The 143,879-nt window shown below is 46.2% G+C and overlaps 4 protein-coding genes across 18 annotated transcripts in view; 2 read left to right on the top strand and 2 right to left on the bottom strand.

Annotated features, from left to right (window-relative positions):
• MAPKAP1 (MAPK associated protein 1) overlaps positions 1–3,972 on the top strand; it is a 224,554-nt gene extending 220,582 nt beyond the window's left edge. For 6 of the 7 annotated variants that reach the window (XM_046667870.1, XM_046667878.1, XM_046667842.1 and 3 more), the window contains one exon: positions 3,449–3,972. In XM_046667870.1, the coding sequence (XP_046523826.1) occupies positions 3,449–3,574 (126 nt within the window). In that variant the 3' untranslated portion in view covers positions 3,575–3,972. The remainder of the gene's footprint in view (positions 1–3,448) is intronic. The other variant, XR_006889485.1, reaches the window with a different exon arrangement.
• Positions 3,973–58,206: 54,234 nt separating this feature from the next.
• Positions 58,207–119,846, bottom strand: GAPVD1 (GTPase activating protein and VPS9 domains 1). 8 transcript variants are annotated; one of them, XM_046669366.1, is made up of 28 exons: positions 119,695–119,846; positions 114,142–114,192; positions 111,848–111,960; positions 102,569–102,779; positions 100,723–101,566; positions 98,870–98,956; positions 97,904–98,038; positions 97,576–97,765; positions 93,715–93,875; positions 91,346–91,475; positions 90,124–90,249; positions 88,058–88,231; positions 86,119–86,259; positions 84,891–85,025; positions 84,302–84,421; positions 81,329–81,406; positions 80,832–81,202; positions 78,320–78,407; positions 77,256–77,336; positions 73,530–73,652; positions 71,270–71,399; positions 69,809–69,918; positions 69,334–69,493; positions 68,268–68,455; positions 67,306–67,519; positions 65,483–65,555; positions 64,317–64,514; positions 58,207–62,216 (listed from the first exon to the last, which is right to left on the bottom strand). In XM_046669366.1, exons 3-28 carry the CDS (start codon positions 111,849–111,851, stop codon positions 62,076–62,078), a joined length of 4,413 nt encoding a protein of 1,470 aa, XP_046525322.1. In that variant the 5' UTR covers positions 111,852–111,960; positions 114,142–114,192; positions 119,695–119,846; the 3' UTR covers positions 58,207–62,075. The 8 variants fall into 8 exon arrangements, with proteins under 8 accessions (XP_046525322.1, XP_046525501.1, XP_046525676.1 ...); XM_046669545.1 differs by having other exon boundaries at positions 91,409–91,475; XM_046669720.1 differs by having other exon boundaries at positions 90,124–90,213; positions 91,409–91,475.
• A 13,090-nt stretch (positions 119,847–132,936) lies between these two features.
• Positions 132,937–137,430, top strand: HSPA5 (heat shock protein family A (Hsp70) member 5). Of its 2 annotated transcripts, XM_046672743.1 has the most exons (9): positions 132,937–133,068; positions 133,151–133,370; positions 133,468–133,699; positions 134,132–134,269; positions 134,602–134,714; positions 134,806–135,196; positions 135,322–135,559; positions 135,893–136,060; positions 136,525–137,430. In XM_046672743.1, exons 2-9 carry the CDS (start codon positions 133,249–133,251, stop codon positions 137,085–137,087), a joined length of 1,965 nt encoding a protein of 654 aa, XP_046528699.1. In that variant the 5' UTR covers positions 132,937–133,068; positions 133,151–133,248; the 3' UTR covers positions 137,088–137,430. The 2 variants fall into 2 exon arrangements, with proteins under 2 accessions (XP_046528699.1, XP_046528690.1); XM_046672734.1 differs by lacking the exon at positions 132,937–133,068 and having other exon boundaries at positions 133,075–133,370.
• A 1,524-nt stretch (positions 137,431–138,954) lies between these two features.
• RABEPK (Rab9 effector protein with kelch motifs) overlaps positions 138,955–143,879 on the bottom strand; it is a 15,501-nt gene continuing 10,576 nt past the window's right edge. Inside the window, exons 6-8 of the mRNA XM_046672754.1 lie at positions 141,232–141,381; positions 139,541–139,690; positions 138,955–139,267 (exon numbers count right to left, since the gene is read on the bottom strand). Coding sequence (XP_046528710.1) covers positions 138,975–139,267; positions 139,541–139,690; positions 141,232–141,381 — 593 coding nt within the window. The 3' untranslated portion in view covers positions 138,955–138,974. The remainder of the gene's footprint in view (positions 139,268–139,540; positions 139,691–141,231; positions 141,382–143,879) is intronic.

Raw genomic sequence — 143,879 nt, 5'->3', positions numbered from 1 at the left:
TGGGAGACAGTTTGGAGCCGAGGCAGGGTAGCCCGGTCAGTTGGGTGGAAGGGAGATCAGAGTCCCTGTGGCCCAGGCAGTGGGGACAGAGTGCCTGCCTGGAGTGCTTGAAACCAGCAAGCTGAGAGTTACTTGTCAGGTTGTCACGAGACAGCGCGCGGAACCTGTGCAGAGGTTTGGGACTAGGTAAAGAAATATTCCATTCCCCCGTCAGGGGCTGGGCTTTTTTTTATAGCCAGCATTAAAATATTCAAGACTTGAGAAGGATTCTAGTAAAATTATAATCCTGTGTTTGACATCAAAATAATTTTCACAACAGCAGATTGATGACAGAAACACAGGTTTATGACTTCAGTATGAGACTGTGGAAGAGCAAGTGCAGAGAAATCATTTTACAAGACCAAATGCTCCCTCGAAGCAGATGCTTTTCTGCAAAATCCCTCAGGCCTTTCACCTCCCCTAAAATGTCTGTTTTCATATCAAAATGTTTGTAGAAATATTGCATGCTGTGCAAGACTCCAGGAGAGTCACACTGTACCCAGGACTGATTTACTTAGAGAGCTAATGACCATGATCCTGATGGAAGATTAAATTTCACTTCTCCTATCTCTGATTTTTATAGCAGTTTAAACACTTAGCCTTGTCTGCCGTTCCCACTGTGTCTTTGTGAGCTTTGCACCAACACCCAGTGGTGGTGGCCCCGGCCCTGTGTCCGGGAACTTGGCAGAAATGTTTCCTTTGGAGCCTCCTCAGGGGTCAGAGTTAGACTCAAGTAATCACGTGGTGGTGCTGGAATTCAGGAGTTGTGTGTAAAATGAAAGCTTTGGACTGAAACGGAAGGGAGGAAACAAGGGCCACAAAGTCAAAGAAACTATGAAGAACAGGCAACGCTCCATCAAGTTATTTCATCTCAGCGTCTTTCCCCCACGTGGAAATAGTAATGGCTCCCGTTTATTGAGCACCAACTGCATGCAGGCCACTTTATGTACATTATCTCTCATCTGGTCTTCACCACTGCCCTGCAGAGTGTAGACATTATTATCCCCATTTTGTAGATGAAGAGATCGAGGCCCAAGGCCACAGAGCGCGTGAGGGCAGAGCCTCAACTGGAACCGAGCCCTGAGGAATTCCAGACCTACCCCTCCCACCCCAGAAGTCATTGAGCTAAGCCGTGTGTGGTCCCTAATTCTGCAGGCTCTGCGATGACTCTCGGAGGAATCATTGGTCTCTTCAATCGAGTTCTTCTCGTGATCAAGTGATGGAGGCTGTAGCTTTATTGACCATGAAAACTCCCTATATTTTTATGCCTTAAGCTGTAAAATGCATTGAAAGTGAAACACTCTATAGTGCATAAAATTGTGCAAGTTTTAAGCCATAGCATATTAACCAGCTAATGGCAGACCAAAGGGCGTTTTTACCTTTTGATTATTACGTTAATCTTCCATTAAAATTATCTATGTGATTATCACAAAGGACTGAAGATAATAAATTTAGGGAATAGTTGGCTTGTTAAGGATCATTTTAAAATGCTTTTGTCAAGTTATATGTGCCAAAAATATACTGAAAACACTGGGTTGGCTGAGTGTGTAAACACTGTAATCCAGAGATCGCTCTTGCTAAGAACAGTGAGACCGCCTATTTCCCTGCAGTGTCTGTGCTGTCCCAAATCGTCAGTGGCCCGCGGTCTCATGATTTATTGCTCTCAGCTGGTCACTTGGCAAGGCAGTGGGCCGAGCATGTCAGGCCTTCTGTCCTCACACACCATCCTCTCACGCCTGCTGCCGGCGACCATCAGAGCAGAAAGTTCGGAGGGACACGGCGTTGGGGCCTCGGCACCCTGGCAGGCGCTGTCCCGGCTGCCACCCCGTGCCTCGGGCTCTTTCTCAGTTAGCAGAGGCCTCCCCGCTCCTCCGGGCGCAGCACATGGCCCACAGAGTAGAATCGGCAGAGGTGGTGGCTGGTTTCACTCGCCAAAAATGCTGGGGTTTCTAGTCATAACTTTTAGATATTTGAGAGTAAAGAGAGATGGTGTTTGTTCACAAAAAGCCCAGCCAGAGGGTGGCTGGGGGTGGGGGAGGGGTGGTGTCTCAGGAGGTGAGGAGCTGGGTGCTTCTGAGGAGGCCGGGGGCCTGGAGAGCTGGAAGGTGTGTTACCCAAGGCCCTGGCCCAGACACTTAGTAGCTTTGTGACCTTGAGTAAACGACATTACCTTTCTGGTCCTCGGTTTTCTCGTCTGTGCAGTGGGGATGATAGTGGCACCCATCTCATTAGGCTCTCGTGAAGGTTTAGTGGGTTCATCCTTGGAGAGCACGTCAGCGCTGCTGCTGCTGCCTGGGCTCGTCCTTGGGCCCCCCAGCCTCCCCTCGACTGGACACCCCTTCGCTGTGGTCTGCTGCCATGCCTCAGTGCCTGCTGCTTCTCCCCTGCCCCTTGTACACCCCAAACTCCTACTAACTCTCAAACTCAGCATGTTCAGGCCCTCCACTGGCCTCCCTGCCCCACACCACCCCGATAGTTACGCGTTCCTTTGTGCGTCTGCTGTATCCATTGTCACACTTGTCACACTGTTGGACACTCACTAGGCTGTGAGCTTCTCAGCACAGGAACCAAGTCTTACTTTTTCCTTGTCCCTTGAACCAAGCAGGGGGCCAGGCTCAGACATAGCAGGTGCTCAGTAAAAGGTACTGGTGACAATGACTATACATGCAGCTGCCACCCAGCACGTGGCAGGTCCACACATGGGGATGTGACAAGACCCCAAGAGACTTACGTGGGAGCAGCGGCATGCAGGGCGAGCTCCTCGTCTGTGTGGTGACCTGCAAGGCAGCCAGGCTGCATACTTCCCACGGGGCTGTCATGGCTCCTCTCCCAGCTTTGACCCTGACCTCTGGGTGATCCTGGTCAGCTCGGCCCTCTTCCCTAGGCCTCATTTTTTATCAGGTGAGCCTGGCAGGTAGGGTGCTTGTAAGCGGTAAGTGAAAGACCATAGTTGGCAGCTCTGGGCCTGCTGGTGGCAGGCTGAATCTAGAGCCTCGTTTTGGCTTGTTTTTCATCCTTGTGATGTTCTCGTCTTTCAGATGAGAACGTGGGGCTGAGGGAAGTTATGTGTGAGCCCGAGGCTCAGCAGGTGAGGAGCAGAACCAGGAAGCCCGGTGCACAGCCTCCTGGGAGGCAGCATGCGCTGAGGAGGGAAGGCAGGCTCTGGAATCAAAAAAGCCCCACCACTGATGACTCCGAGACCCAGACGGGCTGCTTGTCTTCTCTAGGCCTCTATCTTCTGTCGTAAAGCGGGCTTCGGTCCCAGCCGGCCAGGTCACCGTGATGACTCGACTTCGTGTAAGGAGGGCACTGGCCCTGCGGGCCCCCAGCTGCAGGCGGGCCCTTCCGTCCCTTGCCCGGGCGGGCAGAGTGGCTGGGAGTGACTGGGCTGTGTCCTCTTGCTCCCTAGGTTAACTACATCCTGGAATCCCGAGCAAGCACTGCCCGCGCGGACTATTTTGCTCAAAAACAAAGAAAACTGAACAGACGTACAAGCTTCAGCTTCCAGAAGGAGAAGAAGTCCGGGCAGCAATGACACTGGCCTCCAGCCTCAATCTGTTGCCGTAGCTCAGAGCCTGCCTGCCAGGGCCAGGTGGCCCTCGAGCCCACCCTGTGCCCTGCAGTCCTCCAGGGGAGGCCGGCCCCGGCTCACAGCACAGGGCTGGTGGGCTCTTGGGGAAGGGGAGCACCCCTAGAACGGAGCTGGGGACATTTCCACGGGACCGGAGCCTGGGCGGCAGTGGCTTAGATTAGCAGTGCCCGGGGGGCCAGATGACAGCAGAGGAGCCCGTGCTGCCCCGCCCTCTTCACTGCCCGAGGATGTACATAGCCGTGCCAGCCGTCTCCCTGCTACTTGATCAAATTTCTTAAAACAAATGAAGAACAAAAATGTACATTTCTTTTTTTCCTTTTAATAAACAGGTGTACTCTTTATCATGGTTGGTATGATGGACCATTCTTTGGGGCAGAGGATTGATTATGTTATTCTCTTTAAAATCTGTTCCCATATTGAACAGGCAGATTGGAAAAGCTATGGCTCGATTTCTCAGAAGAAATGTTTAGGGCTTAGTCAATAGTCTTAACTATACCATTTGTTTAAATGAGTGCATTGCTTTGAGGATAGTATCCTACTAAAGTTAGGAAGGGGCACCTAATGATGTGTGTCTGAGGCTGCCATCTTCCCCTTCAGGAGCCTTCTCTCCTGGGCACATCCCAGTGCCTCTGATTTCAGAGACGCAGGACTGTGCGAAGGCGTGGGCGCTGGGAGGCTGGGGCGGCGGCTGGTCTTCCAGTCACACTGAGCTCGGGGCTGGAAGGGGGCTTTTCCATTTCTTAAATAGCCAGTGTATGTCTCAGCTAGCAAGTAGACCTGCATGTGGATTTTCCCTGGAGTCGGAAGAGTCTCGGCTCCCTTCTTCCTCTCCTCGCAGTGCCTGCCGCTCTTCACTGTATCAGGGAGCACAGTGAGCAGAGACAGGGGCGGGGGCACAGGGAGCCTGCACCACGGGGTCCCCTTCCTGCGAGGGAGGGCAAGGGATCAGGCGTCCCCTGACACCACACCTCTGGCTACACCAGATGCCTCTGCGGTCCTCGCCAGCCCCTCCAGTGTCCCTGCCAGGGTGACGTCCATTCACGCTGTCCCTGGCCAGGGTCGAGGACCGGGTGTCTCACTGAGGACCTGCATTTCAAACAGTTTTTTAAATTGTCGTACAGGAAGAGATGTGAGGAAAACAGCATCTCAGAGCCGAGTGGGTTTCTTTGCACAGGGGTCATTTTAATGAACTCCTCTCATTCTGATCCTTGTTCAGCCAACAGAAGCATCCTTTTCTAATGTCTTCCATTCCTACCCACCCCAGAAACAAAAGAAATATTATTTGTAGCTTGCTATCTGTATTTGAATTTTTAGCAATTTTATATTTAGATATCTTTGAAAAATGTAAATGACTAATTTGGTCATTAAATCTTGTGACATATTCAATATTAAAATAAAAGTCATATAAATACTTTGGTTTGCATATTGCTTTGAATTCTTGAAGTCTTGAATCCATTATCCTAAAGACATTGACTCTAGGTGAATCACTCTGGGTGGTGACAGTTGCTGGCAGTTGACATGGTACCAAATGTCTCTAAAATGCACCGTGGGCCTCCCTAAATGCTGAGCAAGACAGGATGAGCCTCTGCACTCAAGGGTGACATTGAAACCATCACCTCCTCCACTCACAAAATCAGCACCGTTCTCATGTTGTGGAATAGAGCACACGTGGTTTATGTAAAACCCGTGTCCACTGGAAGGAGTAATTTACGGAGAACACTGTGACCACCGCCCAGGTCAATCAAAGATCCAGACGATTTAAATCAGGTTTTCTCGGCCCCTTTCACACCGTGTTTGTGGATTTTAAGATAAGACCGTGAGCTCCTCAGGGACAGGCTTGACCTAGCGGGAGCTCAGCGCCCCCAGGTAAACCGAAGCGCCCCTGCGGCCGCCCTGCCGGTGCAGCAGCATCTCCTGCCCTGGCTCCGGGGGCCCCACCCGGCGGGTATCAGCTCACGACTGGGACTTCGCCAAGTGTGGGTGGCCTGACAGCCTGGGTGCTGGGCCCTGGAGCCTGCTGGGTGCCAGGCAGGCTGTGCGTGGCCCTTTATAAATGCGCATGAGCCCGTGTCACTCCCGCAGCGCCTCTGGCAGGTCCTGTCGTCACCTCTGTTCCAGACCTGAGGACTCAGGCTGGGAAGGGTCTCTCTCACCTTTTGTCCAGGACACCGTGACTGACACCGCAGCTCGCTCCTACCCCCTGGGCTCTGCCCTCCTCAGCCAGCGGCCTCGTGGCCCTGTGCCAAGCACTGCCTCCTTGGGGCCCCAGTTTCCTCATCTGTAAATGAAGGTGCTGGATTAGGTGACCTCTGCAGACCTTTCTAGAAAATGTCTTAAATGTCTCAGAATCACAGTCTGCCTTCCAATGGTTTCTCTTTGCCAAAACTTGCAGCAGCTTCTCTGCTTCTGAATGAGAATTCTGGGAGTAGAGAAACACTGTGAGGTCATTTACTCCACCCTCCTGTCTTGGGGCAGTAAGTCCAAGTTCCTTCCCAGAGTCTTTGAGCCTCTGCTTACATACCTCTAGCAACGGGGCACTCACTACCGTTCAGGTCAGTGCTTTTCCTTGTTGACCAACTTGGTCACCCTTGGCTGACCTTCAGTAACAGCCTGCCAAAACTTTCTCAACACTGTGCCACTGGCCTCTGCATGTTGGACCCCTCTTCCCACTCTGAGCAGCAGCTGCCTCCTAACACTCTTCCTACCTGGGCCCGTAGGCCCAGTGTCACTGCTGCCCTGGAAGGCCCATCAGCTGTTGGGAGACCACACTGACATTCCTCTGAGTCTTCTCCTCATGGGTTAAAAAGCTGGAAGGTGATCCCCACCCTTGTCACCTCCCTGAAACCCTGCCAGCTGCTGCTTTGGGTTCCCTCTCCGCAGGGCAGGGACTGCAAAGCAGCAGGGCAGAGAGGGCAGCGAGACCCCACAACGCCGAGATGCTTACAGTCTGGTGAGGCCGGAGGGGGGCAGGTGACCCCCAGGCCACACCACAGGGAATGCCATGGAGGCGCTGTGGGGACAAACATGGACCTGGAAGGCGCCAGGCAGAGGAGCCGGGAGGCCGGGGAGAGCAGCCGGGGCAGACGCTGGAGGCCAGAGGTGTGGCGCCACAGCCCTGCAAGGCCGGGGCCCTCATCAGCCCCGTTGGAGCGGGACACTTGCAGCTTCCTGTACCCTGCACAGTGTGACCTTCCCCTCTTGGAGCTCGAGGACACCTGTGATGAGGTGACGCATGGAGCCGAGGACGAGGACAGAGGATGGGGTGGGTTGGGGCTGTGGCCCCCCTCCACACTCACCCCAGGAGGGAGCCGCCGTGGTTTCTCCGCGCCCCAGGCACAGCATCGGCAGCTTTTGTTTCCCAGTGGGGTAAGCCTGGAGGCTGCAGTGTGGGCTGAAGAGGGAGTCCCGAGGCTGGAGGAGCCTGAGGCTGGAGGAGAAGGGGCTTGTGCCTCTGTCCGAGCCAGCCCTGCCCAGCCACCCGCACCCTGCTCCCCAGTGCCCACATCGGTGTCAGGCCCAAGGGGCCACCAGGCCCTCCGTGGGGGTAGCCCTGGCAGGACCGGCTGCCCAGCTCCTGGCCCGGCTCCTGCCAACTGACTCTTGCTGTGCTGCCCCGGGGTGCTCTCCTTCTCCCAGCAGTGAGGGAGAACGGGAAGCAGAAGGGAAGGGAAAGTGGGGGCTCCCCCCCAGCTTGAACTCAGAGGCCCAGGGTGCGGACTGGGGCCCAAATCCCAGCTCCCCATGCCCTGGGCTGTGAGCTCAAGCACGGCACATTGTGCTCCTGCCTCTGAACTGGGGATAAGCAACGGGCTCCATCCCAGAGCTCCCCACAGGGATCAGTCTGTCCGAGGGGGGCTAGGCCCCCCCGGGGCCTGGGGCCCTGGAGTGCCCATCTGCATACCCCTGAAATCATGTCGTGGATGACCACAGGCAAACATAAGCTAAGTCAACTCTCCATTCTTCTATCTGTGTCTGCCCCCTGCCTCTGATGAAGCTCTCAGCTAAGGTTAGTTACTATTTTATTAACTATTTTCTTGGTCCATCCTCACACCCACCTAATCCTCATTCTACAGATGAGGAAACTGAGGCAGAGAAGCACAGTCCCTCATCTGAGGCCATGCAGTTGGGAAGCGGGAGGGTTGGCTCTCTGGCCTCCCCCGCACCGCCCCGCCAAGCTGTCCCCAGCCTCGCTGGGCCTCCGTCTTGGCCGATGGGGCCCAAACGGCCCAGATCCTCAAGGCTCCACTGATGCCCCACCGGGGTGACCCAGCTACTCGGAAAGCAGCACAGGAGAGAGAAGGGTTAAACCAGGCTTGTGCTCCCTCCAGACACCACTGCTTAAATGCAAAATCCCAACAGGGTGGTGTTGCCGGAAAAGCCCCAAGAGTGATTTGTGAAGTCTCAAAGGCCCATAATCTCGTCAGCGTAATGGGATTATATTTCAGCTCGCCAGGCCTGTTCATTACCCATGTAAACTCCGCTGACAGAGGAAAACTTACATCAGCCGGGCAGCGGCCCTGCGACTTGCCCGCTCTCCCTCCTGATTAGACAAACAGATGCTGAGGTCTGGAATGAAAAGCTAATGTGCCCATTTATTCATTTTTCTGACAAGTCACAATAGATTTTTAACTGCCAATGAGTGACGTCCCGGAGGTGCGGCAGCAGGGAGGGGCCCGCCAGCAGCGAGTGGTCATTTCTACCGCCCAGCCCCGGCTTTCTCCTGGGACCAGAGCTGGCTGCCAGGCTGAGCCACTCTCCTCGCTCTCTGGCCTGTGGCTGTGGCCCAAAGGGTGGGAAGGGCTGTCACTCCCCAGAGGGGCCCAGGGGGCCTCCTCAGGGCGACCAGGACACAGTCACAGAGCCCTGCCCTTGTCCAGCCGGGTGACTGAGGACACCTTTAATCTCTCTCAGCCTCAGTTTCCCTGTCTGCAAAATGGAGACAGTAAGAGCTCATCTCAGTGGTGAAGGTCCAGTGGCTGCAGTGTGTTCAGCTTCTACACGGGGTTCCCTGGGATGGCCAGCCCCAGTCAGCACCCCCGCCTGTGCTGGGGAGAGAACAGTCACCAGGGCCAGGCCCTCCCTCAACCGAGACCTGTGGTACGATGGGGCTTTGCAGACGGGCTCCTCACTCGCTGGGTCACAGGGCAGCAGAGCTGGCAGGCGGAGGGTGCCTGGAGCAGAGTGGACTTGGGGAGGGGCAGCTGGGTCAGGGACCCCTGCTCTGCCTGTCCCTGGGGCCAGCCCTCCTAATGCAGGATCAGGACGCTGCTCCTTAAGACTCGGGACTGAGACTGGAGCCAGGCCAGGCAGCCACAAGCTACAGGGAGCCCTATGGTAGTGAGTGGAAAAGGGCAAGTCTCCACTTTGATCTGTCATTCAAGGCCAGGGACTGGAGCTCTGCTTCAGTGATGCCAAATCACCCCAGGCCTGGTCACAAGGTGTCCCCCCGCCCCCCGGCTCCCAGGCCTCTTAGAGCTGGATGCCCCAACCCTGGAGATGGGCAGGGAGGCACTAGCATGAATCAGGGATACACTGAGCACCAGGGGTCAGCCCTGGAGCCAGCACATGCCTCCCGTGTAGAAGTCACAGCCGGTCACATCTCCCAGCCCCTGCACACCCCTCCCGAGAGACCCTTCCTGGAAAGGACTCAGGAACAGACCTCATGAAGGCAAACCCCACTTCTGGGGGGGGGCAGGCCTGAGTTATCTTTGGACCCTCAGCACCCAGCCCAGGGCCTGGCACTGGGGGGGAGGGGTGGGCAGCCAGCGCTTGCTGCATAAACTCTCCCCTCCAGCCCACAAACCTCTGAGCACATCCTCTGGGCTGGCAGAGAAGGCTGCTTTACCCGAGGGGCCCGGGAGAGATGAGAGCAGGAGCTGGAGTGGAGGTGGGGGTCAGACTAGGGCTGGGCCCCAGGGAAGCCCTGCTCCAGCCCCAGGGAACCAGCGAGGGAGGAGGCGGCCTGGTGAGTGAATATTCAAACACCCTCAAGACTGAGCTGAGAATCTGGAGAGGGAATAAAAACTTGCCTCCCTGCTGTGTGACCCCAGACCCATGACTCAACCTCTCTGAGCCAGTTTCTCATCTGCACAACTGGGACAGAATCCCACCTTCTTCAGGGAGTTGTGTGAAGAATAAATGGGACAATGTCACAGGCGTGGTGCACAGAAGGGCATCAGTAACAGGCACCACGGAGACAAGGGTACCCAGTCCCATACTTTCAGGGAACACACCAGGCAAGGCCGCCCCTGCCCACAGGACCTCGGGCCTCCAGGGCAGCCCCAGGCCCCCACCCCACACCTGCCCACGTTCGGCTAGGTAGCCCCGGGCAGGGTTCCTTTCTTCCTGCATTAACTCTGAATAAGGAAGAAACACTGTGAGGCTAACTCTTTTTAAAATGATAAAATCTGTCTGTATTATAGCATTCCAGCCCCCAGCTTCCTGAAAGCTAAAAATATTTTAATGTCATATTTCCATGTACATTTTAGTTGAGAATTTAATACCCTTTTAACATACATTAAATTTTTAGCATTCTTCAAGCGCTGGCCTCCTTTAAGGGCTTAGCTGATGTGCCTTGGAGAAAAGGGCTGGGGGAGGCTGTAAATTAGGAGAGAAGGTTCTAGAAGCAAGGTTACCCCCAAACCTCTGTGCCTGTCTCGTCTTAGGAGTTACTCCTCTGGAGTTCCAAACCTGGAACCCGGGGGCGGTGTCGGAAGTCTCGGCTTCCTTGCTGGAAGGAGGGCCTGTGACTGGTGGCTTTTCTGGTACCAGGAGGACTCACCCCAGGAGCCCAGGTTGGGGAGCCAGGATGGCCGGGGAGCCAGGATGGCCTGGGAGCTACCGTCAGGCTCTAGTTCTGTCACTTGCCGGCAGGTGGCCTTCGCACGCTTTGCGTCTGTTTTCTTGCCCCCAGACCGGGCCAAGATCAGAGTTAGTGCACTGGCGATGTTTCGGTCAACACACGGGAACAGGGGAGGTGTCAGCTCCACAGACGAGGTGAGCTCCAGGAGGACCTGACTGGCCTTGCTAAGGGGCCAAGGGTGACGACATGTGGCCAGCTCAAGCAGATCATTTTGACTGAGCTGCACCCCTACTCCAGCTCCTAGGGTGAGACCTCAATCACTCAGCAATGCAGGGACCCCCACAGGTGTCTGTGCAAAGCCCATGATGGGCCCGTGGGCTGTAGCCTCGCTTTACTTCTCCACCTGGGGCTGGGCCCGGGAAAGCCAGGGGAAGGCTCTGAAAATGGCAGGGAGGGGCTTTCACGGCTTCCTTTGGGGGAAAGTGGGGTGGGGACTTCCTGCTGGCCTAGGCTTCTGAGGCTGAGGTCAGGGGCCTCCCTGGGGCCCTCGGGCCCCCAGCCTCACACTTTGGGGTCTGGGGCTGCATTGACCCAGGCCCACGGCCCCCTGCCATGAGTCACCATGCCAGGGTCCTCAAGTGACTCTCTCCATCTCTCTGAGGACCCATATGTGAAATAGGGGCAGAAACAATACCTCGTTCACGAGGCTCCGGGGAGGACCTGGCTAGATGGTGCGCAGGAGGGACTTGGAGCAGTAGGAGTCATGGTGAACAACGCCACGTGTAGCGAAGGGCTCCCTTGGCCGTCCGTCCAAGCTGTCCTTAGCCAGAATAAGAAATTTACAATGTGGAGACATGAAATCCGGTGAGATGGGTTTCTAATCACTTTCAGGGGGTGATACAATTTATTGATTGACAGAGACAAGCCACAATTTGGGCTCCGACCAGTGTCTGCAACTAAAGCAGCAGGCTTGTTACAGAGTGTCTCCATCCTGGTGAGCGGAAGGCGTCAGTGGGAGGGAGCTGCTGCTGGTTTGGGATGCTGGGGGGACCCAGGAACCAGGTAGGGACCCCTCTCGAGCCTGCCCCAGAAGAAGCCCAAGGAGTCCTTCCAAGGCAGCCACTAATAGGATGAGAGCGGTGTTCTGACGGGAAGTGAGTTCCCGAACTCTGGAGGAATGTAAGCACTCAGCATTCATTCAACAAGCGTCCACTAATGCCTACCCTGTGCCATGCCCAGCATGGGTCCTGAAGGTACAGAAATGGTCTGACACAGAGCCTGTCCTTGGGAACTCGTGTTCTGTGGACCCATTCTCTAGGGCATGGATGAGCAGCTGTCTGTAGCAGGAGCTTCTGGGCCCAGGGGCCTTCTCCCCACATACCTGTTTGCAGCCGGAGGCTGGGAACACTCCTGTGTAAAGGCCCCACCTGGCTCTGAGTGATCTAACTGGAAGAGGACAAAGTGGTGGACGCCTGGGGAAGACAGGACAGCTTCCAAGGCAAAGAGCCCCAAGAGGAACTCGCCACACAGGCGGAAGGAGAGTGGCGGGCAAGTCCAACCCCGTCCATGGGGAGTGTGAGCAAGAGATGGCCCCTCAGCCTCCCTCTGGGCTCAGGCGGCCTCCCCATGGGGCCCATGCGGTGCCTGGGGGCCTGGGGACCCAGAGCTGAGCGTGCGCGAAGCCCCGGGCCCAACGGGCATCCTTGTCGTTGCCAGATGAGTCCTCCACTTCTCAGGACGCAGGGCCTCCGGGCAGCTCGTCTTGGATCTTTGGTGTCTCCCACGCTGGGAAAGGAGGCCTTTGGGTTTGGGGGAGGGACTTGTCTATGTCCCTGTCTAGGATGCTGTGGGGCCCTCGAGGACGTGACCTGGATGTCCTAGGCTATCACAGAGCAGCTCCCAGCCGGCAGCCACACCTCCCAATGCCGGAGACCAGCCTTCCATCAATGTATGTGTCACTGGTGGACAGGAGTCCCGTCAGCTTGATGGCTCCCGGCTCTGCTGTCCCATTTCTGGGCCTCATTCTCCCCTCCTGAGCAGGGCATCCTCCACACAGCAGGAGGGAGCTGGGCGAGGCCTCAGAGCCTCGGGGGAGGGACTTCTCTCCCAAGTACCATACGCACGTCCTAGGCATGGTCTCTGATTGGCCGGGCCGGGGCCACGTGTCAGTCTCTGGGCCCATCCCTGTGGCCGAGGGGTGGGCTCCTGTGGTTGGCAGCCTGTCCAGGACCCCAGGGCTCAGGGGAAGAGGCCCCAGTGACCAGAGGAGAGGGGCCAGGGACAGGTAAAATCCACGGACCCCTTCAGCAGTTACTTTGTGCCAACCACTGTGCTGAGTACCTTTTTTTTAAAATTTTCTCAAAATCGCCAAGAAGCAGGGGCCGAGAGCATCAGTCCAAGTAACCAGGCCTCAAGGGTGAAGGAGCTTTGCCCAGCAAGGAAGGGGCGTTTGTGGGACCTGGGCCTGCTTCTGACTCCAATCCCGAATGTCTCCACTGCGTGGGGCCACCTCCTCCATCGGGGCACAAAGGAGGCGCAGGGCTGGCCTCTCAGAAATAGCGGCGTGAGTGTGAGTGGGAATGTGTGCACACGTGTGCCTGCGTGTGCCTGTGAGGTCTAGTCCATGAGCAGCCCCCGGCCCTCCCACCCCGGGCAGGGCGCCCTCCCGCGCACACCTGTGCTCCGGGCACACGGAGGCGCGGCATCTGCTCTCCGAGGAGGCCGAGGGGGCTCCGAGCAGCCCCCACCCCACGGCCGAACAGCTGGCCGCCGTCTTGGCACACATCCCCCTGTCACATCTGATTTGCACAGTGGCGTCTGTATCGGACCCACAGGAGCGTCCGGTTGGGGCTGTTTCAGGTCAAGGAGTATTTTCCAGAGAGTCTCTAGTTCTTCAGAGGAGAAAAGGCACATGAGCAGCCCTCTGCCTCCGTCGCCAAGCCCACCCTCACCACTGGACTCTTCCTCTGGGCCCCCCTGGGCTGAGGCCTTAAGGATCACCCTGAGGTTCTGTCTCATCCCATTTTACAGATGAAGAAATCGAGGCTCCCAGGAGTCGTGTTGTTTTCCTGAGGTCACACCGCAGCTAAGGGCAGAGCTAGGATTTGAACAAGGCCTCTCTGGCCCCCCAAGCCCTTGCTTATCACACCCGCAGCCTCCCTGCGGAGGCCTGGGCTGGTCTGTCCCTGCTGGCCTGACTCCAAGGACCTCCTCCTCCAGGAAGCCCGCCTGAGCTCGAGTGGCCCGTCTTAGCCCCTCTTACCCGCTGCTGACTGGAGTATCTGGGGAGGGGCTGCCAGAGTGTGGTGGCTGTGATCCCTGACATTGTCATCTCAGCCAAGGCCCTTTGTGCGGGGTGGAGGCCCACCACGGACGTGGCCCTTGGCACAGCCAGACACGGCGGGTGGGAGCCCAGCTGGCACTCGAGGACAAGCCTCACTCCCCTTCCCTGAGGGCTGAGTCATAGCTCACCCCTCCTTCTGTCTCCTTTTGGTCACCCTGGTAGAGAAGACGCCCATGACCACGAGACCCAAGACCACCGTGCCGCCCAGGCGCACCCTCTCCACCCTGCCCATCCCTGCTGCAGGGGGACCAGCAGTGACAGCCCTGACTGGGCCAGGGAGGGGACTCTGTGCAGGGAGGTGCCATCCGTCCACGGGAAGTCGGGAGTGGAGGTGGGTGACCATTCCGTCACCCCCACCCTCCTGCTGCCCAGACGCTCTTTCTTAGGCCCAAGGGAAGTGACACAGGCCAACTGTCTACTCCCTGAGGGCAGGGACCAGACCTGCTCTGCTCCGTCGGTGCCTGGCACATAGTCCAAGCTGAACAGATGCTTGTGAATGAACAGAATGAATATTAGAAGGTGTCCTGGCCCTCCAAAGGGTCCCATGGACACAGAACGTGGTTGAGCAGTTTCCTCTCCTGCAGGCCCCCTCAGAGCCTTGAATGGGCCCCCGTGCACTGTCCTCCAGGAAGGAGGGGACACATGCAGCGTTTCCCGCACACCCTGTGGAAGCAAGTGTACACATTTCTAGAACTGGGATAGCTCAGAACTCAGGGTGGCAACACTGTGTCAAGTAATCCAAGGGAAGCCGTGTCAGGTACTGGCTGAGAGCATGGTCTCTGGAGTCAGGAAAACCAGCTTTGCCGCCTATTAGCAGTGTGACCTTGGGCAAGTCACTTTACCTCTCTGAGCCTCAGTTACCCCATACACTTCCTTGGGAATTATCAGGGCCAGTCCATCTTCAGCAGGCTGCCATCATCACCCTCCAGAGCACACAGCGGAGGCCTCTTCCCTGGCCTCTCCGGCTGCCATCTGTCTCCCCCCATGGACAAGAGCTCTGGGCATGGAGGACTCGAGTCTGTCCTGTTCCCCACTCTCTGTATCCCAGCACCCAGAGCAGGCCTGGCACAAAATAACACGTTGAATGAATGAATGAACGAATGTGAACATTGGGAGTTTAGTCTGGGGCAGGCATGGCCTGGCCAAGCAGCCCATGGCCACCCCCCTCCCACCCTGAGCCCCCTCCCTACGCCCGCTCCGCCTCACTCTGGCTTGAGCCAAAGGCAGTCCAAGGCCCAGGCAGCAACTTGCATTCAGTTTGGATAATTATATCCTGATGGGAGCGGGCGGGGGCGGCAGGCGCTGGGGGAGCAGCCGCATACTCGTACGTACGAAGACAGCCGCCGCCGCTAGAGGGCGCCGGGGCCCGGGCCGGCTCCGCGCCGGGGGCAGGCTGTACCCCGCGGGGCTCCGGGCTGAGACAGACCCCGGGGAGAAGCTAGTTCTGGAGCCCGGGTTGAAATCCAGCTCTGCCTCGCCCCCTCCTTGGGTGACCCCAGGCCAGTCTCTTCCCGACCCGAGCCTCAGGCTCCTCATCTTTGAACGGGGCTGCCAATCCCTCTCCGCCGGGGTCGTGGGAACTAAGTGCGCGGGCGGACGGCAGGGGGACTCCCGAGGGGGACTCCCGAGGGGGAGCCCATCTGTGGCTGTGCAGGTGCAGAGGGACGGGGGACCCGGGGCCGGCTGCCTCCGAGACGGCCCGAGCTGGGCGCGCGCAGCGGCCGGCACGGGAAGGGACGGCTCCTGCTGCTGGTGCCGCCAGCCCACCCGAGAGCAGGCAGGGACGCAGAGCCGACCGCGGTCCCCTGGGACGGACGGCGGGACACGGGAGGCACGGAGCAGTGAGCAGGAGGCCAGGCACAGCCCAGAGCCCTCCTCCGTTCCAGGAGCTGTGTGTGGGCACGTGAGCCGGGGCATGTCGCCAGCACCACTGCCACATCGGTCAGGACAGCCGCCTGGACAGTCAGGACGGCCACCTGGACAATCAGGACAGCACCTGGACAGTCAGGGCAGCACCTGGACAGTCAGGACAGCCACCTGGACAGTCAGGACGGCCACCTGGACAGTCAGGACAGCCACCTGGACAGTCAGGACAGCCCCTCGACAGTCAGGACGGCCGCCTGGACAGTCAGGGCAGCACCTGGACAGTCAGGACGGCCCCTCGACAGTCAGGATGTGCCTCTATGATCAGGACGGCCCCTCCACGGTCAGGACTGCTGCCTCCAAGGTCAGGACAGCCCTCCACAGTCAGGATGACCCCTCGACAGTCGGGACTGCCTTTGCCTCGACAGTCAGGATGGCGGCCACATCAGACAAGATGGCTGCCACAGAGCTGCCACGTCTGCCCCAAAAAGCAGGGTCCACTGCTACCCAGAGCCCCAGGGGGACTGGATTCAGAACAGAACAAATTAATTGTTAAACTGCGAGCAGACGCCAAATGGAGAAGTCAAAACCCAGGGCGGCCTGAACTCTCCAAGGAACCAGAAGAAAACCGTCAGCCCATCCCTGCGCCCCTGAGAATGCCGGGTAATTACTTTTTTCCCTTTGTCTTTTTGTTTTCTTTTAGCAGAAGCACCAAGAGGCGGCCACAAAAATCAGTTAAAGCTTCCAAAGCGCTTCTTTTCCAAAGCAGAAATCTTTTATAAAAGGTGAAAGATTTACAAGACTTGAAGAGCAAACCAAAGCAGGATAATTGTTTTTGGAATGACCCCAATATTTTCACCCCGGCGACCCCGGCTGGGCATCCTGCCCCATATTTATGATTCCTGGTCCTCGGCGCGCCACTGGGCGACCTTTCTGAGCCCCCTCTGCGGGCCCCCGTCCCTTATCGGGCCTGTAACTCACCCTGACGTTATCTCTCCGGAGGATTTTACGCACTTTAATTTAACTCCCCTCATCATTATTTCCTGGACTTCAAGGTTTTCTCTTTCGAGCTGCCCTTCCCGGGACAAGCATAATCTGTTAGCCATCAAGCCCAATAAATATGTTTGTGTGTTTGGAGAGAGTGGCTCAGGGCTGGGCAGCAGCCGCCGGCACCCACCCCCTTCTGGGCAGCGAGGGCTGGTCTGGGTGTCCTTGAGCTGCTGTCCTGGCGGGAGCCACCGCCTCAGTTCTCAGGCTGGGTGGCCAGACCTAGCAAATGAAAATGCAGGACACCCAGTTAAATGTGAATTTCAGATAAACAATAAATTTTTTTTAGTGTAAGTATGTCCCGCTCAATACATGCTAAAAAAATTATCCGTTATTTATCTGAAGCTTAGTTTACTAGGGCTGCCATACAGAGTGCTATGGACTGGGGCTTCAACAACAGGAACGCATCATCTCACCGTTCTAGGGGCTCAAGACCAAGAGGAAGGTGTCGGTCGCGCTGGTTTCTTCCGAGGCCTCTCTCCTTGGCTTGTAAAGGGCCACCTCCTCCCCGTGTCCTCACACAGCTGTCCCTCTGTGTGGGTCCCAATGTCCTCTTCTTATAAGGACACCAGTCCTCTTGGATCAGGGCCCACTCCACTGACCTCATTTTAACTGAGTCACCTCTTTAAAGACCCTCTCTGCAAATACAGTCACATTCTGACGGACGGGGGACACATTCGTGTCCAGCATACGAATGTGAGCGGGACGCATTTTAGCCCATAACAAGGGATGTTTAACCACCTCCCACCACAAAGTCTGAGAGTCCGGGGCTCACTCGAGGGCAGCCCAGGGAAGACAAGACCCTTGCCTGTCTGGCCCCCGTTGTCCCCAGCACCTGCCAGTGCCTGGATCAGAGCAGGCCCACAACGAATGCAATCAGGGCCCTGTCACGTGTTGCCCACGCTCCCTCCTGACATCGCCACTGTGTGGGGATGCTGAGGGTGCCTGGACTCTGCAAGGCAGGTACGATCAGTCTAGGGGTGCCGAGCAGAAATGAGGCATGGGAGCAAATAAAGACCATTTGAAAGCATTCAAACTATCCAGTCCTCAACTTGCTCACACTTGCCTACCCTGCCTTGCCCATTCCTTCCCCAAACAGAGCCCACAGACCTTCGTGGAATGAATGGACTCAACACAGGTTCCCCAGCCATGATCAATGCCAGCTGTAAAATAACCACATCACCCGCCCTGGCGGATGGTGCCCACGAGAACCTCCCAGACTTCAGCCTCCAAAAGACTCCAGGCTCAGGACAGCACCAACTGTTACGGGAAGTTCAAGAACAGGCAAAACCACCCCACGCTGCCAGACTTCAGAGTGGCTGGACCATCTGGGGCGTGGTCACCCTTGTACACTTAAGCCCTGTGCACTTACACTATGAAAGTTACACCTCCCCTCAAAAGTAGAGAAAATAAAAACAGTTGTGAAATATGTCTGAGTCAACGAATCTATACATAGTGTCTGTACAGAGGATTAAACTGCGCAGAAACACACAGAAATGAGAACACGTAAGACCTGGTGAAATCTGAATTAGGCTGTGTTTCCCGAGCAGGGCTGTACCAATGTCATTTCCTGGCCTTGACCCTGGATCACAGCTATGCAAGATATTACCTTTGGGGGAAGCTGGATGAAGGGTACCCTGGACTCTCCGTGCTATTTTTGCAACTTCCTGTATGTCTATAATGAACTTCAAAATAAAATGTTCTTGGGGCCGGCCCCATGGCCAAGTGGTTAAGTTCGCATGCTGTGCTTCGGGGGCCCAGGGTTTCGCCAATTCGAATCCTGGGTGCAGACATGGCACCGCTCATCAGGCCCTGCTGAGGCAGCGTCCCACATGCTACAACTAGAAGGACCCACAACTAAAAATACACAACTATGTACTGGGGGGCTTTGGGGAGAAAAAGGAAAAATAAAATCTTTAAAAAATAAATAAAATAAAATGTTCTTTAGAAAATTTTTAAAACGAGAAACGTTTTGAAGAAATCAGAACCAAATCTTTATTTACATAACATTTATTAAGCCCTAGTGGATACAAAATACTCTAGTGATCCAGGTTGAACTCAGAAAGATATGATTTACAAACTCAAAGAACTTTGTGTGGGAAAGTTATTAATATAACAAGTCTAACTGATACTAGTGTAAAGAGGCACCTGAAAAGAATAATAGGGAAAAAAATCACAAACATTGAAGTAGTAATTAATATCTTAAGGCTGTCTGACTTTCTCTCCAGACCCCAAGATGGACAGATTTTTCAGGGTCATTATCCAATCCTGTGCCTCTTTGATGTGAAGACTTGTCTTCACTTATTTGTAGAATACTCTATCCGCTTCTAATATTTCTACATATTATTAATTACTATCGTGGCTTCTGTCCTTGATAATCCATATGAAATAAAAACCAAATGGAAAAAAGAAATTGCCTGAATCCGAGAAAATGGTCCAAGAGCAGGAGAGCTTGGTCAGGTGGTGCAGTAAGACAAAGGAGGCAAGGCTGGGACCCCAGGAGGGCAGGAAGCTGTCTGTCCGTCTGTCCGTCTCATCACCCCTTCTTCCCAGATTCTGGCACAGAGAAGGCACACAATACATATTTGTTGAGTGAGTGAATGAATGAGTGATGCCTCACTGACTCATGAGCCTCCCTGGGTAGGGTCCCTGAAGCCTGGCACCCAAAGGCAAACTGCCACCATTCCAGCCCCACCGAGGCCCGGGCCTGGGCGCTGGAGTCAGGGGCAGTCACCGCGTGTCTGGCGTTGCTGCCTGCAGCCAGGAAGGGCCCTCGGGAGAGGGGGACAGCCTGTGCTTCCCTCGGGGGGCCTGGCCCAGGGCTCGGGGGGCCTCGGGCCTGTAAAGACACGGTAATGCCGCGGGGGTCTCCTGATACCATAAAATATTATCAGCTGAATAAAACAAGGAGGGACGGGGGCCACTGTGCCCTGTCGAGTGGGAATCGTGTGAGCAAAGTGGCTTTCTCGGAGAGATTTATTTGCTGCGCCGGCTTCAGGCAGCCAGCCCAGCCAGAAAGAACAGGGTTGGTCTCCCTCCATCGGGGGCGGGGTGTGTGTTTTTATTTAATCTTCCAATGAGCTGGAACAGTGAAGACGGCGCGAGTGGACGTTAATTCAGAAAGAAATTATTAAAGCGCGATCTGGGATGCCGGGAAGGCCACCTCCCCCTGCCCGGCTGCCGCTTCCCCTCACCGAGGCCATAAAACCCCTCCTCCCACTCGAACCCCAGCGCCAGGCCCACTGGGTGTCCCACTTGGGCTGAGGAGAAAGGCCTGGAACTGACCCGAGCCCAGGGCCAACGGAGCAGTGGCCCTGGCAGGACTGTCCACGCCCTCGGGCCCTCGCCCCTGATGGGGAGCCCCACGTCTCTTGGCCCACCTTGGGCCTCCCACGCCCCCCTCCTCACACCTCGCCCCGCCCCGGCCAGGGCGGATCTGGCATTGAAGGATAAGGAGGGGTACACACTGGACCTGGACATTCTGAGTGGAAGGAACAGCATGTGCAAAGATCCGGAGGCAGAACATTTACCGGCGCATCCAAGGTTGATAACAAGAACAGTTAACATTTATTGAGTACTTACTGTGTGCTGTGCCACACACTCCACACACGTTCTCTAATTTTAGTCTTTCCAACAACCCTATAAGCAGGCAGGGGGTTTTGTTATTCCCATTTTACAGGTGAGGAGCCTGAGGCTCAGAGAGGCCCAGTTGCCCAATACACAGCCAGTAAGTGGGAGAGTCAGAATTCGAACCCAGGTCTCTCTGACTCCAGAGACAATGCTCTTTGCCCCACTACATTCTGCCTCTGCTGGACCAAATCCAGGCTTTTGGCCCAGGCTCTCGGGGACCAGCAGGCTTTGAATCTGGGCCCATTCCCCTGACCAGGACACCAGGGAGCCCGGGGCCTGGGCAAACCCACCTGGCCTGGCCCCCTCCTCCTTCCCTAGTGCCTTCCTCTTCCTGTAACAACAGGGCCTGTGTCCCTGAGTGACAGGGGCTGGGACCAGGGCTGGGCGGGACTGAGAGGCCCCAAGACAATCAGCCCTCCTGGCAGAGCGGAGCAGCCCACCACGGCCATGTCCACGGGCCCACTGCCCAGGACTCACCTTCTCTAATGACCAGAAAACACCTCGAGGCCCACATGGCTCGATGTCTAAGGTCGATGGGCCGCTCAGGGCTCCCTATTCCCAGAGCCCGGCACACACCCGTGGCCAAAGTGTCACCAGGGCTCCCATCAGGCAGGCTGGGGGCCCCGAGCTGCCCCTCCTCCCAGCGTTGGCGCCTCCATCCACTTGGCTAACAAGCCAGAAACCTGGGCAGGCCCTCAGGCCTCCTGCCCATCACTCTACATCCGGTCCCTCAACAGGTTCTGTCACCCCCATCCCAAAACACATCCCCAGTGCGACCACCTCTCCCCACTCCACCGCCTCCCCCCTGGGCCCGGCACCCCCATCTCTCGCTGCTCCAGGACTCCCAACATCCCCGCAGCAGCCAGGGGAGCCTTTAGAAACCCAGATCCAATTGGGTCCCTCATCTCTCCCCACTCGACTCTGCTTAAAACCCTCCAGTGGCCTCTCCCCGCGGGCTGAGGACAAAGTCCTTCCCACAGCCTGCAGCCCTGTCTTCTGCAGGCCTCACCTACCTGGTCCCCACACTCACCCTCTCTCAGAGGCCCGGCTCCACGCTCGCCTTCTTGTCCTGGAAAACTGACATCCTTCCCACTTCCGGACCTGCCCCTGCTTGGCTACTCCCTCTGTCTACACTGTCCCTTTGGGCCCCTCCTCCACTCACCCTGGAGGTCTCGGCTCCTGGCATCCCCCATGGAGACCAGGTCCTGCTCTGAGCTCTTGTCCTCCTGGAAATCAAAGAATGCATAACAAGCGTCCGGCCCTTGGAGACTTGGGGCTCCTTGGAGGCCGCGCTCTCCATGCTCGGCGTGGGCCCCGGCCAACAGCAGGTGCTCAATAAATGACTGTTGTTGCGTAAAGAAAAGCGCTGACCCCCAGCCAGTCAGCATCCCTCAAATCCTCCCTGATGCCCGTCCTCTGTGCCCGGCCCTGCTGGGGGTCAGGGCCCAGGGAAGACCCAGACGGACCTGCCCCCAAGGAGCTCTGATCCAGTGGGGGGTGGGGTGAGGCAGGCTGGAAGCAGGGATGGCGCAGAGGAAGGGGGTCGGTCTCGTGCCCCCTGCCACCCACCCCCCACCCAGGTCCACCTTCCCCCATAAACCTCCCAGAGCAGCAACACCTGACAGCTTCAGTGACGGGAGGGCAGACAGAAGGATGCAAAACCAGCGACGTGGGAAACAGAAGTCATCATTCCCTTGTTCTCTGATGATGAGAGAAGAGCACGTATTTCATCCACCTAGACAACAAAAACAATGCAAACCCAAGCGTTTGGAAAGAATCTAGCTAACAGCGGCCCTTTAATCTTGTCACCTCTCTCCTGCTGGCCTCGTGCTCGCCTCCCTGCCTGAGCTGGTTTGCTCCAGTCAAATTTCACCCCACTCGGTACCCAGATGTCTTTCTCCCTCTGCCCAGGAGGGCATGTGGAGTCTTCTTGATAGCTGCCATTATTTGAAAATGACGTGAAAACCCTGTGTCTCTTTGGTCTCCAGGTCTCTCTTAGGGCCCTCTGCCCCCATGGCCAGGCGTCCCACCCTCCCTCCGCTGTCCGGGTCAGAGTTCCCGGGAAGAGCAGCTGCAGACACAAGCAGCCCCAGTGGGTGATGATGGCCCCAAGAACTCAGTCCTTCTGCCCATGTGGGAACAAAGCCTGGGGTGAGAGAAGGGGGCAGCTAGCCTTGGTGGGGATGGTGGCAGGGACAGCTTCCTGGAGAGCTGGGGTAAGAGGCTGGATGGGACTTCCCGGGACAGGCACTGATGATAACAGTACAACCATAGCTCACGCAGGCCTGGTCCTCTGCGTGCGGGGCCCTGTGCTGAACGCTTTGAATGCCCCAAAGCTCCCCTGTGAGGTGGGTACCATCCTGGAGAGGAGGAAGCTGAGACACAGAGAGGGTGGGATGGGCCCATGGCTGGACAGTTAGGAGAGAGGAGAGTCCTGATCCCCTCCACCACCACTCTGCTCGGGCCTGGGGTTCAGGGGCTGGGAGGCCCAGGAGACCCCAGGTCCCCCAGCACATAGGATGGGGCACAGCGACAGGGAAGGGGAGGGGCAGGCAGGGCCCTGAGGTGGGTGAGGGACTCAGGACCAGGTCCAGAGGCAACTGGGAGTCATGTGTGGGTGTAAGAGCCGCCTGGCTGTCCTGTGGTGAGTGTGTGAGAGACTGAAGGCCATTAGGACAGGAAGGGGCAGAGAGAAGGGCTCTGGGTGGCCAGAGAGAGAGAAGGGCTGAGAAGGGTGGGATGGGCTACCCGGATGTGACCCACGTGCTCACTGGTGGGCTTGGTGATCCTTGTGCTGGCAGAGCCCTGGGCGACAGGGGCTCAGAGCCCTCCTGGGTGTGCAGCTGTCACGGCATCCCCCTCACCCGGTCCAGCCAAGCAGTTACTCTGCCTCACCCCTCTCTTGGTGTTCCTGGGACAGCCACTGCCGCCCCTCCAGCCAGCCCACCATTGCTGTGACTCGGTCCTCACAGCCACCTAAGAGAGGAAGGACTTGTCCCATTTTACACACCAGAAACGAAGGCTCAGAGTGGGGCAGTGACCTGTCCAGGGTCACTCAGGAGGAGCTGCAGAGGGGCCCCAGGCCTGTCTGACTCCCGACCTCAGCTCTTCCCCCGCTCCCTGCCTGCAGCAGCTCCCGCTGGGAATGGCAGGACACACACGGCATCACTGAAGCTGCCACACGTGGAAGCACGTTACTACTTCCGAACTGCGCAGTCCTGTCCTGACTGCAGAACCGAGAAAATGCAAACCAGCTAAAGTCAGGAAGAGACCCATGGCTCAAAGGCCAAGGAAAGGATGGGGCAGTGACGGCCTGGGGGCAAGCCTATGGCCAGGAAGGTCACGGGTCAGGATGGGGAACTCTGACTGGCCAGGCCTGGGTCACACCCTCTCTCCCTGTCCTCTGAGGTGGGCACTGGGTTTGCTACCAGAAGAGAAGGGGGAAAATACTGTGGGAACGCAAAATCCAATTACCTAAAGCCCGCTTTATAAATAGCTCAGAGAGGTGAAGCAGCCCTCCCAGATCACACAGCATGCCTCTCCCTTGCTCTGAACCCTTGTTCGTGTGTGTTGGGGTAGGGGCAGGGGTGCGGTGGGTGGGTGGGTGGGTAAGGGGGAGATTCTCCTGGCCCCTCTGGGAGAAAGTCCAAATTTCCTTTTTTCTGGCATCGAGGTCCTCCAAGCTCTGGCTCCTTCAAGGCCATCCCTCTCCCCACCCCCTCCTCTGGCCACATCCCTCCCCTACCTGCAGCCACGAAGACATGTCCTACCTGCTCTGCTGGACATATCGACCGGGTGGGCCTCTCTCCTCCCTAAACCCCTCTCCCCTCCCCCAATCCCTGGGCAGACCCTAGCTCAGGGCAACTGCCTGTGAGCTGTGTGGATTCTGGAAGGAGCTGGAGAGGCCCTGAAAGTCCTCGGGCTCAAAAGCCTCCACAGAGACAGCTCCACCCCCACGGCCCCCTTCTGCTGTCCCCTCTCCACCCTCAGGCCAGCCCCAGAGCTCAGTGTGTCCAGGGCTTGCTTCTCCCAGGCCTGGAGGCAGGGAGGCCCAGCTCTTGCTCTCTCTCTTACATGCACACGAACGCACACCTCCATTTCCTTCAAAAAGGGTTGTGACCGTCTCCCATTGAGGTCCTCCAGGAGAAGGAGCCCAGCTGAGGGGCAGGAAGGGACACCCCGCACCTCTGCGGCACCGGCCGGCCTGTGCCGGCAGCTGGAGCCTGGGCCCTGTGCTGTCCCGGCACCAGCCAGCGGTGGAGAACAGGGTCACAGCAGAGTGCCCAGCCCAACCCACGCTCTCACACCGGGCACTCACACTGTGCACTCACACCACACTCACACACGTGCACTCACACCCGTGTGCTCACACCCGTGCACACCACACGCAGGTCTCCCCGCCGACACACGAGCCCGGACACGTCTCTCTTCCCACCCGTGGCCCCTCTCACGACACGGGTGGATCCACACGGCCACGCGGGCTCCCGTGCACGCCCGCTGCGACAAGGACCGGGACACACGCCCGGCGACCTCCCCCGCGGGCTCGGGCGGCCACAGGGGCGGGTTTCGGGAGCTTCCGTCGCCAGGCCCTGCGTGGTAGCTGCGGGGACGGTGCCGGTCGGCTGCCCGCGCCTCGGTGGGCCCCGGCCTTGACCTTGGCCTCGGCCGGCGGGGGCGCGACCCCGGCGCCCCCCACCCTCGCGGGGGCTCCGCGGCCCGACGGCGGCGGGAACGGGCGGGCACGAGCGGCGAGGGGCGCTGACCGCGGCCTCGGGCGCCACCTGCGGGCGGACGGCGGGCTCGCGGGCGCTTGTCGCCCACCGTCTGCCTCTTCTTCTCCCGGGGGCGTGAGCTCCGCTGTCCCCCAGGCCTAGTGGTGCGGACAGCCCTCCAGCGGCCGGCCGCCCCCTAGGACTCAGCCCGGTTAGGGGGGGAGCCGGCACCACGTCCAGGCCCCAGAGCCGGACTTACATGCCGACCCTGCCCGGCCCCCCACCATGGCCACAGGCAGGGACCTTCCACAGTTTACAGAGGGGAAACTGAGGCTTGGCCCGCAGCCCGGAAGTAGGGAAACCAAGCCAGGACCTTGACTCTGGGGCACGGGGAATTGGGGCAGCTGAACCTGGCTGCCACCTCCTGGGCCACCGAGCATGCCGGCGCCCTCTTCTGTGCCACCCCCTCATCCAGGAAGCTCTGTCCCTCCAGCCCCTCTGGGCCTCCTCTGCATCCTGCGCAGCCGTCCTCACGCCCTGCTCCCACCTGTCAACACCGACCCGGAGTCTTAGAAACATGACACCAGGAACAAAAGACCCCTGGAAACCCAGCCTCACCCCCACTGTGGCGCCTTGGCTCTGGCTGGTGTCTGCGCTGGTCTGGTTCTCTCTAGACTGAGACCCTTCAGGCCCCCCTCTGCTGCCCCCTCCTGTGCCCAGCAGTGACATGGCACCCACACTTTTTGCACCAAGGACAATAGGGAGCCCCTTAGGAGCATCCGCGCTGGGCAGCCCTGTGCTCCTCTCCGACAACCCTCGGAGCACATCAGCCCTGTGGGGTGTTACTATTGTTCCATTCTGCAGGTGGAACTGAGGCCCGGCAGGGGGATGGCAGAGCCGAGACTCACTTCAGAGCTCTGCCAGGGCCTCGCAGCCCAGTCTATGGCCACCACGTGGAACCCAGGCTGGGCCGGGCAGGGGCACTGGCCTTGTGACGGGACCCACCCTGGCGTGGGCAGTGGCCAGCTACTCACGCTTCCATCACGAGAACCACAAACACACTGGTCACATGGTGTGAGGGTCCAGCCAGGCCTGGCCCTCAGAGTGCCCAGGCGTCAGATGCCTCCAGGCTGACCCTCCCGTTTTACAGATGGGTAAACTGAGTCCACAGAGACACGGGGCCTTGCTCAGGATCACACAAGCAGCTGTGATCTAGGCCACTGCATACACCAGGCAAAACAAGGGTCCAGGCCCCAGGATCTTTGACCCACCTGAGCTTCCAGGGCTGTAATCCCTACTCGATAGGATCAACAGGTCAGATGGAGCTCTCGATCTGAGGGGAGGGATGAAGTGGAGGGGACAGGCACTGGCACAGACAGTGACAAGCCCAGAGATCAGAGCTGAGATGAGGGGGCTCAGCAGGGGCTTGGGAAAGCCCGAAGGAGAGACTGGACGTGGGAGGGGTCAGTCAGGGGGGAATTCCCGAGGAAGTGACGTGAGGTGGGCTTAAAGAATGAGTAGGAGTTTGCCAGTGGAAAAATGCAGGCAGGGGCACTTCAGGGGAAGACACGGGGCTTAGCGGCCTGAGGGAGCTTGGCTAGTTCCATCTATCCCTTGGTAGTTAAGAGTGTGGGCTTGGGCACTAGAGAGGCCTGGCTTGGAGTCCCAGCCCTGCTGTGTGACCTCTGGCAGGTGACTTAACCTTTCTGAGCCTCCATTTCTTCATCTGTAGAATGACAGCAATGGTCCCCTCCTCAGTCAAGGGCAATTGCAGGGTTAGCCCAGGGTGGACACACAGGATGGGACACACAGGTACCTGGTAGGGAAGACTAGAGACTATTGGTAGGGGGCAGTTGGGGACAGGAGCAAAGAATGACGTGGCCAGGGAGGTCATCAGAGTTCAGACAAATGGTGAGGGACCCTGATGACAAGCTAGGAACTTGGCTCCATGCTGAGGGCTGTGGGGAGACATGGAAGGGCATTGAGCCAAGGAGTACAGCTGCGGTTTGTATTTGGGAAGGTGCCCACTGGGCAGGGGCTCGGGTGTCCTTGAGGAAGGACGGAGACCAAGCCCCTGACCTCTGACCCCAGCCATGTGCAAGCCCCGGGGCCCCTCAGTCCCCACCCCTTCTCTCTGTGCTCTGGGGGGCTGAGAAGCGGCCCCCTCTGAGTCCTAGGCGGAACCAGGGCCGGGGAGGGGCAGCCGGTGGCCCCGTGGCCCCAGACAGCCCAGGCCTGGAGCTGCCCCGCCCCCGCCCCGCACAGATGCAGCGCGGTCCCCACCACAGCGAGGAGCAGTCGCCCCGCCGTAATTTCTATTTCCTTCTAAATAGATGCTCCCAGACCCGCTCCCACAAAACCAATTAAAGCACCTGCCGGGGACGGGCTTTGTCAGCACATTATTTCTAGGCTCCGAGGCCCGGGAATAAATCTCTGATGGATGGAGAGGGTGGGATGAGGAGGGGAGCTGGGGGGGGGGGGGGGGGGGCTGAGCGGGAGGAGGCAGAGGGTCACTCTGGGTCCAGGCAGCTGCAGGCAGGGTCTTCACTCCAGCCTGGCCCCCGGCCCCTGCCACGTGCAGCGCTGCCAGAGAATGGGTCCCCAAGGAGCCGGGCATCCTGGCTCCGTGTTGGGAAGTTGCTTGGAAACGACTTCCTGGGTCACAGGAGGGAGCAGTGGCCTGGGTCTCACCATGTCCTTGTCCCCATTGCCAGCCTGTCCTGCATCCCTTGGCTGCTTCCTCATCCAGGGCTCTTAACTCAGCAGAGGACCTGGGCCAGTCCTTCCCTGTTCGGCTTTGGTGTTTCTGTCTGTAAAATGGGGGTGGATGGGAGTTTGGCCAGCCCTCCCAGCTCCAACTTTTTAGGTGCCTATGAAACTCCATATGGCCTCCTGGTTCAGGCCCAGGCTGGCCTTCTGGGATGCCCATGGACTCTCTCCTTGGGCAGACAAAGGCCAGGGGTGCGTAGAGTCCCATCTGATGCAGCCATCACTGCACCCAGGAGCTCACAGCCTGGCAGAGCGAGGAAGGGGCCCAGGAGCCCTGGGTGGGGAAGTGACCAGTGACTCCTACACAAAGGGTAGAGGCTTCCCCAGGAGGGACCACTGGAGCTGGGCTTTGAAGGATGAATAGGAGTTCACTGGGTTGAGGCATCTTTCTCCCAAAGTAGAAATGATTCTAGTCCACATGGCATCTCTGTGAGAATTAGAAAAACACACCCTCACTTCCGCTTTACTCCCATCTTTCAGAAAATTGTCGTAACTTTAGAAAATCTGCCATATTTATGATAGGAACGATCCCTAGGAACGATCCCTAGGAACGTGCAGTGTACAACCCCGATAACTGCACTGCAGCTCTGGGAGAATCAGCCAGAAGTGGCAAGGAGATGCCTGTCCCACCAGGCTTGAGAGGGACTGAGGTGGGACAAGGGTGCCCCCTGCCAGCAGAGGGTTGCAAGGGGACCGCCCCCAGGGGTGACATCAGATGTGCCCCACCTCCAAACATTCAGAACTTTCAGAGGTACTAAGGAGCTCCCTGAGTTTGGACCATAACCCTCAAGGAGTGACTGACTCTGACTGGATCCTCACCCAACCCTGCAACAGGGCACGGTGGGAGAAACTGAGGCAGCTGGAGATCAGGTCACGGAGGGCCTAGGTGCCCAGGGTAGAGTCAGCCCACCTGGGTTCGACTCCCTGCCTGGCCGTTAGTGGCCCATGAGCTCAGTGGGCTGATCCTGGTGCCCACCCTACACACAGGTGCTTACTGTCATTTTGGCAACTCCCCCCTCCTCTGCTGGCCCCCTCTGCTCCAGCTGCCTCCCCAACACCTCGCCACACCCACCTTGGCCCAGCCAGGGGCTCAGACTTGCTGCATGGCTGAGCCCTCAAGGTAGGTATCATCATCGCCAGCTTATATCTTACATACTGAAGCTCATAGAGGTTAAGCAAAGAGCTCAGAGTCACAGAGCTCAGAGTCACACAATAGGACAGGATTTGCACCCAGGTCCCTCTGATGCCGAAACCCAAGCTCAAGCCAATTCCCATGTGCCTGGAAGGGAGAGTCTGCGTTGGATGCACCAAAGGGCTCAGGCCTGGGCGGAGGAGCTGCCAGGCGCCAGAGGCAGGTCACCAGGGAGCCTCCCAGCTTCCCCGACCAGAGGCCACTCAGGAAGTGCTGACAAGTGTCCTTGTCAGCCCCGGGTGAGTGCTTCCTTCTGCAGGCCCAGAAATCCAAGTCCCGAAGAATGTCGCTCCCTCAGCAGCAGGGAGGGCCCACCCTCACCCCAGCGCCCCGCCAGCATCCGGGCACCCCTGGACTCTGGCGCTTGGTCCCTGGCCACACTTCCCTTAGACCACGAGGGCCCCGCTCAGGCCACGGATGTTGCTGGTGATGATAACAAAACAATAACAAGGTAATAAACAAATAATAACAACGACGGCAGGCGGGGCCCCTCCTCCAGGCTCTGAACCAGTGAAGGAAGCCTGGCGACGCTCCCCGAGGAGGGGACTGTGATGATCCCCTTTTACAGGTCAGAAGACTGGGCCTCAGGGTGATGAAGTCGCCTGTCCAGTGTCACTCAGCTAACAAAGGAGGGGCCCGGGCTCTGCAGGGCGCAGGCACACCCTCAAGGAGCCCACCGCCTCGACACGACTGCTCGCCTTGAGAGAGGAGAGAGCTGAGGCTCAGGGCGGTGGGGCCACAGGCTCGCGGCCAACTCCAGGACCACCGGCGCCAGCCTGGGGCACATTCCCCGAGCCTGTAGGGCCCCCCAGAGACTTCTGATGGGCCCACTCTGGCCCGGCTGGCAGGGCTAGAAGGGCCTGGAGCAGGATTTGGTTTTGTTTTTAATAACTTTTCTCTCTAACTATGGAGGTGACTATAAAAAGTAGTACAGTACGATATTGTGATAAGAGCTCAAAGCATCCCTGAGCTCCGTGACAAGCCGCGTGCCTTCGGGGCACCTCACTTAGCTTCTCTGGCACCGGCTTCCTCATCTGCAAAGTCAGGACCCTAAGACCTCCCTCAGAGGGCGTTTTGAGGGTGAGATGAAACAATGTGCATGTGTTAGCATTCAACCAGGAAAACCTGATTGAAACCTGGGGAATTTGCTGCAGGGGAATTAACCACACGGGTGACAGAGGAGCTGAGAAGCCAGACGGGATGGGGCAGCGACTAGAGATTATTGTAGCAGGAAGCCACTTTCCCCCTGGGCCGGGGGGCACAAGGGGAGGAAATGGGGTTTGCAGGGGCTCCCTGGTGGAAGCTGGAACCAGGGAGGGCCCATCTGGGGGGGTGGGGTGCTGGAGCTACAGAGGAAACGCAGCCACTGTCCAAAGCCACTGATGGCACAGTGATGGGAGGAAGTCCCTGGTTTCTCCTTTCTCTCGTCCTTCTGTCTCCCCCAGAGCCTCCCATTGGCCATTTGAGGGGCCTGGGAAACTCAGCTGCAGGGCGGGCCCTGCAACACAGAGAACCAGACATGGTTCTCGAGGCATTTGCACAGGCCCAGGAACAGCACAGCACAGGGTGTCCAGCCCAGTCAGTCAATGGCTGTGATTCCTGTTTTTTTCCTTCATATTATTAAAATTCTACATGCTTGCTATATTAGGACTGTTTTGGTGGTAACAGAAACCTGCTCAAGCCAGATCAAACATGAGAAAAGGGAATTCAATAAAATGCTGCAGGGGAGGTTCTTGAAGTCCAAGAGCAGGACCGCAGCCTGAAACCAGGATCAGGAAGGCCGTCAGGTCTCGCCAGCACTCTCCCGCTGTTGCCCGCTTCTCTCTGTGTGTCTGCTCTACAGCTGTCGCCTAACGCAGGCTCCTCAGCCCACGTGACAGGAGACAGCCCCTGACAGCTCCCAGATTCAGACTGAGTCTGGGCCTCCTTAGTCCCTTTCCGAAATTCCTGGGGAAGGCATTAGGTACCAGGCGTGTTTTGATTCAATCTGCTATGGCCAAGGGGGTGGCTCCTCTCCCCCGTGGTGGGGAGCACAGTCCACGTGGATCTGAGAAGTAAGAGCTTAAAGCATCGTCCCAGAGCAAAAACTCTGAGATAAGCTTGTTCGCTGCAGCTGCACATATTCAACATAATTAACGGTGGTTTAACACTGCCCGGGTCTTTCTGTCCGTCCTTAGCATAGGAGGGAGCTGGCTTTCCCAGGAATTCAAAGTCCGGACATCCAGATTCAGTCTTCAGGGCCGGCCGCGTGGCCAAGTGGTGAAGTTTGCTTGCTCCGCTTTGGTGGCCCAGGGTTTCACCGGTTCGGATCCTGGGCACAGACTTAGCACCGCTCATCAGGCCATGCTGAGGCGGCGTCCCACATAACACAACCAGAAGGACCTACAGCTAGAACATACAACTAGGTACGGGGGTGGGGGGGCGGGCTTTGGGGAGAAGAAGAAGAAAAACAAAGAAGATTGGCAACAGATGTTAGCTCAGGTGCCAATCTTTAAAAAAAAAGAAGATTCAATCTTCAAGGCCAAATGCAGGCTGGTAGGAAGGCGCCAACCAGCAAGGCCACACATGCCCCCTCCGCTACCTAAAACCCCAGACAAAAACCGCTACCGTTTTCCCTTCAAGGAGGTGGAGTTCTGACTCCCATCCTCTCGTCTGGCTGCCTTTTGATAGTAAACCTCTTTCCTGGCCACGACCCCACCATTTCAGCTATTGGCCCTACTGTGCAGGGGGCGAAAGAACCTGTGTTTGTGTGGGGTTCCACATGGACTTGTGAGCTGGGCAGACCCTGTAAATCCTGTGTAGAAATACAGAAATGCATTTTGCTGTTTGAATTGTGAACAAATGTTTGACATTTCTTTTCAGATGTTTCTATTTCGGTTTTCCCTACTGTTATTTTTACCACAAGTGATGCTGCAACAAGCAGCTGCCCCCTCTCCTGAGGCTTCCTGAGGACGAATTCCTGGAGGGGCACAGACTCCACCAGCCACGACTGAGGGGGCCCCATTACTGCCCGCCTTGTCATCAATGGGCAACTGCTGGTGGGATTTTCTTCAAAGACTGTTCTTGGGGCCGACCTGGTGGTGCAGTGGTTAAGTGCACATGTTCCACTTTGGTGGCCCAGGTTTGCCGATTAGGATCCTGGGTGCAGACATGGCACCACTTGGCAAGCCATGCTGTGGTGGACGTCCCACATATAAAGTAGAGGAAGATGGGCATGGATGTGAGCTCAGGGCCAGTCTTCCTCAGCAAAAAGAGGAGGATTGGCAGCAGATGTAGCTCAGGGCTAATCTTTCTCAAAACAAACAAACAGACAGACAAAACAGACTGTTCTTTACAAGGGGAGCAGGAATTGAGGGTTTCAGAAGCAAAAGAAGCTGGAGCCCACCGTGGGCCACCCCCTCAGTGGCTTCAGTTTTGCTTTTTTGCTTTTCGTGTATTTATTTAGTTATTATTTGGTTATCTGATTCGTTATGTTTCCAGACTCCAGTAATCCACAATGCAAAATCATACAGACAGAGGCTGGGCTTCATTAAATGGAACTTTGACCTCAATTGGGAGAAAAGGAGTTTATTTAACAAGAAGGTAAAATAGTGGGCAGTCAATGGGGATGATGTCTTTTCTTCCCAATTTTTTAAATAAGATTTTTCAAAACAAGAAATTTGAAAGAATTGCACAATGAACACTTTCATGCCCTCCGTCTAGATTCAACAATGATTCATACTTTGCCCGTTTATCTCTGTCTCTCTCTCTCTCTCTGTCTCTGTTTATCTCTCTTACTTTGTCTCTGCTCTTGCTCTTTCTCTATACATCTGTATAAATATATACATACAATATTTTTTTCCTGAGCTGTTTGGAAGTGAGTGGCAGACATCATGACCCTTCACCCCCAAACTTCTTTTCATCTCCTAAGAATCAGAACATTCTTCTCTGTAACTACAATGCCATTATTATACGTGAGAAAATTAACAATGATCCCACAGTTCCCTTAAACATTTCAGAGGGACTCATTCAAATTTCAGGAAGACAAATGGCCATTGATAAGCAATTTCAAAGAATAAATCATGATACATAAAAGCAGCCAGCACAGTGCCTGACACACAGTAGGAACTTAGTAAATGTCAGCGTCCCCCACCAACTTCCGTCCCCACCACTTTTAAAAACACGGAGCAATTCCAGCTGGCTTGGCTCCATGTGAGGCCCGGTCCGAGAAGGATGGTCATCGCCCCGGTGGTCCAGATGGGGCTCCCTCAACTGACCCCAGCAGCCACCAGAGCCGACACTGACGGCGAGAGGAAAAACGCTGGAAACAAAAGACAGAGTCACAGGGCATTGAACTTGGCCTCACCAGCCTCCCAGCAATGGCGCCAGGGAGGGACCAGTGCCAGCCAATGCCGCTCAGCCACCACGTGGCAGACAGAGCTGGGCTCCTGGCCGGGGTCCCTCCACTTACCAGGGCAAGAGCGGGTTTTTTTTTTTTTTTAATTGTTTTCAAAACAGATTTCATGTGGTCCCAAAATGAGACCATGATTGTAAATTAAAGTGTAATTAGCCTTTACGCTTTTATATTCATTAACTCTTCTCTGTTAATGATGCTAGGCTGGAGCAGAAACCCTGCATTATGAAACCACATCCAGGAAATAAAATAGTGATTTAGATAATGGCCACAATGTATTGCTACTTACACATAATTAAACAAATGCTCCATTTAAACTTGGAAACATGACTGAATGTTGATTAACCCTCGCCCAGCAATTCTGCTCGGAACTGAGGAAGGGGAGGTGCGGTGAGCGGATCTGGAACGCAACGTCTGGGCCAGCCGCGTCCGCCAGCCACACTGTGTGGGGCGGGGGCAGGGCTGGTGCCAGGGAGCTGGCCACGGACTGGCCAAGGATGGCGTTGACCATGGAAGTTATCCTGGGACTACTTAAGAAACTACCACACCCAGTGAAATAGACCAGACACAGAAAGATAAATATTGTGTGACTGCTTTTTTTTTTTGAGGGAGGTTAGCTCTGAGCTAACTACTGCCAATCCTCCTCTTTTTGCTGAGGAAGACTGGTCCTGAGCTAACATCCGTGCCCATCTTCCTCTTCTTTATAGAGTGGGACGCCTACCACAGCATGGCTTTGCCAAGTGGTGCCATGTCGGCACCCAGGATCCGAACCGGCGAACCCCAGGCCACCGAGAAGCGGAATGTGCTCACTTAACTGCTGCGCCACCGGGCCGGCCCCTGTGGATAGACAGGAGAATGGGGGCTGCCAGGCACTGTGGGAGGTGTGAGTGTTTAATGGGGCCAGAGTTTCGGCTGGGGATGGTGAAAAAGTTCTGGAGATGGATGGTGGGGATGGTTGCACAACTATGTGAATCCACTTAATGCCACTTAATAGTATGCTTAAACTGGTAAATTTTATGTATATTTTACCACGATTTTTTTAGTTTATTTAAAACATAAAAAACGGAAGAGATCACCACGCCCCAGCTCAGCTGCCAGCTGGGTGCAAAATGTCTGAAGCTCACCTTCCCAGAGACCAGCTCACTGGGTCCAGCAAGGGGCCTAATGAGGCCTGACTCAAGGCTCTGCCGAAAACTTTTATATTTTTAAAAATTATAATGAAGAATTGTTTAAAATGTAAATAATTCAGACATGTATTGAATAAAAGGTAAAGTTTCGGGGCTGGCCTGGTGGCGGTAGTGTTTAAGTTCTGCACCCTGCTTCAGTGGCCCAGGGCAAAAAGAGGAAGATTGGCAACAGATGTTAGCTCAGGGCCAATCTTCCTCACCAAAAAAACCCAGTAAAGTTTCTGGTTCTCAAACTTATTCCCAAAGAAGCACTCAATAATTTTCCATTTGTCATTTTTCTATGCATATCTTTTCCAAATAATGTGTCACCTTGCTGGGGTCCCCCCATAAGCAGACCCTGAGATGAGAACTGGAGTGCAGATGGGTGACCTGGGAGGTGATCCCAGCAAAAACTAGAAGGGGAATAGGAAATAAGATAAAGAAAGGGAGGCAACGAATAAAGAGTGCATGACTGTACTGGTTATTTATTGCTGCATAACAAGCTACTCCAAGATCTAGTAGCTTGATACAACAATAATTGTTTGTTACCTCTCCCGGTTACCGTGGGTCAGGGATGCAGACAGCACGGACGAATTGTCTCTGCTCCACAATGTCTGGGGCCTCGGCTGGAAACCTCAAAGGCTAGGGCTGGAATCCTCAGTAGGTCGCTCCCTCACACACCTGACAGTTGATGCTGGCTCTCCACTGGGGCTGTCAGCTGAAACGCCACATGTGGCCTCTCCAGGTGGCCTGGGTTCCTGAAACTTGGTGGTTAGTTTCCAATAGCAAATGCAGAGAGAGAAAGAGAGATTGAGAGAATGAGAGAGACAGAACGCCAGGTGGAAACCACGTTGCCTGTTCTGACCAGCCTCAGAGGTCGGGCATCACTTCTGCCACCAGTGATGAAGGTCTGCTCCAGCTCAAGGATGGAGGCACGTGAGTGACCCACTGCAACAGGACCGTGCGGGGAAATGCCATCTGCCACCGTTACCAGGCAGGTGGAACTCAGCTCTGGGAGGTAGCCCGCCACACTAGTATTTCTCGAGCACTCCCCGTAGGCCAGGGGCTGTGCGATGGGCACAGAGATTACACCATCTCCTGTGCAGTAACTACAGTTACTGTCCCATTCTAAAGATGAGGAAACAAGCTTAGAAAGTCCTGGGGCAGTGACAGCTCAGTCGTCCACCAAAACCCACCTTTCGCTCCTCCCGTACACACAGCTAGACCACATTTCCCAGCCTCCTTGCAGGTAGAGGCAGCCACATGACCCAGTTCCCTGCCGTGGAGTGTAAGGGGTGCCCCTGTCCGGCCTGGGCCACAGCCTCCCACGTGCTCCTTGTCCCTCTGGCAGCCGGGACAGGGTGAAACGCAGCAGCCTTGGAAAAACCCCTGTTGAAGACACCAGCCTCTTTGTCCAGCCGGGTCCCTGAATCACCTCACGGAAGAGAGCCCCGCCCCTTCCTTTATCTCGTCTGCACGTAGCCACTGCTACGGCGACAGCAAACAAACGTCTGTTGTTTACCCATTCCGTGTTCAGGTCTGTTTGTCACCGCAGCTCCGTCTGCTCTCACACGTGTGCACAGGATCAGACTGAAGCCTCCGAAATTGCCAACTGCCCACGCTGTTGGTCAAAAATGGTCCGACGGTAGCGATTTCCGGTGGTTCAACCTGACGCGTGTAACTCCTTCTTCCACCCCGGGTGGGTCCCACCTGTGGAGGCACCATAACTACTTAACTGCCCCCCTCTTGATGAACATCCGTGCTGTTCCCCACTTTTTGTGCTTACAAACAATGCTGCAATAAACTTACTTAAATACTTATCGCTATGAATTTGTACGAGTATCCATCAAGTAGAGTCCACAAAGTGGGACCTCTGAATCGGTGCTGCACATTCAAACACTCCACATGTGCTGCTCAAGCTACTCTCAACCATTTTCTCACAACTATGTATGTATGCGTGTTTGTGTGTGTGTGTGCATGTGTAAACAAATACCGACATGGGACATACTATGCGCCAGGCACTGTTCCACATCCTTGACAAATACTGATTTATTTAATCCTCACAACAAACTTGTGAGGGAAGTACTGTTATTGTCCCCATTTTACAGATGGGGAAACTGAGGCCCAGAGAGGTAACCGGCCCAAGGTCAGGCTGCTAGAGGTGGAGGAGGGAGCTGGGGTTTGAGTGCAGGCACCCTGGCTCCAGATCCACCTTCTTGACCACCAGGGCTGCTGCCTCTCAGCCTAGAATGTGGCAGCTGGCCTGGCCCCGGAGTCCGCTGTCTTCCCTTCAGGAAAAGCGAAGCCATAGCAGCGAGGTCACGGCCACTTGAGCGCAATCAAAGATCATTAAAAATGAGTGGCTCGCAGGTCCCTTCTCCCCGTGTCTCCTTTATTCTTGCTCGGAGGGCTGGCTGCGTGCATTTGCTGGTCTCTGGACTCAGACGAACCCGAGCTCGAACCTGCCCCTGCCGCCCGGGGCCGTGTGCCCGCCTGCCAGCCTGTGTCCTTTTGCCTGAGTGCTGGGATAACCACAGGACCCCCCCAAAGCTTGCGAGGACGACACGGGAGGGAAGTGAAAGCCCCACAATTTCAGTCATTTGCTCAAGAATTTCGAGAGCCCCTCCTGCGTGCCCTTCACTCTCTTAGTCCTGTTCTTGGTCATTTGGCCAATTTCTGATTCTTTATATTTATAAACACCACCGACCCCAACACCGCATGGACACCCTGGTGCGTATTTTTGTACGTCGTCAAATCACGTCTAGGGGTGGATGTCTAGTTGTGGAACTGCTGGGTCAAAGGGCGGGGTGAGTGTGACGGCCTTTGATGAGTGTGAGAAGGCCCCGCCCCAGCCTCTGACAAGGCGGGACCTGGTGACTTCTCTGCTCCCTCCTGCCATGGACACCAGACGGGGGCCTGTGATGGCCGCCACCCTCACCAGCCGGGTTCCAGACTGGGTCTGTCACACGAGAACTGTTCCCAAAGCAGAGACGAGGAAATCCCTATCAGGAGTGACCTGGAAGGAGGGCAGCCCTTTGCTTCCCTCCTTGGCCACGCGTGGCTGTGGGTCCCCCTTTGCCACAGGGTAGAGCCCCTGCACAAGTCCAGCCAGGCCACAGGGACAGCCCCGAGCAGGCCTCAGCGGTGAGCAGTGACGACCAGGGGCCCTCCGATCGGACAAAGCCAGATGAGTGGTCAGTTGGGCATTTAGGGGACCCCTGACCCAGGCCAGGGGCAGGAGAGGCTGCTCTGGGAAGGCAGCATTTGAGGGGTGAGCTCTGGGCAGAGGAGCAGCCTGTGGGAAGGCCCAGAGGTGAGAGAGGAGAGCACTGAGGACCTTCCAGGCATATGAAGGAGGCTGGACCCTATCCCAAGGGCAATGGGGAGCCATGGAGGGGTTTAGAGGGATCCCTCTGGCCACCTTGTGGAGAATGGACCAGAAGAGCTGAGCCTGGAGGCAGGAGTGAACCCAGGAACTTGGCTTCTGTGTGCACCTGACCACCTGACCACCTTGACAAGACCATCCTTCTTAAGAGTAGGAATCATCCTAGAAATCAAACTCTGGGCAAGCCCACAGCCTGAAGGGAGGGAAAAATAAAAACCTCACTGTCTCAGGTGTGTGCCCTGGGCTAGCGTCTGCAAAGCCATTCTCTCTGTCTGGAATGCACTCATCCCACTGAAATTCCACCTGTTTCAGTCCTCCCCAATGGGACCTCCTGCAGGAAGTCCTCCATGATTCGATGGCTGGCAGAGGCCTTGCTTTCTCTGAGCTCCCAGCCAAGCCTCTTCCTGGGTTCATCCCAGGGCCCTGACACAGTCACCCAGTCATTCCTGAGTCAGTTCATCTCCACCTCCCTCCTCCACCCCCAGCCTCTAGCCCAGGACCCTGCAGGGAGTAAGTGCACAATAACCATGGCAGCAGCTAGACTCTTCTCTGTCTGATTTTCCTCTCTGTGTGCCTAGCACCCAGCTCAGGTCCTGGGACCAAGCGGGCATCATTCATTCATTCATTCATTTGCCAAACACATATTGAGCACCGCTCTGTTCTGAGCTCGTGCCAGGTGCTGGTCACACCCGTGATGAATGGGGCAGGCCCAGCCTGGCGTCTCAGAACTCACAGTCTGCTGGGGGCAGTGGAGCAGCCATCAGGCAGGCCCGGGGGAGGTGCTGGGGTGGGAGAAACGCAGCCTGGGCAGAGGAGGGGAGATTCAGGCGGGGAGACGCGCTGATGCGGGAGCATGTGGCCCAGCACGCCCTCCTGGAGGGACCCCGTGTATGGGATTTGGGAAGCGGGAGCGAAGCAGGAGCTTTACTCTCTGAAGGTCACAGTAGTCAGACGTGGAGACGGGCAGACTCAGAGACCCCCAGGGGTCCAGCTTGTCCTCACGCTCCTTGGCTCTGTGCCTAGCTCCACATCCTGCCTGCTGGCCCTGCTGACCCTGCTGACCCACGGCAGCCCCGAGCCCACCTCCAGAGGCTCAGCCAAGAACCCGGAGAGGCGGGAGCTCCACAGGCACCCCCAGGAGCACCCCTCGCATCCCTTTCGGCCGCTGGCCCTGCCTGCGTCTCACATTGCCCGGTGGAGGCTCTTCCTCCGACCCTCCAGCTCCCCCTCTGGATCTTCACGTCCAGCTCCTCCCACTGTCACGTCAAGCCTCATCCCCGTAATAAGCCCGTATCCCATGACACTCACAGCAGCCCTGCTTCCTGACGGAAGCCTACCTGATACAGTTATTGGGAGTGGCGATACTTCCAGGGGAGCAGATGGGAATCTGGCATTGGTGCTCCAACCTGAGCAGAGTGAGAGGCATCAATGACCCCATCACCAGGGCAGTGGGGCCACCCGTGGTCTAGGGCAAGCACTAGTGAAGCAGTCACTTAAATGATCCCTTTAGACCCCTGGAGTCAAGGCTTATAGAGGGCTCTAGGCGACCAAGTGGCTGCCGGCATAGAATGTGACTGGAAATACAGGGTCTAAGGACTGTGGGGCGGCTGGGTTGCTTCTAAATGCACCAGAAAACTTAGAAAGAAAGATGAGCTCAGGGCTTTGACTTCCCAGATCAAGTTCTGAGTGAAGAGACAGGCTCCAGTAGAAGCATCCTGTCGTCCCCTCCTGAGGTCACTCCCCTGCGCCTGGGGAACCTCAAGTGGCCTCTGGCGAGGCGGGCATCCTGGCGGGGACAGGTGATCTTCCTGGAAACCATCCCCACCTCTCGTTGCTGCCAGACCTATAACCGGACTCAAGCCCTGACAAGCTTCAGGGGGCCAGGTACAAAGTGTGACCCACAAGGAGCCATCGTACACAGCAAAGAATTGCAACATGTTGCCAACTGACACCGACAGGAAAACGCGTATGGGAGTGGACATCATAATGGAAGGGACGTAATGTTGTGTCTGACCAGATTTATTGACATGGTGGGTGTGCTAGGCAGAGATCCCGGACTCTGTGTGCTAGCTCAAGCCACTGGGAGCGGCTCTAAAGGTTTGCTCAGTTGGTTCAGTGAAACCTGGACCCCAAAGGTAGCCTACACTGAGGGAAGCTGAGATGCCAGAATTTCTTTGTCTAGCGTGGAAGAAAGCAAAAGACTCAAGAGAGCACTGGAATGCTGGAGTGGACTTATTTCTTAATGCCTGCTCACCCTGCCTCACTACGTTCTCTGGTGAGGGGGGGCATGGAACAGAATTAATTGATTGATTGATCAGTCTGTCATGGTGCCCCAAGACCAAAAGAAGTGGGCAGCCTAATAAAATCTTGATTTGTATCAGCAGAAAAGCTCTGGGTCTGGTAAATAGAAGTCTGAACTGAAGCAACATAAGAGAGCATTGTGGTCCCTCCACCCCTTCCCGGACTGGGCAGTGCATAGACAGTGCCCCCTGAATGGAAGGGGAGGCCAGACCCACTCGAGGTCCCAGTGGGACCCTGAACACAGCCAGGAGTTATTTTCCCAGCTTCAGAATGCGCTGTTGGAACTGACACACTCAGCAACTGGAAGTTCCCTGGTCTTTGTAGGGAGGGTTGTTAGGGCCAAATGGAAGCCCTGCACCAAAATGGTAAACCACAAGCCAAGCACATTCCTGGGAGGGTCGCAGAGATCGGTGCCACCATCCAGGACCTGCAGGACGCTGGGGTGGGGCGTCCCACCACATCCCCATTCGACTCACCTGTTGGGTCTGTACGGAGGAGGTGGGTCTCGGAGAATGGCGGTAGATGATCGTAAACTTATTCAGGTGGTGACTGCAGTTGCCGCCGCTGTTCCAGGTGTGATGTCCTTGCTGGAGCCGGTCAGCATATCTGGTACCTCTTCCCTCATGAGAAGCAGTCTACTTTCAGTTGGCAGGGCCAGTAGCATGCCTTCACTGTCCCTCTGCAGGGTTATAACTATCAACTGTCCAGCCCTCTTTCATCATCTGGACCCCGGGGACCTGCATTGCCTTTCTCTTGCGCAGGCCATCACACTAGGCCCCTGAGCCCCCTATATGGCACCACTTCCCGGGGAGACCAGACAGCCCGCTGGGAGCAGGTCGGTTACATACGCCACTTCCACGAGAGGAGGAATAGCGCTTTCTTCTCCTTGGCACAGCTACTTCTGAACATGGGTTTGGTTTCCTTGCCCAAAATACTTCTGCCTAAACCACCACCCAGGAGCTTACAGGATGCCTTTTCTAGCATCATGGAACCCACGAAGCGTGGCCTCCGACCAGAGAATGAACTCTGTGGCAGATTAAGTATGGCAACGGGCCCATGCAGTTCACTGATTCAGGTGGACCTCCCTATCACCAGAAGCAGCTGGTGTTACAGGATGGCGGAGTGGCCTTTTGAAGGCTCCGTGAAGGCACAGTGAGGGGGCAACACCTTGCAGGGCTGGGGCAGTAACCTCCAGGCTGCAGCCTGTCATCTGAATCAGCATCCACCGTGTGGTGCTGTTTCTCTCACGGCCAGGATCCCACAGTCCCGGAGTCAAAGGACAGAAATGGGAGCAGCTCTTCTCACTAGAATCCTCGTCACCCACTAGCAAAATTTTTGTTTCCCATCCCTGTAATTTTGACTTCCCAAGGGAGGGACATTCCTAAGAGGGGACACAACAGTTCCACTAAACCGGGAGGTGAGATGCCCTCTGGCCACATTCGGTTCTTTATGCTGATGAACCAACAGCAAAAAATGAGTTGATTGGTCCTGACTATCCAGGGAAATGGGGCTGCTATGTATACAATGGGGGTAAGGAGGGGTACAATTGGGATGGAAATTCCAACAACCCAATTTAGGCAGGAACGTAAATGAGACAGACCCTTCGGGACTCAAGGTCTGGGTCACCCCACCAGCCAAGGAACCACAACCAGCTGCGTGCTGGATGCTGGCAAAGCAAACAGGGAACGGATGATGGAAGAATTAATTTCAGCTTTAACCATGTGGCCTGTTGCAGAAACAAGGACAAGAGTAGTCACTGGTATTTCTTTCTTGTTTACATATGAATGCATCTGTCTACGTAATCAATCCCTTTTCTTTTTCTCCCTCTCCCATCCCCCTTCTTATATAACGTAAAGTGCACCAGCAGCAGTTAAGCTTGTATCAGAGCTCAAGTTCTGGGATATCAAAGGGCGGGTGTGACACGGCTGGAGGAGGAACAAATGTCACCCTGAGATGGATAAAGCGGCCTTTGTGCGCCTGGTGCATCTCGTGGCTGCAGATCCATAGAGGCCGCAGCCGCACATTAGCGCCAGCTCCCCAGGGACCTCTCCCCAGCGCCCCCTCCACAGGCAACAGCTGGACAGCTGGACAGCTGGATGGGCCTCCATCCTCAGGGCGGCCACACAGAGGTTCTTCCTCTGATCCTCCAGTTTCTCCTTCCATCATCACTTTCTCAGGTCCTTCCACAACCGTGCCAGGCCTAACCCTATAAACGCGTTATCCCGTAGCACTCTTGGTGGCTCTGGATGGACCCGGCCTGGCACACGAGACACCTGTGCAAGGGCTTGGAGGTGAGAGTTCAGGAGGACGAGTTCTGCCTGGGTCCTAGAGCTGGCGGCTGCGGAGAGGAGGGTCTTGGTCCCTCCGGGCCTCAAAGCCATGGCCGTCAGCATTTGCCACGCGAGGGAACGAGGGAGACACAGCCCCACCCCACCAAGCTCCACTTGGCGCCTGCCGTGGGCACAGAGCGCTCCCGACTCTGCCAGTCCGGGCCTGCCACTGCCTCCGCCTCTCTGTGTGGCCGTGGCCAGGCCCTGCCCCTCTCTGTGTCTGTTTCCCCAACTACACAACAGGGGAAGACTCGTCTGTAAAAGCTCTTCCAGCTTCCAGATTTGCTGTGTCTCTTATGGGAAGTCTCTGGTTTGGGAGAACACAGCCCCTCCACAAAAAAACAAAAACAACAACACCAAAGTGGGTGTTTGTACCCCAGCCACCCCTGACTCAAATCTTGGAGGCCATAGGCCCAGCCTGGGCCAGCCCTGCAGCAGGCCCTGGGCCCCGGGCCAAGTCTGAGGCCCGGAAGGGGTAAACTGTAGTGGCTGGTCACCCACATCTCTGCCTGATGCTGGTGGACAGCAGGCCCCAGGATGAGCAAAGAGGGGCCCTTCCCCTCCAAACCTCAGGGCACGTGGCCCAGTGACATTGGAAACTCCCTAGTGGGGTGGCTGGGCAGGGATGGCCATCCCCCAGCACAGACGAGGAAAGCCAGGTTCAGAGACGCAAGTAACCTGCCCGAGCTGCCCCAGGAAGTCAACGGTGGAGGAGCCGGGGTCTGCCTGGCTCCCGACCCATGCCCCGGGAAGGCGGTGTGGTTTCGTGGCTACATTCATTTCCTAGGACCACCACAACAAAGTACCACAAGCTGGGTGCTTCAACAACTGAAATTTACTGTCTCAGTTCTGGAGGCCAAAAGTCTGAGGTCAAGGTGTGAGCAGGGCGGGTTCCTGCTGGGGGCGGTGCGGGAGCATCTGTTCCTGGCTTCTGGTGTTTTGGGGCAGTCTCTGCATCCCTTGCTTGTAGAAGCATCACTCTGATCTCTTCATCTTCGCATGGCCTTCTCCCTGTGTGCCCTCTGAGTCCAAATTTCTCCTTTCTATACAGACACTAGTCATATCGGATCAGGGCCCAGCCTAATGACTTCCTCATTGGAAGGCTGTGTCTTTACAGAGGCAACATGTTTTTTAACTTTACAGAGGCAAGCAAGGATTTTTACTTTGGATGAGGTGGCACTGCACTGTGGCTCTGGGGGGAGGGCAAGGAATCCATGAGGATTGGGGTGTGGTTGATAAGTGTTGTGAGCCAGACTCCTGAGGGACACATCTGGGTCGGGGGGCCTCCGGGACTGGGGGCACCTGGTGTTTCTCATCCCAGGACTCCGCTGCCGGCTCCTGCGATCATCCGAGTTCCCGCGAGATCAGGCTTCCTCTGGGAAGAGTGGTCGTGGCTGCACCATCTCGCGCCCATTGCTCCATTCTCTGAGCTGCCCCTGACGCTCAGCCCATCCCCGCCCCTCCTCTCCCTCAGGACCAGCGCTTACGTCCTCTCCACACAAAAACAGTAAGTTAAAGTGTTTTAACTTGATTATGGCTGTGAAGAGCCTGTCTCCAAATAAGGTCACATTCTGAGGTGCTGGGGGTTAGGACTTCAACACGTGAATTTGCAGGGGGAGGGAAAAATTCACCCCGTAACGGTGGCTAAGAGTCCAGATTTGCTAACTGGGCCCCGCTCTGCTCCAGATCTTCCCTGCATGGTTCCGTTGTTAAATTCACAGCAGGCTGGTCTTAGTTCATTCAGGAGGCAGGGGGCCAAGGGGCCCCTTTGGAGCCATGTCTGGGTGGAGCATGGAGGGCAATCGTGGGCACCCCCCGGAGGGCCTAGTAGACCAGCACGGCAGCTTCTGGGCAAAGCCGCCTCCTCTCCAGGGGCCTGGTGCTCCGGGCACCTCACATATTCCCTCATTTGATCTTCACGGCCACCTGCAAGGTATGGATAAACCATTCCCATTTTACAGATGAGGAAACTGAGACTCAGAGGAGGGAATTCACCTGCCCAGGGTGTCACCGCTGTGAGTGACAGGGCCAGGATTCGAAGCCTGGCAACCTGGCCCCCGAGCCTGAACTCTCCCTGCTCACACTCAGCTGCAGTAATGGACCACGGGGCCCAGTCTGTCTCCTGCGGGGCTGAGGGATGCATTGGTGGGTAAGACGGCAAGGGGGGAGGAGGCCCAGGTCCAGCGGCTGCAGCCCCGATGCCAGCCCCAGGCAGGGCCCAGCTGCCAGCTGCACCCGGGAGGAGGGGGGCCAGGGCGGGAACCGCCTCGCCGGCTCCGATGGGCCACCCCCGCCAGGCCTTAGTTTCGCTACTGTACAGTAGAGACAGCAATCCCCAGGGGTTCATGGGGCTAGGAGGCTCCAACGAGGTCCCCCAGGACAGCCAAGTGTCCCCTGAGGGCACGGCCTGGGCTGTGTTGTCCCCTTCTGGGCCCAGCAGAGCCTGGCACGCTGAAGGCACTGGGTAAAAACACAATACCAGACTTGAGGCTTCTATAAAGTTGGATGATTAGCAAAATCAGAAATTTTCTGAGTTGAGGTCAGAGGGCAACTAACTAACCTCCAAGGAGAGATGGGACCGGATGGCTGTGGAAGATGACATGAGCGGAGCCATATTAGAACAGAGCCAGAGCTGGCATTCTAGGGGAGTTGGTTTCACATCTTGTTTTCTTTATCTTCCGAACTGAACCAAATCACCAAAATCCCAAGAAGTCAGTAAGGACAAGAATATCCTGTGTGTAAGAGCTAATAGGACTGAGCTTTGCTGAGGGCCGGATGACTAAGGAATCAGTGAAGCGCGTCTAGCCTTTCGCCTGATGACCGAATCTCAAGCCAACCAATGACGTACAAACCCAGCCTCACCTCCTCTGGCACCAACGGACTCTTCTTTCTACAACTCACCTCATCCTCCCTCTTTCCCATAAAAGCCCTGAGCCCCCTCCTGTGATTGGGACACTATTTGGGTTTCTACGTGAATCTCTGTAACCTGAATTGCAATTCTTTGATCCCAAATAAACGCCTTGCCCCTTAACACTGGTTTCTGTTTTTGTAGCTCGACACGGCAGAGACGTGGCACACCATACAGCGGAGAAGAATTCAGCTAAAATTGTTGGCAACTTGCTAAAGGCGAAGGGTGAGCTAGTGTGAGGTACAGAGTCCCCGGGAGCTGCAGACGCAAGGGAATTCCCACGCCCTCACAGGCTCTTCTCCGCTGACCTCATCCCGTGCTCATCAGAAAGATTGGGGGCAGGGCAAGAGGCCCCCCGAGAAGGCCTCCTGCAGGCAGTGTGGGAAAAGCAGGATGCCCCACCCACTATCTCCTTTTCCGTCTCTCCTGTATGGATCAAGAACCTCGAGCATCTGAGAGCAGGGCAGGAAAAGCCCTCGGGATTCAGGTGAAGACAAGCTGCCACTGAGGGAATCAAAGAGGAAAACCCTCTAATTCTGGGGGAGGGATAGAAACACATCCTAGGCCCAGACCTTTAGATCACTGAGACCCAGCTCCTGCCTAAAACCGAAGCTGAGCCAGAACAAAAGACAACGCCCCTCCCCAGCCAGGCTGACCAGCACTGAGTGACAGTACCTGTGGTCTGCTGCTGGGGGCGGGGAAGAGCGAGGAGAGGGGCTCTCTCTGAGGAGCAAATACAAACGGGAGACCTAAAGCTGAGGGTGGGGCAGACATCGAGAAAAATCCTCTGGCAAGTCAGGCCCAGCCCTAAACACACGAAAATGCTGGAGGAATGGAAAGCAACCCAATTTAAAAAATGGGCAGGGGGCCGGCCCCACGGTTGAGTGGTTAAGTTCGTGCCCTCTGCTTCGGCAGCCCAGGGTTTTGCTGGTTCAGATCCTGGGTGTGGACATGGCACTGCTCATCAAGCCATGCTGAGGCGGCGTCCCACATGCCACAACTAGAAGGACCCACAACTAAAAATATGCAGCGATGTACCAGGGGGCTTTGGGAGAAAAAGGAAAAAATTTAAAAAAAAAGAAAAAGGGCAGATGATTTGAATAGGCACTTCATCAAAGGAGATATATATGGCAAATAACACATGAAATGATGCTCAATACTGTTAGTCGAGCAAGATCATGCTAGAGGAACGTGAAACACTGAGAGTAACCATAACAACAGACCCAAACTCAGCTCAGCTCCTGACCCCATTGACTCAACTCCCCAGAGGAAGGGCCTAGCAAAGGAAGAAGTGTACCCATTTCCAGGTATGAATATTGTTTATCAGCTCAACAGCAGTAGTGGAGAGTAGAAGACAAAGGAGCCGAACCCTCAAAATTATCTGGGAATATGATTCCCGCCTATAATATCATACCCAGCCAAACTGTCACTCACGCATGGACATAGAATGAAGCCATTTTCAGACTTGCAAGATCGCTCTCACACAAGGTTCTCAGAAGCCTCCTGAGGATGTGATCTGCCAAAATGGGACAGAATATCAAGAAAGAGGAAGACATAGGACCTAAAGAGCAGGAGGTCCAAGATGGGAGAGAAGCCAGGGGAGCCTGGGGTGACAGCTGTGCGGAGGGTCTCAAAAGCAATCAGCCCAGACTGGGGCAGGACAGAGGGTTTTAGGAGAAAGTCTCTCTGTGGTTGGGGGGGGATCTACAAGGTGTTATTAGACGGCGTGGAGGACAGACGTCAGAGGGATTCCATGGTTCTGTAGGAGAGCTGGGGAAGCATTAACAATCGGGACATAGAAAGCTAATCAGATGAAAATGTGAGCATCCAAAAGTTGTACAAGAAAGGAAATGTGATCAAAGTTGCCTGCATGGCTCAGATGTGAACAATACTTATATGGATGCTAAATACCGATTTAACAAATCTTGTCCTCTACCTACATCGTGAGCATGGAAAAGAGAAAGTTGAGGGTGGGCTGGTAAGAGAACTAAATTTTAATGTTCCATTACAGGAACTCAGTGGACAATATCTAAAGTTGATGCATTGATAAATCGTGGTAAAAACATATTATTAACAAATGTGAAGTGCCTGTAAATTGTTTCAAGTAATTGCCTTTGGCGGAAAGGGACGCAGGAGGGAGGTACGGATGGGTCAAGGGACAGTTGGCTTTTGTTAGGTGCTTTAGTACTGTTTGACTCTGTAAAACTATGTCCTTATGTTATTTGGGGGGAAAAAATTGAAATAATTAAAACACAGTAAGGAAGATGATGAGGTTGAACTGGTTGGTCTCCGGAAGGCTTTCCAGTTCCGTCAATCTGTGGTTCTGCAACAGCCATGGGAAAGGGACAGTGAGGGCCGTCTGATCCGGGCCAGCCCTACACGCCTCATTACAGTGTGGCCCACACTTCAACCTTGTAAAACCACCCACAAATCCTGCCAATTGTATTAGTATTTGTCTAATATTATCATTCATATTTTAATTACATGGATATATTTCAGAAGGTGTTACGGGTTGAATTGTGTCCCCTAAAAAGATATGTTGACGTCCTAACCCCCAGTACCTGCGAATGTGGCCTTATTTAGAAACAGAGTCTGGGACCGGGGCCGTGGCCCAGGGTTTCACCGGTTCGGATCCTGGGCATGGACCTAGCACCGCTCATCAAGCCACACTGAGGCAGTATCCCATATAGCAGAGCCAGAAGGACCTACAACTAGAATATACAGCTATGTATTGGGGGCTTTGGGGAGAAGAAGAAAAAAAAAAAAGAAGATTGGCAACAGATGTTAGCTCAGGTACCAATCTTTAAAAAAAAAAAAGAAAAAGAAATAGGGTCTTTGCAGATGTAACCAAGTTAAGATGAGGTTATTAGGTTGGGCCTAATCCAACATGACGGTGTCCTTAGAAGAGGAGAGAGACACACAGAGAAGTGGCCGTGTGACAACAGAGGCAGAGACTGACTGATCAGCTGGGACCCGAGGACTGCCAAGGATTGGCGGCCACCTCCAGCAGGGAAGAGACAAGGAAAGATTCTCCACAGGGTCTCAGAGGGAGCCTGACCCGCTGACACCTTGATTTCGGACTTCCTGCCTCCAGAACTGTGAGAGAAGCAATTTTTGTTGTTTTGAGCCCCCTAATTCGTGATGCTTTGTTACAGCAACCCTAGGCAACCAGCACAGAAGGCAAGTGGAAACCCAGCACTGGTTTGCCATGAAACCGAAGATCACTGCAGAAAGATTGCCCTGACCTAAGGCTGTTCATGACATCTGGGCACCACTGCGCTCCCCTGGTCCAGCAGTCAGGCCGCCTTCCCCATCTGGGGAAGTGGGTCCGCTTCTTGCCTCCTGGGCTGCTCCAGGCCCAGCTTCAGCACGCTCAGGATCTGGGCCCACTGACAGGCTTCTCCAGCCCCAGACCCTCGGCCACTGGCAGCCACCATCCTTCTGGCTGCTGCCAAATCCCCACAGAGGCTTTAGAAATGCTCTTTCTGCCCGCTCTCCAAGCAGAAGGGCAGGATTAAGGCCCAGAGGGCTCCTCTCTCTCCTACTGTCCAAGCAACCCCACTCCGGGGAATTTCCTGGCGACACGCAGAGTGCAATGCCCTCTGAGCATGACAGCTTGGGGTGGCTGCTACAAGCACTTTCTCAGGGGGGACCTCCATCCCCAACAGAGGGAGGGAGCTGACCTGAAGCAGACCAGCACATTTGGGGGGTCTGGAGACACCTTGGTGGGAGCACCCCTTGCAGAGGGTCCTGCGTAGGCTCTCCCTTGAAGAGGCCTCTTGTCCCACTGTCTCTGTCCCTCCCTCCCCTGCCCCAGTGTCTGCTGGCTCTGGGCCTCTAATGCTTTGTCAGATGAGTTCATCAATCTGGAAGGCGGGTTCATGGAGAGTTCCAGATCTAGGAACGGTCTGGAAGGGGGGTCCAGGCTGGCAGGAAAATAGAGCATGAGGTCCAGAGGCTGGGTTGTCTTGGACTTAGAGTGCAAGGCTGTGTGTGTGCATGCCTTGTGTGCACATGCATGAGTGATTATGTGTGTGAGACTGTGTCCGTGGGCATGTGTGTGCACACGTGTGTGCTCATGTGCATGTGTGTGAGTATGTATTGGACTGGAGCAGAAGAGTTCTGCAAGTCCAACTAGGCCCACCCCAGATGGCCTGCACCCCAAACTTTTTGCCCAGGAAATGCATGTAAACCCTCTTCCCCCTCCCTTCTTGCCCCCGGTCACAATTGATCACAATGGTCCCAGCCGCCCGGCCTCCGTTTGGAGTCTCTGTCAGCCTGGTGCTCACCAGCTCGTGACCAACTTCCAGGTAAAGGATTAAATGGAAGGCACAATAAGAAGTGAAACAATTAGAATTTCTGCCTCATTATCATGGTAATCTTATCAGTCAGATAATGAGGTATTAATGGAGATTTAATGTGCATCTCATAACAGAATCCCTTGGAGAAAACACACAGGGAAATTGCTGTAAATCCACTTAATGATGGAGAAGTCCCAAAACACCATATTCCAAAGGATGAAAAATGCAGGATGCAAATGAGAAAGAATCAAGGTCAATAACACCACGGGGACAGCCCTAATGGCAGATTTGGAGATATATGTAATAAAAATTGCATGTTGCTTTTAAACCTCACCCTCTGTTGTTTTCAAATGTGCATTCCTAGTAATGAAACACAGAAGTGCAGCCAGAATGATTTGTATGTTTTAGAAACCATGGGGGGCATGGAAGCATGTCTCGAAACCCATCAGGCCCCCCACGAGGAGCCATGGGATACGGGTGTTTTACGGAGAGGCCTCCGAGGGAAGGGGGGCAGAGGAAGAGCCCCTTGGTTGGCGGAGGGGGAAGCAGCCTATCAGAGTTCAAGGTCGTTTGGGAAACACCAGCGGGAGGGAGCTGCCTGCACTTACTTCCGCTCCTTCATTCAACCAACATTTATTGGGCACCTGCTGCGTCGCTGACCACCGCAACTCAGAAAGATGAAGGACACGCACAGATACAAACTGACAATAAAAACTCTAATCAGAGAGCAACTACTATGTGCTGGGCAGTACCAATATGCCATACATGGAAAAGCAGGCACGGCTTTTCCTTGTCAAGGGCTGTGTGGGGGACCCTGGGGCCTCCATCTTAGTGATAGCCCGTAAATGTACAAAGGGAGAGAAGAGCAGGGAAGAAACCTCCACCACCCAGTGACTGGCCGGGTTCTGGAAGAGCCACTGAACATCCATCACCTCCCTTCGTCCTCTCAGGAATCCCGAACCCACTTTACAGATGAGGAAACTGAGATGTGGGCTGGCAAAGGGACTTCCTCAAAGTCACAAGCAGTCAATGAGCAACTGAAAAGCTGAAGAAGGATGCCAAGACCCCGCTTGAGGGTGGAAGTGGTCCCCAGAGAAGAGGTCAGTCTGAAGCAGGGAAAAGCCAGATATTAGGCAACATTGCCGGTGTCTTGCAGCTGTGTTCCGTTTAATCACAGACTGCAAATTGAATGAAGTTAAGACAGTCTTGCCTCTTTGAATTTCCCCCAGGCCCTGTTTAATGAATAAATAGGCATGATTTGTAATTAGCTTATGCATTGTGCAAATGCGTATAGGGCACCTGAAGTGAGTTAAACACGCCCCCCACAATCTTGTCAACAATATTAATTCGCTCAGCAAACCTTTCTTCCTGGTCCACGGTGCCTGCGACCGAATGATCACATACTGCTCTGCAGTGGACATAGTGAGAAAAATTGGGATTTTTCAGCCAGGAAAGATGAAGACACAGTGTCCTCATCAGTCTTGCCTCCCAGGGTGGCATTTGGAAGCTACCAGTTCAGTTCGTTTTCATCAGCAAATGCTAGAAAACCCACAAAACAATTTCCTGTCTTCCCCCTCAACCAGGCTTTAAAACTCCCACAGTCTCCTGGACGAAAGGCTTCTGATCATTATTGCCACCTCCCTGAGGGGTCCGCGGCTGGGGCCAGGGGTCCTCACCCATCTGGGCTGCCTTTCTTTTGTGCGAGCTGTCCTCTCTTTGCAGGGGCTGCCTGGTACCCGCCTGCAGCCACCGTTTGAGTCCACTAATTCCTGCCAAGTGAGCGGGCATCCTGTATCATTTATCCTGTAATTGGGGCTGCTTATCACGAGTTTTGCCTGGTTTCCGTGCTAACCATGTGGCTGCGGCTGAAATCCCGAATCCTCACATTTCCCTGCTCGGAGCTGGTGGGAGGGCCCCTCGGCACGGGTAGCCGTCTTGATTGCCTCCACATTTTCCAGCAAAGGGGTTTCCATTCATCTTCATCATGGGCTCAATCTGTGCACAGAGAGCAGGCGGCTGCCCCGGTGGGTCCTCTCCACCCAGTCACCTGGAGGCCCGCTCTCATCTGTTCCTCTGTGTTCACGGTCGCATTTATATTCCGCCTGCCCTGCTGCTCTCTCTGGGGTCTGCTAGGAATCTTCAGCAAGCAGACCCTCTCCTCCTGGGCCCCGCATGGGAATCCAGGTGCCAGCCTGTTACAGCAAAGGAGGAAGCGAAGGTCACCCCTTCTTCTGAACAAGGCCAATCAGGCAGTAGAAACTGTCCATCTATCCTTGCCATGACATTGACACTAGGAAGTGGACCCAGGCCGGGTGGGGGGAGGGGGAAGTGCGCCTTCCCTGCTCCGGAGGCTCAAATCCGGTGCGATCTGCTGATACCCACTGGGTGCCAGGCTCTGTGCTGGGAACTGGGGATGCCACCGCTGTCCAGCCCTGCCCTGGAGGGGCTCCCGTGCACAAAAGGAAGTGCACACCAGGATCGGGATAATAATGAACCATCATGGGCACCATCTTCTACAGTTTACAAAGCTCCTTCCACTCTCACCTCACATGATGCCCCGCCATCCTGTGGCAGTGATATTTTGCAGAGGAGCAAACAGGATCCCATAGTAGCTAAAAATAAGGACTCAGGAATCCTTTAGATCTTGGCTCTGCCATTTATTTTCTGTGTGGCTTTGGATAAGCCACTTCACCTCTCTGAACCTCAGATTCCTCATCTGTAAAATGGGGCTCATAACGGTACCCAGCTCACAGGTGAGGATTCTGCGAGGTAATGTGTGTAAAGCACTCAGCTCTGTGCCCAGCACATGAAAACAGCCCCAGAACTCAAGGCATTATGGTGACTAACAACACTTTCCCCCTCAGTAGCAGCTCCCTGGAGAATGGGGCACAGGGGCTCCCCCAGGTCTCAGTGCTGTGTTGGGCCAGCATCGGAGCCTGTCTGAGCTGGGCTCACGTCGTGACTCAATTACTCATTGACTACGTGACTCGGGGCTGCTGCCTCATCTGCAATATGGGGATCATAACCTGTCATTGGCTTGCCATAGAAAAGCTATATCTATTGGGAATAATGGTTATTATTTGCCACAACACAGGATGGGCCAAGGGGAACCTGGTGTCTTTGTGTGTCTAGCACGGAGGACATGGATGGGTTTTGGGGTTTGTCCAAAGCTGTCTTAGTAAACAGTTCATTGAAAAGCCCGATTACGGGGGGACTGGTTGGTGCTTCTATGTCCTAGAGCATCCCTGGGCATCCTGCCCCTCCTCCAGAGAGGCCCAGAGGGGTCTTCCCTCACTGCCTTTCAGCCAACGTTCTGTACCTGTCCTTGGCCACAAGATGTCACCCAAGGAGCAGCATAGCAGGCGCCTGGGTGGAAACTGGCGAGCCCAGAAGTTAACCCAGAGAACAGCAGATTCCAGCCACTACCCTTCTCGGGCCCCGTGACCTCTGGGAAGCCTCGGGGGAAGTCTGCACCGACGGAGCATGCGACGGAGGGTTCAGATCCCGGGGTTTCCTGCAGAACACGGCACTGCTGCCCCGAGAGGACCCCGGGTTGTAGACCCCGCCTAAATTAATAAATAAATGGGGATAATCGTCCCTGCTTCACAGAGTGGGATTACACGGTGCCTGAGGAAGCACGGGGGTGGGGAGGCGGGGCGAACAGCCAACCACAATCGGGCGTGATTCCGGGCTGCCAAAGAGGCAGGAGCGCAAGAGGGCGGCTGAGACCACCCCCCGCCCCCTCCATCTCTGCCTGCCTGACAGAGGTGAGGAGGAGACACCCAAGAGGCGACACTGGCATGCCCTCTGCCCCTGGGGCGGCCCCCAGATGGCCCAGCAGGGCCTATACCAATTCTTTTTTTTTTTTTTTAAAGATTTTATTTTTTCCTTTTTCTCCCCAAAGCCCCCCAGTACATAGTTGTATATTCTTTGTTGTGGGTCCTTCTAGTTGTGGCATGTGGGACGCTGCCTCAGCGCGGCTTGATGAGCAGTGTCATGTCCGCGCCCAGGATTCGAACCAACGAAACACTGGGCCGCCTGCAGCGGAGCGCGCGAACTTAACCGCTCGGCCACGGGGCCAGCCCCGAGGGCCTATACCAATTCTTTGCGTGGCTGTCGCCAGGTGCCTGGATCTGGACCAGGCGAAGAGGCGGAGGAAGGGCATGGCCCGGCCCCGGCGCCCCCGGGCACCCCGAGCGGACACGCGCGAGGCGCGCACAGCTGGAGCGGCGCCGGGCGGCCCGCAGTCCGGAGGCTGATGACCCCGCGCCCGGCCCCTGGCGCAGCGGAGCGGTCGAGGCCGGGCCTAGTGCCCTGATGTCTCCAGACGAGGACCGGCTGGAGCCGGAGAACCCGGGCGTGCTGGGTCCCCAGCCTGACCCTCCGGGACCCGCAGACCCAGGCCGGAGCCCCGGAGGCCCGAGCGCGCGGCCAAGCTCCTCGCGCACCGGGACTTGGCGCGGCTGCGCCGGCACTGCGCTGGGTGCCGGGTGCCGGGCTCCTCATCCGTCCCTCCACCAACTCCGGCCTTAGGAGCGGCGACCCCGGTGACCCGGCCTCTCCCGCCCCGGGCACACACGGCGAGCGGCGGGGCTGGGGCTGCGAGGAGCCTCCACCCACCTACGTCTACCCCAGGGAGACCACGGGCTTGGGGCGGTGTCTTCCCCGGCCCCGCACCACGAGAAGGTGGAGAAGGGAGACCCCTGTCCAGGCAGGGGCCGCATTTGGGAGAAAAAGATAGTGGAATCCCCGCAATGGGGGCTACTGTCTGCGCTCTCATCCGCCCCCACGTACGGACATTTGGGGACATCTGCTATTTGGGGTCGGAAGGTGCCCAAGGAAAGCGCAGGTTGCAGGGAGCTCACTACTTTGCAGGAAGCGTCCGGGGATGAGGCCGCGTTGGGGAGGCTGAGGGTATCTGGGGAGTCTTCCTCCTGGAAGGGCCACTTGAGGGTGGAGGAGCCGTGAGGGAGAGGAGTCAAGAAGGGCAAAGGCTTAGAGGTAGGCAAAGCACACACTTTGGGGGTAAAGGGGAGAGTTTTGAGGGCAGAGTGGAGCTGGAGGGGAAGGAGAAGGGACAGAGACATAAGGCTGAAAAGCAGGTTGGAACCGAAATAGAAGAGAGATTTTTAGGCCGAAGAGGAACCTGATGATACTTGATAACTGTAAGGGCATCTAGGAGAAGAGGTGAGAGGGAGGCATGGGAACCAGTCAGGAGCCTCTGTGATAACAGAGGAGGGAAAAAGCCATGGTGGTGGAGGCACATGCAAGAGCTGTTTTCTTCAGGAGGTTTGCGTGATCCGGGGACTGAGGGCAGTGGAGAAGAATACGACAGGCTCGAAGAATGGCGCAGGGCGTGGAAGCACCCAAATCCGGAAAGGCGTGGAGGAAGTTTCAGCAATTGTTTCACTGTAGTTAGTATTCATGAGCACGGCCGACTAGAACTAAAGCTCACAAGAGAGCCTTTCAGCTAAAACGGGTTGAGTGATTGCTACGCTCACAGGTGTCCACGTGTCCCTGGAACGTCTAGAGGCATAGCCAGCGCTCCCCCTCTTCCGGTGACCACGCTGTGGCTGATGTGGGAGAGGAGCGCCCCTCCAGGATTACCTGGCCTGCCTTGTCACTCACAGTATAAGTCCTGCTTCAAGTTCATTAAACCAGGTCAGAAAGGAGCTTAGTGCCTACATTTGTGTTCACGTGCTCTCAAATCCTCCCGAGTCAGCTCGGTGGGCAGCGTCTTCTATCAGGGGTTCTGAACACCCACGGTACTTCTGGCAACCTCCAGTGTCACAGCACTGTAGCCCTATCCCCCAGGTAAATGCTGGCATGGGGAAAATATTTCAAGATTGTATATATGTGTGTATATATATATATTTATATATATATCAAAACCAGAGACTGGATGTCCAGGATCTTTGAGGTAATACAGCCCAACTCAGGAAAAGCCCTTCAAAGGAGTTGTCACTTCAAAGGTCTGGTTAGTGGCAGAGCTAGGATTAGAACCGTCTGCAGGCTCCTGGACCTGGCATCACAACCACACACCACTTGAAACTCGGGGCTTTTCATAAGTTTCAAGAGAGATCCAGAAAAGGAAAACTTCTTAGGCTCACTGATGTGGTCCAGCTGTGCTGGGGAGGAGGTGATGGTGGGCATCACTGATGACACTGCGCCAGTAGGACGGCCCTCAGCACCTTCCCTTCCTATCATGCTACTTTTTTAGGCACTCGCCTCCTTTCGCCTTCCTCTCCACCAGGGCTGGCTCGCTCCCAGCTTGCTACACCTAAGCTGCAGCAGACATGGCCTCACCTGTCACCATCACACCCACCAGAGAAGGAAAACAAGGTTGCTGGTGATCAAGAAGTGAGGTGGGTGAGAGGGAGGTACATAAATCTAGGAGTTGGAATCCACCTATCGACCGAGGGGACCAGAAATAGGAGAGGGGAAGCGCACTGCTGGAGGTTGTCACCTTCCGCAGGGGCAGGCCAGGCTGCTCTGTGGGAGAAGTCAAGTTGGAGACCAGGGGCTGCTGGAACCAATGCTGGTTTACATGGGACACTGGTGACCAATGGAAACAAAACACAACAGAAATGGAACAGCCATTTTAAAAGTTAAAACAAGGAAGATTAAATAAAATTTTTTCATACAGAGATTTGGACACCATCATCACCTGGAGATGTATGGCGAACCAGATTAAGAGTAAAGACAAACTTGGATTTAAGCAAATAAAAAAAGCTATCATTAAAGGATAAATTGGACTGGCTGCCGGTAAGAGTTCTTAGCCTTCAAAGGGCCTCGCTCACTCACGCCTGTTACACTTCAGGATGCGGGGCCTTTAGAGACTGAACACCTTCCATGAATTGTAGTGAGTATCAGAGTCAGACGGGGAGCTTGCTGGGAATGCAGACTCCAGCTCCTCCCCAGAAATTCTGATTCAACAGGTACAGGAGGGGATCACGAGCCTGCGGGTTATGAACATCCCCAGGTGGACGGTGCAGGTGGGCCACTGCTTCATACTTTGTGAATGCTGGCCGTCATGGTGCCCCTCGAAATCCTGAGAATAAGTCACCTGGAGGAATCGTTTAAAGGTTCCCGGTTCCATCCCCTGTGGATTCTGATTTAGCAACACAAGTACCTGGTGATTCTCAACAGGGACGTTTGGGAAACGATGGTTTATAGAACTCCCCAGGGTGCTTAAAAAAGGACCAGTTTTGGGCACCACTCCCAGAGATTATAATTCATTTGGTCAAAGTGACTCAGATCAGATCCCTTGACTGAATTCACCAGGAATTATTGATATGAAACATCAGCAGTTATGTATATGAATCAAGAGCCCTGGTTACAAAAGTTTTGTCAAAACTTTGATTTAGGAGGGCTAAGGAACGCTAAAGTGGAAATATCCTTTTTAAAAAATACATTGGAAACTCTTTTCAAGGGAGCATAAAATTTAATGTTTTGGACCAGCAATAGCTGTATTTTTAGTTAATAGAAATAAGATTACCATGGTTTTCATGTTCATTGTCTATAATGGGTTCAATGACTTGAAACTGAGAGATATTTCTGTTTTAGCACAAAATATGGATGGTGTTTTCTGGAGCCCCACAACCAGAGATTTTCCAGCCTCTTTGGTTAATTTTTTAAGTCTATGTACTGCCTTTTGGCACCCTAAGAAGATGGAAAAGGATTCTTCTGGAATGAAATGACTGAAGTGAAAAGCTCTTCAATGAATACTTAAATCTCTAGGTGGAGGACACAGCTACAGCCAACAGGAGCTCCTGACCTCATTTCACTTTTCAGGATCATGGCACTGCACTAGCTAAACACTGGCACTAACTCCACATCCTCTGAGAAAAGCTACACAGCCGCTGACTCAGAGAGAGGGCTGAGTGGGTACAAATACAACAGGAGTCCAGGAGGCATAAGTAATCCAAGTTGGCAGGAAAAGTTGAATTCCATTTTCAGTTCTAGGAGTCACAGCATTAATTTTAATACTGAACAGATTGAATAAAAACTCAGCTTTAATTGAATTTTTAAAAGTTTTCTCCTAAACGAAGGGCAATCGATATAGGGAAAGCATGAGGGAAGCCTGAGAGAGGCTGCCTCTTCAACAAGGGCTCTGCTCAGCTAAGAAGATCCAGCAGGGCTTCAGTGAAGACCGTGATTAGGACCTCTGCTCTCAGCGCTAAGGCTGGTGAACAGCCGCCAAATACAGGGGTCAGACAGGAACCGGGTACAACAGACAATGTTCGCCGCCTCGTTAGTAACTGTGAGATGATTCCAATTCCTTCCTGTTCCACGCTTAACAAATATCCTTAGATGTTCAGGTGAAAAAGACAAGTGTGAATTCAATGGAGAACATTAGTAATATTCGAGAAGTCAAAGGAACTTCAGAAATGCTTCTGCAGACAAAATAGATGATGGAAACATAAAACCCAGTGAATTCAACTGCTCTCCCTTTTTAATCAGGTTTACAGAATGGCATCATACATTAGTAATCACATTAGGAGACAGGATGGGTTTCCTGTACATATACAAGATTGTGCAAGCTCGTTAACTGAGGCTTATATAAGGTTTTACCAGTTTCAAGAGGAGAGGCAGTACAAAGCTTTTTAATACAGGTGAAGCACAAGAAGAATACGGTTGACAAGACAATATCAACTCAGCAGAGGTGAATTCTTAAGGCGTGTGGCCCCTGCCCACACTGTCTGCCACTCATCAAGCGGAGAGGACTTGCTCTCTCGTGAATTTAACCTTTGCTGAGCACAGGCATGTGGGACACAGCGCTCCATGGTGACTCCATGGCTCGACACACCAACTTGGACACTGAAACAAACTGAATCTTCCTTTCTCCAAGTGTTCTCAAGACTAATAAAGCTATTCCTGGTCCTCCTACTTCTTGGGTAACCTACATTCTAAAATACATTAAGTAATTATTAATCTGGCAAAGTTCTCAAGCATTTTGGCATTCAAAATATCTCAAATATCTCATGACTGTTAATCTACTTACTAAAAATTCTTTGAGCTTCAAGAAGATTGTTTCTGATTTTTGCCCCCCAGATTACGGCAATTACATATAGAATAAACTCATTAGACTTAAAAAAAAAAAAAAAAAAAGAGGGCCAATATAGACTTTTCCCTAAAGAAATAAAGCAGAAACGGGGAAGCAGGGAGAGAAGGCGTAGGGCACACAAGGGAGGACGCCAGCTCCACTGCTTGTCTATCATTTTATGCAATCCACTAATAATTCTGAGCAAGTGTGCTCCTATTTTCCTTTTTTATACCCAATCGCATCAGAGAAAGGAATTCTTAAAACCTCGTCCATTTAAAACATCTAGTTGACATTTACTTGGCCCAAACTGGAATGAATTCCCATGGCAGGCAACAGGAAGCGGGGCCGGATTGGCACGGTCAGCTGCAGTCTCATGGCAGGAACACAGCCCCTTCCTGCGTGGGCCGGCTCTCTTGCTTATGCACCTCAGGAACACACACAGTGACAGCCTACATTAAACAGGCTTCCAGGACACGACGGGCAAAGAAAAAACGTGCATCACATCCATCTCCATCCCTCACGAAGCCTAATTCTCTTACTGTAGCGATTTAACACATATCTGTAGAAAAAAGGCTTTCATAAGCAGGTTTTTAAAAAGAAAAAGCAGAAGAAAGCAGTAACTGTGGCTGAGATTTGACCTAAAGTGGAGGAAAACAACTAAACATTTACCAGCCTTTTAATAATTTTACAAGATGATCTTCAATCTGTATTTCTATTACTTAACTGTCTCCGAATCAGACTATTCATACCAAATACAAACGGATTTTTCATTACAGAAGTTAATACTACAAGATTTCAGTGAACTAAGCCACTATCTCCCCACTTAACATTATCTTTGTAAAGTCCATGTAATAATCGGTGGCTGCCGAATGCTTCCTACGGGTGATTTTGTACTTTAATGCTGATCCTTCACGTAAAATAAGTACTGGAAGGAAGCGTAGTAAGAAATATCCAAAGAACAACTGTTCCTCTTTCCTGAAAGAGCAAAATCAAATTACTCCCTATCTCCCACCCCAGAGCTTCCAGGCAGACGGTTACCAATTCCTAAACTCAGAACTCAGCACTATAATAAATCCTGTTATGGAGTCAAGCCAGCGATGGCTACTGCAGAAGTCCTTGCTCCTGACAGGGTTTCCAGAGGGCAATAGCTGGGCTGTGCTTCCCTGGCAGCACCCGAGTCAAGACGCGAGCACTCGCCTCCGTCTCAGAGGTTTCACTCTGATGCCAATCCCTGGGCTTCCACCCTCACCACTGGCTCAAGCACTGAAGAACGCTCTCTCCTGCCTCCAGCGCAGCCCTACACCCCAAACTCACCACCTTCCCCTCCACAGAAAAGAGCCCTGTGCAGCGCCTGCATCTTCGTATTTATTTCCATAGTGATAACATGGAAGATTTAGCAACCACTGTGGAGAAAAAAAGTCTCACTGACTTGTAAGTTAAATCCCTTAAGGGATCTCAACCCTTCCAAGTCTTCTACTGACCTAACATTTATTGAATCAGATGCTGAAGTAAATGGACTCCCTCTAGGTCTTAGAACCGTGTTAGACAGTTTGTCTCGTAAAGTATTCATAACGGGATTTGACTTCTAACACCTAGGCGAGTTTGACAGTTACAGCCCATGAAGCACATGGCTCTGTACACAGATTTCTTGATCTGATGTTCAAAAGGACATTTTGTAGCACTAGTTTAATTTAAATCTCTCCTTAAAAGGCAGAAACCACATCCCACACTCCTATGCAACTTATTTCGGTATTTTAAAATCAATGAATGAGAAGAGGTGGAGGCATAAAGAAAATCGAGCTTCTTTAGGCACAAGGAAACACAGAGATCTTGGAGAGAGGGAGAAGACTGCCTCTGTACTCATCTGCTCAAGGCTGTTTGTCACAGTTCCCTTAAAAATGCCTGGAAGTGCTGTCAGCAAGAAGGGACTCAAAGTATGGGACCAAGTTTGTTATAAAAGAAGTTAAACATTTTTAAGAAACATACAAAGTGAAACCAGTCAGTGACGACCTATGTACAAGACTTGTGCTTGACGCTTTGGTGTGCCTCCTTGGCCAATTTCTCACACACCAAAACCCAGTCCTGATTAATTATCAATATACAATCAAACCAAAATACTGAAAGACAGATTTTTGTTCAGAAGAGGGAAATAAAGGCACAGAAACCTGCCAAAATAGATTTTTTTCCATAAGAGAATGGTTGATTAAAATAGTTTATCACTAGTAAAACTCGTATCACTAGAGCAGACAATACAAATTAGTTTTAAAAAAAATGACATTCACTGAATTCCTGGTCTGTGCATTCAATGTGAATAATCATCAAAAATATATTACAATTAAAGGTTTGTAAGGAGTTCTGTTTGGGGTTTCTACACTATATTTAGTATTTCAAATGGGAAGTACCATAAGAACGTATCAGAGATCTACTGGATGGCGATCAGGTCTGTCTCCCGCGGCAGGTCCGGAGCCATCCACGGTGAGATGCCTCAGTGACTGCGCGTCTTCAGACCCCTCATCGAAGGCAGCCCTGTGCACCAAACTCCGCACCTACACAGTTCGATAAACTGTATGACACTTTAATAAATATTTCTGTGTATTTGTTTTTTGCTTTTAAGCTCAGCTTAAATTTTGTCAAGGAAACCATTTTACAAGAGGGTACGTCACAACCTACTATCAGCAATATTCCTTGTTTATTAGAATCTGAAGATGTCCATATTACATCAAATATAAATATATATTATATTTACATTTCCTTCTTAGCTTTTCAATTTAGGTGAGTGTATTTATAGATAATGCCACTAACGTCACCACTATTATAATCCTCAGTGCAACTGCTATTTTCCTTCCATTAGATGCATATAAGATTAGACAGCATCTTAAAAGAGGTGTACTGTTCTTCTTTTAAAATAAAAGGAAAGGATGGGTATCCAAGAATGGAGATCTAGGAATTTTCTAGATTTTCTTTTGTTTTTTAATATTTCAAAATACCTTAAAAACGTGGTCCCTTTGTGCAGTACTATTCTCTACTTGGGGACAAGAAAATAACAAATATGCAACTCAGAAAGGAAAAGAGCCCAAAGAAAAGAGAACCTGCTTGTTAGCTCATTAATCTGTTTAGTAAAGATCTGTTTTAAAATGTCTGACTGCTGTACAATATTATACAAAAACCATCTTCAGCCTTCAAAGCAGCTGGCACATTGTTTAAGAGCTCTGCTGGCCGCCTCACAGTCTGCTGCCTTGCTGGACCCTGGTCATGGTCACTTGCGGTCGTCGATAGTTTTGATGAACTCCACTGCTGCTGTGAACTGCATCCACCAATAGGACTCCTCTCCAGACAGACAGCTGGCGTAAAAGCTACTGATGTACTGAACAGTGGACAGCAAGCAGGGTGGATTAGCCTAGAGAAGTGAAAAATAAAAAAAGAGTCAGTTACTCAGATGTATAGCTCTGCAAAAACCATTTAACAGCTTCAAATGTTTTTCTGTGAAAGAGATACCAGTCCCTTTGAAAATAATCCCCAAATTCTTTTTTGGAAGTAGTTTGTAAACCCTAGCTGCTGTGAGTAGCAAGAGTATATTGGAAAGGCACCCTGGACTCTAACCCTAGCTGAACTATCTGGAGCTTTCTATCCTTGCAAGTCACTTAACCTCACTGGTCCTTAAGCAGGCTGAACTAATCCCAGTGGATTTACTCAACATCCCAGGATTCCAAAACATTAGATAAGAAAATAAATGCTGTAGGTAAATTGAGCTATATCTGGTTAGTGAGTCCGGGTAGAATCAGCTGAGAAAGAAAAAACCAAAAAAGATAATATGCCCTCTGTTGTAAGAGATAACACAGAACACCTCCTGCTTTTCCACCTTCTTCCTGTGGTGAGAAAGGACACAGGTGTGTTAAGTGGGGAGGAGGACAAGCTACGGTCTGTTGGAACTGTTAAACTGACTGTGTAAGGACTGGGTACATCATGCGTGGAAGAGAGAACAATGGCCAACAGGAGGACTTATGACCATAGGCCCTGATCCTATGGGTTCTGACTGAGCTAAGAGTTCAGGTTGCAGAAATATTGCCAATTACTAATATTTATGTCAGATATACTTTGGACATCCAGAAATGGGCCGAGCTGACTGGAACACAGGACAGACACAATTACTTGCTGGCTGTGTGCACCTAAACTGCATGGTCCCCTCAAGATGTTCAAAATAGGGGGCCGGCCCCGTGGCCGAGTGGTTAAGTTCGCGAGCTCGGCTTCAGTGGTCCAGGGTTTTGCTGGTTCAGATCCTGGGCAACGACATGGCACCGCTCATCAGGCCATGTTGAGGTGGCATCCCACACAGCACAACCAGAGGTGCTCACAACTAGAATACAAAACTATGTACTGGGGGGCTTTGGGGAGAAAAAAGAAGGAAAAAAAAAGATTGGCAACAGTTGTTAGCTCAAGCGTGAATCTTTAAAAGAAAAAATGTTCAAAATAAACCATTTAAATGATGAAACTTTAATTTTAAAGTCAAGAAAGGACATGAGATGTCAGTTCTTTTAAAAAATAATATGGTACAGCCCTGATGGACCAGCAGTTAAAGTTCTGTGTACTCCACTTCAGCGGCCCTGGTTTGGTTCCTGGGTGCAAAACCACACCACTCGTCAGTCAGTAGCCATGCTGTGGCAGCAGCTCACACAGAAGATCCAGAAGAACTTACAACTATACACAACTATGTACCAGGGCTTTGGGAGTGAAAAAAGGGAGAAAAAGGAGGAAGACTGGGAACATGTTGGCTCAGGGAGAATGTTCTACAAAAAAAAAAAAGGTACAATTACAAAATAAGAGGCTAAAAGAGGAGAGAGACGTTTGGTAAATTTGGTAGTTTATATGACGAGTACTATGAGGAATTCAAAGTGAAAGGAAATGGTAAAAGCACAATAAAAAGAATTTGCTCTCATTCACGCATCCATTCATTCAATAATTATATACTGAGTCCCAATCAAGAACTTTAGGCACTGCTTGAAAAGCTGAACATGTTCATCTAGGAATCCAGCCCCCTCATCCTTTCTTCTGAAAACCCTAACTTCTTTTTTTTTTGATTTTTAAAAACTTATTTATTTATTTTGAGGAAGATTAGCCCTGAGCTAACATCTGCTGCCAATCCTCCTCTTTCTGCTAAGGAAAACTGGCCCTGAGCTAACATCTGTGCCCATCTTCCTCTACTTTATATGTGGGATGCCTGCCACAGCATGGCTTGCCAAGTGGTACGTAGGTCCGCACCCGGGATCCGAACCCGTGAACTCCGGGCCGCTGAATAGAACATGAGAACTTAACTGCTGCGCCACTGGGCCGCCCGCCACTAACTTCTGAACAGAACAAAACCTGACATTAAACACTTTCTTTCTGGATAACAAAGAGCTTGAGACTCATTAAGGAGCTGAGGTCTCTAATATCATGTGAAGCCCTGCACCACCCTGCTCAGAATGCCAAATAAACTCATTAATAGTAGTGAGGGACCCACCTTGATCAACACAAACACCAAAACTGGGACAAAGTCATCTGCGCCAGGGACGGAGTCCTCGTTGGCCAGGCTCAGGAGGTTCATGATCGTGGAGCACATTCTCAGGATGCACTGCACTTTGTCCCGGGGTGTCTTATAAGCACTTATTGTCCTGATTTCTGACTGTGCAGATGGCCACGGCGCCTCCCGAAGATAAACCTAAGGGAGACCACAGATAGACAGATCCTGAATCTGACGGCAACTTCAGTTACGACCTCAGCAACCTCCACGTCAGGAGGCAGAGGGGTACGGTTGGTGCCTTTGCCTTCTTCAGTAAAACCAGATTGCCGTTCCTTCCCCCTTGCACTTAACATTGAAACTGAACTTTTAAATAATTTGCTCTGCATTTTAAAATAAAGCAACCCAGGTATGCATTAATAGAGGAAAGGGCATACAATAACACAGAACCTAGAATTTATAAAATTTCAATTATCTTTCTTACAAAGCTAGAATGTTTTGAATTTCTCTACATGGAGTAGCTGATTCCAAAAGCACAAACAAGCTACTTTTAAAAGAGAATAATTAAAAAACTAACATGTACCTTTGTTGCAGTAGTTCTAGAAATAACAGATTCAAAAAGTCAAAGACAATTAAAAACTTTATGCAAATGACATTCCATTAGTGGGGATTCTAATAAAACAACCAGAAAGCTCAAATACTTGGAAATTTCCTATTTTCTTATTTTGGAAGAGTTGTATGCAGGTAAAAATGCTAATACCAATAACTACAAGGTGGTTTTGAGGTCATGCTCAGATTCAACTCCCTCTCCTGGAACAACAGCTTTCACACTCTTGGAGTCCCACCAGATCCCCTCTTCAAAGGGGACGTCTCTGCAGAAACCTGACTCCAAGAGCAGGCCGGGCCCTGCCTGTGCACTGAGGGTCAGCGCAGGGGCTCCTCGAGGCTGGCTCTCCCTCCTCCCCACTACTCACATCCCTCTCCACGCCACAGAATTTTCATCCTTGGAAGGACCTTTGAGAACTTTACAGTTAGACTGGATTACATCTAGTGCAAATGGCATTTTATAATTTGTTATCTTCTGTTTCCTCGAAAAACTGGTAACATGCAGATGGTCCACTGAGCAGCTCTTGGTTAATCACACCACCCACGCTGTGTGAGTCTATTACCTCTGGAATCTGAAGAGCTCTGTGATTGGCAGTCACTACTTTCGACAGTCTCTGAATATGTTCATGAAGAACCCTGAAAACCGCCAAAAACACAGATGTAAATAGATATTTCAGAAAATAAGGTACACAAATAGTCAAAATTGATTTTTTCAAAACATCTTAGAGTTATTTCTTGATACAGATTACAATTATAGTTGAGCCTATCTCCTAGCTATAAGTATGCTGTCTTGTCAAAAAAGTCTTACATTTAGGACCTGCCTAGAAATGCTGAGGGAGCTGAGGGGGTGCAGGGAGAGTAGGGGAGTCCCTCTTTCCTAGACCAGGACAGCCTTCCAAGGGAGACAGGAGAGGAACCATCAGCCCGGAAGCGACTTGGGCACACTAAGTAAACAGGCTGAGAGGAAGAAGAGGGATCAGAGCCAGAAACCAAAGAGCACAGATGCTCAGATGGAGAAGGAGCTCTGAGAGCACGAAACCTCATTTCAGAGAGGAAAATAATTAGGCTTAAAAAGGTGAAGGATTTGCCTAAGGTCACACAGGGGTTAGGAGCAGGGGCTAAACCCAGCTTTCCTGGCTGGAGGGTTCTTTCCAGAACACCGTGTTCACTCCCCACTCTATAAAACCTGCAGAAATGCCAGGGAGGAGAGGGTAGGAATACTCTGCTTCAGAGTTGCTCTTGGCAGCAAATACAGTTTGAATGTTCCCACTTCTCACTGGATTCTGAAAACCAGACACTGGTGTTCTGGAAAGAAAACAAGTCCCCTTTGGCGAACTAAGTACAGAAGTCTGGGGTGAGCTAACAGCCTCTAAGACTCCAAACGAGAGAGAGGGGCAGGTTGGGATGGTCCTAACCCATTCACAGGAAAGTGAACTGTCTCAAATATACATGTGGTATCTTAAAATTTCCATGAAAAACCCTTATATAAACCACTAATGATTGACCCTGAGGTCCTATTACAGGGACCCCTTGAGAGTCACTGGCCCAGTAAGCCACTGTTACTGCTGGGGAGCATAGCGGCCACCTCAATGTCTGGGGGCAGAAAGAGGGTTGTCAAGCAGTGCTCCAAAAAATGCAGAAGAGGAAAAATAAAAATGCTAAATCATCCATAGTCTCACTACCCAAAAATGACCACTGTTCCATTCCAGATTTGTTTTCAGGATTGATTTTTTTTAGGATTACTTGTTTAGCAACAGCTTTATTGAGATAGAATTCACACACCACATAATCCCAGGTATTTTTGATATTCAAATATGTAACTTTTCACTCCTAATACATAGATAATAAGTATATATTTGAAGTCACGCCCGGTGCTTCACGCTCTGATAGAGCCTTATGTTCCAGCTCTCACGGAGGGAACAATCCAGAGGGGAGAGAAGCAGCCATCGAATGATCACACAAACCAGTGATCAAGAACAAGGGGCAATTCTGCCCCTCAAGAAACATTTGGCAGTGTCTGGAGACAATTTTGGTTCTCACAACTGGTAGGGTACTACCAGTATCTAGTGTGTAGAGGCCAGGGATGCTGCTGAACATCCTACAGTGCACACAGTAGTCTCCCACATTAAAGAATTATCTGGGGCAAAATTGCAGTAGTGCCAGGTTAAGAAATTATCATTCTATCAAATGTAAAACTGCCAACTGTGGCAAGTGCTAAAGAACGGTACATGGGCCTGAGAGAGCCAGCAACAGGGGAGTTCACCCGGTCAGAAAGGCACACGGGCCTGAGAGCCCCAGCAGGGCAGTTCACCTGCTCAGGAAAGCCCACGAGCCCGAGAGAGCCCCTGCAGGGGATTTCCCTAGGTAGTCCAACAGAAGCACTCACTGGTCACGAAGTATGTCCCCATCCTGGTTAGGGTAGAAGGCAAGCTTGAAAATCCGATTCATCACACTTCGTTCAATGGCCAGCTGAGCATCCTGAAGCTGCTCCTCACTTGCATTTTGCCATATGACATCCTGGGCCATCGCACCATAAAGGAACTGCAGAAAATCTTCTACCTGAGCAGTTTTATCATCAGCTGCTGTGAGTTTCTGAAAGTCTCCAATGAAAAAGAACAATTTTTAAAATACACATCTGAATAATTTTAAAAAGGAAATTACAGAAATCATTTTAATCATTAGCTATGCAGATATTCCACGCTTAAAGCTGAAAGTACCTAGGTGTGGCTTATTGTAGGAGAACATGCAGCCAAATCATTAAAATCAGGAGAAAGGTAAGAAATGTGTAAAAGTTTAACAGCAAGGGGTTTGTTATAAAAATGATATGCCTTTTTTTTATTTGTCTTTTTTTTTTTTAAACGATTTTATTTTTCCTTTTTCTCCCAAAGCCCCCCGGTACATAGTGGTGTATTTTCAGTTGTGGATCCTTCTAGTTGTGGCATATGGGATGCCGCCTCAGCATGGCCTGATGAGCGGTGCCATGTCCACGCCCAGGATTCGAACTGGCGAAACCCTTGGCCACCAAAGCGGAACATGCGAACCTAACCACTCGGCCATGGGGCTGGCCCCTATATGATTTGTTTTTAAAAAACAAGAGAAACTATATGGATGCAAGACTTGACCAAGTTTTCCAACTTATAATTTATAAACTATAGATATTCAGTGCAGGATAAAAATGAAATTTATCGGTGTGACATCAAGGTTTAATTATTAAGAATCCATAAAATAACTGGGAATTTAAGGAACTGCCCTTAGACATGTAGGTGCTCAAACGAGCAAAGCAAACATTGCCAAATCTTCCCCATGATACACGGCTGACGAGACGCTTCTCCAAAAGGCCTTAGTTACCTTGAATGAACTCCCTGATCTTCTTCTCTTTGCTCTCCAGCAGCAGCCTCACACAGACAGTGGTAAAGTACCGATTGGCCACCTCTTTGTCCCGCAAAACCCTTTGCAGTAGCCTTTCCAGGTGAGCCTGTGTGGTCTGTAGTCCTTGTCGACAGCGAGTGAGATAAGCAATATAGGGGGCCCTTTTCCTAAAAGGAAATATGCTTTGCAGGACATCAGATATATTTGGTGCACACTTCCTCTGGAAACTAAGAGTCTAATTTTTCTTTAAAAAATAATTACCTCATGGACTTTGGTTTTACAAATTAGCATGTCAGGCTGAAGACAACTGTCCTGAGGGCTAATTATGCTTGCCAGCTTAAGAAACAGAACCCTTCTGCACATTTGTGACGAACAGCACCTACTGGGCTGAATACTTAGCTACCTAACTCACTAAACGTTACCAAGTCCCTTCAAATCGTTGGTCTATTTTATACTGGAGCACAGTCTCCATGCTGGCAGGAGTTCATTCTTAAAAGGAAAGTGATTGCCTCGGAAGACTAAAATAACAAAATACGGGTGAATATACCACTAGATCATTAAACCCACCACCAATTATTTGCTTAGTCTAAATGTAACAATCACTAGAGCAGCTACTGCCCAAGCATCGAAGCCTCCTCACTTCGTAAGCGTCTCAAAAACATTTTTCTCCTTACTGTTAGCAAGGGGTGGCAACAGACAAAGCGGAGCACTTCCCAGGCCTACTCCCGTTTCCCCGGTGCAGGGAAGTACTCTTCCTCATCACCCCTGAAAAAAGGAAAATGACATCCGAGTTTTCCTGGCCTCCCCTCTGCCACGGCTGCTTCTGTGCAAAGCTGAATAAACTGCATTCCTCTGTTAGTATGAGCTGCTCATTTATAACTACATTTCCAGACTAACTAAACAGCTAAATGTGTTCCATGGAAATGTACATCCAGGTAAACCTAGCAAGTACTTGTAGTAAGCCTCGATTCATTTTTGAAATAAGAAGCGAGAAAAAAATACCACTGAAAATAGATATAACAGCGAAACCAGATGGGAACAGTACCTGTAGTCCTCGGCAATTGAAGCCAGCAGTTTCCTACAAGTCCTATTATCAAAGCGGCACACACAACGCATTGTCTCTTGAAGTTGAGCCATTAAATTCTTGTCTTGTAAATTAATTGCTTCAGCTATTTGAACTTTTAAGAAGCATACAATTTCATTATCTAAACAAAAAAACAAGAATTCCGTCATGGTTGAGAATCTCCTTGGCCTTACATAAGCTGTAAGCCATCCCCCAGCCTCTGGGACATCCCCCCTGCCTTCCCATGGATCAGCAGAACTCAGCTGCAGCGCCACTCTCAGAGAACACTTCAACAAACCATTAGCAACCAAAGTGCCCTTAGCTGACACTAACACGAACATGTTAAGTTGAATCATACGAACTTGCTGCAGAGCTTAAATACAGTGGAATACTAGCAATTCCGGTACGGTTCAACCTTTAAATACAGGAAAAAATAAACTATAGTGCGGCAACTTACCTTCTGGATCGGTATGATCAGGTAAACCGTTCCTGGTTGAATGGGTTAGCACTGGGAAAGCGACAGAATCCGCAGAGCAAAGGGCAAGCCTCAGTTTCTTTTTCGCATCTCTGAAGAACAAGTGAAAAGGACATTAATTTCTTTATCCAGATATGGTCAGTTTGTGAACATTTGCTATGTAAATTAATATGTTACCTCAGGACTCAAGTATTTCAAGTGGCCATAAATAAAAGATCATTTTTAACTTACTGACACCTCCCTTACAGGAACAGGCTGCCTAGACACCCGAGAAACAAGGCTGTGAAAGGGCTCTGGGCAAGGAGTGCTCTGTACACTCACCAGCATCAGTCAGACAACAAATCCTTTTTGACCTTCTAGCATAGCATATGCCAAGCTCTCTGAGGAGTTTGAAAGGTGCATTATGCCAGGGTTGGGAGGGGCCACAGAAGTCATTAGAACCATCTCACCACGCAAACTAAGAAGGCCTTCTACCACACCTCCTGAGAAATGTTGATCCTGCCACAAGACAAGCTCACCACCTTTCCCTATTGGTTTGCTTCCCATAAACATGTGATTTATGAAGCAAGCTAATCAAATGTAATGTTTGCCCATTTTGCAAAAACTCGTAAAATATACAGTGGTAAAGTCATGGCAGGAAAATAAAAATTCTCTTTGCTGCTCCCCCCAATTTTAGTGCTGGGAAACAATTATAAAGCTTCATAATATTTATAAATAAAATGAGGTACTGTTCAGAGTTTGCTTTAGACTAATTAGAGGAGGAGAGGTAAATATGAAACAATATTGGCCATGTATCAGTAACTGATGAATCTGGGTAGTAAGCACATCATTGTACGCGCTCATTTTTGTATAAGTTTGAAATTTTCTATAAAAAGTTAAGACAGACAGAAACAGAGACGGATGGATGGATGACCAGGGCGTTAAAACTGACAATCCCTGTCTGGGGAAGCAGAGGTTCCCTATGAAACAAAGGCAAATTCTTCAGGCTATTAAAGTCATTTTCTTTCTCAAGCCCCATTAGAACTAGAGAGTCTTGCCCAGGCAACGAGGAAGATGAGAAGCTGAGAGAGCTCCGGCAGGTGCACTGGAGACAGTGGGTCATTCAACAGCTCTGCAGCTGAACCCACCTCCTGCCTCAGCCCTCCCCCAGTGTCCTCACACGGCCTGGGGGCTTCACATGGGCAGATGCACTGCCACTGGTTTCACTTAAATACTCACGTGGCCCCTGTGAGCATATGGGGTATTCTTTTTAATCCCTGAATTAAAGCCTTTGACATATGACATCTACAAGTGAGAGCAGGTTATCTTGGCAAACAGCATTTCATTCTTATTTCTGCTTTCTATTTGTGTGTTAAGTGACTCAATGAATCGCCTGACTTGAAGTGACTGCCTCGGTAACGAAAAGTCCAAATCCCAAAGTCCTGAATCCTATAAAAGAAATACCTGTAAGAGAAAGCGGAGTCCTGAGGGTGGGCCGCTTGGCTCGCGGAGTCTGGGAGGTCGTCAGCCGAGATGTTCTGCAGCGTTTCGTCACGAGGAGAATCATGTGCACTTTCACCATCACCCAGAACCTCTACACAAATCCACCCCCCAAAAAAGGATAAGCAGGTTAATTCGGAATATTCTGGCACTACTAGGTATTGAGAGCAACTCAATAATAAATTAGCATCGTGCTTTACAATAGGAGCTCTTTGGAAAAGAAAGAAAAAAATTTGAACAGTTAAGTTATTGATAGCAATGATAATCTATCAAGAGAGCAGTTGTTGAAGAGAGAATGGTTTTACTTCTTATAAACCAATCCTAAGACAAAATAATGAAAGTCTTTATTAACTTAATAAAGATAATACTCTGTAATCAAAATCACTGAACTACAGAACTAAAAGGGGCCTCAAAAATCATTTGACATAACTTCTCAGACAAGGGAAACAATAGAAAGAATAAACAAATGGGACTTCATCAGGCTAAAGAGCTTCTTCAAGGCAAAGGAAAACAGGATTGAAACAAAAAAACAACCCACTAACTGGGAAAAAATATTTACAAGTCATACATCTGACAAAGACTTAATACCCATAATATATAAAGAACTCACACAACTCAACCACAAAAAATCAAACAACCCGATCAAAAAATGGGCTGGAGACATGAACAGACATTTCTCCAAAGAAGATATACGGATGGTCAACAGGCACATGAAAAGATGTTCATCATCGCTGACCATCAGGGAAATGCAAATCAAAACTACACTAAGATATTACCTTACACCCATTACAATGACAAAAATAACTAAAACAAATACTAACAAATGCTGGAGCAGTTGTGGAGAAAAAGGAACCCTCATACACTGCTGGTGGGAATGCAAACTGGTGCAGCCACTATGGAAAACAGTATGGCGATTCCTCAAAAAATTAAAAATAGAAATACCATACGATCCAGCCATCCCACTACTGGGTATCTATCCAAAGAGCTTGAAGTCAGCAATCCCAAAAGTCCCATGCACTGCAATGTTCACTGCAGCATTACTTACAATAGCCAAGACGTGGAAGCAACCTAAGTGCCCATCAACAGATGACTGAATAAAGAATATGTGGTATATATATACACAATGGAATACTACTCAGCCGTAAAAAAAAGAACAAAATCGTCCCATTTGCAACAACATGGATGGACCTTGAGGGAATTATGTTCAGTGAAATAAGCCAGACAGAGAAGGACAATCTCTGTATGACTCCACTCATATGAGGAATTTAAAAATGTAGACAAAGAGACAGACTAGGGGCTACCAGGGGAAAGGGGGGGTGGGGAGTGGGCACAAAGGGTGAAGAGGTGCACCTACAACACGTCTGACAGACAATAATGTACAACTGAAATTTCACAAGATTGTAACCTATCATTAACTCAATAAAAAATTTTAAAAAAAATCATTTGACATAACACCCTCATTTTATAGCCATGGTATCCTGCCCAATCAGAAAATGGTTTCCTATAAATAAACCCTTTGGCCAGTGGCTGAGGTGGACCACGCGCTCAAGTCTCCCATTCTCCTTACCAGGGCTTCTCCCACTGCCCAAGAATGAGCCGGGGATGAACTCACAAATGCAGCCGGGCCAGACCTGTGGTTCCCACAGTTTTTATGTTATCAATTTAGATAACACATGCACATATAAAATCAAAAGGAATAAAAAGTTCCCTGGTGTAATAAAGATGCTGTGTTTATGTACAAAAAATATCCTTATTCTTAAGAGAGAATTTCAAGTGCTCAGGAAAAAAAGGAAAAACCATATAGAGAGAAAAAGTGGCAAAATGTTAATAACTGATAATTCGTAGATAGAAGGAAGATGGACCTTTACTGTACTAGTCTTTCAACTTTTCTGTTATTTTAAAACTTTTCAAAATAAAAAGTATGAGAAGATTCCCCCCCACCGGCTCCCTCTCAGGTACCCTATGACGCCCCCTGGAGCCAACTCATGTTACCAGTTTGTTAGAGATTCTTCCAGAGACACTCTGTGCACATACAAGCATAAATACATGCAGCATATGATTTCTGCTTTTATATACTTTTGTTTCCTCCTAACTTATCTTGGAGATTGTACCATATTTTTCTGACAGGTATTCAAAAGTAGCTATACAAAGGCTACTTTTAATTCAGAACACCTTCATCAGTGTGATAGACACATTACTATTCAATCTTTATCATGATTATCACCTGCACTTTCATAGTTTGCCATCGCTCCGTCACTGGGGCTGGTTCGTTTAATGGCATTTCTGTATTTGTCCAGAATATCCTCAGCGACCTGAGCTTGCGCACTGAGTCTAGGGCTGGGATCATCTGCAGGGAAAGGAGAGGGAGAGCATTAGCTCCCCTTGGTTTGTACCAACTCTGATGTTAGTACGACACCAGGAGCATAATCCCAAAGGCGGATTAGGAGGTAAGACTTAAAAAGAGCACATATCTCAATGTTAAGAGGCACCATGCAGCTGCCTACTCATCCTGCTTCTAGTTCAGTGAACCTTGCCAAAGCACGAAACTGGGAGGGTTAGCTCCACTTTTTCATCATCGCCAGAATTCTGCATGACAGTGTCAAAAAGTTCAGTGCAGACTGAATGGATGATGGGTTTCTAAAGTGCTTACAATCAAATCACTCTTAGCAATTCATTTTAACAGAACTTCCAACGAGGCATTTTTACATGCAGACTTCATTTATTCAGACATCTCCATGCTGAAGGAGGAAAAAAGAAGTACTCAAACTTAGAATTAAACTCTTGTAAATAATAATAATAAATGCCTTCCTCCATTCTTCCTTCATGAATTTCTCCCTCTACATCACATGTGAAAACTTCAGATACTCATATTCTCTCTCACCCTGACAGTGCAGCCGCAGGACTAGAGCACCTCTGTGCGTGCAATGGTGTCAGAGGCGCTCCTAGAGAACCCAGACATTGTTGGGGAGTGCTGGAATTGTGCCTGCAGTGCACGGAGGAAAAGCTTATCACAATCACAGACGCAGCACTGCTTACGGACAGGACGGTTATCCTGTCAGCAATGTCAGCATAGCAAAATGTTTTCCCGGAGTCTACGATGGCAGAGTCACTAATTAACAGTTGTCACAGCATAGAATTGCTAGAGATCTCTGGGACAAAATTAAGTTCCATAGTGAAACGCAAACTCCTAAGATAGATCTAGGCCAAGCAGGTAACCGTAAATGTCTATATTCTGGTAGAATCCTATTTTTTAAAAAGTCTAAAATTACATAAAAATCACTAGATTTTATATGTGTGTCTATGTTAATAGCAGCTAATATTAGTAGCAGCTAACATTTATTGAGCACATGCCACGTGCCAGGAACTGTGCTAAGCACCTTATATGAATGATCTTAATTAATGACCACAACTACTCTACAAGGAGGTACTATCATCATCCCCTTTTATAGAAGAGAAAATCAAGGTAGAGAGAGGTTAAGCAGTACATCATAGGCTCTTCTTTTGTTTCCATGAAAAAAATATTTAGTATTCATGTCTCCATAAAATTGTAGTCAAGTGTAGAGAGAAAGGATTTCCAAAGTAACAATCTTTCCACTATAATGGTATTTGAATGCATGTTAAGAGAGTCCTAATAAAATCTGATCTTCTTCAAAATGTAAAACCTTTATCATTACAAAATCTTTTTTGGAGGGGGAATACCCTTTTGCTATTGATTTTGAGTGCTGAAAAAGGGACAATAAAATTTGGCTGGGGGCAGCCCAGTAGCATAGTGGTTACGTCAGCATGCTCCACTTTGGTGGCCCAGGGTTCGCCCATTCAGATCCCAGGTGCTGACCTATATACTGCTCATCAAGCCATGCTGTGGTGGCATCCCACATACAAAACAGAGGAAGATTGGCACAGATGTTAGCTCAGGGCCAATCTTCTTCTTCTTAAAAAAAACTTGGCTAAACATAGTGAAAGCCACAATGTTGCTCATAACCTTTATTTCTATAATGCCATTCTTAAGAATTTTATCCCAGGAAAATAACGAAAATGCTATATATACAAAGATGTGTGTATATATATATATATATATATATATATATATACACACACACAGTAAGACATTGGATACAATTCAAATATCCAAAAGCAAGAGAACATTCACACTGCAGTAAAATCATATGATAGATTATCTTAGAGCCAATAAAAATTACTGAAAAGCCAGCTATGTCTAGTAGAAATTGGGAGAGGATTTATGAAATAACATGGTAAAAGAAGAATACAAAGTTACACACATACTCTGATTCAATCGTGAAAAGGCCATGTACAAATATGGAAAGACTGGGAGAGAACATGAAAAAAAGAATAGTTACAGTGGCGGGATTATGGACAGATCTTAAGAAATTTCCTTTCATAATATTTTAAGTTGATTTAACGATAATTTTCAATGAGTCATTAATTAGAAATGTGTAGAAATTCCCACACCAGTAGGGAAACTAAATTGCTTGAATCAAACACAAAGAAAATGAAATATTTTATGAAAAAACTTACTCTTTTCAGCTTCTGGTTTGGGCACCAAGAACCAAGAAAAACACATGGTCCAAAGACACGAGTAAAAAGCAATTTACAACTTCTCCCAAGCTATTAATTCAACATTTTAAAAACGTGAGAGTTCATTAAGAGTATCTCCCTTTATAAATGGTGGTAGTGTTCCAACACTAGCAACACGGTAAGGAAACAGGTATCTTGCCAAAAGGATGCCTTTCCAATTCTTCTCAATCAGACTGTAGTTCCTGAAGAACAGGAGTCAGGTGTGATTTGACTTAATACCTACAACACTCAGCACAGTGCCTGGCACGAGTCAGATGTTCAACAAGCATTTGCTGATGGAGTAAGACAGGCTTGACTGCTCTGGGCAGGGAACCGTGGCCTGCAAGCACAGCTCCTGGAGGTCAAAACCCTTTACTCCAGGAATGTCACTGCGCTGACCACAGCAGGGCTATACGGCAGGGCATGGGGACGTCTACTGTACAGAACGAGACATCAGAATAAGATGGATTAAAATGGGATTCTATCTGTGCTATGCTGAGCTCTTTGAGGAGGATGTTCTTTTGAAACGTATCCCATTTTTTAATGAAAAAATCTTCATTTTAACTTGGTAGGATAACATAATTTAAAATTCAAGATTAAAAAAAGAGGCGAGAAATTAAATTTCCCTCTAGAAGCTCTATAGTCATTGGAAACAGTACACAGCTTTCAAACTCAAGGTTGGGTCATTAATACTATTTCTCAGATTCTTTCCTTTTAGGGTGCTCATTCATAATGTACCAAAAAGAAGCTGCAAATATACTAATGCTGAATAAGGCAAGAACGCAACCCCTAGTTCTATTTCCCTTGGGTCAGATAGCAATGCTAAAATGATTCAAGCTGTAAAAAATTGGTAAAGTTTATAAATTTATGGTATGTTTGACCAAACACTTTATCATGAAAAAAAGAAATGATTAGGTAAAACAGAATTTCACTGTGATCCTAAACAATCAAGAACTACAGATGGAAATAAATTTAGAATTCTACAATCAACATTAGAGAAAACTATTCAATGATCCCGATATGGCATGCATAGCACTAAAACCATCACCACACTTTCCTAAAAGGCACTGTGTGTCATCATCCCACTAAAATGCAGAGTTGGAGGATATGCCTAGAGGCTCAGGATCAGGGGCCTCATCATAAACGGAAGTTATGGTCATGAGGATGATGATGGTGGTGGCAGTCTGCAGGAAGAGCACACTGAGATTCACTGTGGCCGCCAACTGGACACCACAGAGCTACGAAGAACATACTCCCCATGTACACACACAGACACACTCTTCTAAAAAGGCAACGCTTATGGCACCCAAGAAAAAGTGTTATGAAATATGTGCTCTGGGAATGAAGGAGCCAGGAAGTCCATGGGTCTACAAACCTGTGAGTGTTGAGAATCTGTCAGGCCCCAGATCATCTTTGTCTTTTTCTTGTTTTTCTTTCTTTCTAAATGGTATAGGAGCTGGAAATTAAATAAAGTCAGTAGTGTGACATATAACATACTGCACTACTTGGAAGACAGCAGTCATTTTGGAGTTAACTGGTGTGCCAACATTTCTAAGTGAAAGGAGGTGAAAAGTTTAAAAGCTAAGAAATCCCGGGTGTCAACTGATAATTGTTCTTAAAATAGCGTTGAAGGTTCTTAAAGAAGCTTTCAGGATCTGCTTTGGGGTCATCTGCCACAGGAAGAATGATTTAACGGACTCTACTGGGTCTGCATCAAAGACACTGCCTCTTAACTTCTGCTCAAAAACAACACATTCCAAGCTCTGAGCCTCATTCTCTCCTCCCATCGAGTGGGCTTGAGCATGGCGTGAAAGCAGTGCTCCTCAGCTCCTGAGCGAAACGGTGCACAGAAGAGCCCGGCGGAAGAAGCAGCTTTAATCCCAGACCATCTCTCCTTTCAGGAAGAGATGCTTTTGCCAACTCAAATCTCAGTACCTATTGGTATGATGCCAGGCTATTCACAAATAAAGCAAACAATTTTATACAACTGCCTTCCAAAATAAACACTCACTAATATTCACAGTATAAACATTCTCAATGAACAAAAACATAAAAAGCTTAAGTTTATTCCAGGAATGTAAAGGATGAATTTTCCATGTTTAATTACCAATAGCATCCCTTTTCCCTGCAATAATTCTTAGCAACATGTGTCAAAAGCCCTGTACATTTAACTTCAATGGTATATGACATTTAAACAACTGTGACCTGCATGGCTTCCATTTCTGAACACAATACCACTTCCTGCAAAGAACAGGAGCGGTCCTTTCTAGAGCTCTGCCTTAGCATTCACCTGAGTGAGGCCAGTTCCGAGACCCTCCAAACAGCTAGAAGCTCAGGCCCAGCAAGCCTCACAGAGGAGCTGAGAGATGGGCTCTCCGAGAGATCTGAGGGCTTTGCTTCTGCTTGCTAATATAGCATTCTAATGTTTTATAAAATTACCTTTCGGCATGGCAGAAACAAAACGTTTTCTCCACCAAGGTCTGTTCCTGTCTGATTTCTCATCATCGCTATCTTTGCGTTCTTCAGTCTGTAGAAAAAGTTTGATGTTTTATTTGGAGTTGGACAGCAGGATGAATTACTATGAAAAGGATTTCAGTTAGTGTGTGAAATACAAAAACCACTCTTGTTTGACTTAAAAGCAAAACTGTTCTTACCGCTATATAGGCAACTTATGGAACACGTAAGTACACCTTTTAAGCACCAGACTATGATCTGCTTGAGAGTGGCACTATCCCATTACTCTTAGTAAACCAAAAGCTTAAAACAGAGCCTAGCATAGGGTAGGTACTCAATGGAATGAGTAAATGCAATGCAAACAAAATCTAGAGGGGTAGCAGAGATGGTAGCAGCAGGATTAATTAAAAAACCGCACATGCACTGTGTGTCAAACAGTGGGTGTAAGGATTTATATCATCTCATTTAAACTTCACAGTAGTCTTAGGAGATAAATACTACTACTAAGCCCTTTTTATAGATGAGAATTATCAGGCTAAAAAAGGTCATCTCCTCATCTTCCCCAAAGTTATAGAGCCTGTGTGTGGCACAGCTGGGACTCAAACCTAGATGTGACCAAGGTCAAAGTTCATATTTTGATCACCAATTATCATGAGTTATCATCAAGACTACATGTCAAAGGGCAGGGATGGCAATTTCTTTACTAGCCTATCATGTGACCTTAGACGAATCATTTCACTTGTTATTTTCATCTACAAAACTGGAACTAGAAACACCTTCTCTGAAGGCCTCCATGGGAAAGGGATATCAGAACCCAAGCAGAGAGATGAGGGCATCTGTGCCAGGGAGGGTTTAGCAGTGGGGATAGGATACTGATTACATATAGGAGGACTGATCGAATAAGTACATACATGAAGAATAATGAAAGCAGGTTTCTCACTGGTGGAGAAGGGAGTTACAAATATGGAAAGGGAGAAAGATGAAATGAGATGTGTTGATTTCAGACTGGGATGGAATGTATCAACGTGAGCTCATGGTTCTCAACATTTACAGAGAAAGAGAGATACAGAAATACACTTGTAAATGTGTGTGTACCACCCTGCACACACACACACACACACTTCCTAGCTCTGTCTACTGAGAGGTCCTGGGGGCAGCAACGTCCCTACAGCAATGAGCACAGCTAGTATCCAGATTTTGACTTCTAAACACCATTTTCCACCAAAAACAGCAAGGACTCCCTGGAGAAATTGCTGATTTCAGGACTAGGGCAGACAGAGTACAACATAAGCTCGTAGCATTTTGTGCCAGAAAGCAAAGAAACAGTCAAAGAATGATAGCAGCATGTCAAAAGAAGCTAGGAGTCAGCTTGAAGGGGTTCCCACTGGCCAAATCAGGGACAACTGGGCTTCAAAATAAATGATGGTAACAAACTCGCTGACTAAAATAGAAAATCATGAGCTAATAAGTTGATAAATTTAAAATTTGATGAGGAAAAGGATATTTGCATATTTTCAAGTCTCCCCTCCCCCTAAAGTTACTTATTAATTACAAAAGGGGAAAAAAACAACTTTACAGTGGTGAAGCCCGGCAGACAACACCTTTATCAAATGATCCAAATGAACAGCACAGTGATGGAATAAATAAAATTGCGTGCTACCTGACAGGATGTAATGAAAAGAACACAGAGTCACTTCAGTGATACTCCTGCCAAAGATGAATAACCTCAATCTAATCATGAGGAAACATCCAACAAACCTAAATTGAGGGACATTCTAGAAAATAACTGGCCTGCAATTTTCAAGAGGATGAAGGTCATGAAAATCAAGGAAAAACTGAGGAAATGTTCTAGCCTAAAAGAGACATGACAACTAAATACAAGATGTGATTCTGAATGGGATCCTTTTGATCTAAAGAATGTTACTGGGACAACTGGGGACGCATTAGTAGGGTGTGAGAATTAGCTGGTAGTAATGTATCAATTTTAATTTCCTGAGGGTGATGGTCATACTCTGATGTGTAGAAGAAGATGCTTGTTTGTAGGAAACTTACACTTAAGTATTCATAGGTGGTGGATCAACTTACTCTGACATGGTTGGGGGGGAGTTCTTTGTAACTACTTCCAACTTTTTTGTAACTCTGTGATTGCTGCAAAATAAAAAATAATACCTCCTTGGGGAAAAAAACAATACCTCATCTAACCATCTCAGAAGGAAACTGTGAGGTTTTAAGTGAAATTAGATACAAAATTGCTTAGAGAAAAGTTAAAACATTACTACAAAAAAGTAGTCAGTAGTAGAAAATAGTAGAGGTTTCCCATGGGGTATGGTCATGGATATACTAGACAGATAAATCATCTTTAATCATCTCTACTGTCCATCCTTAATCTTAGATGTATGTATTCCACGTTAATTTCAGAGAGCAGGAGAACCAGGCAGATAGAACGCTACAGCTGACCACAATTAGCCAATTCTTCTATACGGCTTGAGCTCCATACCTCTCCTCTTGAGGAGTCCTTACTCGGGGATGAAGATGATGAATGAGGTGCAGCCATCAAAGAAGTAGCACCAATGGCTGCGGCTGGAGGGAGTTCTCGCTCTTCATTCCCTGGACGTCGGTTCCAGCTGGGGTCACTCATGGGTCGCCGGACAGAAGACACTATATCAGAGCTCCTGCTGCGAACTAATCTCTCAGGGTAAGAATGCCTTTGCCTGAAGGCCTCCATTTCAGCCGGAGTTAAAACATGGGAACCAAAGTTTGGCAACCTGGCCTCATGTCCTCCCACAGCTCCTTCCAGGATTGGGGGATCTGGTGGTGGATGCGATGGCCTGGCATAGTGAACCTTTGGCCTTACCACAGCAGAGGCCCCTGGAACACAGGAAAGGTTTGCCACTGAGACACAACTGATCCAACAAAGGCATTAACAAAGGGCTTTGGTTTTGTTCTTCTGTCCCTGATAAGACAAGAGTTACAAAGTTCATGTGACTAGTTTACCTTCATGTGAAGACAGTGGATCAAACATGGCAAGCAGAGACTCAGACTGCGAAGGAGGAGAGGTCAGCTGGTGGGCACCTAAAACAGACCGGCAAACTGTGAGACGACGTCAGAACTCAGGACTCGTGGAGAGTTTCAACACAGTGAAAAAGGTTCTAGCATTCTTCCAGTTTTCCTTTTTTAAGCAATTAAAATTTGAGGGGCATATCAGAAAAAAAAATCTAATCAATATCAAACTCTGGTTACTTCAAATTCATCTGATGTTTTACCTACACACATGGATTTTCACTACATTTAAGCGGTCTAGTGGTACATTTATGCTCTTAAAAATTACTGACCCAAAGAGCTTTTCATTATGTTAGTTACATCTATTGATATTTAACATATTACAAGTTAAAACTGAAAAGAAGCGCATAAATATAGTAATCCATTTAAATATGTCCACTAAATGACAACACAAATAACCCCTTTTAATGAAAAATAACTATATTTTCCAAAATAAAAAACAGCAAGAAGAGTGACGCTATTTACAATTTTGCAAATTCCTTTAACGTATGGCTTAATAGAACACAGCTGGATTCTCACAACTGATTCTGTTCTCGATCTGGTGCAACACGTTGTTTTGCTTGAGGTACATAAAGAAAAGCTGGCCTTGCACATAAGTAGTTGGAAAAGCAACAATATTTTAATAGTCTTTTCAGGTAACTGTGGATAGCCTTCTTTGATATTACACCAAATCTTGACAAGTAGTAGTTTTTTCAAGGTTAGCTATAATGTGGAATCTGAAACCAAATCAATGAATATTTTGTACTCTGTTACACTAAAATTAATTGGTCTTGCACTTTGAATGGATCTTTTACTCATGCATGATTTTGTAACACCATGCCCTGATCATCTGGAAAATACTGGTTCAGTTAGATATGCAGATCTTTCAAATGTTGACACATTTCAACATGTGATATTGAAAAATCACATTCTTAATATCACCACCAATCTCACCAGAAAAGTCTTTCAATAGTGGGAAGCTGTCAAGCTCATGGAGGTGGGTACAAGTTTTCCAAAATTCTAATTTTTATCTAAAAGCTTGAACTTCATCATTGGCAACAAATTCTCCTCTGTCCGTTGTTTTCCTTGAAGTGAGGCTTGCGTTGTTAATTTTTAAGAAATGTCTGCCAAATACCCACGTATAATAACTATAGTTTGTCTGTCATTCTTTCAAGTAAAACTGGTGTTTTGTGAAAAATAAACAGGAAAAAAACAGCTAGTTAAGCTCACAGCTCAAATAATCATATAAGTGCTTTTCCTTGAGATACTTCATCATATTTCAGAATACAGCAGAAACGCTTTATTTCTATTTCTTCACACAGAATATTAAAAAGATGCGTACTCGGGGCCGGCCTGGTGGCGCAGCAGTTAAGTGCACACATTCTGCTTCGCTGCCCAGGATTCGCCAGTTCGGATCCTGGGTGCAGACACGGCACCGCCTGGCAAGCCATGCTGTCGTAGGTGTAGAGGAAGTAGAGGAAGATGGGCATGGATGTTAGCTCAGGGCCAGTCTTCCTCAGAAAAAAAGAGGAAGATTGGCAGCAGATGTTAGCTCAGGGATAATCTTCCTCAAAAAAAAAAAAGATGTGTACTCAAGAGTTGAAATGGAATTAATTTTTACTGCTTATCCAAGACATTCATAAGTAAACCTTTTTTTTTTTTAACTGTGAGAGAATACAAAGGCTACTAGCTAGCAAGTTCTGCTGCCAGTGCCTTGCCTCGTGCTAAGGACCTCAGCAAATTTACCCACCTTTGCCTGTGCATTGTCAGTGCAAACGTCAATACAGTGAAAAGGATGATAACTTTTTATCATTATGAAAATAGTTTTGACCTCATAGTCTGGATTCCCTCAAAAGTGTCTTAAAGGCCCTCAGTGGTCCATGGAGACCACACTTTGAAAAGGGCTGTTTTACAACACTGGTTCTCAACTATTTCAGCCCTCAAAGGATCAATGTCTGGAGACATTTTTGGTTGTCACAACTGCAGGGGAAGGAGCTGGGTGGTAAGCTCCTGGTAGCGGCCAGAGATGCTGCTAAACATCATACCACCCACAGGGCAGGCCCCCACAACAAAGAATACCTGGCCCAAAATGTCAATAATGTTGAAGAGGAGAAATCTTGGCTTAAAACAAACAGAAATGTAAAGGAAAAAAGGTACCTCAAAACTCAGTACCCAATATATAAAACCACTGCTAGCACTTTGGTATTTCTTTCCAGTGCTTTCTCTATGATACGCTTTCTAATGTTTTATTATCTTACATATAAAATTCTTTAAAATAAACTAAGTGATATTATGTTCTAGGTATTTCTCCAAGTTAGTTCATATTCTTTAAAGCATTTAAGAACAGCTGCATAGTGGCCCTGTGGCCAGAGTGGTTAAGATCACACGCTCTGCTTCAGCAGCCCAGGGTTTTGCCAGTTTGAATCCTGGGCGCAGACATGGCACCGCTCATCAAGCCATGCTGAGGCGGCATCCCACATGCCACAGCTAGAAGGACTCACAACTAAAAATACACAACTATGTACCGGGGGGCTTTGGGAGAAAAAGGAAAAAATAAAATCTTCCAAAAAAAAAAAAAAAAAGAATAGCTGCATAAATTCGCATAAGCGGTTACATCAAAAGTCACTTCGCCATTCTATTTTTCATTCTTAAGTTGTTTCTAATTTTCTGCCAACATAAATGTTATGAAGAACATCTCTGTGCATAAGACTTTCTCCATACATGGAACTGTTTCCTTATGACTGATTCCTAAAGTGGACTAACTTGCCCAAATTTAGTATGTGAACTTTTAAGGCCTTCTCTAAGTACTGCTAAATTATGCCCCAAAGTGCTCTAACAATTGCTATTATCACCAGCAATGTGTAAGACTGCCAGTTTCACCTATGAATGTAATCATTTTTAAAAGTCATTCTCATTTCCCCTTCTTACCATGAGTTATTTCATCCATGTCTGGACTAGTGACAGAATCTTTACCTCCAAAATCAGAGCTGCACTCAGATCTCAGGTCTTCAATCTTATTAGGAATATCCTCAGAGGTTGCACTTATGCCTTAAAAAAAAAAAAAAGGAAAAAAATAAACAGCAAGAAGAACAAAGTAACCACACAGAAAGTATATGAAGTATATGGAGAAGTGTAAATATTCTCAAATCTTTTTGGTCTATACATGTGAGTTGTTTGGTATTATATGCTTTATTGTACTATAGCTTCAATACATTTACCTTGGTTTGCACAACATAATCAGAATTATCATGTGATATATAAACATAGTAGCAGAGGCTACCAAGAACAGATAAGAGTTAAAGAAGGAGCACACACAGACTGTTTGCCATCTACTTCAACAGGCTCTATAAAGCTACACATTAAGTTCTTATAGATTTAAGGTCCCACAGAAATAATTTTGTTTCCTGGAAATTACTCAGCTATTAAATAAAAATGTATCTCTTTGCCATCAACTTTATAAATAGGGAGGTGGAAACACACCTTGAAATCCTTATTCCTTAAAACAAGACAGACATACCCGACACAACACTGAGGCCTGGAGTGCTGGGGCGGGAACTGACCTCCCTGACATCCGTATCATCAGATGTGCTACCCAGTCCAGAACAGCTCTCCAGTTCCTGCAGGCGCTCCTCCTGCTTTAGATCTGGGGCCTCTAGACAGAAGAGGTGAGGTGTCACATTAGTGATTCTGTTAGAATGCCACAGTTTCAGCTTTTGTGACCCAGAGGAAGAAAGCTACCAGGGCATGAATGAAATCTGTGTAAATGGATTTCTAAGTCTGGGCCAGTTAGCAAAGTTAGTTAGATCAAGTGTTAACTCAAGGGCATGATTTTCATCCCAATAGAGGTCAGTTTGTTGTAAAGATGAAAACTCTGCTTCCAAATCACTAATCTCACAGGGTACGCTGTTGGTTAACAAGCACACTGAACAAGAGAATACAGAATAGCTTAGCATGAAATCAATCACTTTCTAAAAAATAACTCCTACGGATGCACAATCAACAGTGAGCTAATCCTACTCTCTCCTTACATCAAGGTTAGCGTGTCTGAACACGTTAACAATATAAAACATGTATCAGGATCACTTAACTATTCTTGAGTCAAGTAGATCAGATAAAATGCATTTCAGACATATAGTTACTTATATTTGCACTCTGGTAGTTGAGATTTAGTTGAAGGCAAAGATTTATCTTTATGATCAGAAAAAAAAAGAACGGCAATACACAAGACAAAGTACAAAACACTTTACGTACATTTATAATCTGCAAAAAATAATTCTCGGGACTCCAGAGTCTCAATCTCAATGCATTTCAAACACACATGAGATATCTTTTAAAGAGTCAGGTTCTCCGCCGGGCTAACTCTAAACACGCTTGACCAAGCATCCAACTACTCAGGGTTCGAGTTGTGTTGCTATTGCTATTTTACGATGAGTTAGTGAGAGATACTGATCTTAGAAGATGCTGAATATCCCACACTGAAGCCTGATGAGTTACTAACAATTGCTTCCAAAATAACTGAACAGAGTCAGAAAGCACCTGCCATCTTAGCCTACACCATCCAACAGTGCATTTTTTTCTTGATGGACAGAAAATCCCCTAATTTTCCATTTGAAATTCCTAGCAATGTGATTGCTTTGTGCTTGTCAAATGTGTATTTGACAAAATGTACACAAGAGAGAAATTTGGATACCTTACATTTAAAACTTCTGTGCAAATCAAAAAGCAAACAATGACACCATACTAACCTGAGTCACTTGGCAATACCTCTACACTCCAAGCTTCGCTTGTCGTCTCTGATATGGTAGAACCAGTGCAGGGGTCAAGCAGTACTGACCCTGAACCTGGCAGGCACAGTAAACTGCCTAACATGTTCTCTGCTGCTGCACCTGTATAACCAGCGGGGAGCAAAAGGTTAACAAAGGTCCTGATGGAAAGGAGCAGTGATAATGGAGAAAGGCCAGACACTAGGCTAACAAAATCTCTCCAGTCTACCCACAAGAAAGCAGCCAAGGTAAAAGTAATTCCAATCAATAACACCACTAAAAACACAATTTCCCACTTTGATCATAACAGCACAAGCTCCTTTTCATCAGTTTCTTCCTGTTCACCTTGGACTCGCCATAGACAAAACACACATCATTAGGTCAAGTCATTTCAATTAACTTTCACCTTGGTTTTTTAACAAATTTTACGTGTGTCCCTAGCATCTTGCTAAAATCTGTACTCCTACAGGGATTAAAAACACTCAAACAGAGATATTTAACCACAGAAAGTTATACTGGTCAGATATGTTTTCTTCTGGCACATTAGCCGCATATTCAGAGCAATAAAATATATTTGCAGGAAAATACACACCTCTTTAGCACTCATTCAACTGCAAATACAGCTTATTGCTCAAATACAGCTTACTGCCATGAAAAATACTACTTTGGCATCTGGAACAACTAATGCAAAACCAATTAAGAAATCTATTTACACTACTTAAAAATACAAATAGAGAGGATTAAACATTATTGTACACCTGTGTTAAAAATACTCAAGTTTAGAATGCTCCACTACTTCTGATCAAACCTAATACAAGAACAATTCTACTTCAGTACGTGAAAAATTTTTTGGAAAAAAGTTCCTGGTAAAAGTTACCTTTTAAAGATATGTCATGAAATAACAAATAAAATGATGTCTCAAACTTGCCACAACAGAATGGGGACAGGGGATAAAACGGTGAGGGTGGGAGCAGAGATGAAACCAAACTTGCCCTGTGTGTACATATAATTGTTGAAGCTGAAGGACGGGCAAACGGAGGTCATTATACTATTCTCTCTTGTATTTGTTTGAAATATTTCATGATTTAAAAAGAAAACGAAGATGGTAGTTGAACTCTGAGAACTCACAGAACAGTATCCCAAAAAGGGTGAATTTTAATATATATAAATTGTACCTCAGTAAGCTTGACATAAAAAAAACCCAAAAAACTGGGGGCCAGCCTGGTGGCACAACGGTTAAATGTGTATGTTCCACTCCGGAGCCTGGGGTTCGCCAGTTCGGATCCTGGGTGTGGACACGGCACCACTTAGCACACCATGCTGTGGTAGGCATCCCACATATAAAAAAGTAGAGGAAGATGGGCATGGACGTTAGCTCAGAGCCAGTCTTCCTCAGCAAAAAGAGGAGGATTGGCAGCAGTTAGCTCAGGGCTAATCTTCCTCAAAAACAAAAAAACAAAAAAAGTGGTTACCTTTGGAACTGAATTAATCCTTTTAGAAGTAAACTCAAGTTTTAGAGAATCTCAGTATTGATATTATTCAGAAAGATTTTATGGCTATAATCTGTAAGAATTTTCATCTTAAGATAAGCTGTTTAGTCTCAAAAGAATATCCTAATCACAGACTAACAACATACACTCTACCCTGCAAACAAGACTGGCAAGAAGGTAATTCAAAAGATTGGTTTTTCTTTCTCTGGGAGGGGGAAGGGGGAGTTAAATGTAAACAGGGAAACTGCTACCTATATTTAAGTAAAGAAAAAAAATACACAAATGCCTTGTTACATAAAGTTATCTCAGTTTCCTAGTTGACGCTAACATATACACCATGCTCGTCAGAGCACTGAGGTTTCCTCCCATGAAGGGCGGGTGGATATGAAGAACTAAACAGCAATATTCCAGAGACATCAAATAGCAGTTACCTGCAATTTCCTGCAAGCGATCTTCATCAATGTTGGGGTCAAAGTCACTTCCCAAGACATCTGTACTCCAGGTCTCACTCACTGTTTCTGATATGTCCCTATCATCTGTCAGTCCCATCATGTCACGAATTTCAAACTTCCTTAGCTTATCGTCGAGATTATCTTGTGTTGTAGCTATCAAAAACAAAATTAAGCACTTAAAAACTGGTAGCACAGCTTTGACTTTTTAATCAACCTTAAAGAACATTATGTCTTTGAACTTTCAATTACATATTTTACCATTAACACTGAGCACATAGTACCAAAACACTGAACTATTCTCTTACGATGTACTCTTTCACTCTCTGAACTGAGCTCAGTACTCCCCCTTCTAGCAGATTAACTAGGGCCATGGATACAATCATTTGTCACCCTGTGTTGACATCCTCCACAGTGTAAGTCTGATCAAGAATTGGGATCATATTCCCCTCTCTTTGAATTTTCACAGGCCTTGTCACTTGCTTTGGCCAAAAGGATAAGGAAGAAGCGTGCCAGCTGCAAGGCTAGGCCTCAAGAGACCTCATTAACTTCTGCTCTCTCTAACCCTTGCTCCTCTCACGAGAACAAGCTTAAGTTAGCCTGATAGAGGATGAGGGACCACACGGAACAAAGCAAAGGTCATCCCAGACCAGCCAATTCCCTCTGACCAACTGACCCCCAGCTACGATTAGCAGAGCTCCGTACTCCACCACTGGTGACCTTAGATACATGAGTGAGCCCAGTCCAAACCAGAAGAACCACCGAGCTGACCCAGAGACTTGAGAGCAAAGACAAATGTTCAGTGTTTTAAGTCACTGAGTTCTGGGGTGATTTGTTATGTAGCATTATTGTGGCAATAATTAACTGACAAACCAATACTAAAAAAAATTGTTTTTTTCGCTTGACTTGGATACATCCTCCCAATTCTAGAGTATTCTCTTCCCTTGACCAATGAGAAGCAGTCTGCAATTTACCTGAACTCACTTCCTAACCAAGTGTTCACAAAGCCTGGACTGCCAACCACCTACATGAGAATCACCTAGAGGGTTCATTAAGGAAGTGATATTCTTTCAACTTCTGTCTTAAGTTAATATTACTTTAGGTTTCTGTTATTTGGAGAAAATTTAATCCTAATTAATACAACGACAAACTGATCCAGTAAAATACAGCATTACTTTTATTCAAGCCACACATACCCCAACTGGCATAACTCGCTTCCTTTCTAAAAATGGACTGAACCAGATTTCTAGAAATGAGATAGGGAAAATGGCTTTTTAAAAAAAAAAAAACTCACCAGATAATTTTTATGCGCACTAAAGTCTAAGAATCACTGCCTCAAACCCAGTCGAGAGTATCTGCCCTCAACACTCCCTTGAGACCCACCAGTGATCTTTAAAAGAACAATCCAAAGAACTTTTTCAAACTAAGCTTCCTAAAGCACAACTGGGATCCAGCTACTATTCGATCCTTACCTCACACTATTCCCCTACCTGCTAGTTTCTGAGTAAGTACTAGGTTCCCACCTCTCTGACTTGCTTACACTATTCCTTCCCCTAAAGTGGCCTGTCTCCAGTTTCTGCCAATGCAACCCCAGCCAGGCTTTAAGGCTAGTATTTTCTGCCAATAAGCTCTTCTCTACACTTTCAACCACACCTATGTCTCACTCAGAACTGCCAAAGCACTTTTATGATATTTTTAATCATTTGTGTACCATTCCCTTCCTATTCTAAGTGACTTGAGCCCTGACTATTTATCTTTGTATCCCTTAAAATTTTAATATTACTGAATTAAAATACCAAATATTACAGAATTCAAGAAATTCATTTTAATTATTCTATGTAATTTAAGCCTAAACAATTCACTTACCAACTAAACATATTTTTAAGAGCTAAAGGAACTCTGAATAAACGCAAACTTAATGGTCATTATATAATCAACTAAAACAACTTCTCTTACTGAACACAGCCAACTTACATGGGAACACACTGCTCATCCTGCAACAGGTAAACTCTATGCTACTTGAGCAGTTGTGTCCCACCTCACTTTACCTTGCTCATGCTCTAAGAGTTGTAGAGCTTCAACTCCATTACTCCCAGAAGGTCCTGCTCCAAGTTCTGATACAGACTCTCCTTCCAGGTCTAGAGAGGATACTGAATTAGAGCGATTTGAAGGACCTAGACAAATGTTTACACTGTGAGTGAGCTTTTTAAAACAGTCATGAGCCACCATGCAATTTTTCATGCCTTATTAGAGACTAAAGGCTGATTAAAGTGCTTTTATACTGCATTTATACCTTAAAAATATACATGCCCTTTAAGCCAGCAATTCTGCTTCTAGGAATTTATCCTAAGGAACTAATCAAAAATTCATCTAGGTTGCTTGTTGCAGGGCTTCTTATAATGTCTGAAAAGTAGACGCAATCTACACGCTTCATCATAAAAGAATGTTTAAATAAATGATATGCCCATTTGAAGTTAAAGAAAACAGCCATTAAAATCCATGTTATTTAAGAATGCTAAACTACAAAGGGAAATGTTACCATTACACTGTCAACAAAAAAGGTTACAGAACAGAATAAACCTAATTTTGCTACAAATAAACCAAAATGTTATTACAAAATGGTGAAATTATAGATGATTCAACTTCTTTGCTGCATTTTCTAGAATGAACATATATTACTTATGTTTTGAAGTTAGAAAAAAGGAAAAGTTATTACATTTGATGTTTATTTTAAAATGTTAGTAAACTTGAACTTTTTTCATTAACAAGTTATCCTAGTACATGGAATGACAAATTCTCTCTTTACAATCTTGGCTTTTAATTTTCTTTTTTACTCCTATTTTCACTGTATCTTTCTACTTCATAAAGGTGTAAGTGTGTGAATAAAGAAATACAGAACACTAAAAGTATACACAACATCCTGAAATACTAGTGAATCCATTTTTTTCCATTTAGACATGCATTATATCCCTCTAAAGGAGCTCTACAAGCTTTGGTATATATCAATAGCAGAGAAGCGAAACTTCTTATTCAAGTCTCAAGAAAGACATATCTTCCCCATTTTATATGACCAAAGGTCTCTTGCAATCTTAATTTTATTCAAGAAACAATCTTTACAGCCAAATCTTCTAGATCATTACAGGAAAACTTCATTACTCTCCTCAGTGAGTGGCACAGATGGTATAATTATAATTTAGAAGGCTCCTTTAAAGAACACAAAACAAAACATTACTTGAATCACACAACTCCTTGAATGAAGTAACCCTTCACCTTCAGATATTCCTTCCAGATTATCACTGCAGAGGGAAAAGCGCAAGGTTTTATCAGGTTTACCGTGGAGTTTGTTTTCATCGACAGGGACATCTCCTTGTCCTCCATCCGAAAGTTGCATGTTTAGGACCTGAAAAATAAAATGCCATGGGTTTACCACAACTGAAAGATTATTGCTAAGAAAACAAACCACAGCAAATGCATATTTAAGTTCTTCTTAATCTTAAATTATCATTTTTAACTAAAAGCCCATTTACAAGGTTCTGATCAAGTTTTAAGTACCCCCGGAATGAAAGTCTATCAGTTAAAAGAACTCAGCCTACGCCTTTCCATCACCCTACCAGGGTCAGAGCCTGAGCAGACAACCAGACCTGAGACGAGCAGTGCAGTTAGGACTGCAGGAGTCAGAAGGCTCTGGAGTCAGCAGGCTGCTCCTTCTGGTTCGGCCATCAGCAATGCTGTAACCTTGGATAAGTTATTTACGCTCCCTAAGCCTCAGTCTCTTCATCTATAAAATGGTGACGTAACAGTATGTATGCCACAGAGTTGGGTGAGGACTAAGCAAAAAGATGCATTCGGCATGGTAAAATGACACAGTAAATTTGCAGTACATTTTTTCAGAAGTTAATAAACTAATTCAACAGGAAGAAGACATGTAAACAAATTATCTTGTAGGTACCAGAAGTTAACCAGTCTAGTTTGAACCTCCATTGATCACCATCCATACAGCCACAGGAGTCCATACCAGGAGCAGAAGTGTGACTTCACAGCCATATCTAGCTTAGAGCTGATGGCCTTTTTATGTTTTCTATTTGTTAGGTGATTTCAAAACAACATATTTACTTCTCACTCCCCACAAGCCTCATAACCTAGCTTTGTATGTTTATCTCCAATTTCAGGAAGAATCGAGTGCTTTGCTGGAAATCACACAGCATGTTTTAAGCACACATAAGGAACATCAACTCACAGTTGTTGAGTTCCTAAGCCGTGGCTGGAACGTAAAGGAAGAACAGTATCCTCACTTAGAATGGAAAAAGAAAAAAAACAAACTCCTCTAGGTGCTGTTTTGACCCTGCATCTGAGTAAATTAAAGGCTTTTTAATGACTCTACATATTTACTCATGTGATGCTTTTAAAAGGTCATTTAAAAATAGAATTTTTTTCCTATTTGCTTGAAATTAAATGCAGACATAAAAATTTTACATTTTGTATTTTTAAGATAACTTGGACCTTTAAATTCATCATAGTGAGTGATGTGCAATGAAACTTCAGGAAAAATCCATCTAAAGGCCTAGAGAGCAGGATGAATTAACAGAAAACAAGAGGACCCTGTCACAATGAAGATGTTTCCCTGCACAGAGATGCAGGCTGCCATCTTCCAGGCTGCCACTGAGCTCGGGGTTGGTGGAAGGTAACAGGGTAAGGTAAAATGTGACACAGCTCTCTGACTAAAATTCAGCACTTTTTTTACTCATTAAGCATTTCCATGGTTGTTATAAATTTTTGACTACCTTCCAAAGTACCTAAAAAGTTGATTCTGACAATTTTTGCCAGTTTATCCATTTTTGTATGTGTGTGGAGGGACAGGTTTTTGGAGGTTGACAGTCCTCCTTCCTACAAGTCACACCGCAGTCCCAAACCTACCTTTACCAACATCATCATCACTTTAGCACCCCCTCTAACTGGTCCCCTCTTCCCGTCCAGGAGCAGGTTTTCCTGCATAATTGTTGAACATAAGATGCTGCTTTTTTCTTCAGGAGGTCACAATCTATGAGAAGAAGCTCCTACCTTTAGAATCAAGATTTCTTTCCTTTTGCCTCTGTCTCAAGCCCTTCTGCTTACAAATATCTTAAAGTTGATTCCCATACCCTCAACCCCATTTCTTCAAAATATTTTACTTTCATAATTTTCTTTTCAGTTTTCACTTTGATTTCTTCCGAACTGACTAAAGAACAGAAAATATTTCTAAAGAATGTTTGGCCCTTTAAAGAAGGAATACCACTAGTATATTATTAGAAAGAAAAGAAACATAAGACATTTCCTACGGGTCACTAGAAAAATCTTTTTAATTTCCATACTGCAATTTCCTGGCTACCTGTGTCACCTACGACTATGAGGAAATTCCTTTTGGTCTGGACTTGGTCACCAACTATGGTGCCATAGCCATAGATATATTAATGAGAAGGGTCTCCAGAACTGTTCGCAGGGAGTTGAGCATTTGATGGAGTGCTATGGTAGACCCACTGAAGGTAATGAACAACATTCATTAAATGTACATTGATTTATAGAAGCAACCATTAATTGGAAGAAAAAAATCTAAATTTCTTAACATTGATGACCATAAGTTAAATGTAACAGCACATTCGTACCTCATTTTCTGACATCATCCCTGGAGTTAGCTGGGGACCCGTCCCTAAGGAAATGACCAACACCTCTTCTGGCTGTACCTCCTGGATGGTTTCTTGAGACGATCCTTCATGGTCCATATGTAAGTCCATTAGCACATTGGTGCGATTTCTGCTCCGAGTTGCTAAAAAAAAAATTTTCAAATAAGATCATTTAGAGAAAAAGAAAAAATGAAGAAAATAGCACACTAAATACAAAAATATATTTTCTATTAATGTAGAACATTTGCACATGCACAAAAAAAGACTAGGGAGAATATGAGTAAGGAAAAAAACCCTACATCTTCCCAGTTAATCTACTGATGACTAATGCAGATTCTCTTTCAAAAGTGATAATCAGAAACAACGATCCATGTTCACCTGACAGGGAGTGACACACGGATGATCACACCTGCAGAACAGCAGACGCATACCAATCAACTCAAGACTAGGGGTGACAAGAAAAGATTACCTTATTTCTTATCTTTCCAAGATGGCTTCAACTATTTCTCCTATGAAATGATTTAATTGCCACAGATCTCCCATACTAATAACTTATAGGCATTAGAAAACTTCATATAGAAATCTAATAGCCATATAAAGTAATATACCTTAACTAGGCAACTGATGACAAAACCAGAATCAGTTTTTGAAAACACATTGTTTTTCCTGAAATGTACTTTTTTTTTTAAGATTTTATTTTTCCTTTTTCTCCCAGAGCCCCCTGGTACATAGTGTGTATTTTTAGTTGTGGGTCCTTCTAGTTGTGCCATGTGGGACGCCACCTCAGCATGGCGTGATAAGAGGTGCCATGTTCACGCCAGGGTTCGAACTGGTGAAACCCTGGGTCACTGAAGCGGAGCACATGAACTTAACCGCTCGGCCATGGGGCCAGCCCCTTTCCTGAAATGTATTAAACTCTTTCCAAAAACACAAGAGAGAAGATTTGACTATATTTGAATAAGTTTCCTTTCTGCTTTATGGAAATATTCTAAACTAATAAAAGATGTAATTATTTTGGGGTGTTTTTTCCCCCTACCTATAAGTAAACAAGTGATACTTTTTTCTAAAATAACTCATCCTGTAGACCTTATAAGAACTTTTGGACACTGAAAGATTTATATAGTTTGTGACAATTTATGAGTTTTAATCTGTGATGAGTTTCAATTTTCTTTCAGAGGGCAATGAAATTCAATACAATCAGAATACCATATAGAAATTTTCTTTCAGTGCAAAACAACCAAAAGGACAAACATAAAGCAAAAACCCTCTACAGTAACAGGAGTCTTTCAGCTTCACTTTGAGTGAACACTGACCCACCTGAAGACAGAAAAACACACACTCATCCTCCCCACAGTGCTGCGGATCTGTCATTAATCACTCTTTCTCTCAAACTTCAGAGTGCACATCAGCTTCCAGAAGTCAGAACAGGGTCCCTCACACCTTTATTTGCTCACTCTCACTATCTTGTACTGAATTGTGAACTTAAACTCAACTTCATGAACCTTAAGTAACTAACTTTACAATTTATAAAAACGCAAGTAATCAAAATTCATGTAGCAATTTACATAAAGCAAAAGCAACATGCACATGGAGCACACTTTTATAAACTATTTCTTAAATAAAAGTTATACAGGAAGAGGAAGAACAGCCTAGTACCCACCAAATGGGGTTACTAGAGTAACATGAGTGGTAAGATTCGTGGCTGAGGAACCCCAGGCAGTGATGGCTGCTAACTGTTGTCCTGGGTTGTGAAAGCATTAAACAGAAAGAAAATCAACCCTCTGAATAATGGACACATTTTTAAAAATATGAAACAAATTCAATGACCAGGTCATATGACTATACAAACATTTGAAATTTACTTTCCATCACACCCATATTTAATGACACTTCTGGATGACAAGAAATGAAAGAAGTAATGTACAGGAGCGAATAATGCAGGAAAAAAATCTCTGATTTACCAAAAACCCACTGCTTTCTTCAAGTTAACAAAGTGCAAATAACCTAAAATGTTAGAAATCACTGAGTGTCAAACTTCGTTTTTTTTCTATTTTTAATTCTGAAAATTGGCATTTGGGTATGATGAAAGCCAAACACTTAAAGAATATGATGCCATGCTCCTGTCATTGATATTACTCCATATTCTGCTAAAGGGAAAGTAGATAAATCTGGGGCCAGCCCAGTGGCATAGTGGTTAAGTTCAGCACGCTCCGCTTTGACAGCCCAGGGCTCCTAGGTTCAGATCCCGGGGGCAGACCTGCACTCCATTCATCAAGCCATGCTGTGGCAGGCAACCCACATACAAAATAGAGGAAGACTGGCACAGATGTTAGCTCAGCAACAATCTTCCTCAAGCAAAAAGAGGACTGGCAACAGATGTTAGCTCAGGGCCAATCTTCCTCACCAAAAGTAAAAATAAAAATAAAATAAAGTAGATTAATTTTAAGAAACTGACAGTTCTAAGCAAATTAGCTCATGGAAGTTTAAAAATGAAATCCCATTCTTCAAAATGTATAAAATACAATAACCATTCATGTTCACTAACTATTGCAGAGCTCCTTATTATCATTAAAAAATTGGCACTAAAACACTTTGTTCCCTTGGCCTAAACATTCCTTCCCTATCTTGTTTACTTTTTCTAACTCCCATTCATCCTTCAAAAGAAAGTACAGGCTTCACCTGCTCCAGGATCTTCTGATACCATCACTCCCCGGGGCTAAGTTAGGCTTCCCACAACCTTCTGTGCTTATCTTCAGCAGACACTTAGTGTGCTGAAGGTTTAATGGTCTCTTCTTGCTCTCCCCAACTAGACTATCAGCAACTAACTTGAGAGTGAGGGCATGTCCTAATGGTCTCTGTATCTCTAGTGGCTAACACAGTGCCCCACCTGCAGGAGAGTGATTACACTTACTCTTTTTGCATGGATTAAATGAAACAACATTTATGAAGTGCTTACCTAGCGTTTGGTACATGGTATATGCTCAATTAATTTTTTTTGCACATATATACATAGAGAGAGAGAGATAATGGGTGTTTTCTAAGTGAACACAGCTTAATTAAACCTAATTCATAAATAAATGAATAAACAAAATAAAATGAAACTTTTGCTTTATTTTGTAAAATAACAAAGATAGCTCAGTTGATAAAAGGCCAATTATTAATAATAATGTAAAAATAGTAAATATGTTTTGCAACTTTACTGATAAACTTCTAAAATAATTTTTTTCTTTTTTGTTGAGGAAGATTAGCCCTGAGCTAACATCTGCCACCAATCCTCCTCTTTTTTTGCTGAGGAAGATTGGTCTTGAGCTACCAGCTGTGCCCATCTTCCTCTATTTTATATGTGGGATGCCTGCCACAGCATGACTTGATAAGCAGTGCATAGGTCTGTGCCCAGGATCCAAACCTGCAAACCCCAGGCCACCAAAGTGGAGCATGCAAATTTAACCACTACACCACCAGACTGGCTCTTAAAACGATATTATTTTATTACATTATTTAGAACTTTGTAGAAAGGACAGGGCTATATAATTCGAAGAATGACTACTTATAACAACTCTTCTAAAATTTTCCAAGAAAAGATACTAAAATATAAACAAAGAATATTGTAGGTGGCATGACTTCAATTACTTAGGAAAAGTATGTCTAGGTAAAGCTAAGGCCTACTGATAAACCTTAATTAATCTGGTGCAATTTTTAAAAAACTGAATTACTATCAGTAAACACGAAGGAAAGGTTTTTCCAAATTATTTAAAACTATATTCCCAACATGGAGCAATAACAAAGGCTACAAAAGGACTATTAAGTTTAACGGAAAGCTCTAACACGAGAAAGCCTCTTTACCTATCGGCAATCGGTTCTTTTTATTTGCTGGAGTGGTTGCTGGAGACAGCTGAGGAGTATTGTAGGGAGTCATCTCCAAACTGCTGCTTTTGCCTGGCTTTGCCTGCGGGAGGTTTGCCAATAAATTGTCAAGAGCCATTCTATCTTCTCTCAGTTGATCTCCAGACATCACACTCTTCATAAAATTCACCTGGCAAAAGTAAAAGGACATTCCCTACTGAAATCAATTTTTCAAACATAATATACACACAACGTACTCATCTATGACTCTGCCTGTGCTTAGATAAATGACTTTTGAGAAAATCCTATTAAAGAATAAAGCCATTACCAGAGTAATAAGCTGACTGTAGGTGATATAAACCACAGTTCTGCTCAACCCTTCCAGAAGATTAACGGAGGACATTGGCGGCGTCTCCACTGCACGGCCCCCAATCACAACATCAAGGAAAGCGGCAACACAGCTCTGTTAAAACAAGAAAAGATCACTGAAATACCTCCCCTTCACAATAAGGGAACAAAATTTCTGATTAAGGTGGACAAGCATGCAAAAAGTTTTTCTTCTTGAAAATTATATTAAACCAAATATTTACGAAAATTAAACTCTTTATGAATTGATAAAGAATAATCTCCAAGGTATTCTGGTAAGTGAAACAAACGATGCAGAACAGTGCACACACTATCCGACCATTTGTGAAAAGGGAGGGATGGGTGACTGGGAAGACATAAGCAGGAATTCGCCTGTATACACACAGACCTCTTGAAGGATGCACAAAAGATTGATAACATCAAAAACCTTTGGGGGAGGAAACGAAGGCTAGAGATCAGAAGGCGAGGGGAAATTTCACTGTATAACCTCTGAATTTTAACCTAGATTGAATGTACAGCCTACTCAAACATGACTAAAGTTTTATTTAATTAAACTAACAGAACAATGCCATAGATATTAACTTATGAAGTATACTTAAAATTATATGAGTATTGCTGATTTGACTTAGCAACAATTTTTTTTAATTAAACTTCTTAAAATAAAATAATCTTAATAGCTCTTTGGTTCTCATTACAATGGCATCTCCTCAACACTTCTTTAAGTGAGAATTAGTAATCTTTAGTGACAGCTTCCTTAATGCTGCTGATCCAACACTGTATCCTCTACAGCTATACCAAGGGTAATTAAAAAGAATATTTAATTTGTACATCACCAAAGGTCAAGATTGAATAAAGAGAATAGTTTCGCTAATACTTTGGCAGAATTTTTTATAAACCGTATTTCACACGACATAGTATTCATTCTTACTTTGTCAAATTTTCCAAGGCTGCTCTTTGTCCGGGGATCTCCCTCTTCAGACCCAGTCATTGCTAACTGCTGTAAGAGGCGGCCGACCTGCAACCAAAGCAGCGGTAGGGAGACACAGGCTATAGGTACTCAACAATTCCTCTCTATGGAAGCTCTTCCATTCTGCGCTAAACTCCTACTTCATAACAACATTCACACCACCTGACCAGGCACACAAAATAAGGTCCCAAATAAAATGTGGATCTTGTCTATGTCAGCTTTTACTATATTTAGGTCAAGAGTTACAGAGAATAGGGGCCGGCCGGGTGGCACAGCGGTTAAGTTCGCACGTTCTGCTTCTCAGCAGCCTGCGATTTGCCGGTTCGAATCCCGGGTACGGACATGGCACCGCTTGGCACACCATGCTGTGGTAGGCGTCCCACACACAAAGCAGAGGAAGATGGGCCTGGATGTTAGCTCAGGGCCAGGCTTCCTCAGCAAAAAAGAGGAGGACTGGCAGTAGTTAGCTCAGGGCTAATCTTCCTCAAATGAAAAAAAAAAAAGAGTTACAGAGAATAAGTAGAAAATTCTCCTTTAATTTCTCTTTAATACATATTATATCAACATTAGGAATAAAAGTACAATACCTTTGTTTCTGATATTATACTTTTCATGCGTTTAGAAATTTCAAAATTAACGTGTAAAAACTGCCTCAAACTATTTCAAGTTAATATTAAGTACGTATCCCGACATAGTTCACAAAGTACTCAAGGTAGAATGTTTTTTTCCCTACATTTAAAAGCAAACAATTCATATGGAATATAAGCTATTTAAAAAGTAAATATTAATATATGGAGCAAATTCCTTACTGCCAAAAGTGAAATGTTAATTCACCCTCCTTAAAGACACTTTGCTGAAAGTTAACATCCTACGGCATCATCTTCTAAATATCTGGGACAATCCCCCATTTTACTCATTTTGAATATAAGTGATTCAATCTCTATTGGAATGAAAAGAATAAAAACTATAACTATATTATCATAAGAATAAATTTAGTGCCTCACAGATGATAAAAAATTTTTAACTTTATTTCAAGGATTTCTATATAGTTAATTGCTAAACATCCCAATGTGATAGAATTCACCATGAAAAAAAGCTTATCATTAAAAAAAAATCATCCAAAGATATATTCTATTCCAAATAAAGCCAGTCTCTTTTTTACAGTATATGTGGGGGATAAAATACAATTAAAGATTTCCTTAAGAAACAAGAACATGATTTCAGCAGTTCAGATGACTGGGAGGTGGGGGGGGGGGGGGGGCGTTACTATAGATCCAGAAGTCCTCTTTTTGAAACTCTTAGGTCCAGAAGAGTTTCAGATTTCAAAATATGGAGATTTTAGAAAATTTGGTTAGCGAATATATGTACATGTCCAGTATGTAGGGTGGCACCCTGTAATCAAACACATTAATATTTCTGCAGCAAAACATGAGTATTCATTAGCACTAAATGGGGACTGACAATTATCAATAGCCTCATTATAGTTCAGGTTAGGTTTTGCTACCAAATGAAGTATTAAAGACACTCTCAGTTTTCAATCATTCTGGATTTTGAAATTATGGAAAAGGAAGGGCAGACTTGCTCTAGAAAATCGAATCAACATTCAAGTTTGTGAGGAATCCATTTAAAAACCAACACAAAATATGACTACAAGGTTTTTAAATCCCAATATGACTGCTTTCATTTCTTAAGAAGCAAATATTTAGGACAGTTTGAGGAAAAGAAACGGCTGTCCTATTTTCTGTTCCCAGCCCCACTGCCCAATCAACTGCTTTTAAATTGAATGCCACATTAATAATAATACCAAAGCATACCTGCATCAGATTAAATCTTGCCACCTCATTAATAGGAGCATCAGAAATTATTCCATACTGTTCTGGATTGACAACTGCGGGACAAATGAAGCAAGCCAACAGGAGATCAGTACACATTGCCCTGACCTCCCCAACTTCCAGTCTGTCTACACAGGAGAGGGTTTTGTACATCTGTGACACAATCCACCTCAAACTGTGTGGGAAGCAGTACGTGTTCTGTTTGAGATAACCAATGAATTTGTTCACCAAGGCCACCAGTTTGGCCTCGTTGGAATCCACCATCTCTTGGACCTTTTGCCTGAATCTATCTGAGCCTTTCTCCCCGAAGAGTTTTTCCTGCTGAGATGGGGAGAACCTCTCAATTAGCTTGTTTGGATCTGTTTCCAGGTGATCTTCATCTTCAACAAGCAGTTGCATGATTGGCTCATGTAAAGTAGCTGTGAGGAAAAGTTTGGCAGAAAACAGTCCTTCAGAAAAAAGTTTGAATAAGATGCTGAAGGCACAAGTTCCTCTCCTCAAAAGTCGCCTGGGGTTGTCACTTTCTTTAAGTTCAAATTCAATCAAGTATCTCAAAACCTGAAGGAGGTAGCTTTCATCTTCTTGCATAATGCAGTTGCCATAGAGGGAGGTAAAAACTGTGTAAATAACACTTTGTGTGTTCTCCTGATTAAGTTTCTCTCCAGCAACCAAAGAGGAGGCAATAAGACGAGGATTTTCCCTTAATCGACTCAAGAATTCTCCATAAGCAGTCTCCTGAAACCCCAATTGCTTATATCCATCAACAAACTGTGTATCTTCCAAAATCTTGGCATGTTGGCAACATTCAGCAGGAGAAGCTTCAGCACTAAAAAGATAAGCAAACAAGCAAAATAATAAAATTAACATAATATAACAAATATACTAAAACATGGAAATATGAGTTGATTATGGTCCCAAGCAATGAGATCACTCTGAATCTTTTAGACCACCAGCATCTGAATGGGTAAAGAAAGACAAACCCAAAAAGTACACAGGAGGACAAATTCCTCATATTAAATCAGGTTCGATGAAAAGTATCAAGAAGTAACCATTATTCTGATTCTATCATCAAAGATTAGTCCTGCCTCTTTTTGAACTTCATATAAACGGAATCACATATGAACTCTTCTGTGTCTGGCTTCTTTTCTCAACATCATACATCACACCACTATTCCTACAGTTAAAAACTACTTCTTGGAACAATGAGGTATTAACGCAGTGAAAACTGAGGTTTCTAAAACTGAAAAGTAGATACACAACAGTAAAACTTAGAAATGTATATATTAAATATTGGGAGAAAAGTAGAACACAAAACAATTTATTCTCTATAACAATATAAAATTAGGGGCCAGCTCCGTGGCCGAGTGGTTAAGTTCCCGCGTTCCGCTGCAGCGGCCCAGGGTTCAGATCCTGGGCGCGGACATGGCACCGCTCATCAGGCCACGTTGAGGCAGCATCCCATATCCCACAACTAGAAGGACCTGCAACTAAGATATACAACTGTGTACAGGGGGGGGTTGGGGATATAAAGCAGAAAATAACAAACAAAAAAAAAAGATTGGCAACAGTTGTTAACCCAGGTGCCAATCTTTAAAAAAAAATATATATATATATATATAAAATTATATATACAAAGATACAAATCAACTGGTGTGGAATAAAATATTAATGCTTAAGTTAATAAAATAAGCACAGACTCATCTTGATACTGATTTAAACTAACTTAAACCACACACTTTGTTGGATATATATTCATTTATTTACAGTTGGCAGTCAGTACAGAATTATAATGTTCACAAAATTTAAGACCTCAAAACTTTTTCTTTACCTGGTTATGATAAGCCGATCCAAATTAATTCTCTGTTGCTTAGCAATCCATGCTGTACGATACAACTTCTCAGCTGTCTTAAGCACATCTGCATTGAGCCTCTGAATGAGCTGTTTCTCAGAGTTTACATATAAGCGTTCCTGCTTAAGGTGATGGGCCAGAGTATGAATATCCAGCTTCACCATCTTCAAATGTGGGAAAAGTACAAAGGCTAAGAGTAAAAAGACAAATTGGAAAATTTTATGTCACTTAAATTGTTTTCCAAAATCAAAAGGGAGAGAACGCTTTAAGAATTAGGCTACATTTAGTACAGTGGTTAACTCTAATTTAAATAATCTCTATTTTTTTTATTACAGAAGCATTACAGGTTCAGTCGGGAAAAACTGGTAAATAGTGAAAAGCAAAAAGATAAAAAGAAAAGCTCCTAACAAGGCGACTGCTCAGAGACAGCCACTGTAAAATCCTTGTGTATGTCCTTCCAGTCCAGCTCTATTCAACACTGGAGTTTCCGCGACTGCTCTCTTCACATTGCAAACAATCAACATATCCTGTTGACTCTACCTTCAAAATACATCTCAAATCTGAGTACTTCTCATCACCTCCCTTCTCTCGCGCCTGAAGGTCTATAAGCACCAATTCCTAGCTCATCTCCCTGCTTCCTTTCTTGTACTACTAGAGTCTGTCCTCTACAGCATAGAGTATCCTTTAAACTTAAGTCAGATCACTTATTCCCCTCCTAGAAATCATCCAAAGGCTTATTTTACACCTAGAATGAAATCTGAAGGTCCACCATGATCTAGCCCTGGCTACTTCTCCAACCTCATCTCCTGCCATTCTGCTCTTGCTCACACAGCTCCGGACACACTGGCCTTCTTGCTTGAACAGGCCAAGCATGTCCCTTCCTCAAAGCCTCTACATTTGCTGATCCCTGTCTGGAAGGCTATTCCTCCAGATATCTTTACAAGGCTAGTAAACTTCATTTTACTTCATTACTTTACAATAAACTTCCTTTAACTTCATTCAGGTCTCTCTGCTCAAACATCTATTCAGAAAGGCCTCCTCAGACAACTCTTTCTAAAATAGAAACTATCACTTCCTATACCCTCTTGGCCTTTTTTCAAAGCACTTGTCCCTATCTCACATTCTATTACAGATAACAGCTACTTGCATGTTCATCATGCTTAAAGTATGACTCCTCCACTAAAAGATAAGGGCCACCAGGGCCAAGGCTTGTCTGTTCTCTTCACTCAGCGTTAATTTCAGAGCTGAGGAGAGGGCCTGGTTCACAGCAGGAGTTAAATAAATATTTGTCAAATGAATGAATGAAATCACACAATCCTCATTAATCCAGTAGCTAAACAAACTGACACAAATAGCACATAATTTAAAGCATTATTATTTAAGCTGTACCCTTGAACCCAGAATGCCTGCCAGACCACATGTTTCATATCAACAAGAGAAGTGCCTGCGGCCCAGATAACAGAATACAACACTGTGTCCAGACAGCAGACAGTCATTAAATTAGAAAAATACTTCTAAGAATTAAACATCATGATTGTACACTTGAAGTCGCTATGAGAGTAGAGCTTTAATGTTCTCACCATAACAACAAGAAAATGGTAATTACACGAGGTGAAGGATGTGCTAAGTAATCTTACTGTGATAAACATTTTGCAATATATACATATATCAAATCATCACATTATATGCCTTAAACTTACAAATCTTCTATGTCAATTATATCTCAATAAAACTGGGGGGAAAACGTTGTCCCAAGCAATCAGATTCATAAGTAACTTTAATGGATCTATTTGGAATTGATAAAATACAATTTGTGTGAATTCAGATTCTAAAAAAGATGACAACCTAGACCACAGAACTCTCAGTATGTTTAGAGATCCAATGAAACATTCATTTACATGAAATAAGTACTTCTGGTGCTAAGGCAAAAAAAAAAAAAGAATTACATATTTTTATGGCAGCGGCTGGAAATATATTTAAAACCACCTTATTTAAAAGAAATACATTTAACAACTTTTGTTTGATTTCAGAAATTTTTTAACTTTCTTTTATTTTAATGGACTACTGATGACTAGGAAAATTTGAGATATTACCATCTAACCTGAATTTAATTGATTTCAAAAAACACTTTCTTGTACCTTATCAATTCCCTAGCAAATTATGCAAAGCTGTTATTCCAAATCTCCTGTATCGTTAAGACCCTCATATTGTTTCCTCTCAAAAGATCTAAGTATGCCTACTTCACCAAGATGATTTGTTATTAAGGCAGTCACAAAAGTATCTGTGTACACTCAAAAAAAAATTGGTGACATACATATATATATATAATTTTATTAACTCAGTCTACAGAAAATGCATACAGTATACAACTTTGTAGACTTCCATGTGGGAACTCTAACATCCCCTTAGTCTAAGAACAAAAGCATTGAACAAATGGTTGTCACAATGAGAAGTACCATAGTTAACAAAAACAGTACTGAAATGAACTCAAAGATCTGTATGCTTCATTAATTAGTTCTGTTACTTTGGGCACAAAATGCATATTCTCTGAACCTGTTTTTTTCATCCATAAAACGTGGACACAATATCTACATTTATTACAAGCAACATATTAGGTACTAGGGATATAAGAAAGGATAAAACCTAGTGTGTGTCCTCAAAGACTTTCTAATCTACTAGAATGAGGCAGACATGCAAGCAAATGGCTGCCCCAAAATGTTCTGGGTATTATGCTACAAGACTGTAGAGTGTAGAGCAGGGACAAAAGAGACAGAATAATTGAGGAGTTAGACACCTGCACCTAGTCACAAAAGACAAGTATTTGGGGGGCAGGAGGGAGCAGGGAGACAAGTATTTGCCAGATATAAAGAGGATGGTGGGTGGGAGCAGATAGGGGGAGCCAACCAAGCAAAGGCACAGAAGCGTGTAACATAGAGTATATTTAGAGAACTACACATGGTTTGCTCCAGTTTGGGGACATGTGTGTTTGTGTGTGTTAAGAGTAAGGCTGGGGGTAGGGCAGGAGAGTATAAGGAGACACAAGTCTACAGAGACAGAGGCCAGAGTTAAAAAACATGGATTCTGCACTGTAGGCGATGGGATGAGTTTTAAACAGGAGACGAACATAATTAAATCTCTATCTGAGAACATAAACTCTGGCAGTAAGGAAAAGGATGAGCAGGTGGGGATGAAACTAGATGAAGAAAGACTTCGACAGGCAAGAATGTTGCAGTGGCAACAGAAAGAACAGAAATTTGAGAGAGGTTAGGAGGTAGAAAACATAAGATTTGTTGACACCTACATATAAGAAGGTGAGGCAGAAGTTTCCAACTCTGGTGACAAGGGTGCATGTGGCGTTATTCACAATTCAGCATCATATGAGAAAACATTTTATAAACTGAAATTGTGCCTGGTATGGTTCTAAGAACTTTACACACTTAATCTTCATAATACTATCATGCAATGAGCTCAAAACTAGCTATATAATTTCTGGTAATTTATATAATCTTTCTAGAATTCAGTTTTTCAATGGAGAAAAAGGGATTAGACGATATGGGTGCTATCCCTTCCCATAATTAACACTCTATGAGTCTTCCAAAAGATCCAAGTTCCCCCAGCTGGTTCGAGAACATCTTGGTCACCTTGCTCTTTCTCTATGCAACTGCGATTTTCTGTGAGCAGGTGAGCCAGGATAGCAACCAACATGTCAGAGTAATCTGTGCTCTTGGCATAACATCTGCCTTCTTCTAGGCTGGGAGCACAGGATAAAAATAGCTCACTATTAGAAAAGGTTACAGAATATTCAAGATTATCACGTTCCTCCCAGCCACTCCTTCACACTACATCTCCATAGTGTCCTTCCTGGTCTCTCCTTGCTGCTGCTGAAGCAATCTTCCTAAAGCACGAATCCTGTCATGCTACTCCCCACTGCCTTCAGGACAACGTCCACAATCTGCTACATGACATCAAGCTCGCAACCACAAAGCCTTCTTTTTACATCTCCTACTTCATCTCCCACCATTTCTCCACTTCCTCCAAATCAGATGTTGCCGCCATACTATATCCTAAAGTCTCCAATTTGCAAATGCTATTATAGACGCCTAGGAGGCCCATATCCTCCTTATTTTCAAGTGAACTCACATTTCCCTTTTAAGGCCCAGCCCCCAAATCTCTCCTCTCTGTGAAACTCTGGAGGAACTGCTCCCTCTCAACAGAGAGCATCCCTTCCTCCCTCATGACACTACATAACACCAAATCACTCAGTGGGAAAGTTACTCCAATTTCAAGTCTCTTTCAGTCCGTCTACTTACATCATCACGAAAAAAATCTAAGCAGGGTGCCAATTTGTCTTCAACCCTTCTCTAACACTTGATAATCTCTCTTTTTAATTAAGGGATAGCAGGCCTCAAATTCAGCACCTTCTGCAAACAGCAGCTAGCTGGGTTTTACAACACTATTTTGTTTTCATTATATTTAAGTTGTCTTCTATTTAGGGTAAGAGACGTTAGCCTTTCGTTACAGTAGTAACATAAAGCTTCTTTAAAAATATTTTTTGAACTGTGTCCATAAAAAAAGACATTAAATAAATAATAGTACCAGTGGCATGCATATTTTGGAAAAATCATGTTACTTGAGGATTAAGTATGGGAAACATTTTTATATACTGATGCCTACACCTTGACAGAACTGTCAGTCACTTTTTTTATTATATACGCACTTTTCTTCATAGCATATATGTACTATATTAACGTGATAGGGCAAAAAACAGACATGACTGCCTTTTTCTAATGACCTGCTACAATTTTAGCTCCTGTATTTTATCATTCAACTAATTCTAATTTGAGAATTTACTTTATTTTATTCTTTATTTTTTTAAAGATTTTATTTTTCCTTTTTCTCCCCAAAGCCCCCTGGTACATAGTTGTGTATTTTTAGTTGTGGGTCCTTCTAGTTGTGGCATGTGGGGTGCCACCTCAGCATGGTTTGATGAGCGGTGTCATGTCCGAGCCCAGGACCTGAACCAGCAAAACCCTGGGCTGCCAAAGCGGAGCATGTGAACTTAACCACTCAGCCACGGGGCCGGCCTGGAGAATTTATTTTAAATTACCCACTACTTTCCAGGGATCAAACCAATCCATACAAGAGAGGGGTGTCCTTGGCAAATTTATTTTATTTTTTTTGAGAAAGATTAGCCCTGAGCTAACTGCTGCCAATCCTCCTCTTTCTGCTCAGGAAGACTGGTCCTGAGCTAACATCCATGCCCATCTTCCTCTACTTTATATGTGGGACGCCTGCCACAGCATGGCTTGCCAAGCGGTGCCATGTCTGCACCCGGGATCCGAACTGGCGAACCCTGGGCCGCCGAAGCAGAACGTGCGCACTTAACCGCCGCGCCACCAGGCCAGCCCCAAAATATTTTTTATAAATACAAATAATCATGTTGAATTACAATCATTTGTCTACCTGTGCTTCTCCTTACAAGCACAAGGAAATCTCCTTCAATGTAGGAATAGTTTTCTTACTGATTTTATAATGTTTTGTTAAATTACATGATCTAAAAATTGTCAGGTATTAAAAATAATGAGCTCATCTCCTTCCAAAAAATGGATAGACAAGCACAGTAAGCTTTAACACACTTCCTTCCCTCCTCTCTTCACCAGGTATTTATTAAACACCTACGATGTGCTAGGCACTCATGAACAAGGGGTGTACATTCTCATAGGGATACATGACATTCTAATGACAATTTTGAGTGGTTTTCACAAAGCAGACTTCTATATACTCTCTATTTAGAATCGTTTGATCACTCCTTTCAACGGCCAGTTAAACCCCACTTAGGCAGCAGGACTCAGCTCAAACAGAGGAGACTTTACTGTCCATTCTCCTGACTCAGATACTTTCTCCTTTGGGCTCATCTCTATCATAGCATTTTACACTATTTCCAACAAAACGCTGTTTTCTCAACAAAATTCCATGTTCCCTGAAGTAGGGACATGGTCATCTTAGTATCCCCATTACTTAGCAGAGGGAATGGCATTTCACAGGTGCTGAATAAGTTTTCATTTATAAAAAATTAATAAATAAATGACTGAATGACGAAGAGCAGTGCTCTTCAGCCAAATTAGGAATCAGCCAAGCTGCTGCTAACTCAGTTCCAAAATGAATAAAGAATAGTAACTAAATTTAAGTTGAAAATATCTACTAACTTTCCAATGAACCATATTTGAAATAATTATTAATGTACTAAAAAAGATATTTCCTCACAATTAAGAAATGCATATCAGGGGCTGGACCCGTGGCCAAGTGGTTAAGTTAGCATGCTCCACTGCAGTGGCCCAGGGTTTCACTGGTTCGGATCCTGGGCACAGACATGGAACTGCTTGTCAGGCCACACTGAGGTGGCATCCCACATGTCACAACTAGAAAGACCCACAACTAAAGTATACAACTATGGGGGCCGGCCTGGTGGTGCAGTGGTTAAGTTCACACGTTCCACTACTTCGGCGGCCCGGGGTTCGCCAGTTCAGATCCCAGGTGCGGACATGTCACCGCTTGGCAAGCCATGCTGTGGTAGGCGTCCCACATAGAAAGTAGAGGAAGATGGGCACGGATGTTAGCTCAGGGCCAGTCTTCCTCAGCAAAAAGAGGAGGATTGGCAGCAGTTAGCTCAGGGCTAATCTTCCTCAAAAAAAATATATATATATATACAACTATGTACTGGGGGGATTTGGGGAGAAAAAGCAGGGAAAAAATGCATATCAGTAAGGAAAAAATGTGATACTTTTTATCTTTAGTTGGTGTATCTGAAACAAAAGTAAAACACTAGAAAAAAGAATCGACTTAGTATCACCTATTCCTGGCACAAGTACAGGGTACCAAAACGCACACTATGAAGATACAAGTAATAAAAGGCCAGAGTATTCAGAATTCAAGTTAACACTACAATAGACTTTCTGTCATGACATCAAAATTCCAGATCCTACCAAAAGTCAGTAAAATCGAAACAGATGTCAATTTTACCCCCAACACACTACTAATTTTCCAGAGCTACAGAAGACACACTAACCACAAAAATAATGAAATTCATGCATAACAAATGGCTTGTGGGTTAAGCTCAGGGTTTAACTGAGAGAATATCAAAACACCTGGACAGCTAATATGCCTTACTTAAAAATACTAATGTATCCTCACTATTCCACTTCAAAAACTTTGACTTTTTCAAATATTACTTGAAATCATTACTGAGATTCACAATATTAAAAAAGATTAAGTCTGAAAGACATTTAAGTTATAGCATACCTATCCTGGACTACACAGTTATTAAGACGGAGGTATAGGGGCACAGAAAGCTGTCCATCATGCATCATTAAGAAAGCAAACTGCATGGGGCCGGCCCCATGGCCAAGTGGTTAAGTTCTCGCGCTCTGCTCTGGTGGCCCAGGGTTTCGAGCCCAGTTTGAATCCTGGGCTCAGACATGGCACCACTCATCGGGCCATGCTGAGGCGGCGTCCCATACGCCACAGCTAGAAGGACCCACAACTAAAAAAATACACAACTATGCACAGGGGGGCTTTGGGAGAAAAGAGAAAAATAAAACCTTTAAAAAAAAAAAAAGAAAGAAAGCAAACTGCAGAATAATATGCACGGTAAGCTCCCAGAGGCATACAGGGGTAAAACACAAACCCTGGAGCAAGACTACCGGGCTCAGCTCTCAGTGCACTCTCTGGCTAGTTACTTCTCCTCGCCTCAGTTTCTTCAGCTGCAAATGGATATAAAATACAACCTACTTCATAAGGTGTGTTCACAGGGTTGTGAAGGTTTAATGGGTTAATATACGGAAAGCATTTAGCAAGCACAAGTGTTAACTATAATTTTGGGGGAAAAAAACTGAAATCATATAGTAAACACATGTACATGTGGGGAAGAAAACCTTTCACTTTTTTGCATTGTTTTTAGGTGTGTTTTTTTTTAACAAAGAACATTTATTACTAGGAAAACAATAAAACTTGCCACTAAGATCTACCACACCAAAAGATCTGCTAGTGCAATTACTTAAACGCTCAAGACCAGACAAATTCTGTAAACAATAATATAATAAAAACACAAAAAATTTCAAACACAACAAAAAGAACACAGATTTAGTTTCTAGACACAGTTCAACAAGAACAAGCCACACACCAATAAGCAGAACTGCAATGGCATTAAAATTATACCCTTTTACTTCCCAGAGGTAATAAATGATACAAAAATATCCACCCAATCTAGAAATGGGCAAGTATAAGGAACTTTCACAATTAGATAAACCTCCATTAATTTTATTAGTCTGAAATTAAATGCCACCAACTCTAATTTCTTCCAATTCAACAATCTCTAATGACAACTGCGAATTTTCTAGGGGTCTCTGTAATGTCTTTTATTTTTCTCTTGAGCTTGAAGATGAACCAGATACCTGAGAGGTATTTATATCTGAAAGGAAAGCGTAACTTGACGCTGACTCTGTAATTATATATATACCAAGCCAAAATTATCTTTCCATATACCTTTTTTGTAAGCTACTTTTTTAATATAAGGTTTACGCAGCATACTGTTTTAACCGTAAGACATATAAATCTGGAGATCAAGATAAACCAAATAACTAAAGAAAAATCTAAAATCCTAAGAAGCCCTCTGTGCACTTTTGAGAGGAAGATTTCACCACCCACACGGTTTGAGGAAGCTTTGGTCTCCTGCATAAACTTAGCTTCTTCCGTAAATACAGGGGGTGTACAAAACCACCAAACAGAGGAGCAAAAAGAGAACTTTGAGCTTCAGCTGCATTTCTGCTGAGCTGTAATACTGGTAAAGCCTGTTTCAAGATCCAAGCGTCTACCCTCAAAACTAAGGAAAGCATGTAAACAGCAGGCTGTCATGTCTATTTCATCATATTTACCAGAATAGTATTTCACAAAATCATAAATATTTATTATCAAACTTCAAACTATTACTATCAGTGACCCTGTTCTACCTACAAGGAACCTTGTGGACCACAAAAAAAAATTATCTAGTTACTTAAAACAGCTTTTCAAAAAGAAATCAACCATTAAGTTGATTTCTTTTTGAAAAGCTGTTTTAAGTACATTAAGATGCCTCCAAAGAATTAAGGAATTTGTCACTTTAGTTTACATAATGCCTAGAAAAAGAGAACTCAATAAACGTGAGCTATTACTATCATCACTATTATTATGATAAGGTTTTGAAATGATGGAACAGAAACTTACTCATAGAGAGGTGTCACTTTCCATCAAAATCCAAGTTGGCTCCTCACAACTTTGAATAGATATTTTAAACGGTGCTTTTGATTTAGGGGAGTCAAAGTTAGAGTCCTTGGGTTCTGAAGGAGGTAGTAAAGATGAAAACATATTCTGTGAAAAGAATTCATCTATTTTTTCCTAAGCTTTTCTTAGAGAAATCTGTATTTGTAAATATTTTTACAATTCTGCCTTACGTGCTATGAGTTTTAGACCTCATGTATTTTTGTTAGGTAGTCAGGATTTATAAATAATGGAAGTAAAAACAAGAATGGGTCAGAGCTTTGCGTTAGAAAGTGAGAGGAGACGGTTCAGGGTTGAAAATAAATGAGCTTAGCCTAAGACCTAAAAATTTGTTTCTAACATGTATCTGGACAAAATTAAGATTGCTTAGGGGCCGGCCCCGTGGCCGACTGGTTAAGTTCACGTGCTCCACTTGGGCGGCCTAAGGTTTCACCGGTTCAAATCCTGGGCACGGACATGGCACCGCTCATCAAGCCACGCTGAGGCGGCATCCCACATACCACAACCAGAAGGACCCACAACTAAAATATACAACTATGTACTGGGGGATTTGGGGAGACAAAAAAAATGAAGACGACTGGCAACAGTTGTTAGCTCAGGTGCCAATTTTTAAGGGAAAAAAAAGATTGGGAAGATAACTTGACTTTGATTCTGAAAAAAGTAAATGGGCTGATATTCCTTGACTAATTTTTATTTTAAATTTTCCAATTTTAATACTTTCAAAGAATTCACAGAAAATAAATTGAAAATATAAATTAGCAAGAGAGGGGCCGGCCCCGTGGCCAAGTTCGAGCGCTCTGCTTCTGCAGCCCAGGGTTTCACCAGTTCAGATCCTGGCCACAGACATGGCACCGCTTATCAGGCCATGCTGAGGCGGTGTCCCACACACCACAACTAAAGGGACCCACAGCTAAAAATACACAACTATGTACTGGGGGGCTTTGGGAGAAAAAGGAAAAATAAAAAAACCTTGAAAAAAAAATTAGGGGCCAGCCTGGTGGCGCAGCGGTTAAGTGCACACGTTCTGCTTCCGCGGCCCAGGGTTCACGAGTTTGGATCCCAGGTGCGGACATGGCACGGCTGGGCACACCATGCTGTGGGAGGCATCCCACATAGAAAGTAGAAGATGATGAGCACGGATGTTAGCTCAGGGCCAGGCTTCCTCAGCAAAACGAGGAGGACTGGCAGCAGTTAGCTCAGGGCTAATCTTCCTCAAAAAGAAAAAAAAATTAGTAAGAGGAAAAAAAAGGCAGAAGAACTGAACATGTCTGATGACGTGCTTTCCACTAGTCTCAAGCGTGGGTGTGCTGGCATGACCCGGGAGCAAGACCAAGCAGGCACCTTCTTGGACAGATCTTAGATTAATGAGCAGACATCTTGCCTGCTTTTACAGTTCCAACAGTATGCTGCTTGAACCTTATATTAAAAAAGTAGCTTACAAAAAAGGTGTATACAAAGATAATTTTGGTTTGGTATATATATAATTACACAGTCAGCATCAAGTTATACTTTCCTTTCAGATATAAATACCTATCAGGTATCTGGTTGGTCTTCAAACTTAAGGGAAAAAAAGACATTACAGAGACCCCCTAGAAAGTTTTTTTTTTTTTAAAACATTTGCTCAACCATTCATTTGTATATATTAAATATGAGAAATTGAAGTATCAACAGATATTCACCACTTCTGACCACTGCATCGCAGAGTTCAAAACCAGGTTTCAGCTTAGGAACGATGAAGAACTGTCCTTCAGAAAATGTTTTTACCAAATCATAATACATATTGAAACACATTCCAAAAAATCAGAAAATGCAGGTAAGCATAAGGAGGGAAATTTTAATTAACTATCATTTTAAAAAGCAGAAATCAAACAGTTCAGTACCTAAAGCTTCTTCTAAAATGTGTACATGATACGGAAATTATTGGTCCTAGTTCCTCTACAAATGGAAATACCTTGATGGAGATTACTTAAGGAGTTAAAGCTGCAAATAATTCTATACAAACACAAGTTTAGGCAGTTCAAATGTGAAAAAACTACATAACTGAAATCCTTCTTGCCTAAGAAAAAAATAACTCCAGAGAAGGAAATATGTGAGTGAAAAAACAGAAAGTTGAAGGTGAAAAAAATGCAATTAACCATTTGAGAAATTTTAAGTAGTGGTCTTTCCAAAGCAAGTAAGAGGGATTCCGCTTATAACAGGCTTTTACAGAAAATTAAACAAATAAATAAATCACACTTTACCTTGAGAATCCTAGAGCAGTGTGTAACCAACTCTTCCCAATACACTCACTCCTAAAAAAATACAAATAAAAAATAAATCTTACCATTAGGAATATATCCACTCTCCCTCGTCAATTTTCTACAAATATTAGGGGTAATTTTCCAAATAATCAAATCTGAACTGAAGCACATCACTTTTAAAATGACACATTTTGTATTGTTGGGCACGCCAACAAAAGATTAGTGCATACTGTTGCAATTTCCAAAATGCCACTATCAGGACCGAACCACAGACCTCAGTCAGGGATGCGGCACCAAGGTGGACAAGAGTGAAGGCAGACTGACAGCTGGAGCACCAAAAGGTAACTAGCAATTACTGAGTGGAAGCCATGTTCCTGATGCTTTCCATTTATTATTATTATTACATTTAATCCTGTGTGATAGGTATTTATCACCTCCATTTTACAGATGAGGAAACAGGTTTAGAAAAGTCAAATAACTTACTGCCTAATCATTCAGCTATTATGCAGCAGAGAAGGATTTCAAAACTAGATTTGTCTGACTCCACAGCCCATACTCTCTTCATTTCCCCATGCTGCCTCTCTGGTTCTTCTTTAGTATACTGACTTTGGGTTCCCCGGTGAGCAACTTCATCGGGGGCTCTGGGAAAGGAGTGATCCACCTAGAGGCAAATGATCACGTACTATCACCCGGGTAGCCTAGATTTTTTTTCAGCCTTTCTTCATTCCATTTTCATCCCATAATCTTTTCTCCCATTTTTCCCTTTCACAGACCTAACACACTAGCCAAAAAAAAAGGCAAAAAAGAAAGACCTGGATGTCCTCCTATTCAATTTACAAATTCCTCTACTTTTATTTTTTATTTTTTTGAGGAAGATTAGCCCTGAGCTAACATCTGGGCCCATCTTCCTCTACTTTACATGTGGGACGCCTACCATAGCGTGGCTTGACAAGCGGTGCCATGTCCGCACCTGGGATCCGAACTGCTGTGCCACTGGGCCAGCCCCAGCTCTGCCCTTATCTTTGTTCAAGTTGTTCCCTTCACCTGGAGTCCTTCTCCAATATCCCTAAAGCCAATTACATCTATGATTTGAGGTCCAGTTCAAATGCCATCTCCTCCATACAGCATTCCTTGATCTCCCACTCTCCCATTTAGCAGCAGTATCTCCAATCTAAATTTTCTTGACCCTTTATACTGGTACCTGTATTAACAACTTATGACCTTGAGGAAGTTTTAAAAAATTATCACTCCACAGATTATTTATGAATTATAAAGGAAAAAGGGTGCCTTTACAGTATAAATCTAGTAGATATTACCTCATTCAAATGATCAAACTTACATCAATAATGAAAATGACATCTCGTGTCTCTGATATGATACATTGAGAGAGACCTAAAATCACCTACTTACCATTCCATCCAAAAACGTTTAATCTGATCATGAAGAAACATTCAGACAAACCCAAACTGAGGGGCATACTACAAAAAAACTGGTCTGGTTGCTTAGCATCGTGAGAGACCAAACAAAGGCTGGAAAACCATTCTAGATTCAAGCAAGCAACTAAATGCGATGCAAGATCCTTAACTGAATCTTGGGTCAAAACCAAAAAACTAAGATCAGTATTGGGGGGCCGGCCCCGTGGCCGACTGGTTAAGTTCACGTGGTCTGCTTCAGCGGCCCAGGGTTTCACGGGTTCGAATCCTGGGCGTGGACATGGCACCGCTCATCAGGCCATGCTGAGGCGGTGTCCCACGTGCCACAACTGGAAGGACCCACAACTGAAAATGCACAACTATGTACTGGGGGGCTTTGCGGAGAAAAAGGAAAAATAAAATCTTAAAAAAAAAACAGTATTGGGACAACTGGGGAAATTTGGATATGTACATTAAATAATAATAACACATTCACATTAAATGCCTTGAGGGGGACAACTCAACTGCAGATACACAGAAGAAAGTCTTTGTTCTTGGGAAATAAATGCTGAAGTATTTGGAGGTAAAGCGTCCTGATGGTATCTCTACTTAACTAGCAAATAGTTCAGCAAAAAATGTCTACTTGTACATAAAGCAAACACAGAAAATGTTAACAACCATCAAATCTAGGTAAGAGGAGATGGGCATTTATTGTACTACTCCTGCCAACTCTTCTGTAGGTTCATACAATTTTTCAGAGTTAGGAAATACATAAAAGCTATGGATTCGAAAAAACAAAATCAACAGAAAATGGGGAGAGGTGCAAAGAATGACTGAGCATTTGTATTCTGCCTCCCAAAATTACCTGTTAAGACTATCATAGTTGCTTCCAGTCTTTAAAAAAAGATTACAGATAGCATTCCCTTTGCCACCACCTCCCATTCTTCTAGAAGTTGTGAAATTATGGGGTAGGGTATGCCCATTTTCAGCTTTAAGTATGGCAAATATTCTCTCTCAAGGCAGCTGTACCAAGTTAAACTCCACCAGCAGTTTCTAAATTATCATTTCCAACCACACCTTCGCTAATATTAGATACTGTCAGACAATTTTTTATCAATTGGATGTGAAAAACTTGATGTCATTTATACCAACCTAAGATGACACAGTAAAAGGGCCTTAGCAAAATAAGAACTTCACCTAGGACCCTTCCTTTTATTAAATCATTATAAAAAGTTAAGGACAATCAAAACTACCTGGCAGCGTGTACTAAGAATGGCCAGTCCTCATATGAACCAAATGCCCACAAAAGCACCACAGAGTGTTCGGGAAACAATTTCCTGACTTTTAAAAAAATAAGATGAAAAGGTTCAAATTCAACTCAGCATATATAATGCCATTTGCAAGATTTTTTTAAATGGATGAGTTTTATTCCTAGAAATAAAAACCCTCACTCTTACAAATTAACTCATTCATTTACTTGTTCAGCAAATATTTACTGAGTACCTATTTTGAGCCTGCCACTTCTCCAGCACAGTGAAGACAAAGTCCCTATTCTCACAGAGCTGACATTCTAGTGGGGAGACAAAGATTAAAATAACTATATAAATATACAACTAATATGATATCATATAGATACATGCTATAAAGAAAACAAAGGGACAGGGGACATAAAATGATAAAGAGGGCAGTGTAAGGACACAAAAAGTACCAGGCAAGACCTCTTCAAGGCAGTGATTTGTAATATGGTGTGTTCAATTCAACACAAACTAGTTCAGCACCAACACTTGTTTCATAAAATACTCTTCTTCACCTTTCCATACCCTACCCCTCTTTATTTTTTCCAGAAAAAGTTTGCTGCAGTGGTTTTCCATTATTGCTATTATTTTAGAGGAAAAAAAACCTGACACAAGACGTTTGTGCTTCACAAACAGGTGCAAATTCCAAGTCACACCTATTCTGAAAAAATGTTAACAGTGATTTGTCAGTGAGAAGTCTGATGTCAAAATGATGCTGAACTGCAAGAATTTAAAATGGAATTTCGAGGCTGGCCCGGTGGCGCAGCAGTTAAGTTCGCACGCTCCACTTCAGCAGCCCAGGGTTTGCCAGTTCGGATCCTGGGCGGGGACCTACGCACGACTTATCAAGCCATGCTGCAGCAGGCGTCCCACATATAACAGAGAGGAGGATGGGCACAGCTGATCACTCAGGGCCAATCTTCCTCAGCAAAAAGAGGAAGATTGGTGATTGATGTTAGCTCAGGGCTAATCTTCCTCAAAAAAAAAAAACCCCAAACAAAAAAATAAAAACAAACAAAATTGAATTTCAAGAAAATGACTTACCAACTCTACAACCTGCCCATTTACATTCTATCATATATGAAAAGAATTATAATAGCAATAGGAAAATGTATTTGAAGAGAGATCCTGCTGTTTTGCATTTAAAGATAAAAAAATTAGAACACCTCCCTCTTTAAAAGCCATACTACCTACATGATTTACAGAAAAGCAGCACACACTAAAATTTCCTTTCACAGGCTTACAAAAGGGCTTGGAGAGCTTCAATCACTTGGAACCAGGCGGTGCCTTAATACAGAAATCTAAGGGCCAAAGCATTCACTTTCCTTTCCCCCTCAGATTATTTTGCTAATTCCCTAGCACCCTGAACAAAATATCTGTGGTCTAGTTTAGCTTTCAAATCTATTACACTGATCCCAACCAAACCTTTTCTTTTTCTTCCCTAATTACAAAATTCCCTCTTTCATCTACACTATCATCCTGTCTCCCTTGCCTTCTTCCTTATCTAATGATCCAACTATTCTGCCAGGCAGACTTACAGATCCAAAAAAACTTATTTCTCCTTCAGGAGTTCTGAATCCTTGTGTCATGGACCTCTCTGGTAGGCCGTGAAGCCTATAGACCCCTTCGCAGATTGCTTTTAAATGCATAATTTCATACAAGAGATTACAAAGGAAACCAATTATACTAAACCATTAGCAAAACAATTTTTAAAACCTAATATGGTAATATATGTGCAGCTTTATCATCACATTAAATATGATCTAACAGTGGGTCTAAATACACCATAAATTCAAAGAAATGATAAGCGTAAGTGCTATTTTGAGATACCTGCAACAACTGTACACATGATACAAAAATATCTGTAATTTTTAATGGTGACAAAGTCACAGACATTGCTAATTCTACTGTGGTTTGCATTCATAATGGAAGAAAATGATAAATTATAGATAGATAATAAAAATAAAGATGTAATTTTATCCCCATTCTAGTTCAAGAACCCCCTGAATTGTAGCCAGCAACTAGTAAATCCCAGGTTAAAAACTCTTTCTAGCTCAAGAACCCCCTGAATTGTAGCCAGCAACTAGTAAATCCCAGGTTAAAAACTCTTTCTAGTTCAAAGCCTTGATCAAACTGATTTTTGTCACAAATTTTAAAATAAAACACTAGTTCCTCCTTTGACCTACCTCTCATCCGAATATATCATCATGCCTCTCGTTTTTATGCAGATTTGCACTCAGAACCCTGTTTATTTCCATGGTTTGCCTAGCCAGCACCCATTTGATTTTGCCAGTCAATAAGAGGTGAAGTTGAAGGAAGGGAGACGGAAGCAACCAACAGTCCCTCGCTTCCAGACCTCCAACAACAAGTGGAAAGATGCCAAGTATAGTGTGTGTTTATGGTAAGTGGGCTGCCCCCCCAGACCCGTGAGTCCAGCTTGTCAAGAGCCCCCGAAGCACGCCACCTTCACCAGCGGCACTCAGAAGACAGTCCGCCTCCTATCCTCAGTTCCCCACCTGCCGGGTCGCTGGGCTCTGGCTCCCACCCGAAGCCGCCCCGCGGTACTCCAGTCCCTTCCCACCCCATCCCCCACGCGTCCCTCCCTCTCGTCCGCCCCAGGCCGCCCCGGCCCGTGCGCGCCGTCACTTCTCTCCCCTGGGCCTAAGCGTGTCCCCTCCCCCCACCCTCACTCCTCCCGACACTGGAGGGAAGGGCCAGGGCCCAGGGGTCAGCTGGACCGGGCGGCCCGGCCGTCAGGCGCAGGCTGCGGCCTTAGGCCGGAGCAGCCCCGCCGCCAGGCAGGGAGCCGCGCACTCCCCGCGGGTGAACCAGAGCCGCGCACTCACCAAGAGGATCAGGCGGTGGAGGGCACCGAGGTCCCCGCCGGACTGCCACTCGGCCTCGGAGCCGTCGCCCTCGCCAAGAACTGCCACCACCGCCGCCGCCGCCGCCGCCGCCGCCGCCACCGCCACTCACTAGCTGGCTTCCCTGCGTCCTGCGGCGGCGCTGCCGCCACGCCATCGCGCGTGCGCGGGGCCGCGGGGCCCCCTGGGACCGGTAGTTCGGCCGGGGCGGCTGGTGGCTCCTCTTCCGCTTCAGCCACCCGGTCGGCGGCGGTCTTGAGCGGCCGTGTGTGTCTTCGGAACCGGGAAGCTCTTTCTGGAAAACTGCTCTTCACCCAACACGGGCCCTTGCTCCCGTGTACAGTACTGATGGATGTGAGAAACACGCCTGAGCAAGTGTGTGTAAAGGAAAACAATTCAGAGCATTTACGTTTTCGATAACAACTGTCACTTGCAAAGAACAAGTCGTTCGAATCACACACACGCCCCTCCTCTCCCGCTCTGTTAGTGTCGCTAATTGCCTTTAGTGGTACCTGGGTTTTCGGTTTTAAACCTGATCTCTCACTCCTCAGTTTATCAAATTTTGCTTATTGTCAACTTGACCATACAGTTTTAAGTCGATTGACAATTTCCGTAATAAAAAACTGTTTTACAAAAACAGTTCAGATATATTCAAATGTTAAGTTAACCGAGCTGAACAGTCATAGAAATCTTAAAATTGGAAGACACCTTAAAGGTCATTAATCCAACTCCCGCCCGGGCTGGAATTCCCTCTTGCACATTCCAGCCAGATGGTCATCCAACTTCTATTTCAACAGTTCAAATTTCAGGAAGCTCACTACCTTAAGTAAGGCCACCTGCTCCACTGTTGGACAGTTCCAAATGTTAGAAGGTTCTGCCTGCTGCTGAACTGAGGTCTCCTTCCCTTTTACTTCGTTCCATTGCTGGTAGTTAGTTATGCCACCTGAGCTGTATAGAATGTTTTCCACTTGACAGCCTTTCAGAAAGCTGGAAACAATGGTTATATCCTCCAACATTGGGAGTCCCCAGGCAAAACAAAAAAAGAAAAAGAAAAAAAGTGGTAATAGTTTTCCAGCTATTTCAAACGTATGGAATCAGCTCCCAGACTGCTTTGCACTTAGTCATCCTCCTCGAAAATCATCAAAATTTGCCCTCACGTTTATTGCCTCATTTTATTACCACAACATTCTATGGTAAACTAGTCAGGTATTATTGCTATCATATTGCCAGTCAGCTGATTTAAGAATTCAATTCTATCAAAGATTATTTATGAGCTCTGTTATAAAGCATTGCCCAAAACACCAAGGGAATGAAAAAGGCAACAGGATATGGTTTAAAATCTAGGGTGAAAGGATACCTCGAACAGATTAAGGACCATGATAATAAGCTAAGGTACAAAGTGCTATGAGATTCCCAGGGACAGGCTTCATCAAGTTTCGGGGCCATGACCTTAAGAAAGAGGTGACACTTGGGAGTTACTGGATGGTGAGATTTCAAGACGGGAAATGGCACACAAGGACTGCCAAGGAAGAACCCAGCCTAAGCAAAATGAATGTGTAATGAATCAGTTCAGTTTGCTCTCACTTCACACTGAGTACTCGAGATGGCCTGGAGCACACAGGCCAGGGAGCAGGGTAAAGGAAGGACCCCAGAGGTTGGGAAAAGTTCCTGAGGGTTGTGAAGAAACTGCACTGTGTGTGGTAAGTAAAAATAACACTGGGGTGGTCAATTAACCATTCTGAATCCTACTCTGTCACCTACAAATGAAGAACTTGAATTAAATAAGCAGTTTTCAATCTTTTTTTCCACTCAGCACATCCAAGGAATCCAACTCTGCACATTAGAACAGTGGATCATGAGAACAGTAATTCTTGCGGAATACGGTGAAGGTATTATTCTCAACACTTTCACACCTGGGAAAGTGAACACGAGGTGAAACGATGCTCGAAATCAGCAAATAGTACTCCATGAGGGCAGAGAAGCCCATCGTTTTTTGTTGTTTTTTTTTTTTTTGAGGAAGATTAGCCCTGAGCTAACTGCTGCCAGTCCTCCTCTTTTTTGCTGAGGAAGCCTGGCCATGAGCTCACGTCCGTGTCCATCTTCCTCTACTTTATATGTGGGACACCTGCGACAGCAAGGTGTGCCAACTGGTGCCATGTCCGCACCCGGGGATTCGGGCCCTCAAACCCCTGGCCGTGAGAAGCCAAACATGCGAACTTAACTGCTGTGCCACTGGGCCTGCCCCAGAGAACCCCGTCGTATTCACCACTGTCTCTCTGGACCCTGGCATAGTGCCTGGGATGGAATTCCTATTTGTTTTTGTTGTTGTTATTAAAAATGAATGGTATGAATAAACAGTGAACCTGGCCAAAGCCCTTTTCTTTCCACTACAACACTCAGCCTTCCGTGACATCCGGGGTATGCAGTTACTTGTCCACAATCACAAAATTCATACTGGATCTTGATTAGAGCTCAGTTCTTCAGACTCCCAACTCCTTAGTTCATTAGACTACTCTGCCACAGAATCGGAGAGCAGTGATAAACTCAGAATGTCTAAAAAATGTTCTTTTTCCTTCTATTTGTGCACAGCTGGTCTTAGAGATAAGCCAAAAAAGCAGGTGCTATGCCAGGTCATTTGAGGGGGCCCTTGGAAAGTATTTCTGGACAGAAATAATTTTATTCTCAGGTCTGTGAAAGGCCCTGGAAATGTCATTAGTGATAGATACATTGAATCAAGGGCGTTAGAGCTGAGTGTCAGATCATCGAGTCCGACACCCTCATTTGTTTGAATTTGGAGGCTGCCGCTCTTCAAGAGATCCTAATTTAAAAGCACATGCCCCTTGGGAAAGCAACATTTTAAGTTATTATGCATCTATACTCAGGAAAGAAATAAGACAAGTGAGAGCAAACGATGCCAGAAAGAAAAACAGGGCCATATCTAGAAAGAAATAAAGATCAGGAAGATGGAGAGCAAGTTGAAAGGGAAGAAGCAAGGACTTCACCGATGATGGAATTTTATCTATTTGGCAAGCAGTTTGAGAAACAAATTGCTTTGAAGTGGTAGTACACACTTGGCTGTGGAAAGCAACAGTCTGTGGAAAGATTAATTTTAGTGTCTCATCTGAAAGAGTCAATTAAATTATAAAGTAGGTGCTAAGTAAATACAGCAATAGCATGAATAGAAACCAATAGAGCAGAGTATTCATAATTTTACTATGAACGAACTCTGAGACTGTATTTTCAACAGTAAAACAGAGATGTCACCAATCCTATCTATCCCATCCAGTTGTTATAAGGAAAAAAAACAAAGGAGGCAGGTCAAAGCTTTATTTACCATAAAGCAGAACACAAATGTAAGCCGTTATACTATGACATAGGTTAAACTGAAACAGCAGGCAAACATTTAAGATATTCAATGCTAAAGGCCAACAGCCATTTTTAGTTCACTACATTTCTTTTCTAAAATTTATTTTCAATCAAACAAGTAATACAGGAATTCACTCTTGTTCTTAAAAACTGTATTCAATACAAATAAGTCAAAATTTCTTGCTTTCCATCCAATTCCACCCAGAGGGAGCCGCTCTTGTCAATTTGAAAGGTATCTGTCCAGATTTGGGGTGTGCGTGTGTGTGTTTAACACAAATAGGATCACATTGTATGTAATGTTCTATGTTCTGGAACTTGCTTTTTTCATTTAACAATAAATCCTGCACATCTTTCCGTGTCAATGCATAAAAATCTACCTCACTGTCTTGAAATTTTACACAATATTTCCACAGTGTAATCTATTGTGTTTATTTAGCATCCCCTACTGGTGGACATTTACATTGACTCATTACATTTTGAGTAACAAAAAAATACATGTGAATTAACTATATGTTTTTGTGTGTGTGTGAGGAAGATTGGCCCTGAGCTAACATCCATTGCTAATCTTCCTCTTTTTGCTTGAGGAAGATTCACCCTGAGCTAACATTGGTGCCAATCTTCCTCTATTTTGTATGTGGGACGCTGCCACAGCATGGCTTGATGAGGGGTGTGTAGGGCTGTGCCGGGGATCCGAACCTGTGAACCCTGGGCCACTGAAGCAGAGTACACAAACTTAACCACTACGCCACCAGGCCAGCCTCTAACTATACATTATTTTTTAATGGGAAAAATTTCCTAAAGCTCTGGGAATCTGTGAAAGAAAAGATTCAGAAAGACATTCATAGAAGCTGCTCTATACACAGGTTGCAGAAAATATTTCCTCATAAAATCCTTTTTGCATTTTGGAACATCCCATTTGAAAATAAAGGATAAGACTCCAGTTAAAGCCTTATTCTATGCTCTGGGCTCTTCGTTGTCCTGTACTGGCTCCCACTGGCAGGCTCAGAAATAGTAGTACTCAGAGGTCAATTTGCTATGAAGCTGATGGAGCTTATGATTTAGGGCCTCTCACTTGTCTGGGGACACTTCCAAGGCACAAGCAATGTATTCATATGGTCATATGGTTTTGTAATATTTGCCAAAGAATTTTAAATTATTGGCTAAGTTGAGGACAATAGATAAAAGCCTAAAACTTGAGAATACTGAAAATGAAGAAAGTGACTCCTGTAGAACAAGGTCATAAATCAGGCAACTCCCACTTCAGCCAATGAAATCTACTGTAAACCTTCTTTTTCTACCAGTACCAGGATGTCCAGACTGATAGGAGCTGTAACGTTAATGCAACATAAAACTTTGATGCATTTCCTGTATTTGAATTTAACCCATGACTAATTATAACGTATGAAATATCTGTAACATAATTATATCTTACATGTCTTTCACTGACAACCTTTTCACCTTTTTTTCATTGTGGTCATAATAGTTTATAACATTGTGAAATTTCAGTTGTACATTATTCTTTTCTCTGACAACCTTTTTTGTTTCTTGTATTACTTTTAGTTTTAAGTTCTTAAAGTTTTTCAAGCTTGGTAAGTTCCTGAAAAACAGAGATTATTATTTTTTAAATAACAAGAAAATGTAGACAAAAAAAGGTAACATACTTACAATTTACTCTTTGAAAAACATAGATCAACAATTTTAATGGCTACATACTATTTCATGATGTTGATGTATCATAATTTATCATTTCAAAATGGAATTGCTTATTTCTGATAATTTTTTAAATGCTAAATTCATGCAAATTTTTAAAAAATTCTAGAATTCAGAAATAAACTAGTGGCCAGCCCCAGGGCCAAGCGGTTAAGTGCACACGCTCTGCTTTGGCGGCTCAGGGTTTTGCCGGTTCAGATCCTGGGTGGGGACCTAGCACCACTCACCAAGTCATGCTGAGGTGGTGTCCCACATAGAAGAACTAGAAGGACGTACAACTAGGATATACAACTATGTACTGGAGGCTTTGGGGAGAAAAAGAAAAAAAAAAAGAGGAAGATTGGCAACAGATGTTAGCTCAGGGCCAATCTTCCTCACCAAAGAAAAAGTAATAATGAAAGGAGTTGGCTGGTGGTGCAACAGTTAAGTTTGCACATTCTGCTTCAGCAGCCCAGGGTTCGCCGGTTTGGATGCCAGGTGCAGACCTACGTACCACTTGTCAAGCCATGCTGTGGTAGGCGTCCCACATATAAAGTAGAGGAAGATGGGCATGGATGTTAGCTCAGGGCCAATCTTCCTCAGCAAAAAAGAGGAGGATTGGTGGCAGATGTTAGCTCAGGAATAATCTTCCTCAAAAAAGAAAAAATAATAATAAAATAAAGAAATTAAGTAGAAATTTAAGACTGTGAAGCTTATGTAAACAATAAATGGTATAGTACCATCATACTGTTGAGTAAGCTTTTTTTTATATTGTCACTTAATAATATATAACAGGTTTCTTTTGCTAACTTAACAAGCTAATTCTAAAATTTATATGGAAATACAAAGTGCCAAGAATAGCCAAAGACACTCCTGAAGAAGAGCAATGTGGAAGGACTTGTTCTACTGGATACCAAGACTTATTATATAGCTATAGTAATTAAGACAAGGGCTACTAAGCTGAAAAATGGTGCTGGGACAATTGAGTATCCATGTAGAGAAAAATTAATTTGATGCACACTATATACAACTCACATATATACAAAACCAGTTCCAGGTGAATTACAGAGATCTAAAACAGACAGGTAAGAAAATGTTTTTAGCAGATAATTAAGAATATCTTCTTGATCTCAGGATAAGAAAAGATTTCTTAAACAAGACATAAAAAGCCCAACCATAAGAGAAAAAATTAATGTTTTTGTTTCTCAAAATATCTGGTCATCTGGGGCCAGCCTGGTGGTGTAGTGGTTGGGTTCATGCGCTCTGCTTCAGTGGCCCAGGGTTTGTGGGTTTGGATTGCGGGCGCAGACCTAGCACTGCTCGTTGGGCCACACTGATCCCACATAAAATAGAGGAAGATTGGTACAGATGTTAGCTCAGGGCCAATCTTCCTCATACAGACACACACACACAAACACAAATCTGTTCATCGAAAAAGAGCATAAGTTCTATAATTTGATTTTAGTGATGGTTACATGAACCTATATATATAAGATAAAACCGTATAGAACTATATGCAAACACATACACACACAAATGCAGGCTAAAAAAAATTGTGAAAACTGAATGAGGTGTGTAGTCTAGTTAAAAGTAATGTGCCAATGAGAATTTCCTAGTTTTCCAGCTATATAAGATGTCTCCATTGGAGGAAGCTGAGTGAAGAGTACATGGGATTCCACTATTTTTGCAACCTTCTGCGAGTCTGTACTGCTTTCAAAATTAAAAAGTTTTAAAAAACCTCAGTATGGAAATAAAAACACGTGCTACAGAGTAGGAAAAGATACTTGCAACACATAGAACTGAAAAAATGACTAATATCTAGAATATAATTAATTAATTACAAAATAAGAAACTCAATAGAAAAATGGGCAACTTCAGAAAAGAAGAAATCGAAATGACCGATAAAAATATGAAAAAGTACACAACTTCATTTGTGATCAGAGAAATTAAAATTAAAACCATAATGAGATGCCAGTACATATGCCCCAGACTGTCAAAATAAAAAGTTTACATCAAGTGTTGACAATGATGTGAACATCTGGAACTCACACACTTCTGCCGAGAGCGTACATTTGTACAACCACTTTGGAAAGCAGTTTGCCCTGACCTACTAAAGTGGAAGATATTTAAACCTTTTGATCCCTAAATTCTAATCCTAGTCATACGCCCTAGAGAAATTCATGCCTGCGGGTACTAAGAAACATGTATAAGAATGTTCATAACACCATTATTCAAAACAGCCGAAATATAAACACAACATAAATTGTGATGTGTTGGAATACTATATAGAAGTGAAAATGAATGAATTAGAGTTACATGTTTCACAATAAGGACAAAACTTAAAATGTTGAGTGAAAGAAGCCAGACACAAAAGAATATACACTCTCTGATTCCATCTACATCAAGTAAAAAAACAGGTGAAACTAAATCACAATGTTTGAGGAAGTATATTTAAGTGGTAAAATTCTAAAGATTGTAATGATAAAGAAAAGTAACATTTTTATGGAGGAGGGGATTGTGATCAGCTGGGGGAAGAAACAAGGACTTCTGAGCGCTGACAACATTCTATTTCTTGACCTGAATATTAAATACCTGGGCATTCACTTAATGGTTACTCATTAAACTGTACATTTGTCTACATTTTATGCACTCTTCTGTATTGACATTGTAATTTATAATAAAAAAGTTTAAAATATATAGAACATCCAGCACATAGTAGATACTCAATTAAGGGTAGCTACTATTGACTTAAAAAAAAAGGCAGCTTATTCGTGACAATCTCCAAGAAATATAGCTAACTAGATAAAGGAGCAGAACCATGTGTGTAGCATGCTCCATCACTGGTTTGAAAACAGGGATACACACACACATACACACAAACACACACACTGTATGTGAATAAAACAACTCTGGAAGGCTACACAAGAAAGTAGTGACAGTGGTTACTTTTACCAATGCAGGGGAACAGGGCTAGGGACTGGGTGGCAGGCAGACTTATTTTCATTGTATATTTTATGTTGTACTCTTTGAATCTTATACCGTGTACATATATTTCCTACTGTAAAAATTTAGAAATTTAAGATATATATCAAATGAGGTCACTTAAATTCCACAGACGTAGCTCTTTATACTTAGTATCTTATTTTACTTCAAAGGAAATTTAAGACAGAAGAAAAATTTAAACTAACTTTTTATTTTTATTTTATTTTATTTTTTGAGGAAGATTAGCCCTGAGCTAACTACTGCCAATCCTCCTCTTTTTGCTGAGGAAGACTGGCCCTGAGCTAACATCCGCGCCCATCTTTTTCTACTTTATACGTGGGACGCCTGCCACAGCATGGTGTGCCAAACAGTGCCATGTCCGCACCCAGGATCCGAACCGGTGAACCCCGGGCCGCTGAGAAGCGGAATGTGCGAACTTAACCACTGCACCACTGGGCCAGCCCCTAAACTAACTTTTTACGTGTAAAATTAAAATGCTTTACAGGGGCTGGCCCCGTGGCCGAGTGGTTAACTTCGTGTGCTCCCCTGCAGTCGGCCCAGTGTTTCGTTGGTTTGGATCCTGGGCGCGGACATGGCACTGCTCATCAAACCATGCTGAGGCAGCATCCCACATGCCACAATTAGATGGACCCACAACGAAGAATATACAACTATGTACTGGGGGGCTTTGGGGAGAAAAAAGGAAAAAATAAATAAAATCTTTAAAATATTCAAGATATCATTTGAAAAAAAAAATGCTTTACAATGAATCAAATACTTTAATCATAACAAGAGCCTTGTGAGGAGCAGACTTATACCCATTTTACAGACTAGCCTCAGAGAGATTAAGTGACTTGCCCTAAATCACAGCCAGTTAAATGACAGAACTGGAACTCATAGTTTTTATGCTTCCAAACCCTATGGTCTTTCCTCTCTATCAGACTAACATAGCATGCCCTCCTAAATGCCTTCCACCATTCAAATATATGTGAACAACAGAAAATGCATTATTTGTTACTTTTCATTTGTGTGTGTGGGGGGAAGGTTCAACATGGATGCCGTTCAAAGGCATCGTGCCAAGTGAAATAAGTCATACAGAGAAAGACCAACACTGCATGATCTCACTTATACGTGGAATGTAAAAATAAAGAAATAAAAACCAAGCTCATGGATACTGAGAACAGATTGGTGGTTGCCAGAGGGGGTGGGGTGGGGTGTGGGAGAAATGGGTGAACTGTTTTGTTTTTGCTTTTTGGTTTAAATAAATTGAATAAAAGTTAAAAGGAAAAAAAAGAAGACAGTTTTTATGGAATCTTATACCAAGGACACACAGTTGACAGGATGAGGACAAATTTCCTAATTCCTTCAGAGCTTCACTATCTTTTTTAGCAAAATTGAACTAGTTCTACTGAGCTCTCTCACCACATTCTATGGAGAATAATTTACATCTAATTTAAATACAAAACGAGCAAAATGTTCAGTGTATAAACCCAAATATCTATAGTGTCACAACACTGTACAATAATGTACAGTACCCATCCTCTCCCCTATTTAAATTCTGCTTATTAGTATTACTTTTTCCAGTCCAAATGGCACTCAAATCATTTATACGCAAACTTTTTCTTACTTACAATGTCATTCTCATTTAATAGACATTTAATGGGGACCTAACTTGTTCCTACTATTGTGTTGTACAGAGGATGATGAATGTGGTTCAGCATTTCAACTGCTCACAGATCAGCGAGGAGACAGAAAAATAAGCCAATAACTATAATTGTGAAAAATGTTCTAAGAGTATTATGTATTATGGGACCCCAGGGGAAGGAAGGTACTATTTGGGCCTCTCTCCTTCTGGTATATACACTCCATACAGGCTTTCATCCTCACCACTCTTCAAACTGTTCTGGACAAAATGAACAGTGGCTCCTATGTTGCTAAATCTGGGTCATCTCTTAGTTATCATCTATCTCAGTATGTTAGTTTCACACAGTTGTTCATTTCCTCCTTCTTGAAAGAAAAAAGGAGTTCTCTATTAATTGCAAAACTCTTTTTTAAAAAATGAAGACAAAGAAGGAAACATTGCATAGCACATTGTATTTTTGCAAGCACAAAAAACCCACTATATGATTTCTACCTACTATTGCTCCCAGCTCAGGTGTCAGGGAGATACATTTGTTTTATTCCTGTGTTGTTTAATGAAGGTTGAGGAACTATCTCCAGTAACTTAATAAAAAAAGACATTTATGTGGCCAACATGAGCGTCATTAGATGCAGCACTTTTAAAAGCATTTCCAAAACTCTTTGTCAAATTCAATGCAACCGTCAAACTTATTATTTCCCATTAAAAGAACCTTGAAAACGGACTCTGAAGAGGTGGTTTTCTTGAAGAGCTTCTAAAATTTCTTATCGTAGTATATTTACATGATTAATAATAGCATTACCACTATTCTACAACTTTCCAAACACTTCACATACAGTAGCTCATTTGATCCTTGGAACAAGCCACTAAGACAGAACAGAAATCCCTGACATTCAATAGATGAAGAAACTGAAGCTGTCTTTTTTCCAAAGTCATGCACCCTATCTCCTAGTTGAACATTCTCTCCAACAAAGCATGTGGAAATTTGCCAATTATCAGGGTATAAACATTCAACTTGTCAATTACATAGGCCTTTTCCTTTTCTTTCCTGCTCTATGCCTTTAATTCCCTTCCAGAAAGGAAGATTTAGTAGCTAAAAGATAATTCCATCCTAATCAGTCCTAACTCTGTTGAGCTTTCTGAGATCAGGTGGGAACTAGAAGCCTATTTTCTTACTCGTAAGAACACAAGCGAAACAAGCTGGTTTAAATTAACGGAAAAAATCTACATTTCTCTATCACCTATGATCAAAATATTTGCAAACTATGTAACTACTCTGTATCCTAAAATAAAATATAAGTCTTACAAACTTGGAAGCTCAGGATGACAACCTAGACTACAGAAATTAAAAGTCAAACTGCCAAGGCTCAAATCCTGGCTCTGTATCTTCTCAGCTGTGTAATCTCCTGGGCAAGTTTCTTTACCTCTTGGGACTTCGGATTCTTTAGATCTAAAATAGGGGCAAAAAAAACTGCTTTCATAAGGATTAACAAAGATAATGCACATAAAGCATTTAGCATAGCGTCTAGCATTTAAATATTGATAACTTGGCGTTGATACTATTATTGGCATTTAACACAGCAAACTAGATTTATCTATGCACTTTCCTATTCAACCCATAAATGACTGTACTTTGGAATATAATATATACCTAATATACTTGGTTTTAAAAAGATACTACAACCACCAATATACTCAATTCCCTTTGGAAGTTAGCCAGATGTCACTTTTCTACATCTTAGAAAAAGGAGAATTGTAATAGGTTACCCCATCAATCAAGGGTGAGGTTGAAACTGAGAGCTTTGTTTTTAATGGAAATGGACTGTAATACATACAGAAAATTTGCTTGAAATAATATGAAGCTGTAATGCGGCCAAATAGTGATTTTTATCCTGATAAATGGACTGATGCAACATAAAGAAGGGTCAGTGTTTCAGCTGTATTACAAGCCCTGGTGAAAGAGATGGATGATGCAACTTCTATAGTAAGAATGGAGTCAACTCTGAGTCACCACTATAACCTTTGAGAAGCACTAAAGGAGAAAGAAAAATTCCTGAGTACTGACTCCCAGGCTAAGTCACACTCAGTGAATGGTGTGTAAGATGTTTCAGTGCTATCTGGACACAGTATTGCACACACCCATGAATCTCAAGAATATACTCAGTGGGAAAGATACCGGAGTCATTAGCTCCTATGATAATGCCCCACACGCTTTCTGTAAGCATCTCAAAATATTTTGCATCAGGCATTTGGCCTGTCCATACTACGTCCTCCAAAAAGATTTGTTGAATGAATGAATTTAATTTTTAAAAACTGGTGATAGCGTTGGCTATGGAGTCAAGCTGACTTGGACATCAACCCTAACTCCACCACTCACCAGTTCTGTGACTTTAAACTAGTTACCTAATCTATTTCGGTTTCAATTTTCTTATCTGGAAAATAGGAAACTCCAAGTAGAGAACTGTAAGGACTGAATGACACAGGACATATAGAACAACGTCTGGCACATAGTAAGTGCTACTAGAGTGAATCGTAGCCCCTATTATTTTTTGCTACAGGCTTTTATACTAGACTAAGGCATTATCAAGAAGTCTTTGTCTATCAAAAGCGTTTAAGCACAATCAGACCTTTCCCAGCAGAGTGAAGGTAGAAAGCTATCAAGAACAAAGGACGAGGAAGGCCTTGTAAACGATAATTTGAGCCACGAGGGTAAACGACGGGCAGGGGAGGGGAAGGCAAGGGGTGGCAAACCAGAAAAATGACAGATCCCAGGCTGGGAGCAAGGGCATTAGTTAAGGTCTTCAGGAGAGGGTTGACACAGTGGGGAGGGGACCTGGGGCCAGGAGGCAGTTACTTTGGCCAGACCTATCCTGTGACTTATTGTAGGACAGGGTAATGTGGAGAGGCCTGGTATAGACAAAGATAGCTGGGGAGGGGGTACAGGGGTGACAGGAATGGGTAAGAGAAGCCATGATTCGCGGCCAGGCAGTGCCCAGACCAGGTCCCAGCTCGAGGGCTGCGGTCCGGAGACACAAAAGACCCTGAGGCTCGGACACCGGTACCGGTAGTGGCTACGAGGGGCAGAGAAATTTGTTGTGAGGTGACCACAGCATCTACGCTGAGAGCCGCCTCCCTAGGACAGGATGGAGGCCCGCAGGAGGAAGAGCCGCTTCCCGCTTCGAGATGAGGGACAGAAGTGGGGCGAGAAGGCAGAGGAGAAGCAAAGGATCCAAATCCCACCGCCTCAAGGGAATCACGCGCGCCGGACCGGCTCCAGTTCCCCCGGGCCTAGCGTGGAGGCGGGACCTCAGCAGTTCCCGGCGGAAACGGCTTCGGGGTGAGAGATCGCACCAGCGACAGGCAGCTGCTGAACCAATGGGGCCAGCGCACGGGGCGGATGTTGCCTCCCATTGGTGGCTGTTGGGCGCGACCAGCAGCCAATGAGTCCGCCCGGGAGGAGTAGCGGTGACGTCAGTTGCGGAGGAGGCCGCTTCGAATCGGCGGCGGCCAGCTTGGTGGTCTGGGCCAATCAGCGACCTCCAACGAGTATCGTCTTCGCCAATCGGCGGCCTCCACGACGGGGCTGGGGGAGGGTATATAAGCGGCGTCGGCGACGGCGCGGTCGACGCTGGCCGAGACATCACAGTTCTAGCGATTTGGGCGTTTCGTGAGTGTGAGAGGTAAGCGTCGCGGCCTGTCTTTCCTGACCTGTCCTTCGCCGTGTCCGCTACTCCTCGTGACCCCGGGCCCTGTCGCCCTCAGGTCGGTACCCTCGGTGCGCTCCGGTGCTGCGGCCTGTGACTGGATTGCCTGCGACGTGCTGCCTGCCTGCTGACCGACTGGCCGACGGCGCCGGCAAGATGAAGCTCTCCCTGGTGGCTGCGGTGCTGCTGCTGCTCGGCGCGGCGCGGGCCGAGGAGGAGGACAAGAAGGAGGACGTGGGCACGGTGGTCGGCATCGACCTGGGGACCACCTACTCCTGGTAAGCGGTGTTTGTGGAAGGGGGAGAGTGGGGCGTGGCCTCCTGGGCTGCGGCGAGCATCGCGGTGCTGATGCCTTCCGTTTCGTTTTTCCGCCAGCGTCGGCGTGTTCAAGAACGGCCGCGTGGAGATCATTGCCAACGATCAGGGCAACCGCATCACGCCGTCTTATGTGGCCTTCACTCCTGAAGGGGAGCGTCTGATCGGCGATGCAGCCAAGAACCAGCTCACCTCCAACCCTGAGAACACGGTCTTTGACGCCAAGCGGCTCATCGGCCGCACATGGAACGACCCGTCTGTGCAGCAGGACATCAAGTTCTTGCCTTTCAAGGTTTGACCGGGTTTTTCTCCACCCGGGGGGAAAGGGGGGGGGGGGGGGGGGGGGGTGATGGTGGAAGTATTTAGCTTTCAGAAGTTACTGGAAAACATTGTTGAGCAACAAAAAAGGATACAGACGTGGGATATGTAATAATTTTTAGTTAATAATTTTAGTATGTTACAAACTTAAACCAGTGAAGTTGGCAAAGAGACTTCACACGTAATTACTCTGTCCACATTAGTTTAGGATTAAAAGACTGATTAAAACGGAAGAGACTTGTCTTTATAAGGTATCCATATTCCTTAGTATTTATGATCAATATGCAGCTCCAAGGGACCAAAGTACACCAAGTATGGGGGAGGAAATGGGTCTCAGACAATCCTCCTTAAAGTTTGAAATGTCATTGCTTCTGTGTCTGAAAATAATAATCATTCTTTAAAATAGGTGGTTGAAAAGAAAACAAAACCATACATTCAAGTTGATATTGGAGGTGGGCAAACAAAGACATTTGCTCCTGAAGAAATTTCTGCCATGGTTCTCACTAAAATGAAGGAAACTGCTGAGGCTTATTTGGGAAAGAAGGTAAGCATTTCTAGAACAATTTTAAGTCATTTTATTACTACTCTCATGGTTGTGTTGTATAGATGCCTTCATCATTTTGCTAATTTAAATCTGAATGACATCCATGTATATCAGTTTTAATTACTTGCCTGCTTTACTGTAGGCCAAACAAAATATTAGGGACTTTTCATCTGTCATCACTGAATGCTTACAAATCCATGGGTATAAAATTATATATATCCTACCCATCTTACAAATAAACTGGTTTAGAAACTAAAGTGATGGTTTGACTGTAACTTAAGGGTTAAACCATGTGATAAAATACATTTAATTACCTTTTGTTGTTCTTTTAGGTTACCCATGCAGTTGTTACTGTACCAGCCTATTTCAATGATGCCCAACGCCAGGCAACCAAAGATGCTGGAACTATTGCTGGATTGAATGTTATGAGGATCATCAATGAGCCGTAAGTGTTACATTCAAAATTATGGCATGTTAGCCAAATGGGAATGTAAACTTAACTAAACTTTTTTTCTTCTTTCTCATTCTCCTAACAGCACAGCAGCTGCTATTGCTTATGGCCTGGATAAGAGGGAAGGGGAGAAGAACATCCTGGTGTTTGACCTGGGTGGTGGAACCTTCGATGTGTCTCTTCTCACCATTGATAATGGTGTCTTCGAAGTTGTGGCCACTAATGGAGATACTCATCTGGGGGGAGAAGACTTCGACCAGCGTGTCATGGAACACTTCATCAAGCTCTACAAAAAGAAGACTGGCAAAGATGTTCGGAAAGACAACAGAGCTGTGCAGAAACTCCGGCGTGAGGTAGAAAAGGCCAAACGGGCCCTGTCTTCTCAACATCAAGCAAGAATTGAAATTGAATCTTTCTATGAAGGAGAAGACTTCTCTGAGACCCTGACTCGGGCCAAATTTGAAGAGCTAAACATGGTATGTTGTTTTTTGCTTTGCTAATGACATCTAGTTAAACTCTTGAGTTTGGGAAAATGCATTTGGATACCAGGCAATATCTGGTATATCAGGCATCATCAGCGTAATTATGTCTCTTATTCTAGGACCTGTTCCGTTCTACCATGAAACCTGTCCAGAAGGTGCTGGAAGATTCTGACTTGAAGAAGTCTGATATTGATGAAATTGTTCTTGTTGGTGGCTCCACCCGAATCCCAAAGATTCAGCAACTAGTGAAAGAGTTCTTCAATGGCAAGGAGCCATCCCGTGGCATAAACCCAGATGAGGCTGTAGCGTATGGTGCTGCTGTCCAGGCTGGTGTCCTCTCTGGTGATCAAGACACAGGTAGGTCAATGTCATCTTCCACAGAACTTCAGTAGTTTGATGGGAAGAATGTAATTAGCTGTTGCTTTAAAAGGCAATAGAGTATGAGCAGTAAGGTCACACAGCTAGTAAAGGGTATCGTGAGGACAAGACCTGGTGCAGTCTCAAGAGCCTTGGCCAACTAGATTTAGTTGGCCTTCTAAATACTTCTAAAATGCTTCTAAAATGATTTTACATAGAACCTGCCAAGTGGCACGATGGAGAAGATAAGTTATACTGTTCTTGGGGAGACTGCTTGGTAGTGCTCCTATCAGTCTTGAATTAGAGCTTACCTTGATTAACTTGCCTTTGCAGGTGATCTGGTTCTACTTGATGTATGTCCCCTGACACTTGGTATTGAAACCGTGGGAGGTGTCATGACCAAACTGATTCCAAGGAACACTGTGGTGCCCACCAAGAAGTCTCAGATCTTTTCTACAGCTTCTGATAATCAACCAACTGTTACAATCAAGGTCTATGAAGGTAATTGCTTACTTTTGTTAATACCACGGTGTGTTTTTGAAGAGCATGACTTCTTGCTTAATATGCTCTATTGAAATGACTAGGGAAAGAAATAGCTGCTGTTTTCATATGGGGGTGCCTAATTTGACAAGTGTTGGGTTTGGTAGAGTCAGCACTAAAATCCACCTCTTATCTAGCTATCTAGCCCTCTGTTCCCATTAAAAATAACTTCCGTGCTGGCTCCTAGAATAGAAGAACAAGAAAAGGGTTCTTAATGCTGGGAAGGAGATGAAATTCAATTAAGAGTTGCTAGTAACTTAACTCACTGTTAGTCCAATTTGTTGCTCCTTATAGACCAATTTACTGACCCACTTCTAGCCTGATAAAAGTGCCTTTGCCACTATCAGCTCTAACAGAGTGTGGGGATTCAGATGTACTAATGTTTGTCAGTAACAACTAACAAGGTTTTCTTTGTGTAACTTTAGGTGAACGACCCTTGACGAAAGACAATCACCTTTTGGGAACTTTTGATCTGACTGGAATTCCTCCTGCTCCCCGTGGGGTCCCACAGATTGAAGTCACCTTTGAGATAGATGTGAATGGCATTCTTCGAGTGACAGCTGAAGACAAAGGTACAGGCAACAAAAATAAGATCACAATTACCAATGACCAAAATCGCCTGACACCTGAAGAAATTGAAAGGATGGTTAATGATGCTGAGAAGTTTGCCGAGGAGGACAAGAAGCTCAAAGAGCGCATTGACACTAGAAACGAACTAGAAAGCTATGCCTACTCTCTAAAGAATCAGATTGGAGATAAAGAAAAGCTAGGAGGGAAACTTTCCTCTGAAGATAAGGAGACCATGGAAAAAGCCGTAGAGGAAAAGATTGAATGGCTGGAAAGTCACCAGGATGCTGACATTGAAGATTTCAAAGCTAAAAAGAAGGAACTAGAAGAAATTGTTCAGCCAATTATCAGCAAACTCTATGGAAGTGCAGGCCCTCCTCCAACTGGTGATGAGGAAGCAGCAGACAAAGATGAGTTGTAGGCACTGTTCTGCTAGTGCTGTAATATTGTAAATACTGGACTCAGGAACTTTCGTTAGGAGAAAATTGAGAGAACTTAAGGCTCGAATGTAATTGGAATCTTCACCTTGGAGTGGAGTTGAAAATGCTATAGCCCAAGTGGCTGTTTACTGCTTTTCATTAGCAGTTGCTCACATGTCTCGGGGTTGGGGGGAGAAGAGGAATTGGCTATCTTAAAAAGTGGGTAAAAATGTGGTTAGGGCGTGTGTTCACCTTGAAGATGTTCTATTTAACAATTGGGTCATGTGCATCTGGTGTAGGAACTTTTTTCTACCGTAAGTGACACCAATAAATGTTTGTTATTTACACTGGTCTAATTTTCGTGGTAAACTTCTAATTAGGTCAATCATTTATTTTTAAAGTCAAGATTCTCACTTGGGGGGGCTGTGTTTGGGGTTTGAGGTAAGGAAACATTTTTATTAATACTTTCAGGGAACTTGCCGAACCTCAATCTAATTTAAGAAGAGGGGCGGGAGGCTCATCCATACCCTTACCTAGGAGGGCCGTCTCACAGTGCCCAAGGGGGGAGTTTTCTCAGACATATTTGAAATTTCCTATATCCCCTTATCTTTCTAAAACTGTCTTTCTGATGGCTTTTTAACTCAATGATGCTTTATAGCTGTTTGGATTCTCAAGACTTGATAAAGTGACAGATCATTGATGTTGACTTTATGTGCTTGGATCCAATTCATAATTTCAGACTGTAAAATTATATTTTGAACTTAGCTGTGTCAAATCTCCATCTCCGAGATTTCTTTTTTTCTTTTTAAAGATTTTATTTTTCCTTTTTCTCCCCAAAGCACCCCCATACATAGTTGTATATTTTTTAGTTGTGGGTCTTTCTAGTTGTGCTATGTGGGACGCTGCCTCAGCATGGCTTGATGAGCAGTGCCATGTCCGCGCCCAGGATCCGAACCAGCAAAACCCTGGGCCGCCAAAGCGGAGCACGTGAACTTAACCACTCGGCCATGGGGCTGGCCCCCTCCGAGATTCCTTATTAGTGGTACTAGAGTGGGATCTAGGATGGTGACCCTGAAACTATATTAAGCCCTACTAATAATTGGGAATCAAAGGCAGTCAGTTGTGTCAAGAAGGGTTCAAGATTAATTGGATTGGCCTCCTGAGGAAAGGGATGGTCTAGGTGCGTAATTAGCACCAGCACCAGAGAGCCTGCCTTTTATCGATCACACTAACACGAAAATCAGTACTGCCCAAGAATAGCTATTTTGTAGATAGGAAGCCAGCTGAAAAGTTAATTTGCTAACCGTGGCAGAACTGGGACCTGACAGCATGTACTCTGAGGCCTGGACCTCTGCTGCATCGCCCCAGAAGCATTTGGACAGGCCTGGAGTGTAATACAGAGGGTCTTCAGGCCAAGTTCAATACAAACGTTAAAAATGACCTGCGGTGCTGTGTGCAGTGGGGGTTAAAGGGTAGTTGGAAAAGACAAGGGCCAGTCTTCATCCCTGTCCCCAATGGCTCTCCCTACCAAATGCCAACAGTCTGCACCTCTTTCTGAGGAGCAGCTGAGTATTAAAGAGACTTCAGCCTGTAAGTGTCCACTCCCTGATTTCTACAGCTTATCTAGCAATTATGATTCCACAACATTTTTGTGATCAGTTTTCTTAACAACCACTCACACTTACCTAGGTTGTATTGCTGGTAAAACGCTTTATATAACAGAGGACTTTGCACTGGGCTATCCATTTCATTTCTTCACCTACCAAAGTAAATAAGAGCAAGAGGGATATACAGTGCAGAAGATATTTTGGAGGTACAAAACAGCTAAGGTTTCATTAAACTCTTCTGAAAGTAATTGACATTTAAAAATCAGGAAGATGTTGGTTTTATTAGTCAACTACGGTCACGATGCAGTCATTATAGATTTCCCCTTCTGTATTCATCCCACCAAACACGAAGCAGAGCAGTGTGTCGGTCTGACTTTCCTCGTGTGAGTCACCACCTCGGGTCACTCTCTTGTCAGTGGACTCCCCTTTCTCAGCATCACAGTTTAGAGGGACAGAATTTGAATCTTCTTTCTCAGAAGTACACATCACTGGCCATGGAATAATACACATGGAATGGTCCAATCGTCCGGGGGGTAGAAAAGTATCAAATTTAAGCAAGGTCCAGTGCTGCTTTTCTGTTAGGGGGAAAAAAAAGGTTCTGTGTTAGGAAATTTCCAGAAATGCTCAGTGATTTGTTACATCACCTGAGCCCTAACAGAAACAGGAAATAAAAGAGAAAAAAACCCTAATGGCAGTGTTACTGCTTTGATGATGTCATTCCCTAAAAGTCTGATTTTCATTCCTTTGGATTTAGACGTGGAGGGACCAAATTGGAAAACCAAAGCATTGCAATACTTTTCAAAGAATGGTCGCATTTGTTTAAAGACCCACAGTGAACACCTGCTCACCTATGTCATATTGGTACATGGTGTCCAGTGCTCCTGTGGGAGTCATCCCTCCGAAGATATACAAGTGCTTGCCCACAGCCACACCTGAGTGGGCAGCACAGCCTGTAGGAGCTGCCCCAGTGGGACTTAGCTTCTGCCACTTCATGTCACCTGCCAAGAGAAAGAGTTTGGGTACAACATGGTCTAGAATGTGGTTTCAAATTTATCTGTCAGACTCCTGGAGTTCGCAAACCAATCACTGAACATCATTCACTAACAGCTCGGAAACAGAGCAAGGTCTAGCATGCATAAAAATTACTTGGAGGAGCTTGACATTCTGTTTGGGTAGTCCAGGTAGGGAGGGGGGGTTCAGTAATCTAGAGTTTTAACAAGCGTCCCAGGTGATTCTGATGTAGGGGGGCTTCAGAGCACACTGAGGAATGTGATATTATCTTTGGTGACCACCACCATTAATTATTTTGGAGCCCAGAAGTAGGTGATTTTCTGTGTGTGTGTGCGCGCGCATGCATGGGTGCACACGCATGTGCACACGTACACATGAGTGCATGTTTTAAATATCAACAGTTCCTTAGAAAGCCACTGAGTGCTGGCTAGACACTAAATACTTGCTTACCTAATTCTCATAACAGCCCTATGAAATTGCTATTACTTCCGCCTACCTTCTTTCTTCTTCCAGATGAGGATATCACCGGATTTTAGGGTTAGAGACCTACCTGGGCAGGAAAGGAGGAAGAAAAGTCGCCAGGAAGTAGTTCCTCAGCGCAAGAGAAAAGGACTTTCTTTTTAAAAATAAGCATTAAAACTCTATTTGACTGCCTGCACGGAATGCTTCTGTGAAGATATTTTCCATCTGTCAATTCAAGGCAGGGTCCAGCATCTCAGAGTTGGAAGGGAGACTCGCTCAGTCCAGCCAAATGTCCTAGCCAATGCAGGAATCCCAGCCAGTGTCACCTGGCCTCAGATGTCACCAAGCCAGAGAACCCATTGTTTGGCAGGGTAGCCCGAGACACAGCACTGCAGTTCTTATGCCTTCTGCCCACTGTTCCAGCTCTTATAGTCTGGAGCAACTCGGAACATGTTCATTTGTTCACTCGTCCACTCACGAACAGATATGCACTCATCACCCGCCATCTGCCACACACTGTGCTAAGTGCTGGAAATTACACTGGGGAACAAAAGAGACAAAGTCCTCACCCTAAAGGAGCTCACAGGTTGAAAGAATGACCCAGAATGAGTCCATGCTCCCCAAGAAATGTCAGCCCTTCAGACACTTAAAGACAATTCTTATGTTCTCCCTAACTTTCCTCTAACCAGTGTTTTTAACGTGACAGTTCTGGCTGCCCACCTCCAGACACACCCCAGAAGTTATCCGTGCCCCTCATGGGCATGGGGTTAATGGCTAATGCCTGAAAGAAATCCAGTTAGGGAACACAAACATAATGAATTTTAATGAAAGAGCAGGGTCGTTGGAAGGATAAGAGATAACGGCTGGGTACACAGCAAATGCTCAGGAAATGATTGCTATTATCGTTATTTATTATTATTATTATTCAGGCCACATTTGAGAGAATTTAGTGAAGTTTCTGCTGTCTGGTCAAGTTACCCACATCTAAGAGCAAGGCGATATTCTATCAAAGCACATTTTATTTGATTTTAAGCAGACAAGCCCCCATGCCCCCCACCCTACTTACTTATATCAATGCAATGGAGATCATCATAGAATTTGTCCCCTGCCAAGCCTCCATGAATGAAGAGCTTTGTCCCTGCTGCCACCATCACATGACCATGCCTGGGGGATGGAGGTATTCCAAGTGTCTCTGGCTGTGACCAGGTCAGAGTGTCTATAAAAGTAAATGCAGTGACATCATATGACAAAGCTATGAGGGACAAACATGAGAAATACGCTTGAGCCTCACTTCCCAGCAAGCAGAGCTGCTCCAAGCAGAAGGTGACTCCAACTTGCCAACCAGTAGAGGCCTCCCTCCCTCTATAGCCTGTACAGCCTCTCCTTGGACACTTCCAGGGCTGGAGAATTCACCGCCTAACACGCCTGCCCCTTCTGCTGGGTATTAGGAAACCATTCCTTGCTTTGAATTAAAACAGACCTTCCTTAAGCTTCCATCTAGAACTTCCCTGGAGTTAAAAACAATGAGTCTGCTTCTTCTGTGACAAGCCTGCAAAGTCTTCTTTTTTCAAGACAACATTCTTAGGTGATTTGCTGGAAGTGTTGGGGGAGGGGCAGAATAGGCTATTTGAAAAGCCAGGCTCCCTGAAGTGGCAGTATAGGCTAATGGTTAGAACATGGGATTTGGCTTTAAAACCAGGTCATTGCACTAAATGACTGTGTGGCCTTGCCCAGTTAATCCTCTAAGCTTCCATTTCTACAGCTATAAAATAGGGAGGAAGACAATTCTGGACAATATCTACCTCTCAGGGTTGAAATATGGATTAAATGAGATGATATACATAAAGCACAGGCAGAGAAAGTACTCATTATATGACAGTTCTCAATATGGTTGTGATCCTAACAGAGGAGATGTGTTTCACCTTCATATCGTCACAGTTATACACGTATAGAATTCTGGAAAATTAATTAATCATTTCAACACAGCAGAAAAGTCTTAAAGGAGTGCTGCAGAGATGATCTGAGACAAAGGCCTGCCCAACAATTTATTTTTGAATTACCATTTGTGGCACACCTGCAGTTGTTCAAGGAGCCCCCAGTGTTCCAAGAAATACAGTTTGAAATAATCTGAAAAGGTTTATGCACAAATAGGTTCATCATAGCCTTGTTTGTAATATAGAAGAATTAGCAATAGGATAAGTCCAGCAACAGGTAAATGGTTGAGTTACTGCTAATCATTATAGACTACTATGCATCATTAAATGTCAAAGACTTTGGGATTACAGGGGAAATGCTTAAGAAAAATACAGGATACAAATATTACATATAGAATTATCTCTGCTATGTAAAAAAAAGACTGGAAGTACACTCAGATGTTAGTAATTTTGGGATGAGAGTGTTTTTTATATATATATATAATATATACACATACACTACATATATATTTTTTCTTCTTCCTTAGAGCTTTATATATTCAAAACCAATATTATTTAAAATTTTAAAAACTGCTTTAAAAGAATCACAAAGCCCATTCTTTCTGGAAAGAGAAAAGTCATACTGTGATGTGTCTTAATTCTTCCAATTTTACTTTGTAAGTTTGAAATTTTTCTAATAATTTTTCTCAAAAAAGGCTGCATCTTTCCTGAAAAACACGCAGGAAAATTATTTTTGTCACATTATGCTTGTGAAGGGTTATTCATAAATGCCCACTAGTAAGAGGAAGAAATGTAAATAAATGCTCCTTAGACAACAATTTGGCAAGAGGTCTCAAATTTTAAATATCCATGCCATTTTGGCCCAGTAATTCCACTCCTCAGCATCTATTCCATATAAATGTTTGTAACACGTACAAAAATTAATGTATATGTTCACTGTAACACTGCTAGCAAAAAGTCAACCAGCAGGAAAATGACTGACTGAATAAGGGATACTCACAGGATGTGCTTTGCAAGGAAATTGGTACTGACTTAGAAAGACATCCACGATGTGTGATTAAATCAATTTTTTTTAACTCCACAGTGTTGGAAGATAAACACATAGATAAGGAGAACAGATCGGTGGTTACCAGGGGGGATGTGGGTGGCAAAAAAGGTAAAGGGGCACATGTGCGTGGTGATGGACGGAAATTAGACTATTGGTGGTGAACACAATGCAGTCTATATAGAAGCTGAAGTATAATAATGTACACCTGAAATTTACACAATGCTATAAACCAAAGAGACCTCAATAAAATAATTTTTTAAAAACCTCCGGGTGTTGTATGTATTTATTCAGATTATTAGTTTTCTCAATTTCATACTTGATTGTGCTTCTCAAGCTTTCATGTGTATACAAATCACTTGGGGATCTTGTTAAAATTCAGTTTCTATTCAGTTGATCTGTGGTGAGACCTGAGATTCTGTATTTGTTTATTTTTATTGAGGTCACATTGGTTTACAACCTTGTGTCAATTTCAGGTGTACATCATTACATTTCAGCTTCTGTATAGACTGCATCGTGTTCACTATCAGAAGTCTGATTTTGAATAAATGATAATAATACAGTTAATATTCATTAGGTGCTTCCTATGTGCCAGGTACCGTGCTATGCACTATATCACGTTATCTCATTTAATCTTTCCAACTCTGTGGTAGGCACTATTACTATCTCTATCTTACAGATCAACAAACTAAGGCCTAGAGAGATTAAGTAACTAGTCTAAAGTAATACAGAAAG

The sequence above is a fragment of the Equus quagga genome, chromosome 1 (assembly GCF_021613505.1).
Source record: "Equus quagga isolate Etosha38 chromosome 1, UCLA_HA_Equagga_1.0, whole genome shotgun sequence".
Classification (NCBI taxonomy): Eukaryota; Metazoa; Chordata; class Mammalia; order Perissodactyla; family Equidae; genus Equus; species Equus quagga.
The sequence above is the reverse complement of the archived record's forward strand: the minus strand, read 5'-3'. Positions and strand labels throughout refer to the sequence as shown.

Coding starts and splice junctions, on each gene's coding strand:
- GAPVD1 (XM_046669366.1), bottom strand. Junction 81,407..84,301: donor CATGGATGAAATAACTCATG/GTAAGAAGGGGA, acceptor GGTCTGTTTTAG/GTGCCCACCAGCTGACCTCT. Junction 62,217..64,316: donor TGGTGTTTGTGTTGATCAAG/GTGGGTCCCTCA, acceptor TCACTTCTCTAG/GCTAATCCACCCTGCTTGCT.
- HSPA5 (XM_046672743.1), top strand. CDS start 133,249: ATGAAGCTCTCCCTGGTGGCTGCGGTGCTGCTGCTGCTCGGCGCGGCG. Junction 133,371..133,467: donor CTGGGGACCACCTACTCCTG/GTAAGCGGTGTT, acceptor TTTTTCCGCCAG/CGTCGGCGTGTTCAAGAACG. Junction 135,197..135,321: donor AATTTGAAGAGCTAAACATG/GTATGTTGTTTT, acceptor CTCTTATTCTAG/GACCTGTTCCGTTCTACCAT.